The sequence below is a fragment of the Papaver somniferum genome, chromosome 6 (assembly GCF_003573695.1).
Source record: "Papaver somniferum cultivar HN1 chromosome 6, ASM357369v1, whole genome shotgun sequence".
Lineage (NCBI taxonomy): Eukaryota > Viridiplantae > Streptophyta > Magnoliopsida > Ranunculales > Papaveraceae > Papaver > Papaver somniferum.
Window position 1 is genome coordinate 101,786,392 of NC_039363.1, and position 144,179 is coordinate 101,930,570.

Genomic DNA, 144,179 nt, shown 5'->3' on the forward strand with positions numbered 1-144,179 from the left:
GGTGCACTAAATGAGAATAGTGGTAAATCGGGATCGTTCCCACGAGGAGTGACAAACACTACTTCCAATCAATACTAGTCACTTTCAAGTCAAGAATATTAAAAGCGGAGATTTCAGACTTCTTATAAGCCAACAAAATTGAACCAAAGCAAAATAATTAAGATTATAATCAAAGATATAGAAGTATTAGGGTTACAGAATCCGTTGTAAGCTATGTTTTACTTGTGTTCTACCACAAAGATCGCAAGGTTACTCGTGTGAAGTGGCAAATCTAGCTACTCGCACACGGAAGATATTTCATACAAGAGTTATCATAAGAGATTGTTTGTTCTCAACCTAAAGTTGAAATCCCTAGCACTTAGCATACATGGCATACATAGTCTCGGGATGTTCATAAATCAATCAATAACAAGGTTTAGTGAGTATTTCTATCAAGCTAACAAAGAACTATACATGGCATAGAACATGAGAAGTTGAATAGAAAATAAAACATTAAGAGAAACTCAACCAATTGATATTAAGCTGTAGTTGTTGAAAACCCTTGTTTTAGAACACAAATAAATCAAAACTACAAGTTCATCTTTCACCCTAATGAGTAGCTTAGCTATACATAGCTTTCTTAAAAGCCATAGAAAATTATTAAGGAATGAATTAAGCTATGCAAATCGAAAAGCAAAGACAAATGCAAAACCTAGTTTCTTCCCTGATTACGGCGTATATCCAAATATGTGTTGATGGTGAAATATATATAGGTCTTTCTACAGCTCCAACTCGGACCCAACTTCTTGTTCACAGCCCAATCCATTTAACAGAACAATTTCTTCAAATTCAGGCCCCTAGCCAACTCCGGCCATAGCACCTAACCCCATTGCCTTATCTGATCGTGTTCCTACCTTGCGCAGATATCAGCAACCACCAAGCTCTCAGTTCACCACCAACCCTGAGTTCAAAAACTAGCCACAACAACTCCCTTCACATAGCACTTGAGCCAACACCAGCAACAACTCATATCTTCATCTGTATCAGATCACTTTCTTCACCATGTTGCTGGCGTATCTTTCGTCAAGAACCTCCAATTCCAGTCCACCTAAACACAGCTACAGTTACCAACTTCTAGTTCCCTGACCCTTGAGACTCCGGCCACAAATCTGGTTGCAACCAGTTCATCCACCGAGCACAACAGCTCAACATTTCAGAACATACTGACGAACCCCAATTCCATCTGCTGCTTCTCATTACTTCTTCACCAAATACCCAATTCAATCACCACCAGCTCCATTCTCCCAGCATCATCACTCAATTTCAGTTTACACCAAAAGCCCCCAAATTTCTGTAGCAACAACTATTAGCAACACCTGAATTGGGTAATAACCCATCCATTTTATTCTTCCATTCCCTGTTTTCTTGATGAAAATTCAAGCCACGAAATGAACCAAAATTATCACCAGCGAACCCCAGTTACTACTGCATTTTACTGACCCTCTAATCTTCATCTGAATCAGCTCCGAACCTGCTCCAAACAGTGAATCGATGGCAGTAATTCACTTTGCAGTTGCTGTGCAACGGTCAACGAACTGCCAAGCCCCAATGTTCTCATTCACATCTGTAGATCTAGGTATACATCCATCATTTCTTTGCTCTTCTAGACATCAAATCCACCAGCAGCAGCAATTGTTCTTCTCACTGAATCTTTGGCTTGAATTCAGTCCATATTCTTCCAACAAATCAAGACAAACACCACTCCAGAAACTCGTTGCTGCTGTAAAATCACGAACTGCAAAGACCCCATAATCCAGTTTGAACGCTGCTTGTAGTAGATGAATTGTTGTTCTTCTCTTGATAACTGCAGGTACAAGCCATCATCACCGGCAACTATTTCAACCCATCACCTGATTTCCGCCATTAATAACCTATTGCTGCTGTTTGAGATTGTTGATTCTGACCATCAAAACCCAAGCTTAGATTCCATGGAAGACTTCACAAATCAGTCTCCATTTCTACCTTGAAGCTCATAATTAACCACTGACACAAAACTCATTGCAATCATCCATGGACTACTCGTTTTCTCTTGAATTTCGGATCAACAGAGCCTCCGTTTTCCATCTGAGCATCACCTCCATCTTCATCTTGAACTCTGAATCCCATCAACCTCATGATTCGAACCACAATTAGGTTCATAACCTTATGCTCTGATCCACTTTCTTTTGCTCTTGTTTTTGATAAGAACGAAGAAGAGGTGGAAAATGAGACACGTCTCACTTTCTGAGCCCCGTTGTGCAGCTCACACGTTTGGTAGAGGACATCATTTCTTTGTTCAACCTCCTGGCTTAAGTGATGCGGCCCATATATCGTTGGCTTGCCAGCCCACAAGCTCCGACTCCTTTGGCCTTGCAAGCCGCAAGCGCCAATTTAGTTTCTAGGCCATTAGTTTTCCGGGCGAACAGATTTCACTTATAATTCCTGTAAATGACTTAAAACAATCTTATTAGAAAAATAGTGAGACCTAACTAGTGTAAATATGGGTATAAAAGTGTCGCACTTAAGTGCTTATCAAATTCCTCCACATTTACATTTTGCTAGTCCCGAGCAAAACAGAAATTAGACCTGCTTCGCAGCTGATCATATACAAAACTTCAAGACCCACTTAACAACTGGTCATATACATAACTTCAAGACCCGCTCAACAACTGGTCATCATGTTTTTTTTTAGAGACCCGCTCCACAGCTGGTCATAATATGAAAAGAAAAATAGACCTACTCCACAGCTGGTCATAATATGATAAGAAAAATAGACCCGCTCCACAGCTGGTCATGAAATGAAATATGCTCAAATTGCTACTTCTTTAGTCCGGCCACATAGGTATGCTTACCCGTTTGCATACTTGAGTGGGTTATGTTCTAAAATCGGGTTGTTCATGAACTAATACATTTATAGAATAAGGATGCGATATTTTGCAAACCGTGGCTATAATTTTCCTGATTCGAGTGAATAAAAATCGATTTTGCTTCAATTGTGTCTTGTATACTTCTATGAGAATATAAACAATTGAACAACTCTAGAACTAGTTTCATTTGAGTAATTTGAACTAGTTATGAATATGGTTGATATGAAAGTGTTCATATGGCTAACTTCGGTTAACTATTGTTGAACCAACAAAGGTGTACACGTTTAGGTACGGTTACGCATATCTAAATGAAGTCACTTTTCTCTAAATATGTGTTGGAAAGCTTTCGCTTCGACCAAGTTCATCTTATATTCTTGACGAAAGTCAGATTATGATCATGTGAAAATTTCCGAGTAAACATCTTACATGGTTTGTGTGATACAATCATTTGGTGTAGACTTGGAATGTTTCATTATGATTATTTCAATATCTTGAAAATTGCTTCGATGCTAATAGTGTGTGAAAACGGCTATTGTCATCCTCTAAGAAAGTTTCAATGATTGAAATAAAGAGTTTAGAATCAAGTAACCATGTTTGGATATAAACATAGTGTGTTATCACATTTGTGTATAAGTCCAAAACTGGGAACCTGAAGTATGCATACTCGTACGCGTACTGGCGGTTGTTGGACTGGCGGAAATCTCACGCCCGTGAATTTCTGCTGAAGTTTGGAAGTGTGAATTGGTATGCGTACCCGTACGCATACTGGCGTAACCAAACTCGGTCCGGCTACTTAAGTATGCATACCCGTTTGGGTACTTGAGTGGGTTACTTTCGAAAATCGGTTGTATACATGAACTTAAACATTTATAAAATAAGGAATGTAATCTTTGCAAACCGTGGCTATAATGTTCATGAATTGATTCGAGTGAATCAAACCAATTTTGCTTCAATTGTGTTCTTGTATACTTCTATGAGAATATGGCAATTGAACGACTCTTTAACTAGTTTCATTTGAGTCATTTGAACTAGTTATGGTTAAGATGAATAGGGTTGATATGAGAGTAATCATATGGATAACTACGGTTATTATTGAGTCAACATGGTGTACACGTTTGGGTACGATTACATAAACCTAAATGAGGGACATTTCATTTGTGTGTAACAAGCTAAGTTCGATCTAACAGTTGAAATATATTAGCTTGGTTGAATCAGGTTTTTCATCTAACGGTGAACATTGAATACTTTGTTACCAAGGTAACTTGGATTGCAAGTCCTGATTTGAAAACTATATAAAGGAAAACTCTAGCAACTGGGAAACCTAATCCTCACACCTTATGTGTGTTATTGAATCAACTAGAGTCGATTCTCTTTTAACCTTAGGTTTATATCGAGACCTTGTAGGTTAACGACTTCATAGACTTCATTGGATTGTGAAGCCAGATCCAACTATTTTCTTTGAAGTTGCGTGTTCTGATCTTGCCTGATTCTATCGTTTGAGTACTATCTTCTCTAAGGTTTGCTCGAGATTTAATCTCCCCATAGGCAACATAAAAAGTAATCACAAACATCTTCGTCTCATCGTTTGTGATTCCACAATATCTAGTTTTGCCATCATACAATTTTTATTATTGTGAGGTGATTGATAATACTAGGCTGTTCGTCGGGAATATAAGTCCGATTCATCAATTGGTTCCTGTTCACCTTGATTTATCAAAAGACGGAATAAAAACTCATAGGTATTTTTGTGGGAGACAGATTTATCTATTCCAATAGACTTTTCTGTGTGAGACATATTTGTTTATCAAGTCTTCGACTTTGCTTCGTATCAACTCTTAGTTGTGGGTGAGATCAACTAAGGTAATCAAGTGCGTAGTATCCTACTGAGATCAGAGACGTAAGGAACGCAACTGTACCTTGAATCAGTGTGATATTGATTAGGGTTCAACTACAGTCCATTCCGAAGTTTATTGGTAGTAGGCTAGTGTCTGTAGCGGCTTAATACAGTGTGGTGTTCAAACTGGACTAGGTTCCAGGATTTTTCTGCATTTGCGGTTTTCCTTGTTAACAAAATTCTGGTGTCTGTGTTATTTATTTTCCGCATTATATTTTGTTATATAATTGAAATATTACAGGTTGTGCGTTGAATCGGTCAATTGGGAAATCCAACCTTTGGTTGTTGATTGAAATTGATTGATCCTTGAACATTGGTCTTTGGTACCGTTCAAGTTACTTCTTTAATATTCAATCGAGCTCGCATATTTCTATTTGCTGATTGCAAATTAAATAGAGAGATAGAGATATGAACTCTTGTACATACTTTTCTTAAGATTGAGTGTGACTGTCTAGTTGATTCTCTGGAAAGTATATTTGAGTAAGTCGTCTCATATTGCCAAACTAATTGTTGGGTGTGGTTGTTAGACCCCCGCATTTTCAATTGGTATTAGAGCAGGCAAACACATTAAATACCTTACAAGTATGTGTTTGTAGTGATTTGATTATGGACGAGTCTATCTATAATAACGTACCAAGTCAGAAATTACCAGATGTTTTTCAAAGCTTGGATTCACCTGAGAGAACAGTCACATCTATGTGGAATATCTAAATATTCTCTTAATGTAAAAACTGTTGATAACTTGGAAACACTCCTAAAAGAATAATTGGATGAACTTTCTGATGAAGGTGATTAAGATATTGATATAGAGGTTGATGAGGAAGTCTCAGAGTATGTTAAGGTTTTGAATTCGTTGGAAAAGAAGAAGACGACAACTTCTCATGTCATACCTCTTCTGACTCATCTTTGTCGAAAAAACAAGCAGTTGAGAAGATGTTACGCATGTGTTTATGTTTCGAATCGTTCTAACGAATTGATCCTCAAGGATTCTGAGGAAAACCTACGTATGAAGTCACTTAAATGTGATAATATTTATCAAAAGTGCTTTTCTTTGGAAGAGAAACTTGCAGAATCTGAAGCAAGGATTAGCTCTCAACAAGTTAGTTTTGATGACAGATAAAGCGCTTTTCTCGCTCGAGAAAAACGTCTTGAGGCTGATTTAGCTGCTGCTCTTGATAAAATCAAGATGTTCGAAGATGACTTCAAAAAGTTCAATACTAGTTCAAGCAAATTAACCACTATGAGAGGAGCAAGTAAAAATCATCGTGATACACGAGGATTGGGCTATAAGGGAATATATGCTCCAAGTATTAGCAAAGAGGTAAAATTTTCGAAGGCTAGTGATTCTTCTCAACAAAAGGTTTCCGCTGATGGCAAAAGTGAAATACCTTCACCAGCAGTTAAGGTTCAAAAGCGCAAAGTATATCAACCTCCAAAGTCAGCACACACGGATCGAGGTAAGAACATTCCTTATGTTTGCCACTATTGCGGAAATAGAGGTCACCTGGAAAGGAGATGTTGTTTCCGTATCAGGAATGCGAAACTTCATGATGTTCTTGTTTGGACATCACAAGAAGTTGTGAAACCAAGATCATATGTTAAGACTAATCCACTTAATGCTACAGGTTGTAACTGTCCAACCTTTAGGCAAAGGAATCAGTGTTGTGATAAATCTAGATTTTCCTATAAACGTCGTACGAATCCTTTTCACAAATGTAATGGTTATCAAAAGGATAACTTCGTAAATACTAAGACAAGATCCGATGCTCCCAATTGGAGAAAGACTAACTTGCAAAAGAATAGTCAATCCAATTCTCTTCCGAGAAATCTTTAAGAGAGTAATGGGAAGAAGGTTCCAGTTGTTCCTAAACGTACTCAGAAGTGGGTACCAAAGAAAGACAATGATGCTTTGAGTGTGAAAATGAATGATCTCCAGAAAATTCCATGACTATGGAGACGACAATATCCATGATGTTGGAACTTAATTTTAAAAAAATAGATTTGGATGGGAAAGGTTCTAAAAGCGATCTCTTTCATGATAATTCAAAGGTCACTTGTGGGGAGAAAGACATTGTTTACCCCAACACAACTTGATTGTGTTGTAAGTGCATCCTTACCAAGGAATGACCTTCTATATATACGGTGAGGGAAGCACGAGAATTTGGGAACACAGATCATGTTCAGTAAGGCTGTAGAATTCGATTGGATTCTTCTAAAAAGGTATGTCTATAAACTGGAGCAAGATTTTTGTTTTTATTTTCTTAGAGTACTTATAATGATCCATGTACCTTGCTTATTGTTCATTTTGTACCTAACTTGATATGTGTTTAAGGTTCTTAAACGTTTAGGTTTGAAAATAATAGTTCGGGATGTTTGGACTTCATGGTACACCCTACCAGGTATGCATACCATCATTTAAAATAAAAATCCATGGGGTTTAGTACGCATACCCGTTTGCATACTGCCCCAGGTCATGAAAATTCGTTTGCAAACCCGTATGCATACTTTCCTGTAGACGTCGATATTCGATAAACTTGTTTTTGCCGTAATTTCTTCGTCCGAACTCGGAATGACATCATTCTTTTTTTCTTTATCTTCCTATTTGAATTCTCCTCAAATTGAGATGAGAATTATTGAATTTGGATGAGTTAAGATTGTTCTTTGTCCCGTCTCTTGTTTTTGAGTGTTTTGCTCCATTTCGTCGCACTTGTTCCACTTCGCTTGAACTTGGGCACTTGGATTACTACTCTTATAAGATCATTTGTAGCTTCTACAAGAATGTTGTTATTGAATCACAAAAAGGAAGTTCACGAATGGGCAGTAGTACGCATAGCTATGGGACTCTTGAATGTTCACAATCATCTTATCTGAACTATGATGCATGGTCTTTAATGACTTTGTATGTTCTTCTTTGTTAATAAAATATTTTTATACGCCTTTGGTAACCATTCTTGGTATAAATCCGTGCGAAAAATGATTAATTCTACCTTCTAAGGGAAAAGATTTTTTTTGCAGTATTAATCTTCATGGTTTCATATATTGTAAATTTTTATGGGATATGTTGTTTACATCGGTGAACCTTGAGTATCCCATACTTGTTCAAAAGTTATATCTATTATATGTCAGTATGAAAGATAAAATATAAAATGAACTTTTGACAACAAAAGTTAAGCCTTTTATGTCTTTATGCAAATATTGATGAAAGATAGGATGAACTTTTGTTTACAATGATTAAAGTCTATTATATGTCATTGTGCAAATAGTGATTAAAAATAGGATGAATCCTTGTTTATTCCGCAGTATTGGTCTATCTCCGATCCACATCTTGTGTATATACTGTGTTGCTCCGTAAGTTCTCTTATGTCGAGCGTGTCCAATTGAGTTGATCATTTTTTTGTGATTGTTTAATTGAGATTTTTGGATACAAATTCATGTTTTCATGTGATTTGGTTACCTTCTTTTCTTGTAAAAGCAAGGTCGCCTTTATTGTTCTTTCTGGAATGACATTTTATGGGGGAGAGTCTTTTTGAACTTGTGCTTTATTGCCAAATCTTTGTGGGGAGTGCGGTTGTGAAATATTATAGGGGTTATCTTGTATCTTTATAAACTACTTGATGAATGCATTTAGCTTCGGCTTTATGATTGCACCTAAATAAGTTGGTATGTTATTCTCTTTTGGTCATGAAGTATCTCTATGAAAATTTCATGAGGGTTCCACTAGTTTTCGTACCTTTGCCAATTTATATTGACAAAAAGGAGGAGAATTAATATGTAGTTTCATACTACAAACACATAAGGTTTACGGATCATTATGTAAGGGGGAGTGGTTTTCATGTCGAGATGAAGTATTGAATAAGGGGAGTGATACATATCACCATATTATTGTTGTCACAGTTGTGATATAATTGAACTTTGATGATGTGTAATAATACTATGACACTGTATAACAATGATTGATAACACTTGTTTTCTCATTGTTATCACTACGGATCTTCAACAACTATGATACTGAGTTGAACACGTTTAAAATCATGGAGTACTTGGAAGTGACAAAGATTTCGAATTTTGTTGAAGATGCCAAGGAGATCAAGCACTTGGATGAGAAGCTAAAAAGTTTTTATTTATTTTGTAATCCATGTGTATTGATAGTTTTGTCAATAAAATTGACAAAGGGGGAGATTGTAGAGCACTGCTCGGTCGAACTCGTATGCGTTTCTATCTCAAGCATGTTTGTCAATGTTAGTAATAAAAACTGTAAGTCTTGATTTCTATCCTATTTCTAGATGTCTCGGACTATGACATAGATTGTGAAAAAGTGGGGGTCTAACAACCACACCCAATTTTTCGCTTAGCAATCTGTATGGACTAACTCCAATATACTTTTAAGAGAATCAACTAGACAGTCAGACTCAATCTTAATAAAAGTATATCAAAGAGTTATATCTTTCTTTCTCGATTCAATACTTACTCAAGCAAATAGAAATCTGCGAGTCTAATTGAATATAAGAGAAATCACTTGAACGGTACCAAAGACCAATGTTCAAGTATCAATCAATTTCAATCAACAACCAAAGGTTGTATTTCCAAATTGATTGATTTAACGCACAACCTGTGATATTTCAATTATATAAACAAATATAATGCGGGAAAGAAAAAACACAGACACCAGAAGTTTTGTTAACGAGGAAACCGCAAATGCGGAAAAACCCCGGGACCTAGTCCAGATTGAACACACACTGTATTAAGACGCTACAGACACTAGCCTACTACAAACTAACTTCGGTCTGGACTGTAGTTGAACCCCAATCAATCTCACACTGATCCAAGGTACAATTGCGCTCCTTCGTCTCTGATCCCAGCAGGATACTACGCACTTGATTCCCTTAGCTAGTCTCACCCACAACTAAGAGTTGCTACAACCCAAAGTCGAAGACTTTAATAAATAAATATGTATCACACAATAAAGTCTACGGTAATAGATAAATCTGTCTCCCACAGAAATACCTACGAGTTTTTGTTTCGTCTTTTGATAAATCAAGGTGAACATGAACCAATTGATAAACCAGACTTATATTCCCGAAGAACAACCCAGTATTATCAATCACCTCACAATAATCTTAATCGACTAGCGAAAGAAGATATTGCGAAATCACAAACGATGAGACGAAGATGTTTGTGACTTCTTTTATATCTTGCATATCGGAGAAATCAATCTCAATCCAATCTTACGATTGGACTTAGTACGATAGAAACAGCAAGATCAGATCACACAACTACAATAAAAGTATTATCGGTCTGGCTTCACAATTCCAATGAAGTCTTCAAGTCGTTAACCTACTGGGTCTCGGTAGAAACCTAAAGTTAAAGGAGAATCGACTCTAGCTAATACAACTAGTATTACACAGGAGGTATGGGGATTAGGTTTCCCAGTTGCTAGAGTTATCCCTTATATAGTCTTTCAAATTAGAGTTTGCAATCAATATTAGCTTAGTAACAAATCATTCAATATTCACCTTTTGATGAAAACCTGATTAGATTCAAGCTAATATTTTTCAGCCGTTAGATCGAAACTTAGCTTGTTACACACAAATCAAATTCACGTTTATTTAGGTTTGTGTAACCGTACCCAAACATGTACATCTAGTTGGTTCAACAGTAGTTAACCAAATGGTTATCCATATGAGCAGATTCTTATCAACCATATTCTTCTTTACCATAACTAGTTCAAATGACTCAAATGAACTAGCTAGAGAGTTTTTTTTAATTGCTTAGATCTTATAGAAGTATACAAGACATAATCGAAGCAAAAACAATTTGATTCACTCGAATCGATTCATGAACTTTATAGCCACGGTTTGCAAACTTGCATTCCTTAGTTTATATAAGTTTAAGTTCACGAATAATCGTTTTTAGAAAATAACCAACTTAAGTACGCATACTTAAGTACCCGAAATAAGTTTGTTTTTTCATTTCACAAACTCCAGCAAAAATTCTCGGGATGAGAACTACTGACAGTTTGCGGACTTGGTACGCGAACTTTAGTTCCGGTTTTCCTGAGCAGCAAAGTACGCATACTTTAGTTCAAGGAATAATGACTTATACATGTATGAGTTACCACACAATGCATATATCCAACCATGGTTGTATAGTCTAAACTCTCATTTCAATCATTAAAATATTCTTAGAGGACGTTATATAGTTGTTGTTCATACACAATTTTTCGTCAAACCAATTTTCAAGTAATTGAAACTTAATATGACTTTCGTCACTAGTAAAGATGAACTTGGCCAAAATGAAAGCTTACCAACACATATTTCGAGAAATAGATAAGCGAGACAAACTCGGCTCCAAATAGCAAATGTGTATAACAAAGTCTATATAGCGAAACGACTTTTGTTTCAAGATAGGAGATAGAGTAGATAGAATTTTGAGTGATAGATAAGTTCAAGTCTCCACATACCTTTTATTCGATGAAGTTCCACCAGTTCCTTGAGTAGTTCTTCGTCTTTGTATGATGATCGTCATGGAGTCTTGAGCTCAACTACACTTTCTATCCTAGTCCGAGACTTAGCTATAAGTAGACTAGAAATCAAGACTTATAGTTTTGATCACTAACATTGACAAACATGCTTGAGATAGCAACGCATGCGAGTTCGACCGAGCACTGCTCTAATGACCATTAGACTTTACGGCGTTCATCATTTGAAGACGAAGAACTACTAAGGGGAGCTTGTGGAACTTCATCAACAAAAGGTATATGGAGACTGAAACTCATCTATCACTTGGAAGGTTTATTTCTACCCTATCTCCTATATTGAGACATAAGTCGTATTACAATATAGTTTTCTATTATACACATTTGAGATTTCGAATTGAGTTTAACTCGCTTCATATTTCTCGAAATATGTGTTGGCAAGCTTTCGCTTCAAAAAAGTTCATCTTATATTCTTGACGAAAGTCGAAATATGATCATGTGAAAAATTGCCGAGTAAACATATTACATGGTTTGTGTGATACAATCATTTGGTGTAGACTTGGAATGTTTCGTTATGATTATTTCAATATCTTGAAAATTGCTTTAATGCTAATATTGTGTGAAAACGGCTATTATCATCCTCTAAGAAAGTTTCAATGATTTAAATAAAGAGTTTAGAATCAATTAACCATGTTTTTATATAAACATAGTGTGTTATCACATTTGTGTATAAGTCCAGAACCGGGTACCTGAAGTATGCGCATGTACGCGTACTGGCGTTTGTTCGATGTCTGGGCAAGTATGCATAACCGTACGCATACTGACGGAAGTCTCATGCATGTAAATTTCTGCTGGAGTTTGGAAGTATGAATTGGTATGTGCACCCATACGCGTACTGGCGTAACCAACCCGTTTGCATACTTGAGTGGGTTAATTTCTAAAATCAGTTGTGTACATGAACTTAAACATTTATAAAATAAGGAATGCAATCTTTGCAAACCGTGGCTATAATGTTCATGAATTGATTCAAGTGAATCAAACCGGTTTTGCTTCAATTGTGTTCTTGTATACTTCTATAATAATATAGCAATTGAACAACTCTTTAACTAGTTACATTTGAGTCATTTGAACTAGTTATGGTTAAGATGAATAAGGTTGATATGAGAGTAATCATATGGCTAACTGCGGTTAACTATTATTGAGTCAACATGGTGTACACGTTTGGGTATGGTTACATGAACCTAAATGAGGGTACATTTCATTTGTGTGTAACAAGCTTAGTTCGATCTAACGGTTGAAAGATATTAGCTTGGTTGAATCAGGTTTTTCATCTAGCGATGAATATTGAATGATTTGTTATCAAGGTAACTTGGATTGCAAACCCTGATTTAAAAACTATATAAAGGAGAACTCTAGCAACTGGGAAACCTAGTCCCCACATCTCATGTGTGTCACTAGTTGTATCAAGTAGAGTCGATTCTCCTTTAACCTTAAGTTTCTATCGGTACCCTGTAGGTTAATGACTTCAAAGACTTCATTGAGATTGTCAAGACATACCCAATTATTTTCTTTGTAATTGCATATTCTGATCTTGCCCGATTCTATCGTTTAAGTATAATCTTCTCTAATATTTGCTCGAGATTCAATATCCGATAGGCAAGATAAAAAGGAGTCACAAATATTTTTGTCTCATCGTTTGTGATTCCACAATATCTAGTTTCGCCATCATACGATTTGGATTATTATAAGGTGATTGATAATACTAGGCTGTTCTTCGGGAATATAAGTCTGATTCATCAATTGGTTCCTGTTCACCTTGATTTATCAAAAGACGGAATAAAAACTCATAGGTATTTTTGTGGGAGACAAATTTGTTTATCAAGTCTTCGAATTTGGGTCGTAGCAACTCTTAGTTGTGGGTGAGATCAGCTAAGGTAATCAAGTGTGTAGTATCCTGCTCGGATTAGAGAAAGAAAGGAACGCAGCTGTACCTTGAATCAGTGTGAGATTGATTAGGGTTCAACTAGAGTCCAGTCCGAAGTTCATTGGTAGTATGCTAGTGTCTGTAGCGGCTTAATACAATGTGGTGTTCAAATTGGACTAGATCACGGGGTTTTTCTACATTTGCGGTTTTCCTCGTTAACAAAATTCTGGTGTTTGTGTTATTTCTTTTACGCATTATATATTTTTATATAGTTGAAATATCACAGGTTGTGCATTGAATCGATCAATTACGGAAATCCAACCTTTGGTTGTTGATTGAAATTGATTGGTCATTGAACATTGGTCTTTGGTACCGTTCAAGTTAATTCTCTAATATTCAATCGGGCTCGCAGATTTCTATTTGTTGATTGCATATTGAATAGAGAGATAGATATATAAACTCTTGTATATACTTTTCTCTAGATTGAGTCTGACTGTCTAGTTGATTCTCTAGAAAGAATATTTTAGTAAGTCCTCTCAGATTTCCAAACGAATTGTTGGGTATGGTTGTTAGACCCCCGCATTTTTAAAAACTCATAGGTATATCTGTAGGAGATATTTTTATCTATTCATTAGACTTTTCTGTGTGAGACAGATTGGTTTATCAACTCTTCGACTTTAGGTCGTAGCAACTCTTAGTTAAGGGTGAGATCAGCTAAAGGATCAATTGCGCGGAATCTGGTGTGGTTCTAGAGGCGTAAGGAACGCGAATGTACCTTGATCAGTGTGAGATCGGTTAGGGATCAACTATACTCCAGTCCGAAGTTAACTTGGATTAGTCTAGTGTCTGTAGCGGCTTAATACAGTGTGGTGTTCAAATCTGGACTAACTCTCAGGGTTTTTCTGCATTTGCGATTTTCTCGTTAACAAAACTTCTGGTGTCTGTGCTATTTATTTTCCGCATTATATTTTCTATATAATTTAAATATCACAGGTTGTGCGTAAGTTTAATCAATTGTGAATCCAACCTTTGGTTGTTAATTAAATTGATTGGCACCTGGATATTGGTTTTTGATACCTTCCAAGTTATTTCTTATATTCAATCGGGCTCGCAAATTCCTATTTATTTGATTACGGATTGAATTGAGAAATTGAGATATAACTCTTTGATATACTTTTCTTAAGATTGAGTCTGACTGTCTAGTTGATTATATTAAAAGTATATTGGAGTTAGTCCATACATATTGCTAAGCAAAATATTGGGTGTGGTTGTTAGACCTCCGTTTTTTAATTGTTATCAGAGTAGGAAAACACCTTTAAGACCTCATAAATATGTGTTTGTTGCAATCTGACTCTATGGACTGATTTAATTGAACCTGTAGAAGAAATTTTGTCCAAACCTCCAGCAGGTTTAAAATCCCTTGAAGTGTTTTCAGAGCTTGAAGAGAAACTTGAAAGTTTATATTTTGATGTTGAGTCATATCTCCATAAAGAACAAGACTCTCTTGATAAAATAAACCAAGTTATGGTGAATAATCTTCATGTTTAGATTGATATTGATCTACTTATTAGTGAGACTAATACTCCTCTCGCCTGTTCCAAAAAAATTGTAACATACTGGATATAGTACAAAATGAGTCTAAATCTCATATAACATATTGTCTCATCTCAGAACATGACTCTATTCATCAGTCAAACCCTGATACATTGTGTCATGATAATTGTTCTGTTTACTATCGTAAACATGTCAGGATGTCTCCTTACACCAAAAGATTTTCCCCGCGCAGTACTAAACATTATTTGCAGACACTGTTTTTATTAAGTTTTAAAATGAGACATCATGGACTAATTTTTTTGTGTATCTCTCTAAAGTCTTTTGCAAAACTTGTAAAAACAGATTCTTGGATGTTTCTCAACTTTGTTGAATGCAAAGTAGTTGGAAATAAACTATTTCTTGGTGCCATGGTGAGCAAGACATTGTTCACCTCAACACAACTTGATTGTGTTGGAAGTGCATCCTCACCAAGAAATGCCCTTCTATGTATACGGTGAGGGAATCACGAGAATTGGGGCGCACATGTTGCGTTAGGTATGATTTTGAATCTTTGGTAAGGCTGTATAATTCAATTGGATTATTCTAAAAGGTATGTCAATATACTTGAGCAAGATTTGTGTTTTTATCATTTGCTTAGAGTACTTATAATGATCCATGTACCTTGCTTATCGTTCATTTCTACCTAACCTGATTTGTATTTAGGGTTCTTAAACGTTCAGGTTTGAAAATAGTAGTTGTTTTGGCTGTAACTTCTTCGTCCGAACTCGGAATGACCTAATTATTTTTGAATTCTCTTGATCTTTAAATTATCTTCAAAATGGAGATGAAAATTATTGAATTTGGATGAGTTAAGATTGGTATTTGTCCCGTCTCTTGTTTTTGAGTGTTTTGCTCCGTTTCGTCACACTTGTTCCACTTCTCTTGGACTTGGTCACTTGGATTCTTGGAGTACTACTCTTATAAGCTCATTTGTAGCTTTTACAAGAATTTTGTTGGTGAATCACAAAGAAGGAAGTTCAAGAATGGGCAGTTGTACGCATTTCTATGGGATTCTTAAATGTTCACAATCATCTTATGTGAACAATGGTGCATGGTCATTAATGACTTTGTATGTTCTTACTTGTTAAGAAATATTTGTACGCCTTTGGTAGCTATTCTTGGTGTAAATCCGTGCGAAAAAGTTTTTTTCTACCCTCTAAGGACAAATCATCTTATATGTGCATTTCGAGTTTGTCTTGTTATCTAGGAAACTTCTTATGAGAATTTATTCTTGTGTTTTAAGCAGGATAACTAGGGTATTGAATAAAAATTATTGTGTGTACACATAGCTATTGCCAACGATTTTCATCTTGCAATGTTTTAGATTTATTTATTTAAATTCTAAATTTTATTTGGAAGATGATTTTGCAATATTAATCTTTATGGTTTTATATATTGCAACTTGTTATGGGATATGTGTGTTTGCGTCCGTGAACTATGATTGTCCCATATATTCTCAAAAGTTAAGTCTATCACATGTCTTTATGCAAATATTAATAAAAGATAGAATGAACTTTTGACAACAAAAGTTAAGCCTATTATGTCATTATGCAAATATTGATGGAAGACAGGATGAAAAGATTAAGTCTATTATGGCATTATGCAAAGTTAAGCCTATTATGTCATTAAAAAGATTAAGTCTATTACATGTCTCTATGCAAATATTGATGAAAAATAGAATGAATCTTTGAATATTCCGCATTATTGGTATTTCCCTGATCCACATCTTTGTGTAAGTATTGTGCAGCTCCGTAAGTTCTCTTATATGAGCATTTTCGATTAAATTAATCATGGGTTCTCTTGTGGTTAATTTAATGATTATTTTGGATACAAATTCATGTTTCATGGGATTTGTTAATGTCCAAACAAATCCTTCTTTTCTTGTGAAAGTAAGGTCGCCCTTGTTGTTCTTTCGGGAATGACATTTTATGGGGAATGCGGCTGTGGAATATTGTAGGAGTTTTCTTGCATCTTTATAAACTCCTTTATGAATACACTAGTTTCGACTATGTGAAATCGTCGAAACAAAGTTGATATGTTCTGTTTTGGTCATGAAGTATCTCTATGGAAATTTCATTAGGATCCCACTAGTTTTTGTACCTTTGCCAATTTATATCGACAAAAAGGGGAGAATTAGTGTGTAGTTCACACTACAAATACATATGGTTTACAGATCATTATGTAAGGCGGAGTGGTTTTCATGTGAGATGAAGTATTGACTAAGGTGGAGTGATACATATCACCATAGTATCGTTGTCAAAGTTGTGATACAATTGGACTTTGATACTGTGTAATAATACTATGACACTGTATAACAATGATTGAAAACTACTGTTTTCTCATTGTTATAGCTACGGATATTCAACAACTATGATGCTGAGTTGAACACATTCAGAATCACTGGAGTACTTGGAAGTGACGAAGGTTTCGAGTAATGTTGAAGAACCAATGAAATCAAGCATTTGGATTGAGAGCTACAAGGTTTATTTATTTTGTATTCCATATGTATTGATAGTTTTATCTCTAAAATTGACAAAGGGGAAGATTGTTAGAGCACTGCTCGGACGAACTCGCAAGCGTTGCTATCTCAAGCTTGTTGTCAAGTTTAGTTGCCAAAACTACAAGTCTTGATTTCCTGTATACTTATAGCTAAGTCTCAGATTAGGATAGAAAGTGTAGTTGAGCTATAGACTTCACAACGTTCATCGATTGAAGACGAAGAATTACTAAGGGATCTTGTGGAACTTCATCAACAAAAAGGTATGTGGAGACTTGAACTCATCTATCACTCAAAATTCTATCTACTCTATCTCCTATTTGAGACGAAAATCGTATAGCTATATAGACTTTTATTATACAAATTTGATATTTCGTGTTGAGTTTAACTCACTTATAAATTTCACGATATATGTGTTGGTAAGCTTTCGCTTTAACCAAGTTCATCTTATATTCTTGACGAAAGTCAAAAGATGATCATGTGAAAATCACCTGGTAACATCTTACATGATTTGTGTGAGACAATCATTTGATATAGACTCGGAATGTTTCGTATTGATCATTCTATCACTTGAAAATTTCTTTGAAGCTAATAGTTTATGTGAGACAGCTATGTCGTCTTTCGAGAATGTTTCAATGATTGAAATGGGAGTTTATAACAAATAACCATGATTCGATATATCATAATATGAGTACTTGTATGCTAACTATTGCAAGTTATTCAAAGTCCGGGAACCATGGTATGCATACATGTATGCGTAATGATTGGTTTAGTAGAGGTCCGGAAACTAAGTATGCATACCGGTACGCATACTGGCGTGATGTTCAAGTTCCGGGACTTTACTGAGTTTGGTGGTATGCGTACCCGTTCGCATACTGGCGAACCCAAACTTAGTCCGGCCACCCAGGTATGCGTACCTGTTGGCATACTTGAGCGGGTTATGTTCTAAAATCGGTTTGTTCATGAACTAATACATTTATATAATAAGGAATGCAATCTTTTGCAAAACGTGGCTATAATGTTCATGAACTGTTTCGAGTTAATCAAAATCGATTTTGCTTCAATTGTGTCTTGTACACTTCTATGAGAATATAAACAATTGAACAACTCTAGAACTAGTTTCATTTGAGTCATTTGAACTAGTTATGGTTAACTTCAGTTAACTATTGTTGAGCCAACAAAGGTGTACACGTTTAGGTACGGTTAGTCATATCTAAATGAAGTCACTTTTCATCTGTATGTAACAAGCTAAGTTCGATCTAACGGTTGAAAGATATTAGCGTGAGTCTAATCGGGTTTTCATCTAACGGTTAATATTGAATACTTTGTTACCAAGGTAACATTGATTGCAAATCCTGATTTGAAGACTTTATAAGGGAGAACTCTAGCAACTGGGAAACCTAATCCCCACACCTCCTGTGTGATACTAGTTGCGACTAGAGTCGATTCTCCTTTAACCTTAAGTTTCTCCAAAACCCTGTAGGTTAATGACTTGAAGACTTCACTGGGATTGTGAAGCCAGACCCAACTATTTTCTCTAAGATTTGAGTACTATCTTCTCTAAGATTTGCTCGAGATTTAATCTCCAATAGGCAAGATAAAAAGTAGTCACAAACATCTTCGTCTTATCGTTTGTGATTCCACAATATCTTGTTTCGCTACCACATGATTAAGATGATTGTGAGGTGACTGATATTTCTAGGATGTTCTTCGGGAATATAAGCCCGGTATATCAATTGGTTCCTGTTCACCTTGATTTATCAAAAGACGGAACAAAACTCATAGGTATATCTGTGGGAGATAGATTTATCTATTCAATAGACTTTTCTGTGTGAGACAGATTGGTTTATCAAGTCTTCGACTTTGGGTTGTAGCAACTCTTAGTTGTGGGTGAGATCATCTAAGGGAATCAAGTGCACAGAATCCGACGTGGTTCTAGAAGCGTAAGGAACGCGAGTGTACCTTGATTAGTGTGAGATTGGTTAGGGCTCAACTACATTCCAGTCCGAAGTTAACTTGGAGTAGGCTAGTGTATGTAGCGGCTTAATACAGTGTGGTTTTTAAATCTGGACTAGGTCCCGGGGTTTTTCTGCATTTACGGTTTCCTCGTTAACAAAACTTTTGGTGTTTGTGTTATTTATTTTCTGCATTATATTTTATATATAATTGAAATACCACAGGTTGTGCGTAAGTTCAATCAATTGTGAATCCAACCTTTGGTTGTTGATTAAATTGATTGGCACTTGGATATTGGTTTTTGATACCGTCCAAGTTATTTCTTATATTCAATCGGGCTCGCAAAGTAATTTCTTGATATTCTTTTCTTAAGATTGAGTCTGATTGTCTAGCTGATTCACTTAAAAGTAAATTGGAGTTAGTCCATACAGATTGCTAAGCGAAATATTGGGTGTGGTTGTTAGACCCCCCGCTTTTTCAATGACCATCTCTATTTTCTATTAGCCTTTTTTCTTTTCATAATTCTAAATTAGTTTTGAACAAAGGTGGACAATCTATCTTTGTTCGGCGCATTAAAAATACAAGTAGGAGGATAACCATGAGAGTTACAGGTAATTATTTCCTTAGAATTAACACTGAATGCAAATTGTTGTCTAGTTTGCCCATTTACCAACTTAAGAAAAATGTAATATAAAGAAGGGGCATCCAAAAGAGTAGATGTTTTGACTTCTCAGAGAGCTTTGGACGGCCAAGCCATACAACTATTATCGAGTCATGTGGTAAGCCTCACAAGTTTGTTGTTGCTAGTTTGAATGATGACGGCACAAGCTTCAAGTTGTAACCCCCATTTTCAAGCTTTAATTGCATCTAACACCTCTCCCACATACTTGTTCAGTATTATTGCTATGATATCCTTACTTCCCTGCCAAAAACCAAAGAATTTCTTAGAATTACAACTAGTTACATAAGGTTAAAGGTTGGATTCCATTTGGTGGGTATGTTTGAAAATGCGGGGGTCTAAAAACCACACCCAACAATTCGTTTGACAATTTGAGAGGACTTACTCCAATACACTTTCTAGAGAATCAACTAGACAGTCAGACTTAATCTAGATTAAAGTATATCAAAGAGTATAATATCTCTAACTCTTAATTCAATCCGCAATTAATAAATAGAAATCTGCGAGCCTGATTGAATATAAGAGGAGTTACTTGAACGGTACCAAAGACCAATGTTCAAGTGTCAATCAATGAAAATCAACAACCAAAAGTTGGATATTCTAATTGATTGATCTTAACGCACAACCTGTGATATTTCAATTATATAACAAAATATAATGCGGAAAAGAAATAACACAGACACCAAAATTTTGTTAAGGAGGAAACTGCAAATGCAGAAAAACCCCTGGGCCTAGTCCAGATCGAACACCACACTGTATTAAGCCGCTACAAACACTAGATGACTACCAATTAACTTCGGACTGGACTGTAGTTGAACCCTAATCAATCTCACACATATTCAAGGTACATTTGCGCTCCTTACGTATCTGATCCCAGCAGGATACTACACACTTGATTCCCTTAGTTGATTGATAGACACATTTTTGTGTCTAATTTGTCCTCAATGTCCGTATTGTTGGAACTCTATTTTTGTACTAATATTGTGTTTCTATGTATTTTTTAGGAAATAAACATTTTTGGAAAATTCGGCTCGAAAAGTTGATTTTGGCACCCGGAGGACAAGTGTTATTCGGACTCTCGCTTTTGGATAAGGGGTAACCTAATTACTAAGGGGACACCACTGTTTGCTAAGGGGACACCTTCTTCACGATTTGAAAAAATAAAATTGGCGGGAAAATTGGTTCATCAACTGGCAGAATTTCAATCGACAAAATGAAGGTGTTGTGGTGCGATTCAATGGCTCAAACTTGGTAGGAAGATGTGATGTAGCTTAAGGAACACAGTATGGGTGTCAGAATTGATCAATTTAGGCTGGAATTCTCGGTTCGATTCACCAAACTCAAAACAGAGCAACACACACTGAACACGAGCTCAAGTGTGTTTGTGCTGTGCATGGAGTGATGTGGAGGTGCGGGAAAGCTTCTGAGGCATGAAGAAACTAATTTGGAGCGTTTTGGGAGCGAGTTAACGTGAGGAAATTCTATAAATGGTAAATATTATCATTTTTGGGCAGCAAAGAATAATCGAATTAAAGAGAAAATATACGCAATCAATGGTCGGATTTCTTGCTCCAAAACACTATAAATACAAGTATCGGTCATTGGGAAGGTTTGGGGAGTCTTGGGGAAAGTTTAGGAGTCGAGAGAATCAAAAGAAAATCACGCAGAGAAGAGAAGTTTGCTGCTGGTGCAAGGAAGAACACGAAGAACATAATACCCACAGGGACAGTCATTTATCAACAGTGACATCGGCTGTCTTTCGTGGGTCGTAGTTTCCCAACGACAACAGCACTTCAGCTTTGTCGTTGACTGGACGCCTTCTGTGGGTCGCAGAATCCTGTTTTATATCATTTTCTTGTCTTTCTCTTCATTGTAAAACACTTTTGAGCATCAATGAAATATTTTGAGAGGTTTTCCAACATGAGCGGCTAAAATACCTGGTGACTGAGGCGACGGAGGAGCTATTCACTCATGTTTGATTGGTAAATTCTTTTTATAATTTCTTAATTATTTATTTTATTTAATTCACTTGGATCAATAAAAAAAGAGATAAAAATGGTTTTCTTAATTAGTTGTGAATCAGTTTGATGTTTTATGCTTAGAATTAATTCTTTGATAAATCATGCTTAAGGATTACAATTTAATATTTGGACACCTTATAGATTAATAAGTGATTTAATGGAAAAAGAGCTAGATAATAATTATGAAATATTTTTGTAACCAATCAACTTGAAGTAATAGTGAATCCGGAGCCTTAGTCCATTTTAAATCTTGACATCACTCTTTGAAAATTAATTTGCTTTATTTTTATTAAATCTAAAAAAAAAAGAGTTACCTTCACAAGTTCGAAAAGAACCCCTTTTACCACAATCTACAACAACTTTTGAAAAAACATCAAATTTTTGGCGCCGCCGACGCGGACCTGTGCTTAGGTAGAATTTTTTTTTAGGTTTATTATTTTTTTTCCTTTTTACGTTTCTTTTTTCTTTGATTTGCAGGTTCGGAGTGGAGTACTAAGGACCTTGGAAGGAAAAGCTTAAAGCGAAAGGAGCGAAAGAGGAATTTTTTTGTTTTATATATAGAAAAGAGAGAAAAAAAGAGAGATTTTTATATATATATTTTTTAGGGTATTTTTCTTTTTCTTTTGCACTTTACTTTATTTGGACTTTGGACTGGACTTGGACTTATTATTTTTTTTTTAAACCCTACGGAAGGGTAGTTAAATACAAACTGTGTGCAGGGAAGGACGGTGATTACAATATCACCTCCCTCGGGTTCGCACACGGCATAGGAGTCGTGGCCCGAGTCGACGACAACGGTTCATCCCCCGTCTGGTACGGGAGGTAAGTCCAATCGAAACACTCGCGAATCTCCTGTAAGCGAGTTACTGTATTCCTTAAGGTGATCATTGATTGAGGACGAATTTGGACTGTTTATTTTCCTAGTAAAGGGCAAGGCCTGGCCTAAACAAGATAAGGGTTCGGATTTCATCACCGCTCCCTTCTTGCCCGCTTTAGGAGAACAAAACCTAACGCGAACCCAAGCTTTAAAATCTGATTAGAAAGAGACCTATAGGGTATCGAGCTTGTTAGGAAAATTTTCGAAGGATATTGGTTATTCTTTTAGCATACTTCGAAGTTCATGACGGTTTCTGTGAGTTGAATGCGTGACTGCGCCGCCTTGTACTGCGGTGAGGCCTTGGGTATCAAAGCTCCACTGAGCTTCCCTCGCCTCGATTCAACTTACTTTGACTCGGATTGATTCCAGAGGGTTTGCTTAAATTGTAACGAATTCCCTTTCGAGATATAGAAGCTAGTCTAGAAACAATCTAAGTGAGCCATCATGCTTGTTGTTTGCTAGAAATCTCTAGGTTTGCTGTGGTAAAGTCGAGTCAGCCTGCTGTGTGATTGCTAGAACCTTCCTGTTAGGATTTTTATTTATTTTTGATTTTTTTTAGTGTATGCCCGATTTTGTTAATAGGTCTTGGAAAAGAGATATTCTAGGTCGATTGATTAGCGAAAAACCTAGTAGTTCTTCTGATATAAGCAGGGAGCTCGAAGATTGTTCTTTTGAGAGCCCTGTTTTTGGAAACTTCAGTTTTGAGAATCTGCGTCTTTGTGAAGAAATTTCTCCTAGTCCTTTGGTGGTGCCAGAAATGGCAACTTTAAAAGCTTTATTGAACCCAACTAGGACCTCTCGTCCGTCTTGTATCAAGTTAGCTGAAACCGAGGCAAATTATGAACTCAAACCTGGGACTTTACAGATACTCCCAACCTTTTTAGGAAAAGAGAATGAGAACCCCTATTTTCATGTTAGGGAATATGAGGAAATATGTAGTACTCTGAAAATTAAAAACTTTAGTGATGATGCACTGAAACTTAGGTTATTCCCCTTTTCCTTAAAAGATAAAGCCAAATCTTGGCTGTATAGTTTGGATTCTGAGTCAATTGAAACCTATGAACAACTTATATATGCCTTTATACATAAGTTTTTCCCAAGGCACAAAACATCGTCTATTAGGACACAAATTTGTACTTTTGCTCAACAAGAGGGAGAATCTTTATATAGGTATTTAGAAAGGTTCAATGACTTAATTTCTCAATGTCCTCATCATGGTTTAGAGAAGGTTAGGTTAGTTCAGATCCTCTACGAGGGTTTAGACTATTCAACAACGACCATGGTTGAGTCCTTATGCACAGGTGGGTTTGAGAATAAAACTGTTGATGAGGCGATGACATTTTTGAATGAAATCGCCAATAAGACCCAACAATGGGAAAATAATAGGGAACCCCAGAAAACAATTCTTCTAAGTAGAGGAAATGTCAATAGGGTAGAAGGATCCTATGAGTCAGATGCTAAAATAGCAGCCATATCCAAAAGGTTAGAAGCGTTGGAATTAGGTCATTCTAGTGGTACTAGTGGTAGAATAGAGCCTTTTTGGGAAGACCATACTGTTGAAGAGCAAGCCAATGCTCTTTATAACAACACTAGATTCGATAACCGTCAGAAATTTGACCCTTATTCAGAAACCTATAACCTTGGCTGGAGAAACCATCCCAACCTTTCTTGGTCTAAGGGCCAGAATCAAGGTCAGTCTAGTAACTCTCAAACTCCCCCAGGTTTTGGCTATCCTAAGAATCCTTCAGCCCCGGAACAGTTTCAGAACCCTTCGGATAAGAAGATTATGAGTTTAGAAGAGTCTCTTTCTTTGTTAACTCGTAACACTATGCAGTTTCAACAATCTGTTGCTCAAGGTATAGAAGAAAATAAGAGAATAGGTCAGGCTAACTCTCAGGCTATTTCCGAGTTGAAAACCCAGGTTAGTCATATAAATGAGTCTTTGAGGGAAAAAGGTAAGTTTCATAGTCAAACTCAACCCAATCCTAAAGCAGATAAATCGTACAATCATGTGAACTCTATTACAACCCTTAGGAGTGGAAAGAAAGTTGACAATAAGGTTGCCATGCCTGATAGTGAACATGCTGTAGTTCACCCTTATGAGCCAGAAAATGAGAAGATTGATAGAGTCTCCAAAGAGACCAATGGGGGTCCTGATGAGCCCGACTTTGCTCCCAGATCCCCGTTCCCCCAGTTGTTAGCCCCAACAAAGAAGGAGTCGATTTTCAACGAGATAATGGAAACATTTAAGCAGGTGAACATCAACATTCCATTATTAGAAGCAATTAGGAAAATGCCTTCTTATGCCAAGTTCCTTAAAGATCTTTGTACAAGAAAGCGTAAGCTGAATGTCCATAAGAAAGCCTTTTTAGCTGGTCAAGTAACTTCAATTCTTCTGAACCAAACACCCCCTAAGTATAAAGACCCTGGATGCCCCACCATATCTTGTGTTATTGGTAATCATGTAGTTGATAAGGCATTGCTTGACTTAGGAGCTAGTGTTAACTTACTCCCGTATCATGTGTACACCCAGCTAGGTCTTGGTAAGTTGAAACCGACCAATTTGACACTTCAATTAGCTGATAGGTCTGTCAAAGTGCCTCGTGGTGTCATAGAAGATGTTCTCATTGAGGTCGATAGGTTTATATACCCAATGGATTTTGTTGTTCTAGATACCCAGCCTGTTCAGAACCCAGGTGATCAAATCCCGGTGATTCTAGGTCGCCCATTTTTGGCCACATCTAATGCTTTCATCAATTGTAGAACCGGACTTATGAACATATCTTTTGGTAATATGACTTCTGAGCTAAATGTATTTAATGTCATTAAGTCTTCTGAAATAGATGATTTAGAAGTGGTGAACATGATTAGTACTGTAGCTCCTGATCAGTTAGCCTGCAGTATGTTTGATAATCCTTTATTTGAGGAACCCTTTACTGATTCGGAGGAGATAAGCATGAGGAACACCTTAGTTTATGAGCCTATGATAGAGATTTTCTTCGATAATCCTTTATATGATGATGTTGTTCGTTTAGATGACCAGTCCCCAAGAGAAGTTAGACATTGTGTTGACTTTATGGACCGTAGAATCCATCCCATATATTTTGGTCCATTTGAGGATAGTGTTCACCCTAAGTTTGGGGGTAATGATGATTCTAGTGATTGGCAAGCATCCCTAATTGAAGTCCCTAACTTGGGACTCGAGCTTTGTGCCTCTAAGGTCTTACTTGAGTTTCTTAAAACTCTGCTACCTGATCCTCCCGATACTTTCCATGAGGAAATCCAGTTCTTAGAAACAAGTCATCCAGTTGAACCTAATTTCCTAGACACTCATATAGAGCCCAAAGGGACACCCCAGATAAATCTAGTTGCCTTGAGAAAAACCCTAGATCAAGTTAGGATCTGGTTGCTCATTTTTATAATCCAAGATGGTAGTTCTATATTTGTGTCAGCTCTTTTTGGTTCCGAGGACCCGCAGCTTTTTCGGCTATTGGTATATGACTTTGGAAGGTGACAATACTTTTTGTGGTATTTGATGTCTGGCTGAAGACTTTAAACTTAGCACTTCTTGGGAGGTAACCCAATATTCATGCGACATGGTAATATCTTTCCTTATCTCTTTTGCTTCATTGGTAACAGTTTCTCCTTTTTCATGCTTTTAATTTTATCTTTAGAACATCGAGGACAATGTTAGATTTAAGTTTGGGGGTATGGGAGAAACATTTTAGTCGCATTTTTGAAACTTCTAGCGTCACATAGTACCCGGTTAGCTAAGTTTACATACTGTTTCTCACCGAAAAGATAGAAATTGGAATGCTAGAGATAACAACCTATTGAGACATTAGAGAAAAAGACATTGAGATCCTTGAAATTCAGGAGAGAACTTGTTCCTTTTAGAGGGTAACCGTGATGGACCTAACCATCCATGATGGAAAGGCAAGTAGGTCAGAAGGAAATGCCAGAAAGACAGAGCAACCTCACAATGTAGTCTTAGTTACTGGATTACGACTCTCTCTCGGTAGAAACTTATCATCATCAACAAGCGGAGTGACATCAAAATTTATGAAAAAGTTGAAGACGTTTAAGGTTTAGAAGCAACAATAGAAAAGAATAATTCAAAAATCAAAGTTGAAGACTTAGTTACAAGAAGTTACAAGAGCAAATGATATAGTTGTTGAAGTTCATGATACCAAGACATCACAAGTTGTGAAGATCCAAGTTCTAAAGTCCTTCTCTCATGGCCATGTAATTTTTGTCTTGTAAAAAAAAAAAAAAAAAAAAAAAATGAAAAAAAAAACATCATTACGTTCTTTTTGTTCAATAAGGCCATAGGGAAGAAGAAATTTATAAGTCAAGCAAGAAATCGAAGAGAAGAGTTAATTGTCAAGGTTCTATGAGGTTCGAGAGTTTATCATCAACAGTTGAAGACCGAAGAAGACGTTATTCCTACTGAGCACTGTGAGAGAGTCGAAGAAAGATGCATTTTGGTTGCTTTGTTAGTTTGCTTTCAATCTGGCACAAGATCTTTCTAGCACTGGTTTAACTCATCACACGTAATTAGTCCAGCTGTGTAGCAGATGTCCCTCTCATCTTTATCTCTCTCCTAATCTTATCCAGCTGTAAAGCAGCGGACGCATCTTACAATGTTTATCTAGCTGTGTAGCGGATATCTCTTTATCTAGCAGTCGTGCGGATGTGTCTCCCCTTTTCTTCAGTCAGCTTTAGAGCTGACACCTTTAATTTCTCTGGCATTCTAGTGACTTGGAGATAGGTTGAGAATATGTATGTCCTCATAGCTCTTTGGATACTTGTGACCAATTAGAATTCTTGGTTTTTGTGGGTACACCTCTGTTAAACCCACCCGAGATTAACTCGGTTTTATTTTTTTAGTTTTGCTCGAGGACTAGCAAATAATAAGTTTGGGGGTACTTGATAGACACATTTTTGTGTCTAATTTGTCCTCAATGTCCATATTGTTGGAACTCTATTTTTGTACTAATATTGTGTTTTTATGTATTTTTAGGAAATAAACATTTTTGGAAAATTCGGCTCGAAAAGTTGATTTTGGCACCCGGAGGACAAGTGTTATTCGGACTCTTGCTTTTCGATAAGGGGTAACCTAATTACTAAGGGGACACCACTGTTTGCTAAGGGGACACCTTCTTCACGATTTGAAAAAATAAAATTGGCGGGAAAATTGGTTCATCAACTGGCAGAATTTCAATCGACAAAATGAAGGTGTTGTGGTGCGATTCAATGGCTCAAACTTGGTAGGAAGATGTGATATAGCTTAAGGAACACAGTATGGGTGTCAGAATTGATCAATTTAGGCTGGAATTCTCGGTTCGATTCACCAAACTCAAAACAGAGCAACACACACTGAACACGAGCTCAAGTGTGTTTGTGATGTGCATGGAGTGATGTGGAGGTCCGGGAAAGCTTCTGAGGCATGAAGAAACTAATTTGGAGTGTTTTGGGAGCGAGTTAACATGTGGAAATTCTATAAATGGTAAATATTCTCATTTTTGGGCAGCAAAGAATAATCGAATTAAAGAGAAAATATACGCAATCAATGGTCGGATTTCTTGCTCCAAAACACTAAAATACAAGTATCGGTCATTGGGAAGGTTTGGGGAGTCTTGGAGAAAGTTTAGGAGTCGAGAGAATCAAAAGAAAATCACGCAGAGAAGAGAAGCTTGCTGCTGGTGCAAGGAAGAACACGAAGAACATAATACCCACAGGGACAGTCGTTTATCAACAGTGACATCGGCTGTCTTTCGTGGGTCGTAGTTTCCCAACGACAACAGCACTTCAGCTTTGTCGTTGACTACGGACGCCTTCTGTGGGTCGCAGAATCCTGTTTTATATCATTTTCTTGTCTTTCTCTTCATTGTAAAACACTTTTGAGCATCAATGAAATATTTTGAGAGGTTTTCCAACATGATGAGCGGCTAAAATACCTGGTGACTGAGGCGACGGAGGAGCTATTCACTCATGTTTGATTGGTAAATTCTTTTTATAATTCCTTAATTATTTATTTTATTTAATTCACTTGGATCAATAAAAAAAGAGATAAAAATGGTTTTCTTAATTAGTTGTGAATCAGTTTGATGTTTTATGCTTAGAATTAATTCTTTGATAAATCATGCTTAAGGATTACAATTTAATATTTGGACACCTTATAGATTAATAAGTGATTTAATGGAAAAAGAGCTAGATAATAATTATGAAATATTTTTGTAACCAATCAACTTGAAGTAATAGTGAATCCGGAGCCTTAGTCCATTTTAAATCTTGACATCACTCTTTGAAAATTAATTTGCTTTATTTTTATTAAATCTAAAAAAAAAGAGTTACCTTCACAAGTTCGAAAAGAACCCCTTTTACCACAATCTACAACAATTTTTGAAAAAACATCAAATTTTTGGCGCCGCCGACGCGGACCTGTGCTTAGGTAGAATTTTTTTTTTAGGTTTATTATTTTTTTTTTCCTTTTTACGTTTCTTTTTTCTTTGATTTGCAGGTTCGGAGTGGAGTACTAAGGACCTTGGAAGGAAAATCTTAAAGCGAAAGGAGCGAAAGAGGAATTTTTTTTGTTTTATATATAGAAAAGAGAGAAAAAAAAAAGGGAGATTTTTATATATATATTTTTTTAGGGTATTTTTCTTTCTCTTTTGCACTTTACTTTATTTGGACTTTGGACTGGACTCTTGGACTTTATTATTATTTTTTTTAAAACCCTACGGAAGGGTAGTTAAATACAAACTGTGTGCAGGGAAGGACGGTGATTACAATATCACCTCGGCCCCTCGGGTTCGCACACGGCATAGGAGTCGTGGCCCGAGTCGACGACAACGGTTCATCCCCAGTCTGGTACGGGAGGTAAGTCCAATCGAAAAACTCGCGAATCTCCTGTAAGCGAGTTACTGTATTCCTTAAGGTGATCATTGATTGAGGACGAATTTGGATTGTCTTTATTTTCCTAGTAAAGGGCAAGGCCTGGCCTAAACAAGATAAGGGTTCGGATTTCATCACCGCTCCCTTCTTGCCCGCTTTAGGAGAACAAAACCTAACGCGAACCCAAGCTTTAAAATATGATTAGAAAGAGACCTATAGGGTATCGAGCTTGTTAGGAAAATTTTTCGAAGGATATTGGTTATTCTTTTAGCATACTTCGAAGTTCATGACGGTTTCTGTGAGTTGAATGCGTGACTGCGCCGCCTTGTACTGCGGTGAGGCCTTGGGTATCAAAGCTCCACTGAGCTTTCCTCGCCTCGATTCAACTTACTTTGACTCGGATTGATTCCAGAGGGGTTTGCTTAAATTTTAACGAAATCCCTTTCGAGATATAGAAGCTAGTCTAGAAACAATCTAAGTGAGCCATCATGCTTGTTGTTTGCTAGAAATCTCTAGGTTTGATGTGGTAAAGTCGAGCCAGCCTGCTGTGTGATTGCTAGAACCTTCCTGTTAGGATTTTTATTTCTTTTTGATTTTTTTTAGTGTATGCCCGATTTTGTTAATAGGGCTTGGAAAAGAGATACTCTAGGTCGATTGATTAGCGAAAAACCTAGTAGTTCTTCTGATATAAGCAGGGAGCTCGAAGATTGTTCTTTTGAGAGCCCTGTTTTTGGAAACTTCAGTTTTGAGAATCTGCGTCTTTGTGAAGAAATTTCTCCTAGTCCTTTGGTGGTGCCAGAAATGGAAACTTTAAAAGCTTTATTGAACCCAACTAGGACCTCTCGTCCGTCTTGTATCAAGTTAGCTGAAACCGAGGCAAATTATGAACTCAAACCTGGGACTTTACAGATGCTCCCAACCTTTTTAGGAAAAGAGAATGAGAACCCCTATTTTCATGTTAGGGAATTTGAGGAAATATGTAGTACTCTGAAATTAAAAACCTTAGTGATGATGCACTGAAACTTAGGTTATTCCCCTTTTCCTTAAAAGATAAAGCCAAATCTTGGCTGTATAGTTTGGATTCTGAGTCAATTGAAACCTATGAACAACTTACATCTGCCTTTATACATAAGTTTTTCCCAAGGCACAAAACATCGTCTATTAGGACACAAATTTGTACTTTTGCTCAACAAGAGGGAGAATCTTTATATATGTATTTAGAAAGGTTCAATGACTTAATTTCTCAATGTCCTCATCATGGTTTAGAGAAGGTTAGGTTAGTTCAGATCCTCTACGAGGGTTTAGACTATTCAACAACGAGACCCTGTAGGTTAACGACTTGAAGAATTCATTGGGATTGTGAAGCGAGACCGATACTACTTTCTCGTAGTTGTGTGATCTGATCTTGTTGTTTCTATCGTACTAAGTATAATCGTAAGGATTGACTTGAGATTGATTTCTCCGATAGGGCAAGATATAAAAGTAGTCAGAAACATCTTCATCTCATCGTTTGTGATTCCACAATATCTATTTTCACCATCATACGATTTAGATTACTGTGAGGTGATTGATAATACTGAGATGTTCTTCGGAAATATAAGTCTGGTTTATCAATTGGTTCCTGTTAACCTTGATTTATCAAAAGACGGAACAAAAACTCATAGGTATTTATCTGGGAGACAGATATATCTATTACCGTAGACTTTTCTGTGTGATACATATTTGTTTATTAAAGTCTTTGACTTTGGATCGTAGCAACTCTTAGTTGTGGGTGAGATCAGCTAAGGGAATCAAGTGCGTAATATCCTGATGGGATCAGAGACGTAGGATCGCAACTGTACCTTGGATCAGTGTGAGATTGATTGGGGTTCAAATACAGTCCAGGCCGAAGTTAGTTTGTAGTAGGCTAGTGTCTGTAGCGGCTTAATATAGTGTGTGTTCAATCTGGACTAGGTCCCGGGAGTTTTCTGCATTTGCGGTTTCCTCGTTAACAAAACTTCTGGTGTCTGTGTTATTTCTTTTCTGCATTATATTTTGTTATATAATTGAAATATCACAGGTTGTGCGTTTGAATCAATCAATTGGAAAATCCAACCTTTGATTGTTTATTGAAATTGATTGGTACTTGAACATTGGTCTTTGGTACCATTCAAGTGATTTCTCTTGTATTTAATTAGACTCGCAGATTTCTATTTGCTTGAGTAAGTATTGAATCTAGAAAGAGATATATAACTCTTTGATATACTTTCATTAATATTGAGTCTGACTGTCTAGTTGATTCTCTTATAAGTATATTGGAGTTAGTCCATGCAGATTGCTAATCGAAATATTGGGTGTGGTTGTTTGACCCCCGCTTTTTCAATTGCTTTTCTATTTTGCCCATCGAAGATATAAAATCTCGAGCCAATTATTTCAATTGTACTAAACACGATAGAAACAACAAGATCAGATCACGCAACTACAAAGATAATAGTTGGATCTGGCTTTAGAATCCCAATGAAGTCTTCATGTCGTTAACCTATAGGGTCTCGAGAAGAAACCTAAGATTAAAGGAGAATCGACTCTAGTCATGCAACTAGTAACACACAGGAGGTGTGGGGATTAGGTTTCCCAGTTGCTAGAGCTCTCCTTTATATAGTTTTCAAATAAGGGTTTGCAATCCAAGTTAACTTGGTAACAAAGCATTCAATATTCACCCTTAGATGAAAAATCTGATTCAACTAAGCTAATATCTTTCAACCATTAGATCGAACTTAGATTGTCACACACAAATGAAATGTACCCTCATTTAGGTTTATGTAACTGTACCTAAACGTGTACACCATGTTGGTTCACAAATAGTTAACCGAGGTTAGCCATATGATTACTCTCATATCAACCTTATTCATCTTAACCATGAATAGTTCAAATGACTCAAATGAAACTAGTTAAAGAGTTGTTCAATTGTTTAGAAAACACAATTGAAATCAAATCGATTTGATTCACTTGAATCAATCATGAACATTATAGCCACGGTTTGCAAAGATTGCATTCCTTATGATTTAAATGTTTAAGTTCATAGACGTGACCGATTTGACAAAGTAACCATCTTAAGTATGCGTACGGGTATGCGTACTTAAGCAACCCGTTTTGAGTTTGTAAAGTTTCCAAATGCAGCAGAAATTTTCGGTTCAAAACTTCCGCCAGTATGCGTACGGGTGCGCATACTTAAAGTGACTAGTTAAGGGTTTTGACAAAACCAAACTCAGCAGAAATTCTCGGTTCGAGAACTTCCGCCAGTATGTGTACGGGTACGCATACTTATCCTGTCTCCTTCACCAATTTCGTGTACACACATATGCATACTCTTGGCTTCCGGTTTATGGACTTATACACTAATGTGCGAACACACTATATATGCTTATATTCAAAGATGGTTACATCATCAACTCTTTATTTCAATCGTTGAAACATTCTTCTATACTGAAAATAGTCGTTTTCACACACTATTAGCATCAAAGCAATTTTCAAGATATTGAAATAATCATTATTGAAACCTTCCAAGTCTTACACCAAATGATTGTATCACACAAACCATGTAAGATGTTACTCGAAAATGTTCTCATGATATAAGATGAACTTGGTCGAAGCGAAAGCTTACCAACACATATTTGAGAAATATGTAAGCGAGATATACTCAGCTGGAAATCTCAAATGTGTATAGAGAAAACTATATCGTAACAAAACTTATGTCTCAAAATAGGAGATAGTAGAAATAGACTTTCCAAGTGATAGATAAGTTCAAGTCTCCACATACCTTTTGTCGAAGAAGTTCCACATGTTCCCCTTAGTAGCTCTTCGTCTTCAAGAGATGAACATCGAGAGATTTAAGCTCAACTACACTATCTATGTCTTAGTCCGAGACATCTACAAATAGACTAGAAATCAAGACTTATAGTTTTGATCACTAACATTGAAAAACATGCTTGAGATAGCGAAACATGCGAGTTTGACCGAGCAATGCTCTAACGATGCTTATTTTGGATTGTACAAACTATGTTTTTAATCTTCAGTTTTTAAGTTCTTAGATATTATAGATTTCTTATAGTGCTTCTTTTATGACTTATTGATTTCTGCAAATAAGAATCCGTTAAACCTACCTAGGAAATTCTAATTACAACCAATACACAAATTTAGTATAAAAATAGAAACTTGGGAAATCCATTACAAACTAGTGGTTGGATAACCAACTATTGGCTTGATACCAGAGACACTAAGCTGCAAAGATATAAGAAAAGGGTATTTAAAGCAAACCAAAATAGAAGGAATAAAAAACAAGCAACTACAGACAAGTAAGAGGAAAAAGCAGGTCAAAAGTTCACAGGACTAAAGAGGGGACAAAAGGAAGAGAAAAGAGTCGATTAGTCCAGTCCATGACAAATATTACCTCCTTTTCTTAAAAGAGGGATACCATTATTTTTTCATTTTAATCTAAAAATAGGTTAAAATAGAAAAAAATAAATGATAATATCTCTTTTTCAGAAACGGACGGATTATAATATGATCCGTAGTTTAGCAGAAAAGCTCATAGATTTTGATTTGTACTTGTATTCACTAAAGTAATAGGAGTGTAAGAAAACATCCATAATATCTCTTTTATCATCTTTCTAGTGGTGTTGAACTTCTGTTAAATGGGCCTTCCATTTTCGTATTTTCACCCTACCTCAGTGCATGTATGTATGAATACGAGGTCTTTTTCCAAATATCCCTGCCAACTTCACTTTAGTCAGGGTGATTTAACGCGCCAGCCAGAGGTAAATTTTTGTAATTATAAGGAGCAAGTAAACATGCATTTGCACTAGAGTTAGGACGCATATCACCAAAAAGTTAAGTTTGAGCAAAATGACACCTACTTAAAGACAAGGGAAGTCAGCTGATTTCTTTTCTTCTGTAGCAGCTGCATCTAGCTAGTTCGGTACAAATATATTGATATTGATAAGTTAAAACTTCAATAAAAAGATCCCTTGACAAGTAGGACAATATTAAAGTCACTTCCCTTAACTTGCAATACTTCTCATTAACATACAACGTGCCAGCAATTACGTGAGTCATTGACCACAGCGAATCAGAGTCTACTTGAAACCCTTGTCTATAGTACTGCTATATATAGATAAAACATACACTTGCTACTTCAAGAAAAAATAAAACCCCTTGCTTTCATTTGTAGTGTACACTTAGCAGATTCCGTCAGCTTCACCCAGCAGTTCATGATGGCAAGCTCATCAAATCAAGTTCAATTCCGTGAATGCTATCAGAACTGGATGATTCAACAACAAGAACTTCTCGACGAGCTCATACAAGTGTACAACCAAAATCCTAATGAAGAAAAAGAACTTTGTTGTGTCATCCACAAACTCGTCGAACACTATGAAAATTATACTGATAGAAGAGCGCAACTTGCAGTAGGCGATGCTCCATGCTTTTTCTCACCAACGTGGTGTACTCAATGTAGTCAATATCGGCCGTATCGGCCGATATATCGGGGATATTTCGGATATCGGCCCAGAACGATACGATAAGAAGGATATCGGGGATACGATATTCGCCCGATAATATCGGCCGTATCGGTCGAATATCGGCCGTTTCGGTCAAATATCGGCCCTATCGGTCGATACGAAATTTTCCTACATTTCCCGATATGTGACGTTATTGGTCGTTTTCTATAAAGTTTAAGGGTAATTTTGGCGAAGAAAGTCTTCCAGGTGGTAGTAGAGGTGCATGTAGCTATGTTGTTTCCGGTTTGAACTTTAAACTTGTTTAATTATCCTTTTAGGTATTGAACTTTAAAGTTACTAAAGTTACTCTTTTGTTTTTTTGATAAAATTGATGTTATCTATTATATCTTATCCGAAAATGTGTGGAGAAAATGTTTAATATAAAATTATAGTCTCTAAATCTAGAACCGATATTATACCGATATTTCAACGATAATATCCCCGATATAAAATCGTACCAGTGTATCGGTCCCGGCAGAGATGAACCGATATCCGATATTAACTACATTGGGTGTACTTCAATTGAGAATTCGTACTTTTGGCTCGGGGGTTGCAGACCCTCGTTAATGATACGACTCGTTTACTCGCTCTGTGGTTCGCAACTTGAGTCGCAACTCAATGAGTTTTTACAAGGAGTGAGAAAAGGTAACATAGGTGAGTTATCAGCAAGTCAACTTTGCCTTGTTAGTGAGTTACAGTGTAGAACAGTTGGAGAAGAAGACAAACTTTCAAAGAAAATGGCTGGTTTTCAAGAGAATATACTCACTAGGATTGCTAGTAACAACTCAGATGTTTCAGATACTGAGTCCCATATTGAGCAAGTGGATCATGCTTTGGATTCACACTCTAAAGAGCTGGCTAGTATTTTAGTTGACTCGGATAAGTTGAGGATGATTACTTTAAAAGAACTTATTGGTATCTTGACACCATTTCAAGCGGTGGAGTTTCTGATTGCTGGGAAGAAACTTCATCTTTGTATGCATCAATGGGGCCAAAGGAGGGATCATCTGCATGGAAGGACATAATCAAAACGGATATATATGATGATGTGTTAAGGTTGGTACGTGTTTGTATGCATGTGTAGTTCACTGGAAGAGAAAGAACTGCGTCGTTTTCTGCTTTAGTAAGTGTGTGTAGGTTTTCTTTTTAATTATTTTTGAAGTCGCAGCGCTGTCCTTAGAACTTGTTTGTTTGCAGCTGACTCGGCGTCTGAATCTGAGTCAACCCCTGACTCGGACCGAATCAGCAGTCAGACCGTTTGTTTTTCATTTTGAGTCAGATCTGACTCGATCTCTGACTCAGACATAACCCCTGATTCGGACTCATTTGAGTCAGGTAACAAAATACCCCTGACTCATGGGACCAAACCACTGACTCACTTATTCCCGAGTCAGATGAGTCAGATCTGACTCAAAACAAACATATCGACTCAGATCCAGATGAGTCAGGTGATTTCACTCAGATCCAGATGATTCAGATCCAAACGACTCAGATGAGTCAGGAGTAAACAAACATGGTGTTACTGCAATTAGCTTGTGTCGTTTAGATTACAATATAAATAAAACTAGAGGTGTTTATGTGTTCATTACCAAAGATGACTGAGTACATAGACTGCAAATGGGAAAATCTACCTAACTACTGCGCAAAATAGACATGCTTCGTTCGCACTCTGAGTAATAATAATTAACACAACAAGCATGCACTTCCAAGCAGTCATCGTGCAGACCTTTTTATGCACATCTCTGTAATAATAAATCTGACAGCTTAAAGGTTCATGCTCACTGTCGAATGCATGATAACACTAGTCTTAGAGCAAACAATATCAAAAAAATAAGAGTAATTAAAGGGTAAAAAATGGCACAAGACTTTTGAAAGAAGCTCGAGCAGTTTATTGTGCAAAAAACAAAACAAAAAATGCTTAGAAAATAATTAACAGTTAGCAATGGCTATCTGGTCGGAAACATTTGAAAAAGAAGACTTGTTTTTCCCTATTTTCAGTGTTTCCTGTTAAGCAACAAGCTCAGTCTTTCTAAATTCATCATGCAGTTCAGAATGTTAAGCAACAAGCTCAGTCTTTCTAGAGTCAGCATGCAGTTCAGTCATCCTCAGGACTAGCTAACAATTCACATTGAATGCGTGCAACTCGTTCCATTTTCTGTTAGCTATTTTACCGTCTTTTGAACTCTATCTCTGTAACTTCTTATTGTATAAATATTGAATGAAACTCCACAAGTCAGGTGTGGAAGCTATTCTACCAAAGTCCATGTTCTAACTTGGTATCATCTTTTGATCCAAGCCACCTTCCGCTAATCACACAAAAACAAAAGAGAAACTCAAAATCAGTTCTGCAACTTCAACAATGGCAGATACTACAAACACCCTTCGCCAAGTGCAAATACACCATATAGTAACCTTGAAACACACCGAAACAAATCATTTGCTCTGGAAGGCTCAATTTAAACCCATTCTTAAGGGTCATGATCTCACAGGTTTCATTGATGGAACTAAACAAAAACCAGCAAAAACACTTCCAGATGGTGTGACAATAAATCCTAGTTTTATTGCGTATGAATCCCAAGACTCACTGATAGTTGGATGGCTAAATTCAACCTTGACACCTGAAGTATTAAGCACGGTAGCAAGACTAGACACAGCCAAAGATATATGGGACAAGTTGGAATCAGAATATGCACCAAAAACCTTTGTTCATCAAATGAACCTCAAGAAGCAGCTTCATAACCTCTCAAAAGGTAATAAGACTCTGAAATCTTATTTGACTGATGCTAAAACTCTGTTTGCTCAATTAGCAGAATCAAGGTATACAGTATCTAGTGATGAAAAGAAGCAAGCCATCTGCAATGGCTTAAATCAAAGCTATGATACGATTGTCACTTCTCTCACAACAATTGAGGGTATGGATATTGACCTTTTTTACTCCCATCTTTTAACTTTTGATATGAGGCTAGAGCAACAGCTAGCCTTGCTGCAGTCACCATTAGCCAATGTGGCTGTGTCTACCGCAACAACATCTGGTAATAGACAGGACCAAAGGAGATATGCCGGTTCAAGTTCTCAGTTTCAACAACATACAAATATGTCTACCAGGAGGAACAACAACAACAACTATAATTCACAGCGCAATAACCAGCAGCAGTCACAGAATGATGCAGGCACAGGACCAAAGTGCCAAATCTGCAAGAAAAGAAATCATCTTGCGGATAGATGTTGGTTTCGTTATGAGAAACCTAACAACAATCAGCAGCGCCAACCAGCTGCTTACATAGCTCTACCTGGTGCACACCAAGACACACAATGGGTTACTGACACAGGAGCAACGAATCATCTGACAGCAGACATGAGAAATTTAACTATTCCTCATGAGTATGATGGCACTGAACAAGTGCAAGTGGGTAATGGTAATTCACTAATTATTTCTCATATTGGTAACAGTTCGTTTACAAAAAATTCAAGATATTTTTACTTGAATAATGTTTATCATGTTCCTGAAATAAAGTGTAATTTACTGTCAGTGTCTAAGTTCTGTAAAGACAATGCAGTCTTCTTTGAATTTCACACATCTTTTTTTGTTGTGAAGGACAAGCACACGGGGCTACCACTGCTGAGAGGAATTGAAAGGAATGGTCTGTATGTCCTAGATGGAGTCAGTGGGTTGGATCTTCCACTAAAACCACAGGCAAATGTTGCTTCTAGTTTACCATTGTGGCACCAGAGATTAGGTCATCCCATGTTGCGCACAGTCTCAAAAATATGCCATCAATTTTCCCTTCCCGTTGCTAATAAAACCTTTGATTTTTGTCACTCTTGCCACATCAGTAAGAGCAAGAATTTGTCTTTCTCTCTTAGTACGACTGTTTATGACAAGCCCTTGAGCTTGGTAGTTTCTGATATTTGGGTTTCTCCACACTTGTCAAGATCTGGTTTTCGTTATTTCCTATTGATAATGGATCTCTTTTCTCATTTTACCTAGGTTTTCCCACTTGTGCAAAGGTCAGATGCTCTTAAGACTTTCATACTATTTCACAAACAGGTTGAAAATCTAACTGACCATAAAATCAAAATATTTCAGTCAGACAATGCATTAGAGTATAAAAAGTTCACTTCTTATCTCAATGAATCAGGTATTCAACATAGATTTTCTTGTCCACACACTTCACCTCAAAATGGCCTGGCAGAACGTAGAATCCGTCATGTGACTGAATCTGGCTTGGCTCTTCTGTATCATGCACACATGCCTCATTCCTTCTAGGATGATGCCTTTCCACAACTTGTTTTTTAATCAACAGGCTTTCCAAGTCCAATTCAGAGTCAAAAACTCCACTAGAGCTTCTTTTTCAAAAAACACCAGACTACTCTTTCTTACGAGTTTTTGGTTGCCTAGCTTATCCCTGCCTTAGGTCGTATAATGCAAATAAACTTGAACCTAGGTCTCTTCCATGTGTCTTCATAGGATATAGCAGTTCACACAAAGGATATTTGTGTTTGCATCAGGAAACAAACAGGCTATACATATCACGTCATGTTAGGTTTGAAGAAAGATCATTCACATTCAAGTCTTCTCGGCAGTACCAACCTCCTTTGTCTTGTTCAGGTAATGTACCATCAAGTACAAGTGTTTTATTTTCTCATCCTTTTAGCCAATGTAACTCACTAGTACATCTGGAAAAAGCTCAATTATCTCCACCAGTTCTTGCTCCTTCACCAGCTGCATCATATGCTCCAGATTCGGCTAATGTGGAAAGTTCTCCTGCACCAACGCTGAATGTGTCAGAACCTGTTTCAGCTTCTGGTTCTGTGTTATCTAACACAAGCGCAGCTTCATCAAGGGTTCATCATGAAGAACCACCTGTTGTGGTCCATCCTATGACGACTCGAGCAAAATCAGGAATTACAAAACCAATTCAAAAGCTTTGTTTGACTGCCACAAAGCATCCACTCTTAGAAGAGGACTTCATGGAACCAACATGCTACTCTATGGCCTGCAAAGATCCTAAATGGATAAAAGCTATGGATGTATATATTAATGCACTGATTCGTAATGGTACATTCTCTTTGGTCCCTTTTCAAGAAGGAATGAATGTTGTAGGTTCGAAGTGGGTTTTTAGAGTGAAACAAAATCCAGATGGCAGTATAAGTCAGCATAAAGCGCGGTTGGTTTCAAAAGGATTCAATCAACAAGCAGGAATTGATTACGGTGAAACATTCAGTCCCGTGATAAAACCGTGCACCATTCGTCTTGTGTTATCTATTGCTGTAATGCAAGGTTGGCCATTAAAGCAATTGGATGTCGAAAATGCATTCCTCCATGGGAACTTGGAAGAGGAGGTCTACATGAAGCAGCCTGCTGGCTATGTAGATCCAAACTATCCACAACATGTCTGTAAGCTGCATAAATCATTATATGGCCTCAAACAGGCCCCACGTGCTTGGTTTTCAAGGCTCAGTGGTTATCTCATAAAGCTTGGTTTCACAGGTTCTATATCTGACAACTCTTTGTTTATATTAAAAACTCCTGACGATATAACCTATGTTCTCATTTATGTGGATGACGTAATTGTAACGGGTTCTAATGCCTCAAAGATTCGGGAGCTGATTGAGTCACTTGGTTCTGAATTTGCTCTGAAAGATATGGGAGATTTATCATTCTTCTTAGGTGTTGAGGTCATCAGGAGTGACAAGACGCTGACTCTTACTCAAAGAAAGTATGTAACAGATCTTTTGAAACGTACAAAAATGGATGGTGTCAAACCTGTGTCTACTCCTCTAGATGCAAATGCGAAAATTCAGAAAGGAGGCACTGAAAGATTCAAGGATCCTACACTCTATCGAAGTGTCGTAGGTGCACTGCAATACTTACATCTTACTAGACCTGACATTTCTGTTGCAGTCAATAAGGTGTGTCAGTATATGCATGATCCTTTTTTTGAGCATTAGGATGTTGTCAAAAGGATACTCAGATATTTGAAAACCACCATAGACTATGGCCTTCATCTTGGTGGCTCTGGTGATTTCTCTCCTCAAGCGTATTCTGATGCTGACTGGGCTGGCAGTCTGGATGATCGTCGTTCGACAAGTGGTTTTTGTATTTACTTTGGAGGAAATCTTATTTCATGGAGTGCTAGGAAGCAGAAAACAGTCTCTAAGTCTAGTACAGAGGCTGAATATCGTGGTATGGAAATTGCCACTTCAGAAATTATCTGGATCCAATCTTTGCTTCAAGAGCTTGGCTTACACATTGCTCCTCCCTTGCTATGGTGTGACAACCTAGGTGCGACTTACCTTGCAGCAAATCCAGTATTCCATGCCCGTACCAAACATATTGAGATTGATTACCATTTTGTCCGTGAAAGGGTTGCAGAAAAGAAGTTGATGGTTAGTTTCATAAGCTCAAAGGATCAGTTGGCGGATATCTTTACCAAAGGCCTTTCTGCGCCACGATTTAATCTTTTGCGAGCCAAGTTGCACGTCAGACATCTCACGTACAACTTGAGGGGAGATGTTAAGCAACAAGCTCAGTCTTTCTAAAGTCAGCATGCAGTTCAGAATGTTAAGCAACAAGCTCAGTCTTTCTAGAGTCAGCATGCAGTTCAGTCATCCTCAGGACTAGCTAACAATTCACATTGAATGCGTGCAACTCGTTCCATTTTCTGTTAGCTATTTTACCGTCTTTTGAACTCTATCTCTGTAACTTCTTATTGTATAATTATTGAATGAAGCTCCACAAGTCAGGTGTGGAAGCTATTCTACCAAAGTCCATATTCTAACTTTTCCCTTCTGACAAACAACACTTGCCACCCTAATTAGAGAAAGAACTTACTTCATACAAAATTTTTATCTTCATTTCCTGTTAAGATCAGTAGCAGTAACGAAGTGGTTGCCATGGTTCTCTGCATGGGGTATTATTAATTTATGCTTTTGGTACCCAATATAAGAAAAAAAAAAAAGAATCCATGATGTGATCTCCCCCTTCTTAACTTACGTGTACGTAAGATAAATCATTCATTTATTGAGTTCCTGCAGATTCACTTCACTTTCTATATTCCAAACTACATACAGCCAAAACCAGCAATCACATGGGCCATGACTGCAACCATGATGCTCGCCTAATTGAAACTCTTGTCTATATTACCATGTATATAGATAAAGATGTAGATAAGACATACACTATTACTTCACTTGTTGTGTGCACTTAGAAGATTCCGTCAAACTTTTCTCGAGTTCATGATGGCAAGCTCATCAGATCAAGTTCAAATCCTTGAATGCTACCAGAACTGGATGATTGAACAACAACAACTTCTTCAAGAGCTCTTACAAGTACGCAGCCAAAAGCCAAACGACGAGCAAGAACTTTGTTGTATCATCGAAAAACTTATCAAACACTTTCAAGAGTATACTAATAGAAGAGCCCAACTTGCAGTAGACAAAGCTTCATCCATTTTCTCACCTATGTGGTGTACTTCCATTGAGAATTCTTACCTATGGTTCGGGGGTTGCAGACCTTCGTTATTGATTCAACTCGTTTACACGCTTTGTGGTTCTCAACTTGAGTCACAACTCAGCGAGCACTTACAAGGAGTGAGAAGAGGCAACTTAGTTGAGTTATCAGCAGATCAACTAAGTCGTGTTAGTGAGTTAAGATGTAGCACAATTCGAGAAGAACAGAGACTTTCAAGGAGGATGGCTGGTTTACAAGAGAATATAGCCGACTCTCCACTCACTAGGTTTGCTAGTAACAACTCAGATGTTATAGAAACCGAGTCCCATATTGAACAAGTTGATCAGGCTTTGGATTCACACTCAAAAGATCTGGCAAGTGTGTTAGTTGACTCAGATAAGTTGAGGATGAATACGTTGAAAGAACTAATAGGCATCTTCACACCATTACAAGCAGTGGATTTTCTGATTGCTGGCAAGAAACTCCATCTTTGTATGCATCAATGGGGCCAAAGGAGGGATCATCTGCATGGACATAGGAAAACGCTAAGGTAGGTTGGTACGTGTTTGTATGCATGTAAAGTTTCACTAGAAGAGAAAAAAACTGTGTCGTTTTCTACTTCAGCAAGTGTGGATAGGTTTTGGTTTTTGCGGAGTGGCAGCACTGTCTGTGCTCCTCCAGTGTAGCTTGTATATATATCTATAGCTAGATGTGGAAAATAAATAAAAGCAGACGTGTTTATATTTCATATGACAGGTCTTGTGGATACATTAGACGGCCACTCCATCTATAAAAACAGAAAAAACAAAGAGAAAAACAAAGCTTTTCCACAGTAGTCTGCACTTTCAATATTAGTACACGCGCCAGCCAAAGGTAAATATTTCATTGTCATAGGAAGGAGCAAGTAATCAGGCATGCACAAACGTTTTGATGCTTATCACCGAAAAACAACATTGAGCCAAATGACACCAACTTAAGACAAGGAATCCAGATTTGGTTGCTTCTGTGGCTGGCAAATGGTTACGTAGTTCATATAAATACTTAGAATCGTAAGAATAGATTTTAAACAATCGGACAAATTAAAGACATTCACCTGCTGAATTCCTAGAATTTTAACAAACAGCCAAACTAGCAATCACATATGGTGACTAGAATGATGCTCTCCTCTATTCCGGACCCTTGTCTGTATTGCTATATATATTGATAACACATACTACATTACTCCATCTGTCGTGCTAGCTCGGCAGAGCTAGACTTCCATCATCTTTTCTAGCGTTTGTGTTTGAGTACTGTTCTTCAAGTATTGGTAATTGTCGGCATATATAAAAAACAGTTCATGATGGCAAGCTCATTGAATCAAGTTCAATTTCGTGTGGATGCTGTCAAAACCAGATGATGCAACAACCACAACTTCTTGTAGAGCTCTTACTAGTGCACAAGTGACGAACGCCAACTTTCTTGTGTCATAGACAGACTCGTCAATCACTGCTACGAACTTGCAGTCACGTGGTGTACATGCATAGAGAATTTGTACTTTTGGATCGGGGGCCTCGTTAATGACTCGACTCGTTTACTCACTCTGTGGTTCACAACTCAATAGTTACTTTCAAGGAGTGACAAAAGGCAACATAGGTGAGTTATCAGCAAGCCAACTCAGTCTTGTTAGTGAGTTACAGTGTAAAACAGTTCGAGAAGAAGAGAGACATTCAAAGAAGATGGCAAGTTTACAAGAGAATAGCTGATTATCCACTCACAAGGCTTGCTAACAACTCGGACGTTTCAGATAAGTCCCATTGAACAGGCTTTAATTGGAATCACAAAACGGTAATAGTCCGATTTGTTAGCAAGCCTAGTGAGTGGATAATCAGCTAAAATCTCTTGTAAACTAGCCATCTTCTTTGAAAGTCTCTCTTCTTCTCGAATTGTTTTACACTGTAAACTCACTAACAAGACTGAGTTGACTTGCTCATAACTCAATAGCATGTGCAGTTTCCCAAAGAAAAAAATTGCATTGTTTTCTACTTTAGCAGGTAAGTTTTGTGCTCCGCGTAGTGGCAGCACTGTGAACTTCTGCAGTTTAGCTTGCATCTATGTGTGGGGTGTTTATAACTATAGATCTTGTCAGATATATAGACGGCCACTCCATCCATAAAAACAGAAAAAATAAAGAAATTTTTATAGAACAAGCCACCCAACATCAAGCATACATTCTTTTCTTCTTCTTTTTTCATAGCACTGCAAGTTTTTTGCTCATCAACCAAAGGTTCCAACATTTAAGATAACAAAATCCAGCATCAGGTAGAAAAAACGTTATAAAAGATGAGGAGTCGGATAAACCTGACAACCCAAACAACTAAAGAGAAATCAGACATACCTGACAACTCAAAAACCAAAAAAACTGCAACTCACCTGAATCTAAAGTACTAACTAGAAGGAAATCCAACTCCAAGACAAGTTATAAAATTTGGCCTTGCAGTATACAAATTGATTGCCCTTGGTCTAAATGTACACCTCGCTTTGCAAGACGAGAAATTCACTTCTCTGCACGCATGACTGAATTTCAGAGAAACAAACTCTTTACATATTTTCCTCCATCTTGCAAGGAAACACCAAGGAATATTATTCTCATGTCTTTCTAAAGATTATTGGTAGTCAAATTCTTACAATACTTTCAGTTATTCTCATGTCTTTCTTCTGGGACTATAACAGGGAGGAGTTGCTAGGACTCCCGCTAAATGTAATGGATATAAGACTGATGCCAGGCCAGTCTATTGCAGAGATAGGTTTTATTGTGCAGCTATCTACCTAACTAGACATGCCTCATTCTCATTCTTATTCTCCGAGAGTCTAATAAAAGGGGAGCTTCAGAAATATCGATATCATTAATTTTGTAGATTGACAAATGCCATCAAGTACCAAGCAATGCACTATATAACTGAGAAAACACAGTAGATTGCAGAAGATAATTTCAAATAAGGTTAATTGAAGGAGGGGGGATGGCAGATGATTTTTGAAAGAGGCTTAAGCGATTGATAGTGCAAAACAAAACATAAACCACTTAGAAAGTAGCAGTCAGCGCTAAAATCATCTGCCAGTCTTTTCTGTTTGGGCGATATGCTCAGAAACCTTTGATAAAATAAATTAAAATTATTCACTGTTTTCAGTGTATTGCCCTTCTTTTTTTCTAATGCACCTAATTAGAAATAAAATAACGACACTTCCCACCCTAATCAAAGAAAGAACTTACATCTTACGGAAATTTATTTTTTACCTTCATCTCCTCTTGAGTTCAGTAGCAGTAAAAAAGTATCGTTATACTATAGGTACCCAATGAGAAAACAAAACTCGTAACGTGATTTTCCCTCTTCTTATTACGTGTACGTAAATATCATTCGTTCATTTATTGAGTCCTGATCCACTTTGTAGCCACCCATTTTTGTCCAATTATCACCGGACAACTCCCATGAAGTGACATCTGCACAAATATGGAAGTGAAAATAGTGTAGAAGCAGAGCTATAGAGAAAGAACATGGAAAACAAAGAACAATGAAAGAGAAAAAAAGACACTTGACTTTGTGCAGAATTGGATACCTGATCAATCGTGCCATTTGGATATAACGAATAAAAGAGCAGGCCATCCCCTCTACGGGGCTTCACTTTTAAGCCAATACATTTTTCATAGTCATAGCCGATATTCATATTCGAACCATTCTGCATTTCAACAAGTAAGAATCTTTAAGTCACTTACTGGGAAAAGTAAAATAAAAGCTTCTAAATTATCTTACCTCGTACGGGAACATTGTTTCACCACCTTCTTCCACATCAGAAAGATATAACAGGAAGGACGCTATCTGCATGAAAAATATGCTTGAGTTCACGATTCTCAACAACAAGAGCATCTCATTGTGATTTATAGAAAAGAATGAGTCTTTAAGAAACTAAGTGTAAGCTAACGGTTCTCACAAAAAATGCATCTCATTGGTTTAAATTAAGGTCTTGAAATTGATTCCTGGACATTCTAGTGAATGGTTAAAGTCTAGATATCATGCTAATGATATTGGAATAATGTACATAAAGTTTGCTTGTCAAAATTCTCAGAAGTAAAACACGCCAATCTCGATTTTCATTTTCCCCATTAGCAATTCCATTCCTTCGAAAGACAATGTAAAGGATTAACCTTTAATTCAAGCAGTTACTAATGAAGCTCTTACCAGGTAAACACCATCCAATTCTAATTATCAAATGAAAGAAATTAGCACCTTCCCGCTTTATGAAAGAGAACAAATAGGGAAGAAATAGAATTAGATATGTGAAACAGAGAGAATAAATACCCTTTGGCTCCTTTGTGGTCCATACTCGGTTGGGTTGAATGAATCATGATGAGATAAATATTTCTGTCCAATCTCATAGCGCAGAACATTGAACGCCTACAAGATGGTGATATCCTCGAATTACTCAGACTACTTCAAAATTCCCGAAAATAAAAGGTAACTAATTCAAAATACATCAGAAATATTACGATAACAACAAGACACTATTATATTACCAATCTGTTTAATCGATTATCAATAATTCAGGATTGTACTGCATGACAGAGTAATGTGATCTTTACGTATACTCGAAGCAACAGATAATATTAATTACACAAGGAAATGTATATTCCAAGATTACCTCGCCATGGCTCCTTGGAAGCATTGTAGCCCTTGCTATTTTTTCCTCAATCTGGGCCAAGGTTCCAGTTGAGTCGCTATACGCACTGAGAAATGTGCCTGAACTGTTATGGAGAAATGTGATACCAGGGTTTAATTTAAGAAATGCAGCAAGACATTCTATAAGAAATGCATATAATAAGAAGCTTTTAGTCATTAAGCTGACATTTGTAAAGGCAACACTAGATATCACAATAAAAAGTACTATAATCAACTGTTTAAAGATATACAAGAACAAAACTGAAACTAGCAGTGAACGCCTTCGATATTTAACAAATAAAATAAGCATGCAATGTGGCGGCCTTGGTTGTTAACTTAAGTAGTGCGAACATTTAACAAAATGGATTTCAGAAACTAACTTCGAGAACGAGGGAGATCTTCGGTATAAACACTATACTTTACGACCAAAATTGTCTAAAATCTTATATAGGTAGTCTAGTCTCATTTTCTTCCAAAGATGAAATATCAGACAGTACACCAAGTCAAATTTATCTAGGAAACCAATTCCATAAGATTAACTTGACATATGTGTAACGTCTCACATTGCCTAGAGAGGGGAGTCTATTCAGTCCATCAGACCCAGCTTGGACTAAACATTCTGCCTTGGCCTCCTTACAGGGGAGCTAGAGATGTCCTTTGATCCAAGTCTCTCAGCAGTGTAGAACCCCATGCCACGATTATACAATGGCCAATGCCAAAAAGGGGTTTAGTGTTGGTGGACATGGGGGTTCTACTCTCTCACAGAATGGTACCAGAGCAAGAAATCCATGTCTATAGGGGGTCAGACTGTAATCTCCCATCTTGCCTAGAGGGGCATTTAGTTGGGTCCTCTGGGTCTGGCTTGGACTTCACATGTTTCCTAAGCCTTCTAGGGAGAGTTTAGACACAGGATTCTGACAGTGTTCACACCAGAGAAATGCCATGTGCCATGAAAATACGGCAGTCAAAGCTGGGTCATATCATCAATATGAGGGTCTGGCTGAGACAATATGATATGCTTACTTGCATGCAGCTGCTTTAATAATAATGATCCTTCGAGTTCAATGTACAAGTGCGGAAAAGAAAACAGTTTACCTTGTTCTTACTCCCTTGGTGTTGTCAGCAGTTTCTCCTTTCCTGAAAGCCAAGCCTGATGGACTAAGACTTTCCTTGGCCTTTTTAATTATGTTGTCACATTGCTCTGCAGTTGCAAAACCAGGATAATAAACAGCACGAGGTTTCCAGCTCAAAACCTGCAACATGTGAGGCAATGCTTATGCAAATCATTGATGCAAGAAGGGCAAGTCAAGAAAGAGGACTACAACCAGCCTATAAAACTAGTTCACAATGTCAAAAATAACAAAATAAGATGATAATAAATTACCTGACAAGGAATGGAAGTAACATAAGAATCCCCAGTATCTCCATTAGGAATTGATTCAAACACTTTATCCTCTTTTTCTTCTACTACAGATTCCTCAAGTATCCTAGATTTAGGTACAACTTCATCAATATCCTGGAACTTTTTAACAAATAAGATCAGCAGCAACACAAATTTAATCCATAACAAAAAAAAAATTAAAAAAAAAAAGTAATTTAAGAAACTTACTTGAGAAAGGAGAACGGATCCAAAGAAACCAGCAAGGAAAAATAGAGTGCATGAAAGTAAAACAATGGGTAATTCTAGCTTTGCTCTGAATAATCCCCCTCTATTCCTTACTTTCATTCTTCAACGAGATTAGACTTTCCGATCTACGCCTCTGTCTCAATCTTTTCTGTCGAGCTTGGAAGATTGATCAAGTCAACTCAAGCTAAAATCACAAACGCGGGAGTTATGTTTTTTTTTTTTCTTTTTCTTATTTTTAAATAAGGTGGGAAGCACAATTTTAGTACTCATTTTAGAGAAAAATGACTTAAAAAAAAACTCATGGGATTAATAAATTATTACTACTACTAAGATTCATGAACAAAGGTAATCTTTTTGTTTATCGACGGACAACTCGAATCAACTGACTAGTGTAAGAGGGATTTTGTCATTTACCAAACGACTTGTGATCTTCGAGACAAAGGATTGGTAATCCCCTATCAAATTGATAACCCCCTATAGCAATTTGGCGTATAAACAATAACTGTATTTTTCGGTTTTTTAAAGTAAATTTTTCTGGTTTGTGTGTAAGAAAGCTCTAGGAGGTTACCCACCAGGCCACCACTACCAGCCACATCTAGAGATATATTTATTCAACCCTGATTTAGAGCTCAGTGAACAAGACTTGCCACCCTGAGATCAGCAGCATTTATAAGTAGTGGGTGAGGAGGATTGATCATTTCTTAATTGGATTTTAACTTTATTCTCTCATTAATCACGTTTGCAACGCCTTACTAAATTTAGATCCATGCCAAATATATATTTAGATTCTCCACATACTAGGCATTTTAAGTGTACTAATCAAGAAAACGTGAGCACACGTACATTAGGAGTAAATAAAGAGCACACTGTTGGCAATTAGCCCCCTAAAAGATGCTTTGTTAGCATCATTTTCAGAGAAGTGCAAAAGCACTTGTCAATCTTTTTGTACAACAATTTGGCTAAAAAATTATAATGCGAAATCCTCAAACTCTTGCCACAATTGGAGATGGATGAAGTTGAGCAGACACCAAATTACACACACAGCGCATACAACTTTACAAGGATACACAAGGTGCACACGCAAAGCACCGTGCAAACTAAACAAAGAGACACACGTCACAACCTCTACCCTTCACTCATTCATCGCCAGCCACAGAAAGATAAATACAAAATGGAAAAATCTACCTTCAAAGAATTTGGATAATACTAATAGAAGAAAAAGAAATTATATATTTGGGCCCTGCAATATTTTCCTCCACGTAAAAGTCTGTATGCTTCCAAATCCAGAGATCACCATATATTTATACTGATCCTTTTAAGTTTGAAGGCCTCTTCTTTTTAACGTCATCAACAACATAAAAGAAAGAGCTACCTAAGTAAACACTTTGTTAACGATACATTTAGTGTATGAAGGGGAAACAGAGATGCTTAGACTGCATACTGCTTGCAGTCTGCAGGTCCCCAATGTGAGGCAACCAAAGACTAGTGGAAGCAACTCTGCTGGCCTTAAGTGGGGATTATTGGGAAGTGGACGGCAGTTCCAGTTGCCGTCGTTGCAGGTAAGGGCCTTGAGAGATGAAACTAATAATGGAAGAGGAAGCAATGGTGGTGCGAGTGGTTTCACTGGACGAAACTGGGATCCAGGATTGGAAATTGGAGTTCCCTTTGACCAAAGACCGGTATGTAGTACACAACTTAGTAACTTACTCTAAGAACCATTTTGTTTCCGCAGAAATGTGCAGTTGTTAGTATATCATGCATTTTTTTATATCATTTGGTTGGTTGTTGGTGACATTAACAGGTAAATGAATACTCATCTCTCAAAGAAGGGCCGATATATTCATGGGGAGAACTGAGTCCAGGCTCTTTTTTCATACGTATTGGAACGCTCTGGTTGATCACCTTCACGGTTCTGGGTGTGCCAATTGCAGCAGCAAGTTTTAATCCCTCCAGCGTAAGCTGATAAAACCTGAAAAGTTCCCGCAATTAAAATTACCATATCAATAAAATGGCATCCACATCTATGGTTATTACATTGAAAATCTAAATTAGATGTAAGAAAAAGAACAATTTCTCAGTCTAACAGGGCAAAGACTCAGAATAATGTACAGCACTAAAGGATGAAATCTTTACACCAAGAGTAGCATGTATCAAATTAAAAAATAACACAGCAACCTGCTTCTACACTATATGGGAATCTGGCCATTAACCGGATTGTCCTAATCAAAATATGACTTTTTATCTTCTATCATAACATACTATATTATTTGTTCTGGAACCTTGCAGGAGCCTCTAAAATTTGCACTAGCTGCTGGAATTGGAAGTCTATTTCTGGTGTCACTAGTCGTTCTGAGGATATACTTGGTATAATTTTCCTTGCATTTTCATCTATTACTCATATAATTTCTAATCTGAGCTTCTAAAGAGAATCAATGCTCAGAGCAAAAATCCCCCCACTCAAATTCTGAAAATAAATGCAATAACATATTGAACACCATACAGACTTTTCAACAATTCGGAGCTCTTGGTTTTAAAAGAAAAATAAGATGAAAATTATTATTTGGAGCCATACATGGTCATTTAAGCTATCCTTTATCTTCGCAGTAATCCTAAAACTCATTTATTGAATGCTTAGCACGGTTTAAACTACTTGTGTTGTTTAATGCAGGGCTGGAGTTATGTCGGGGATAGACTTCTGTCAGCAGTTGTACCCTATGAAGAGAGTGGATGGTATGATGGACAAATGTATGTAAAGCCACCGGAGGTTAGTTATTATCTGCTATAAACTCTTAAGCCCTTTGTTTTCTGAACCGGAAAAAATATAATCTACAATCATAGATTTCATGGAGTACTGTTTAAGAAGGGGGGGAAAGTGTTATATGTACACTGGCAAGGGTATAAGTTAAGTGCTGCAATCACGAACACAGAAGATTACCTGCTCTGCTTTAGAACTCGACTGTGGTTCACCATGTCGCCTCACCTCCTAAACAAGTCCAGGCAGAAAATTAAGGGAAACACAAAATGAACAAGAAATTTTTAATGATTATACAGACAACTATCACAATATATGCACTTGCTTTGGCAACTGCAATCATAAAAGTGCTGATCTTAAAGAACAATGACTAAGAAGTAATAGATACACCTTAAAAACAAGCTAAACAAGAAAAGTGCAGCTTAGTTGATAGAGAAAATGATTTCACAACAACAATAGCAACAAAAGGTCATGTTTCATGGTTAACTTAAAGTTGGGAAGCTGTATAACTTAAACCTTAAATTTGATGAGGTCTACATGCACACAGTCATTACTTGTTTTGTTAATCATTTTCCTGATAACATAGTGAATAAGATCTCTTCCCTTCTTGAGTTTTTCTAATATGAGCATTTTGGGTTACAGATCTTGGCTCGAGACAGGCTTTTGGGCTCTTATAAGGTACTTGCGGTGTTCATGGTTCCTTCATTAGATAGTTGGGCTGAGAACATCTTGTAATTAATATGTTCACTAAATTATTTAGGTATCAACTGTCTCACAAGATTGTATAAAAAATATCTGCATTTAGGTAAAGCCAGTCATCAAGTTGCTGAAACAGACACTAGTCGGCACTGGCGCAGTGCTTGTATCAGCCGTGTTTCTGTTCGCCTTTGCTGCACCAGTGCAAGATTTCTTTCATACAAGATTTTCTGATCAATCAAATTTACCAACTTCAAACATATCAAAATCCAACATCAGGTAACAAATCTATAGTGTTGTTTTATGCTCTAAAGAACATTGAATGTCAAGCTCTTACAATAGTTTTGTTTTTCCTCGTGTCTTTCTTGTGGAAACCATAGAAGGGAAGAGTTGCTAAGCCCTCCACTAGATGTGAAGGATAACGATGACCTAGCAGCAGCTGCTGCTAAGGCCGCTGATGGCCGGCCAGTCTACTGCAGGGATAGATTTTACCGTGCATTAGCAGGTGGTCAATACTGCAAATGGGACGATCTACTAAACTAGTGCACAAAATAAACATGCACCATTATCATTGTTATTCTCATATAGTGTAATATAATATGGAAGCTTCATAAAATATCATATAATTATTTTTGTGGATCGACTAGATTGTTAGTATCAAAAAGCATCTGGTACAAAATATACCTTAAATGATAGAGAAACAAGTATTACAGATAACACAGCAGATTATACTAAACAATTTCAAATAAGAGCCACTGAAGCAGAATAAATTGGTAAATAACTTTGAATGAGGATTGCAGCATTTTATAGTGAAACAACAAAGGACGCTAGAAAGTAACAGGCAGCTGCACATTCTGCTCAGCAATATAAGAACCACTGAAGCAGAATAAAATGGTAGATAATTTTGAATTAGGATTGCAGCATTTTATAGTGAAACAACAAAGGACGCTAGAAAGTAACAGGCAGCTGCGCATTCTGCTCAGAAATATAAGAACCACTGAAGCAGAATAAAATGGTAAATAATTTTGAATTAGGATTGCAGCATTTTATAGGAAACAACAAAGGACGCTAGAAAGTAACAGGCAGCTGCGCATTCTGCTCAGCAATATTTGACTAAGATGAGATGATTTCTCATGGGTTGTTTTTTTTTTAATAAATTGTCTGGAAGCGCCATCAAATGTCAATAAGAAAATCTAGTAGCTGAAAACCAATAAATACCACCAAATTACAAAGAAATTCTTACCCATTTCAACTCACTTTCAGAAGTCGTGGTGAAAGTAGAGAGCACATTGTCAGGTTGTGACAATTCCTAGCCAGATGGTGATACGAGCTTGAGGAGTAGGGATTTTTCCCCTAAGAATCAATAATTCCATACAAGGAAGCAGCTCCTTTTGTTCTCCTCAAACAAGCTTCTTGCACCAGCGGAAAATATTTAACAGCTTTGCTTCAGCAATATCCTTAACTGTCCGTTTCGTTCTCTTTGCATCTTCGAGATCTAGACTTCTATACGCGAGTGTTAGCAAATACATTGCGGGATGAAGTCTCCTGCACACAGCACATAGCAAGTCTTTTTGGTAACAAGGATAAGTAGTATTGCAAACTTCAATGCCGGAGAAATTCCTGCATCCTAAAACTTATCCTTCCGCATCTCAGGTAAAAAGTAAAAAAAAAAAAACATCCTTAAACAAAGTTAATGAGTTTCTAATTGAGACACTGGATGATTTAACTGTCACTGTGATCTATTAAAGCAAGTACAGATGCCAGTTTAACTTACTGCTCAGGCTGTTCAAATTCATTAAAGCTGTCCCACTGTCTCTGGCAGGGAACTGTCTTGCCTTTTTTATCTCGGCCAAATGTTTCTACATACCAACCCCCAATATCATGCATGTGGCATCGGGGCTCGAATAGCCAAAATCTGGAAAAACAACCTCACATGAGCTTTTTGATATCAGTAGGACAGATACCAAACACTAAATCAGAATTTATATTTCAGGATACAGGTTGCCGTTTATAAGGAAACTGAGATACACACCATTAAAGCCCGGAACATTGACGTAGAGCATCATGACTAGCATGAAAACAACAAGAAGTCCAAACAAAGATCCCGAGATGGATGGAAGGGGTCCCCATGGTCACATTCCATACAGTATACTCAGTGTAATACTAACCAGTATCAACCAAGCATTGAGGTGGGGTACCTTTTCTATATAACCCAACAATTTCTAAGAGATGATTTCTTTACGCCTAAGCAACTAGAAAACTCTAAAACAATGCAAATTTGGTCAAATTCGATTCACACGACTTTCAGAAGTATCTCGACAATTACAGTTGAGAAAACTCTGAAATGCAGTTGCACTAGCAAATAACGTTGGGAGATAACACTAACAATTACATCAGATGAGTTTAACCTGAATTTCTCTGAATGGTCCCACATCCACAGTATATCAACTCAGAAGACAGAGGATCACTATTCTAAGTCTGACTAAAAATCCTGATGTGGAGGATGCTATATGCTTCTTAGACATGAGAAAAGATACAGATATGACCATCCAAGATACACACACACACACACACTCGCACAAACATCAAGTGAATTACTTATCTGGATATAGAATGAAATAATAATAAAATATAAACTTACTTGCTAGGAGGCAAACAGGCTCTGCTGCATCTACATTCGCATGGAGAAACTTCCTTTCCAGCTTGATACCAATGCATGTGCTTCACCTGAACCAGTGCAGACGGGTTCATGAATGAGCTAATGACTTTGGTAGCATCTATGGCAGGAACTAACTTCCAGCTCGACTTCATATCCCTTAGTGATGCTAGTTAACATAAACTACTATACGCACTATTATGCATTTTCACCAGAAAAGGTCCACTAAAGTCATGTAGTTTATAAACCCACCAATTACTTCCAGTCAACTAAATCCAGTTTCACCCTTTTATCTAGTATATGGGAAATGAAAGTAACAAACATATTCAAGGAAAATAATACGAACCATCAATGTTCTATGTTTCATAATCACGTGAGTTTGTCTACCACTATTATTGTAGACATAGCAGGATCCTTCTTCGCAGTTATTTCCTAGACCAGCTATTGTTCCCAAAAGAATCTTCGATGCTGAAGAATTACTAGAAGATGAGTTCATAGAAATCTCTGACCTAACATACAGTGGACATTCTTCTGAACTGAGAAAAACATGTATATGATCTTCGTCATCTTCGTTTTGAATTCCATCAGTACAAGTTTTTGGAGGTATCCTACTAGCCACCGCAACCACTTTTCCACCAATATGCAATTCTAAATCTTTATAAACATCTGATGTCCTGTCAATACAAGGCCTCGTTTCCATCTGCAGAGTTTCTTGATTTTCAACTTGTGAAGAATAATTGCTGACGCTCATATCTTTAACAGATTGACACAGGTTGGAGCCATCAAATGCAAAAGAACTCAACTTTTCATAGCACGACTGTGCTAATTCAGGACGCTTATTAACAATACATACAATTCCAAAGAGATCACGACCAGAAACTAAGTGAAGCACATCTGGGGTTCCATATGCAGATCTCTCCTCAGCTTCAAAACATTCAGGAAGATGATCCAAAGATTCAATATAAGGCCCATAATAAGCTGCACGTACAGCTGAGTAAAATTCACCCTCCAGTACATCAAAGTAGCCTGTTCCAACAACAACTTTCTCCTGTGAAACAATGTCATTGATAGCATATCTGTACCAACGTAGCCATTCAACTACTTCCATCTCATTTGACATTGAATCATCAGACTCCTATATGAACATAGGTGAACCTTGCCTGGAGACTTTCTGTATAACCTTTCTTTGAGAGAACAGATACATATCATAGTGAGCTCTCTTCTCTGAATCTGAAAGAATCTACAACACAGTAGATAAATGTAGTTTAGATTCTTCCTTTAGCTATACTCAGAAAACATCTACAATAACACATAACTATTGGAAGCACCTCATGAAATATAACTTCCAGAGACCAACACACACATTCCATATTGATATTTCTGGATAATTGAAGTAAGAGCAGTACTATAAGCCACTGCTTAAGCCGACTAAGATATTAGTGCTCAATTTTGTATTTTAGGGTCTATAGCATATCCTATCAAGCAAAGGGATACATATTATTTTGAATTTTTACACCAAAAATGATGAGTTTGACCTAATAAAAAGATAATTCACAAACCAATTCCAGTAAAATTACTTATAGTCATCGATTCAACAAACAAATTACCTCATAAGCGGCAAGAATTTGAACAAATCGTTGAGAGGAAGCTGGATCAGAAGAACCACCTACTAAATCAGGATGAGTTTCTTTGGCTAATTTTCGAAATGAAGCTTTGATTTCATCAAAACTGCTATTCTCTGAAACCATTAATATCTCATAAGCATTTTCTCCCGCGAAATTATTATTCCCACCATCAGAACCTGTACTGAACCACCGTTTTCTTCTACTATCACTGTTACTAATTATAATCACCCTAAAGACGGGATTTGTAGGTCGGATTGTCATTTTGATTTGGATTTTCTGGATGAAAAAGTCTGAATTGAAGAAAGATTTGGCTTCAGTTGTATTTCATTTTCTCGGGAAAGAGTGTGTTAAAAGAGTTAAGACAACTCTTTGGTACGGTTCCGGACAAAACCAGAACCGAAACCAAAGAGAATGGTTCCTAATCATCCGGCACATTATGGTTTACCGCAACAGATTTTGCATTACTTGTAAAAGAGACAGAAAACTAAAGCTAGAACTGAAACATTTCTGAGAAAAAAACATAATTTAAAAAGCTAAACTACAGACTAGTTGGTGAAGACTGAACTTATTGTCTCTACTATCTGAACTTGAAGGTATCGTAGGTGATGGCCGATTAACCACGAGTAGTTTTCCTGAGAGGAATTGGATCACCTCCATCACCGTCTCCAAGTCCATTACCGCCACCCAAACCATAACTTGAGCCACCATCAGCTACGCCAGGACCAAAATTTGAGTCGCCACCGCCTACACCCCCTACAGAACCATAGCTAGAGCCACTCCCACCGCCATTACCAAAGCCAGATCCTGAACCTGACCCGAAGCCGCCGCCACTGCCCGTACCAGTTCCATAACCTGAGCTGCCGCTGCCGTGGCCGTAGCCAAATCCCGATCCAGAGCCTTCAGTGCTTCCACTACCTTGTCCTGAGCCTGAGCCAAAACCACTACCACTGCCACCTGCATAACCATGTCCCGTACTACTACCAGAGCCACAACCAGCCCCGGTGGTTGCACCTCCGTATCCTAATGCTGGACTCCCAATATGATTGCAAGGTCGTGCGTACGTAGTCTCGTGAACCCAGTTATCTGCAATATTATGACCATGATCATGATGGTGGTGACCCATCAATGCATTTTCTCTAGCTGCTTCCACAATCACACAACAAGTAATAAACACCCAAAAGCTTAAAAAAGTAAGACACTTAAGTCTTATAACCATATTCCACTCTGCCATTGAAACTCTCCCAAGTACAAGAATTCAGCTTCACTGACTACTCTCTAGCAGACACTATCCCTTACAAGAACCAAAAGAAATTTTGAAAAAACTTGAGAAACTTTTTCTTTCTACTCTTTCTTCTTATAACTAAGGTTCTATATCATTTTCGCTTTCAGGTGAAGGGCACGTCTTGTGTGGGTTTCTTTCTGGTGGCAAATGCAATTGCCATGGCCAGAGGTGCCAAATTTGTGTTCCACTTGAAACTTTAGGTCATAAAAAAATAACATGGGGTTTCTGGTGACAAATGCAATTGCCTCGGATATTATCAGACCTCCTAGTCTGTGATATCTCCATAAAATATATGGATTTCAATTGTGACTACATGCACTTAGTGGCTTGAAATGGGATTAAAAAATACTAGTCACTCATCTGCATATCCAATGGCCATAATCCAGGAAAATACTAGTCAATTTTGACATTCTAGCAGCATATGCTTAACTAGTAAATATGTACTGTCTACGGAACATGTGTGCATGCGGCATGCCATTGATAACATACTGTCTGAAGAAATAATGAACTCACCGGGCAGAATATATCCAAACATCTTAACAATAATAATACATGAATTTCTAACATAATTTGGGGAGAATAGTGTCAAACATGGGAATGCATGCATGCATGCCTGTTGTAGCCTTGTAGGTTCTCAGTGTTATTACACCTTCATGAAAAAGATCTTTACATATATATGGCGCATGCAGGGTTCAAAGCTGTAATTGCGCAGTGGTAATGATGTTTATGGGTTGACATGAATGAACGCTGGACATGCACATCGGATCTATTATTTTCTTACTTTATTTTCTTGGTGAACAAATATAGGAAAGTTGAAATATAGCTCATGATCGAGTAATTAACCAAAATAATCAAAAAGGAAACATTTTGAATTTACCATTTGGCTTGAATCTGTTTATGGAATCAATGATTTTAATCGGAATCTATCCCTGTAATTGTCTTCTCACACTAATTCTTTGATAAATACCAATTATTTAGGAAATATCTTGTCTTAAAAATGTATAAAAGTTATAAAAGGAAAAATACATCTAAAATACGTACATACCCCTGCTGGTCACTTAAATGTTCGGGTATTCTTGTCAATGTTGTTTTTAAAGCCAACGTTTTAATATGGCAAGTTTTTATTCTTCTGTTTTTGTCTAAGCAAAGTTTCATTCGTATGGAGAAAAGAGTTTATTAGGTTTAGAAGATTTATGCTAACAATGGAGAAAAAAGATGAGCACAAGTTCCCGGAAGGATTACGTGTTTTAGTAGTTGATGACAGCCCTTCTTGCTTGAAATTTATTGAGGGTTTGCTCAAAAGTTGTCGCTATGAAGGTATTTTTCTTTTAACTCGGCAGATTTTGTTCCATTTTTGAGTTTTTTTATATACGGAGTATGATTTAGGAATTAGACATAATGGTTTGATTTTGGATTATTTATTGTTTCCATCAGAAATTTTGTAATGTCATTTCGACTATAGAATACCAACTGTTTGCTCATCTTTTCAACATTTTAGTGGAAAGTTGATTAAGCATTGCATGTCATAATTTATCAAATAAAGAATATAATCTTATCAAAAGAATTTGATTAGCATTTGATACTTACTTGTGCAATGGTTTTACAGTAACAAAGGAAACTTCAGCAGAATCCGCTCTTAATTTATTAAAAGAGAACAAGAACAACTTCGACATCGTTATAACAGATGTGCAATTAGAAATGGGAAAACACGATGGTTTTAAACTTTTGGAAATTATAGGTCTTCAAATGGACATTCCAGTAATCAGTAAGTAAACGAAATAAAAAATTTGTTTGCATTTTAATTATGAATTACTTTGTATTTCCTTGTAATGTATATATTTAATTGCAGTGATGTCTTCGAGTAACGATTATGAGACGGTAATGAAAGGTGTAAAACATGGTGCTTGTGATTATATAGTGAAACCAATATCATTGAAAGAGATTCAGAATATATATCAACACGTGCTTAGAAAGAACGAATCCAGCGTAATTGATCTGAAATCTGAGAAACAAGAAATTGATGGAAACTCTAAAAAGAGAAACAATAACCAAATGAAGAACGATGAGGATGACACTAATAGCCATTCTTCTGATGAACAATTTTCTACTCATAAGAGAGCAAGGATTGCTTGGGATCTTGAGCTACATGGGAAGTTTCTTGCTGCATTTGAGAAGTTAGGACCCGATAGTAAGTATCGTGGGAGTCATAGCTTCTACATTATCCTAGTTATTTCACAGCTCAAAAAACATTTTTTTTTATTCATTGTCCCTTTATTAATTTTTTTTGTTTGAACAGAAGCCGTTCCATCAAAGATACTCTCGGAAATGGACGTCCCAGAACTTACTCGCGAGAAGATTGCTAGTCATCTTCAGGTAATTAACTATACTGCGATATGCATTTCGTAACTTTGAAAGTTAATTCTTGGGTTTTTCTACTTGTTAGTTCTCTTCTTACTCTTTGTTTTTTTTTTTCATTCATAGAAGTACAGGAATTACTTGAAGAAGAATAGAGAGCAAAAATACAGTAATAACATTAGAGACAATGGAATAAATGGACATCTAGGAAATTCAATTTTTGATGTAAGCTACTTCGGCAATCGTGAATCTGGTATTCATGGAAATTCAGGATTGAGTCTTCTAAGCCATCATAGTATGAATCCTAATCCGATGAACCGCTCTTTTGTAAGTCCACAAACACAGCTTCATTCTTTAAATCAACATGCTTTACCTCAACATCAATTTTCCTATGGTCGTGGTGCGGCAAATCAAAACTATCAGAGATCACAAGTTCGTGACCCTTTAATGACAAGAAGTTTACATAATCACACATATATGAATGGTTTAAAAGCTCAAACTTTTTCTTCGGGTCCTTATGCGGAGAATACATACTCTAAGATTCCAGAACATAATACCAATATAGATTCTAGAGTAAGTAGTTTTCCTTTACTTGGAGGCACACCATGGTTACCTAACAACAACTTATTTGATGTCCCTGGTTATCTTATGCCTGATGGTGCAAGCCTAAGTAATCTCACTACAACTTTCCACAACGATTCTATGGTTAACATGGTTCATACTTCTCTCTCAGGTAAGTCTTTTAATAATATTAATAAATTACAAAGTTCTTGTTCATTGTTGCGATACTAATATGTGCATGATATTGTATTTATATTGAAATAATAAAATAACTTATAATATCAACTGCAATTATCTATAGCGAAAGATGAGATGAAAAACATCATTCCTTTGAGCGTACCGAGCTCCAATACAGAAGAGTGTCCAAGAATTGACCAGATATCTTCGCTGGAGGAATTATTGGAAACAGATGCCTTTTGTAATTTTAGCAGTTCTAGTTCTATGGATGAGGATCTCAGTGCTGTATTCAAAAGAGTAAGACATCTCTTTGCTCAGGTGTTTTTTGCCTTATTATATTAAGTTTTGATAATATTTTTGTGTTTAAATAGGTTGTATGTATCCTTGGAACCGATAAATAATAATATTTTCATATCATTGACATTCTTAATTTTTAAATAATCGTTTTTTAATAAAATCTATTTTGGGTTTGCAGTTTCAGTAGCAATAACGTGGTGTGGATTTTCAAACCCACAAAAAATGGTACATATGAAAAGCCTTATAATAAAGATGCATGGTTAACAATTTGTGCAAGTTTACAAGACGATCGTACAATCGGATGTCACTTGGTGCGTTGAGATTTCCAAGAAATAAAAAAGATTACAGATTAGTGTTGCAGATTAATATTCATCTTTCTTGGTAGACGTAATACAAAAGTAACTATTGTATCTACATTTTATGATTGTCTTGTTATGAGAGTCTAAAACTTGTTTATGATTTTAGTGTTCTTTGTTTATAAGTTAGAAATTACATTAGAAATTAATTTTGAACTGAAATGATTGTTTTAAATTGGTAACGTTTTTTGCTCTCCGTCTTCTTGTAGCTCTAACAAGACCCAGACAGTATAGAAACTACACACCTTCATGATTACCTTCACTAGAAAATAATATGCTACCTTGAACTAAGCTTTTTCTCCCTTTTTTATTCAAGAAACTGAGTTTCTACTCCGTGTGAAGAATCTTCTAGTGTACTTCGTATTTTTAATTTCAGACTCGCCATTGTTATTAGCTCAGAAACTATAAAGGGCTAATGCTGCTGCATTTTCCCAATTCTATATATGTAAAATGTAATATGTATCTACAAGTGACATGTTCTTTCCTTTTTACATATAATCATATGTGAAACGAAATAAGGTTATAAGGCATTTTTTATTATAGGAAAAAGATTTGTATTAAGGTTATAAGGTTACTAGACATTCAAAAGGTAATTGTTATGAAGTTCTTAAATTTTATTTTTGCTTCATGTAAATGGAGAAGTACTTTCCAACTTGTCGTGCATGTGCATAAATTGGTCATCAAATTTTACTACCATCATACCGTATTTGATTGGGCTTGTCGGAGAAAGAACATAATATAAAATCAAAAAAAGCATGCAGAGAACACAAAGATATTTGTTTGCTAAGCACATTGGGAGGACTTTCAAACCACACTTGGCATATTAATTTAGCAAACTTTTAATCTAGCAAGCTTGTCAGTTGCTCCAATATAACATCTATTTTGAAAACAAGTTCAACAATCACCTAGACTTTCAACATTATAAGAGTATCTTCTTATCTTCCTTACGAACATTTCATTTAACAATACATATTTCATCGTTGACTTTCTTAATTAAGTTTAATTAAGTGTAGATCAATACCTATTTTCCTATGTTACTGGTTATGGACCTGAAATTAGGTTCGAATACAACTTAATAATCAATTTGGAAATATGACACATAACTTCTTCCTTCATAGTTGCATTCCATCTGAGGTTTCTAGTTAATAAAGTCTTCCTTTATATTTAAAAATAAAATAAAATGAAAATGAGTGCTTACGGCACAATTAACTTTTTTTGAACAAATTTTTTAGATCCTACTAACCACCTTAAGTTTGTAATTTTCCTATACCTAAATCCTATCAACTTAACAACAAACAAATAAAAAAATTGTGTTCTTTCTTTTCTCCAATAAACAAAGCTCGGATTCCCATTAAGTTCAAGAGAATTAGACCAAAATAAGAATCCACTCTAACTATGCATATGTTGCACACTTACGGCGATCTTTTAGCATGTCTCTTAGCATATGGTATCTTTTTGAACGCAAGACAACCTCCTTCAAACTAGAAGTGATCCACAGAATCTTCCCCTGTTTTTCATCCCACATAAGCTATTTTGTCTCTTCCAGATATCATGAAATCGACTTGAGCCTTCTAGATCTGAAATCTGAAAAACAAGAGATTGACTGAAACTCTAAGAAAATAAACAATAACCAAATAAAGAACAATGAGGATGACACTAGTAGTCATTCTTTTAATATAAAAGCCAAGAAAGCATGCAGAGAACACAAAGATGTTTTCTAAGCACATTGGGAGGACTTTCAACCCACACTTAGCTTCTTAACTTAGCAACCTTTGAATTTAGCAAGTTTGTCAGCTCCTCCAATATAACATCTATTTTGAAAACAAGTTCTACAATCACCTAGACTTTCGACGTTATAACGATGTCAAAGTTGTTCTTGTTGTCTTTTAATAAATTAAGAGCGGATTCTGCTGAACTTAGATATATGTTAATCTTTAATATTTTTTTACGGATATTTGTGTATAACGGCAGGCGCGTCCTACTTATCTTGATTGGAGTGAGCGGGTGAACCATGTTCGAAAAGTGCTGGATCAAGGGAATTATGGCACGTGTTGGGCGTTGTCAGCTACTTCACAGTCGAGTACCGTCACCTTATCGTATATGGTGAATATGTCCCATTGTCTGCCCAACATATCATCGATCACACACCAGAAGGTACTAGGCACCCTATGAGGGAACTGGAGTATGTCTTAGATAACGGACTGGTTGTTGTAGCTGACTATGAGTACGTGGGATACAAGAGTGTTGGGAAATCCTTTAAACCGGTTGCGCACATTAACGGTATCAGTGGGTGGGAAGGTCTGGGAGATAAAGAATGGATATCAGTAAACCCTAGAGTCACTCGCCATCCTGTCGATTTGATTGAGGAACTACAATCTGGACCTGTGGTGGTTAATGTTAATGCAGCTTGTTTGCATAAGTATAACAGAATTGATGATATCCTTGAATGTGACTCTCTGCAGTATCCTGATCACGCTGTCTTGTGTCTTGGTTATAATTTCACTAACCTTTGGCGGCCAAGTTGGAAACTACAAAATTCTTGGAGAGCGAGTTGGGGATTAAATGGTTATGTACATTATGGAGACGGGTATAGGGGATGTCGACCAAGGTGTTTTGGAGACTAGTACTTATACGCGTTTGGTGACATGTGTATGAGACCAACATAAATCATGAATGGTCTAAGATAAAAGCAGTAGAAGTAATGAATTTTGTAGTTAGTCATTGGGATGTCTTGTGCCTTATTCTAATTTGTAGTGCGACTATCTCAATTTGTTTGAATGGTAGCCATGAGTTGTTAAGTTTGGTAAGTAGTGATGTCTGTTAAAACTACTTGGGAGGAAGTGCAGATACCTTAGCTTTGCTAGTCTATTATAATTTTGGGTTATGACGAACTGACAATCAAATATCTCATGGATTCATAACCTGTGTTCTATGTAGTTAATGTTTTTGTCATGGATGTAGCTTGTGGAACTTTAATTAGGTAAGATAATCAAATATCTCATGGATTTAGCTTCATTCATTACCTGTGTTTTATGTAGCTTGTGAGTTAATTATTTAATATTTTTGTTGTGTCAAAGTTCTGGAACTTCAGCTAGGCAAGATATCGTTGCAACGAGCTCTCAAGCATCTTTGCATTGCGTATGTTTAGTATGTCGATCGAATCTGCATTGAAGTCTTTGTGATTCATTCAAATATGGGATGAGAGGATATTGTTTGCACCAAGGGGTGTTTGTCTCCTTCTTCCATTTACCTCGTATAATTAAGCTTACAATTCTTGAATGAACGTAGGTGGTAGACTTTGTGCGGAACGTAGCGGTAGACTAAAGTCCTTTGGTTTAGCCATTTTGCAAAAAATGAACCTGTTTCTTTTGGTGCATATCATATGCCACTGTTTAAGTGTACTTGGGATGAAATGGGAGGTCTTAAATTATGCTTTAGAATTGGCCTGGACTGTAAACTATTACACAAGTAAGTGTCGAATGCAAATCCATATCCAAAATGCAAACCTTCTTTATTCTATATTTGATAAAATTATGACATGCAATACTTAATCAACATTCTATTATATATATATACACTGAAAAAATGAGCAAAATAGATTGTTCTTCTATATTAGAAATGACACTAACAAAAGTTTTGGAAAAAAGATCAAATCACTATGTTTAATTCCTAAATCATGCATAAAAAAAACTCAAAAATGGAACAAAATCTGCTAGGTTAAAAGAGAAATACCTTGATAATGACAACTTTTAAGCAAACCCTCAATAAATTTCAAGCAAGAAGGGCTATCATCGACTACCAAAACACGTAATCTTTACGGGAACTTGTGCTCATTTTTTTTCTCTATTCTTAAATGAGTATCCTAAACCTAATCAACTCTTATTTCCATACGAATGAAACTTTGCTTAGAGAAACATAGAGGAACGAAAACCTTCCATATTAAAACGTTGGATTTGAAAACAACATGGACAAGATCACCCATAACATTTAAGTGAACAACAAGGATATATATATAATTTTAAATGTATTTTCTTTTTATATCTTTTATACATTTTTAAGAAAAAGATATTTCCTAAATAACTAAAAGTGAGAAATAAGTAAAGAGTGAATAGAGATAGAGAAGGGAGGGGAAGAGAAAGGAATGAGATTCTGTGAGTATGTACTCTCCGTATAAGGACCCGAAGAGAAAGTTTGAGCTTTTAAACCATTCATATATGGATGAATATGTAAACTACTCGTCATTAAGGGGTCACGAACTTGTGATCTCTGATAGCTTTGATTTTCCGCAGCATGATCATAGGAAAATTGATGTTGAGGTAAAGCATGTTGATTTAAAGAATGAAACTGTGTTTGTGGATCGACTTACAAAAGAGCGGTTCATCGGATTATGATTCATACTATGATGGCTTAGAAAAATCAATCCTCAATTTCTAAGAATATCATATTCACGATTGCCGAAGTATCTTACATCAAAAGTCGAATAACGATGTCATCAAATTTTGTTACCATCATACTCGTATTTGATTGGGATTTTCGGAGAGATCATAATATAAAAGCCAAAAACACATGCAGAGAACACAAAGATATTTGCTAAGAACATTGGGAGGACTTTCAAACCACAGTTAGCTTCTTAATTTAGCAAGCTTTTCAGCTGCTCCAATATAACATCTATTTTATAAACAAGTTCCACAATCATCTAGACTTTCAACGTTACAAGTGTATCTTCTTATCTTCCCGTTTAATTTTTACGAACATTTCATTTAACAACACATATTTTGTCATTGACTTGATTAATTGAGTGTATACCAATACCCATTTTCCTATGTTACTGGTTATGGACCTGAAATTAGGTTCAAATACAACTTAATGATCAATTTGGAAATGGGACACATAAATTCTTCCTCCATTGTTGCATTCCATATGAGGTTTCTAGTTAATAAAAGTCTTCCTTTATCAAAAAAAATAATAATTTAGAAATGAGTGTTTCCTACACAATGAACTTTTTTTGAATAAATTTTGTTAAATCCTACTAACCGGCTTAAGTTCATAATTCGTTTATACCTAAATCCTATTAACTTAACTACAAACAAATAAAAAGTTTGTGTTCTTTTTTTTTCTCCGATAAACAAAGCTCAGATTCCACATTAAGTTCAAGAGAATTAGATCAAAATAAGAATTCACTCTAACTATGCATATCTTGCACACTTACGACGATCTTTTAGCATGTCTCTTAGCATATGGAATATTTTTGAATGTAAGACACCCTCTTTCAACCCAGAAGCGATCCATAGAATCTTCCCCAGTTTTTCATCCCACATAAGCTAGTCTGTCTCTTCTAGATATCATGAAACTTGCTTGAGTCTTCTAGATCTGAAATCTGAAAAACAAGAAATTGACCGAAGCTCTAAGAAAAGAAACAATAACCAAATGAAGAACAATGAGGATGACACTAGTAGCCATTCTTCTGATGAACAATTTTCTACTCATAAGAGAGTATTGCTTGGGATCTTGAGCTACACGGGAAGTTTCTTGCCGCGTTTGAGAAACTATGACCCGATAATAAGTATTGTGGGAGTTATAGCTTGTCAACTCAAAAATCATAATTTTGTATTCATTTTCCTTTCGTTACTTTTTTTAGTTTGAACAAAATCCCTTCTATTGAGGATACCCTCAGAAATGGGCGTCCCAGGACTTACTCGTGAGAAGATTGCTAAAAATCTTCGGGTGATTAACTATGCTGCAACGTGAACTTGGTAATTTTGAAAGTTAATTATTGGGTTGTTCTACTTGTTAGTTTTCTTCTTACACTATGTTCTTTTTCATTCATAGAAGTGTAGGAATTACTTGAAGAAAACTAGACGGCAAAAATATAGTAACAACATTATAGACAATGAAATAAACGGACATCTACGAAATTCGGCTTTTGATGTAACCTACTTCGGCAATCATGAATCTGGTGTTCATGGAAACTAAGGATTGAGTCTTCTAAGACATCATCGTATGAATCGTAATGCGATGAACCGCTCTTTTGTAAGTCCACAAACACGGTTTCATTTTTTAAATCAATATGCTTTACCTCAACATCAAATTTTCTGTGGTCGTGGTGTGGAAAATAAAAACTATTATATATCACTAGTTTGTGACCCCTTAATGGCGAGAAGCTTAAATAATCAGGCATATATGGATGGTTTAAAAATCAAACTTTATCCTCGGATCCTTATAGGGAGAATACTTATTCTAAGATTCCAGAACATAATACCAATATAGATTCTAGAGTAGGTAGTTTTCCTTTACTTGGAGGCACACCAGGGTTACCTAAAAACATCTTATTTTATGTCCCTGATTATCTTATGCCTGATGGTGCAAGCTTAAGTAATCTCACTACAATTTTCCACAATGATTCTATGGTCTTTCAATAATAATAATAAATTACAAAGTTCTCGTTCATTATTGTGGTACTAATATATGCATGATATTGTATTTTATATTGAAATAATAAAATAACTTATAATTTTAATTGCAATTATTTACTGCGAAGATAAGATGAAAAACATCATTCCTTTGAGTGTACAAAGCTCCTATGCCGAAGAGTGTCCAAGAATTGACCAGATATCTTCGTTGGAGGTATTGGAAACATATGCCTTTTGTAATTTTAGCAGTTCTAGTTATGAGGATGAGGATCTCAGTGATGTATTCAAAAGGGTAAGGCATCTCTTTTCTCAGGTGTTTTTCGCCTTATTGTATTGGGTTTTGATAGTATTTTTGTGTTTAAATGGGTTCTATGTATCCCTTTGAACCGATAGATAATAATATTTTGATATCATTGACATTCTTAATTTTTAAATAATTGTTTTTTAAAAAAAATCTATTTTGGATTTGCAGTTTCAGTAGCAATAACGTGGTATGGATTTTTAAACCCACAACAAATGGTACATATGAAAAGCCTTATAAAGTTGTGTGGATTAACAATTTGTGCAAGTTTACAAGGCGATTGTACAATCGGATATCACTTGGTGCGTTGAGATTTCCAAGAGAGAAAAAGATTACAGATTAGTGTTGCAAATTAATATTCATCTTTCTTGGTAGAGGTAATACAAAAGTAACTATTGTATCTAGATTTTATGATTGTCTTGTTATGAGCGTCAAAAATCTGTTTTATGATTCTAGTGTTCTTTATAGTTAGAAATTACATTAGAAATTAATTTATTTTGTATTCAAATGATTGTTTTAAATTGGTAATGTTTTTTGCTCTCCGTCTTCTTGTACCTCTAACGAGACCCAAACAATAAATAAATTACACACCTTCATGATTACCTTCACTAGAAAATATTATTTTAACTTGAACTAAGCTCTTTCTTCCTTTGTTTTATGCAAGAAACTGAGTTTCTACTCCGTGTGAAAAATCTACCAGTGTACTTCGTATTTTTAATATCAGACTCACCATTGTTATTATCTCAGAAACTATAAAAGGCTAATGTTGCTGCATTTGCCCAAATTCTATATATGTAAACTGTAATATTTATATACAAGTGACGCGTTCTTTCCTTTTTACATATCATATGTGAAATGAAATAAGGTTATAAGACATTTTTTATTATTGGAAAAATATTTTTATCAAGGTTATGAGGTTACAACACATTTAGAAGGTAATTGTTATGGAGTTCTTAAATTTTCTTTTGCTTCATGTAAATGGAGAAGTACTTGCAAACTTGTCATGCCTGTGTAGAAAAAGGTCATCAAATTTTACTACCATCATACCCGTATTTGATTGGACTTGCCTGTGAAAGTTCATAATATAAAAGTCAAGAAAGCACTCAGAGAACACAAAGATGTTTGCTAAGCACACTGGGAGGACTTTCAACCCACACTTAGCTTCTTAACTTAGCAACCTTTGAATTTATCAAGCTTGTCAGCTCCTCCAATATAACATCTAGCTAGCCTTTCGACGTTATAATAGTTATCTTCACGTCTAATTTTTATGAATATTTCATTTAACAACACCTATTTCGTCATTGACTTGATTAATCGAGTGTAGACCAATACCTGTTTTTTGCTCCATTATGTTACTGGTTATGGACCTGAAATTAGGTGCAAATATAACTTAATGATCTATTTGTTAATGCAGCACATAACTTCTTCCTACATTGTTGCACTCCGTCAGAGGTTTCTAGTTAATGAAATTCTTCCTTCATCAAAAAAAAAATCAATTTGAAAATGAGTGTTTACGGCCGACTTAAGTTCATAATTCTTCTATACCTAAATACTATCAACTTAACAAAAAAAAATATTTCCTTTTTTTTCTCTGATAAACAAAGCTCGGATTCCACATTAAATTCAAGAGAATTAAATTAAAATAATAATCTACTCGAACTATTTGTATCTTGCACACTTACAATGATCTATGGTATCTTTGTGAATGCATGGCAACCTCTTTCAAACCAGAAGTGATCCACATAATATTCCCCTGCTTTTCATTCTATATAAGCTACTTTTTTTCTTCTAGATATCATGAAACCGGCTTGTGTCTTCTCACTTTTAGATATTTTGGTGATATGTTTGTACCCAAGATCGCATGACAGCTTCTTTGTTTGCTTTTTGCAAGCTTGTCGATGAACTTTTATAACATCTTTATCAAAAACAACTTCTACAATCACCTAGACTTTGACGTTATAACAGAATGTTCTGATCTTGCCAACTAATTTTTGTTAACATTCCATTTAATAACACACAATCTTCTACTGACTCGCTTAAATGAGCGCAGGTCAATACCCCTATTCTTAACTTAGATTAGTAGAAGTTGATTGCACCTGATAGATAAAAATATTCTCTCAAAGTATGATCTCCTAGGTGCAGCTCTAGGGACCATTGTTTCATCCTATAAAAAAGGATATGGTGTACCAAATTATTTCAAAATTGATCTTGATTTTAGATTCAATTTGTCACCCAAGTTTGAAACTTCAATAATTACATACAAGACCGTCAAACTGTCGTATATAGCCTATAGTCAACAACTGGATTCTTGTATACTTCAACTGGATCATATGTCCTTTAAAATGTGAAATTGTGAACAACTGGATTCTTGTATACTTCAACTGATTTTGATCCAAATCTTAAGATAGAGATTTGCCAATCAAATACAAGAAGATGTTAGTTGTCTGAGCTGAGTGTTTTTTTCTGTTGTGGTTTGTTTAATAAGACCACAACATGATTCTAATTCACATTTAAACCATTATAAAAAAAAGTCAACAAATATCTCAACACCATCTAATTTTTGATTCAATGTACCCTCATGTATGCTTTTTATATGTAGTTGAAAGGTGCATGGCTGTTAATGGGATGCCAAGTATCAAACCCATACAAAACAAACTCAAGAATATTTTGCTTTACATGAGTTTTGGCATCATCCCAACAAATGGATACTCCCATTAGCAATATTGAAGGAGTATATTATAACGAGCAGCTCAAGTGATCTACCAATTTTTACCTAATCTTGTAGGAAGTTGAAGTCGAGGCCACAAAGCACATTTTTAGATATTTTTTTCCGTATGGATATCTTGTTATTTCCAAGGTACGTAGACATTGACCACACGTGAAATTAGCAATTAGACATTGTACCAGTGGAAAATCCATAAAACTCAATGAATGGGGGTTAAAAACTATTTTGCAGAAGTAAAGGGACTTAGGTGAACTAAAAGACTAGGTAACTCGTGGACTAAATACTAAATATCATGAAAAATGGAGACAGCAAGGTTAATCACTTGCTAGCCGGAATAATTGGTGACGGTAAATCACTTGCTAGCTGAAATAATTGGTGACGAGTTCACCTGATCGAGCAACTTAGCCCACGGTGTTTTTCAATTTAGCCCACCTGTATTGATTTTTTGATTGTTAAGAGCTAAGAGCATCTCCAATAGAAGATGAAGGTCTTATTTTTTTTATGACACATAAAATTTTAGACTCTCATTTACATTAAATTCATCTCCAATAGTGGGTCATATTAAATAGGAAGGGTGTCAAAATAAATATGAAGGTCTTAGAAAAAATCTTATTTAGACCTTGGGAATGACCTCCACGTCATCTTTTTCACCATATATTAATATTTTACTTTTAAATAAAATTTTCTAAACCAATAGAAAAAAAAAGAATCAATTTTATAATTATCCAAATAAACAAATCCTTAAAATAAGACCCCACACTATTGGAGATAGTTCATGAACAAAAGGTGGTTATTTTTGCTACATACATATGACCTCATAAATAAGGATCTAAATAAAAACTCCACATAGGATTTTTAACACCCACTCTTGAAAGTGCTCTAAGAAACTGAAAAAGTATGATCGCACCGTTTGATACGAAGGTAGATTCTTTACCGTTAATTGCTTAGCTACTGATTCTTCTTCTATACTTTTTACTAATCCAAATTATCAAATACATAAATGGTTTTAAAGATTTTATTTTCTTAGGCTTGTTTGGTAAAATTTATGATTATCTATTTATGATAATCATAAATTTATGATCATTTTAAAAATAAATTTTTCCAAACACTTTTTTCAAATAATTGATTATCTTAAAATGATGATCTCGAAAAGGAGAAGAAAGAACAATGATCTAGGATTTTTGTAGTCATTTATTGTTTTTTTTTTTACCTTTCTCTTGATAGTTTAGAGAAAATAAGAAGAAAAAACTCAATTTGAATTTGTTAGAAAAAATAGAACGCGCGATTGGGAGATATAAAAAGCAATTGGGGGAAATAAATTACTTCCCCCAACCAATAGTGTCCGCCAAGGGGTGTTTTTGGAGGAAAAAATACTAAAATACCCTTCCCTCAAAATAAAAAACGAAAAACAAAATCATATCCCCATTTCCATCTTCACCTCTTATTAATCTCTTTTAAGGTTAGGGGCTTTGAAACCTAAATATTCCCCACTCCCTTTCAAATTCGAAATTTTCCCCACTCCCTTTCAAATTCTCTTCTCCTTCTCTGCCGGCTCCTCACTTTGAAAACATTTTTTTTTTTACATTCGGAAGAGATGCAGACCATGTCGGTAGTGATGAAGACCATGCGGGTAGTGATGAAAACCATGCCGGAAGTGATGAAGACATGCCGAAAGTGATGAAGACCATGCCGGTATCGATGAAGACAATGACGGAAGTGATGAAGACCATGCCGGAAGTGATGAAGACCATGCCGGAAAATGGTGCATGCATGCTTGGTAACTAACATTCAATGCCGTAACTAAGTGCCGGCGTGCTCGATAGAAATCTATCAATGCCGGTAGTCAAGTGAAAAAAAATCAAGTTTCCTGGATACTTTACATCATGTGCCGGCAGAGAAATTTAAGCAAAATACTATGCCGGTATCTGTACCGCCATGCTCGAGAATTAACTAACTTTGCCGGAAGACTGATTAAAACCAAAAAAAAAACGGAGTAGGTTTTGAACACAGCCGGGAGGGGCTACGCCCCCTGGATAGCGGGCTTAAATTTCGAAATGGGGGATAAGCTCGATGCCGGCATGGACGTGGTATGAATACCATGTCGGTATGGCTGCTTCCGGCATGATATTCATACCACGTCCATGCGGGCACCAAGCTTTTTCAGCTGCAAAAATGGTGGATTCAAAAAAAAAATAATCAAATGTTCAACCTTTTAACAGCAATTCTCTCTTCACAATCATCCTCCATTTTCACCAAAATAATTTCCCTCTCAAATTTTCTTTCCCTCCTTCTACTCTCACCTCACTCACCCAAACACAAATAATAACACAACTAACCATTTATCAAAAATCTTAAGATTTTACTAATTATTATTAATCACTAATCCTGATTAGTGAGGGTAGATTAGGAATTACATAAAATACTTAGATAAGGGGTGACCCTGATTTGATATTTGGATCCGTTTTTGTCCTTTTCCTATATCCCCCAATTGTTTTTTATATCCCCCAATCACGCGTTCAAAAAATAATTGATTACAATAAATTTTTCAAAACAACTTTTTCTTGTTTATGAAAATAATGGATTTTTTCAGTTATGATTAAAATAAGCAATTATTATAATGGTTACCTAACGCATATAAAATCCATTATAACCTACATAATGGATTATGGACTTATAATCAATTAAAATAATGGTTACCAAACAACCCCTTAGGGTTTGGGGTTTTGTTTGATTCTGCGGGAGGTTTTTTTCTATTATCATTTTAATTAAATTATTTTTCTTTTTTACTTTTCTTAGATTAATACTTAAATACTGAGCAAGGAAGAACTGTTGTAAAGTCTGAGCAAGTGTTCGGTAAGACGTTCATTAGCCGCAAGACCATATGCCCGCGACTGATTCCAGTTAGCTCATGGCCGATTCCCGTTAGCAAACACCTCTGAATGCATTATTCAATCAGATAAGCACATGTCCGTTGTATCTACAAAAACACTAGTCAGGGCATGCACAGACAAAGAATTGCCAATAAATATACCACATTTTACCCTATCAGTGGAGACAGTCTTAATAGCCTCTCTCAAACGTTTTCAAGAGTACTGAGTACATCTTCAATCTCTCCAGTCTCTCACTCCTTCTCCAACAAAACCATCAAAAATAACTCATCCCTGCTCAGATCTAGTCCATTTTTGGACTAGATCTGAGCAGATTTCTTCGTTATTCCTTACAATCTAGGTTAGTTAGTATATTAATTTAGTTTTTTATTATGTTTCCTTCTTATCTACATCGTTTTGGTGGTTTTATCTACTCTTTTGAGGTTTATCTTCGCTTTAATGGCGATTTTGGGTTATTGGGTTGGGATCTTAGATTAATAATGATGCTCTCCAACGACGAAATCTCCATCTTTGCTGTCTCCCGTGACGAACTCTTCATCGGAATCTTCATCATCAACTTACCCGGCGACAAAATCTTCATCGGTGGTCTTTTTGACGACGGAAGCTTCATCAATATTTACAAAAGATTTGAGCAAATCATTCCTACTTTGGGAGCATTTCTTTCTAAAGAAGAAAAACAAACTAAATGGTTGGAATTTAATTCCGAGAAAAACCATTCTTCTTCCGATTTAATCGGATCTTATTCATACTTGTATTTGTCCTACTCCGGTAATCCTTCTATTTCTCTTTCGGATTTCTCGGTATTGTACTCTTACGGTATGTTCTTGTTACTTTGTATTCTCTTATTTTCGATCTTAAACTCATTGTAACCTTGAAATCCCATTAATGAAAAGGTTCCTTGTTTAAAAAAAAAGTACATCTTCAAAGGTTTTTTGCATAACAACATGAATATTCTTACCTCTAGGCTTAAACTTTCCTGGCTAAATTGGGGCCTATCCAATTTAACTGGGGCATCCTACTAGATGACAAAAAAAGGTTATTAAGAGATGAAACTACCAATTTACCCTCTATCAAATATTAATACTACTAATTTGTCCCCATCAAATCCTAATCATAAATTAAAAATCAAAATAAAAATCATAAAACTAAAATCATAAAATCATAAAATTAAAAACTAAAATCAAAATCATAAACCTAAAATCATAAAATTAAAAACTAAAATCAAAATTAAATTTATTTCCATCTCCACTTCAACTGATTCTTCTCAACCCAATCCTCTAAACTAGGTTTTAGTAACATGCAATCGCTCAAAGATTGAAAATTTTGAAATCAAACTTTTCCGAGTTTACCAGAATCGGTTAACGTTAATGTACATGTGATCCGATTGCAAATATAAACGGTTTATGCTCATGCCCACAAAAACCGATTGTCCTGGATATGTTTTGTGGTTCAAGAAATTTGAACCATAATCGGTTAATGTTAATGTCCACATAACCCGATTGTGTACCATTTGAATTCATAACTGCTTAGCCCATAATCGGATTACATTAGCACTTATAAAAACTGATTTTTGCTGTATAATGCTAGAATCAGATTTAATATGTGTATCGAGTAAACCGATTGTTGTAAGAAAAAATGCCAATTTTTCTGTATCTTATTTTTGTTAGAATCGGATTACATGAGCACTTTGATAAACCGATTGATGTTGTGCAATGTCAATAATCGGTTTTTATGTGTGTATCGTGTAAACCGATTCTGGTTATACCCAAATTGAAAATGAGTATTAGTATGATTTTACACAATTTCAAAACGAGTATGATTTCATACTCGATCTCAAAATGAGTATGAATTTATACGTGAACTTATGAAATCATACTCATTTTCGGATCGAGTATGATTTAAATTATGTTTGATTTTTTTTCTTTCCAATAATCGTTTTTTGTGTAGATGTGTAAAAACCGATTCTGGTTTTTTTTGTGAATTGAAAAAATCAACTCAGAATCGGTTTATGAGAGAAGGAAATATACCGATTCTGATTTGATTTTTTTCAAAAAATTTAAAAAATAAAATAAAAGAAAATTCATGTTTTAATGATGAATCAAGATTAATTGATTTCTAGTTTAATTTCACTAAACATCAATTAATTACCCGATAAACACTAATTAATCAGGGACAAATTTGCCATTATATAAAGTAGTTGGATTATTTAATGACCTTTTTTGTCATTTAGTAGCAGGCCTCGATTAAATTGGATAGGCCTCTATTTAACCAGGTAAACTTTATCTATCTTCGTTGTTCATCTATGTTATCCTCGTGTAAGTGACTAGCTGCCCACTAACGGGAATCTGCAAGAATATCTCTCTCTTCTGCATAATTAATCCCCGTTTCCATTAGTATTTTTTTAGCAACATAGATTGTTGTACTGATGAAGTATAACGAAGAAAAAGAGCATAATTAATCCCCGTTTCCATATTTAATCTCCGTTTCCATTAGTATTCCTATTCTCATTTTAATTTCATATGGTCCGTCCTGTAACATTATTTATACACCATGTCCAGTTCTTGCTTTTAGGTATGATAGTGTGCATTTGTCTCACTTTGCAAAACAGTAACGAGCAACAAAATCCAATAAAACTGATCCCAAAGCATGTGCATGAGGTCAAATCTTTGGGAATGATATACCTGTAAGAATATTTGTACACATATAAATATCCTTTTGATCCATGCAATAACTTGGTGAATTATGAATTATGCTAAATATGTTGGTTACAAGTTTTGGGTCCTTTCACATTCCCTTTTTCTTGATGGACAGACGAGATTGAATGTTAATTCTAATCCTATGAACCTTGGTCCTAAGGAACTCAATAACCATCAATATTGAGTGCAAGAATTTTATTTATTCATTTACACAAAAAGGGTCAAGAAGGAGAAACCAAAAGTTCTACAAACTATTCTGCTCTAGGGGTATTCTTGGAGGACATCTTGGATTCAATCAATGGCATCCTCAGGTACCCTTTTGTTTTAACACAACTATGCTTATGATGTGATTATCATGTTTGTTCAAAGATCCTTTGGATATAAAATAAATTTTATATTTGGCATCTAGAGCCTGGTTTAGAACTCCATGATTGTCCATGATGTTGTATGCTAATTTTGTGTTGATAAAGAATCAATCAGTATGTCTATTTGATTTGCAATAAATTTTATTCATGCTTCTGCCTCATATGTGAATAAAACATACATAAGTTTCATGAACATGTCTTGATCAATTTTTTCGTTATTATTCCCTTTTTTTATACGTTTCATGTTCTCACATGAAACTATATGTTTGGTTGTCGTGATTCTCTGCTTGGTTTAGATTGATTATGACTTGTAGTGTTTGGTTATATTTTAAAAAGAATATTGGGTTAACTCAAATCAAATCCAAGACGATATGTAAGAAAAATATGCATGATTGATCCATCTTGATAGTATGATTTTGTGCGAAATTTGGCTTGATATGATGTGATTAATACATGATTAAATGTCTGTTTTTGTATGATTAATGGGTAACTACTCAAAACGTGATGCTTGTAACGTATACGGCTAGGTCAAACTACATTTGCGATGAACTAATGTCAATTTTCCTGATTCTGTAATGTATGAGCTCACTACGATGTTTGTTAGATATTTTGGGCTTGGCCCAAATAGGTTTTGCGTACACGTTTTGGAAGGTCGGACATAAAATGTGACATAAAGTGAAAACGTCATTAACTGTTTTGAGTGCATGTTTGACTTCCATGATTGACTTTGACTGACTTTTTGACTTCCGTCATTGACTGTTGACTTTGACTAACTGTATGACTTCTGTTGTTGACTTTGACTGTTTGACTTCCACATGACTGACTTTGACTGTTAACTTTCCACGTTGATACTAAATTGTATGTTCTTTGGCTATCACCACAGTGATACTAAAGTATTATGTTATCTTAACATGTCATTTAAGTCTAATCATTTTGTGCAATCACATGAGAATAACTATCACCCATAGGAGATGTTTGTTCAAGTGTTTGTACATATAAATATTTAGTCATACATATTAGAATGAAAAGTTACTCACAGGTTACTCTAATTCACATGTTTGAACTAATATTATGATTATATATATAACTATGAAAGGCATAATATCCACGGATGTTTGTCTTTGCTTGCTTATATATATGTGAATGGTTTTATGACTTTATGACATGATTGTTGTTTTGTTTAAGATTTTACCCACAGGAGTTTCTTAATTTTTTATGTGTGAGAGTTCGACTTTGTGTATCTTTGTCATGTTTTACAACTTCTAGTTCTAAGTCTTTGCATTCGTATACTTCGTCAATCCCACTCTTCGATGGCACCAACTTTTCATAATGGAAAGATAATGTTGAGTTCACTTTGTGTGTGCAGGATATTGACCTTGTTCTCCCAATTGAAAATCCAATTATAGATGATAAGAGTTCCATTGAAGATAAGGGTCTCTTGAAAAAGTGGGAGAGAAGTGATAGGATGAGCATACAGTTGATGCGAATGCACATTGATGCAAACATTAAAGGATCGCTTCCCAAACCTAAAAATGCTAAGGACTTTATGGAAATCGTAAAGGAACGCTTTAAGACAGCGGATAAGCTGGGAAGTTGATGGGTGATCTGACCACCGTGAAGTATACCGGTGTAAGATCAATGCACCAGCACGTGATAGAAATGCGTAGCATTGCTGCTAAGCTCACTCAGATGAAATTAATTGTGTATGAGAACTTTCTTGTCCAATGCATTCTCAACTCGCTGCCACCTCAGTATGCCGCTTTTCAAGTGCATTACAACATTATTAAAGAAAAGTGGACTGCAAATTAACTGGAAACATGTTGGTTCAAGAGGAAGATAGGCTAAACCAGCAAGGGCTTAATCAAGAACATTTTGTCAATCGAAGAGTGAACAATAAGTGCAAGCCTGCAAAGGGCAATAAGGGAGCACCACAGAATAATTCTGGTCAACCTGAAAAGAAGAAGGCAAAACAAGATGATAATAAGTGTCTTTTCTGTAAGAAACCTGGTCATATTTAGAAAGATTGTATTAAGCGTCAAAAATGGTTCGAAAATAAAGGTAATCCTTTGGGATTCGTAAGCTATTTTGAAACAAATTTGATTGTTAAAGAATCTTCTTTATCATGGTGGTTTGATTCTGGTGCTAATGTTCATGTTTCTAATTCGATGTAGGGACACCTTTCAACCCAAACCACAAACCAGAATGAAAACTTCCTTTTTATGGGCAATGGCAATAAAGACCCAGTTAATGTTATAGGCACCTATCGTCTGATTCTATATCATGGATACTTTCTTGATTTGGAAAACACTCTTTATGTTCCAACTATTTCCCGTAATTTAATTTCAGTTTCTCAACTAGATAGACAAGGTTTTCAATTTCAAATTTCCAATGGATGCTTTAGTTTGTTTAAAGATTATAAAGTTATTGGTTCTGGTTATCTTTATGATGGTCTTTACAAGTTACATTTGTCATCATCAATACCTGGAACCTATTTAACCATGCATCATAATGATAGAACTGAACATGCTGAGGGTAATTCCTCATTCTTGTGGCATAAGAAGCTGGGACATATATCTCGTGAGAAGCTTCAAAGATTGGTAAAAGATGGGATTCTACAGAACCTTTATTTTACTGATTATAAGAGTTGTGTGGATTATATTAAAGGCAATATGACAAAACATACAAAGAAATGTGCCACAAGAAGTTCCGAACTCCTTGAAATAATACATACAAATATTTGTAGACCCTTCGACGTTCCAACTTTTGGAGGAGAAAAAATATTTTATCACCTTTATTGATGATTTTTCACGTTACTGTTATCTTTACTTATTGCATGATAAGTCTCAAGCTGTGAATGTTGTAGAGCAATTCATTACCAAAGTTGAGAGGCAATTAGAAAACAAGGTGAAAATCATTAGGTATGATAGGGGTGGAGAGTATTATGGAAGGTATGACGGAACATGACAACATCCTGGACCTTTTGCTTTACTTCTTCAAAAGCTTGAAATTATTGCTCAATACGCAACGCCAGGTTCACCTTGGCAGAATGGTGTAGCAGAAAGGCGAAATCGTATTATAATGGAAATGGTTAGAAGCATGATTAGTCATGCAAGTTTACCCTTAAGTTTGTGGATGTATGCTCTTCATTATGTTGTGTACATTTTAAATAGAGTTCCAACCAAATAAGTTCCAAAGACTCCTTCTGAACTGTGGAAGGGATGGAAACCTAGTTTAAAACACCTTGAAGTTTGGGGTTGTTCAGCAGAAGCGAAAGTTTATAATCCCAAAGAAAAGAAATTGGATATGAAAACTGTTAGCGGTTACTTTATTGGTTTTCCTGAAAAATCCAAGGGGTATATTATTTATTGTCCTAACCATAGTATGAGAATTTTTAAAACTGGAAATGCAAAATTCATTAAGGATGGAGAAGTTAGTGTGAGTACACCAGTGCAAGAAAAACCTGTTCAAGAAATCAGAGTAATAATCCCTTTACCTCAGATTTCTACAGATATTATGACTCCTCCGGTTGTAGAACCGATTGATGAGGGAGAAACACAAATAACGGCACCGAAGCTTCATGATGAGACTATTGCCACTGAAGAAATTGTAGAACAACCACAAGAAGTAGACTTAAGAAGATCTACCATAGAACGGAAAAAGGTTATTCCTGATGATTATGTGGTTTATCTACAAGAATCGGATTTTGATTTAGGGGTTATGAAAGATCCAGTTTCTTATTCACAAGCTATCAAGTGTAGTAATTCTGGTAAATGGATTAATGTTATGAAAGTAGATAAAAAATCAATGGATGACAATGGAGTCTGGGAATACGTTGAATTGCCTGAAGAAAACAAAGTAATCGGGTGTAAATGGGTCTTTAAGACCAAACACGATGCTAATGGAAATATTGAATGTTGTAAAGCTAGACTTGTAGCCAAATGTTTCACTCAGAAAGATGGCATTAATTACAAAGATACTTTTCTCCCTTGTCATTGAAAGACTCTCTCAGAATTATTCTAGCATTAGTAGCTCAATATGACCTTGAGTTACATCAAATGGATGTGAAAACAGCCTTTCTTAATGGTGAGCTTGAAGAAGAAATTTACATGTGTCAACCTGAAGGTTTTGCCTTAGAAGGACAGGAACACATGGTCTGCAAACTTAAGAAATCAATTTATGGACTTAAGCAAGCCTCCAGGCAGCTGTATCTAAAATTCAACGAAACCATTCAAAAATTTGGTTTTTAAGAAAATGTTGTAGATCCATGCATATACCTCAAGATCAGTGGGAGGAAGTTCATATTTTTGGTATTGTATGTAGATGACATACTACTTGCAAGTAGTGATCTTGGCCTTATGCATGAAACTAAGGAATATCTCTCGAAGAATTTTGAAATGAAAGATATGGGTGAGGCTTCTTATGTGATTGGATAGAAATATTCCGTGATAGATCACTTGGAACATTATCGATCTCACAGAAAGAATATATCGAAAGAATTCTAGAGAGATTTGAGATGAGTGCATGTAAGCCAAGTATAGTTCCGGTTTCTAAAGGAGACAAGTTTGGACTCAACCTTTGTCCTAAGAATGAACTGGAACGTAAACAAATGGATAAAATCTCTTATGCTTCTGTGGTGGGAAGTTTAATGTATGCCCAAGTTTGCACACGACCAGATATCAGCTATATAGTTGGTATGTTGGGAAGATACCTTGTGAATCCTGGAATGGAACACTGGAAAGCTGCAAAGAAAGTTTTGAGGTACCTACAAGGAATGAAGGATCATCGTCTCACATTTACAAAGTCAGATCAATTTGAGTTGGTTGGCTATACAGATTTCGATTTCATGGGATGTAATGATACTCAAAAGAGCAATTTTGGATATCTTTTTCTATTATCTGGAGGAGCAATATCATGGAAAAGTGCAAAAGAGTCTATTCTCACTGGCTCAACAATGGAAGCTGAATTTGTAGCATGTTATGAGGTTACAAATCATTGTTCATGGCTGCGGAATTTCATCTCAATGTTTGGAGACCTAAATTTTGCCTCCGCATCAATGAAACTTTACTGTGATAATGTCGTAGCAGTATTCTTTTCAAAGCACGCTAGATATACTAAGGGTTCAAGACACATGGATCTAAAGTACCTACGCGTGAAGCAAGCTGTTCAGATGAAAAAGTTATTCGTTGAAAACATAGGCATAAAACTTATGATTGCAGATGCATTTACGAAGGCGTTACCTCCCAAGACATTTTTGGAACATGTTGGAAACATGGGTCTTGAGGCAGTAACAAACAATTAGTTTCACTTAGACTTTTGTTTATGTTTGAACAATTATTGAGATCTTATTATTGTTATTATTCTGAACTTATTTCTGTATCCACTTTAGTATACTTTTATGTTATTGGATGAATGTTACAGAAATTGTTTTCTTTTGAAGACATTACTGGACCATTATGATATCCCTATTAAGGCCTGATTGAGTAAGTTGCTTGTGTTGTGGTACATGGAAGGGAACATGTTGATAACAAGACAATGTGCCACCGCCATGACTCGCATTCGCATAAGTAATTTTCTTGGTTGGGGTATTATGTTTAACCATTGAATCTGTTTAGCAATTATGCGCGCTTATGTTTTACTACGATTAACCATTAAATAGATTATCAATGGACCAGTGGGAGATTGTAAGAATATTTATACACATATAAATATCCTTTTGGTCCATGCAATAACTTGGTTAATTATGAATTATGCTAAATATGTTGGTTACAATTTTGGGATCCTTTCACATTCCCTTTTCCGTGATGGACGGACGAGATTGAATTTAATTCTAATCCTATGAACCTTGGTCCTCCTTCTACCTATAAAAGGGACTCAATAACCATCAATATTGAGTTCAAGAATTTTATTTATTCATTTACACAAAAAAGGTCAGGAAGGAGAAACCAAAAGTTCTACAAACTATTCAACTCTAAGGGTGTTCTTGGAGGACATCTTGGATTCAATCAATGGCATCCTCAAGTACCTTTTCGTTTTAACACAACTATGTTTATGATGTGATTATCATGTTTGTTCAAAGATCCTTTAGATATAAAATAATTTTTATAATACCCAGATGACGTTCTTTATAATGCAGCAAATTTTTCTTACGACACTGCATGTGGTCGGGAGCAGTACTTCTTATGAAGTTTATGTACACTCGCCAATGACAGTACACGGATCGAAATTACATTGATTGCATATTCATGTATATATAGTGTGAGGTGCAGTTCCTAAGAAAAACTAAAACACCGATTATAAGGTGTAAGAAATTTTTTTTCAGCCTCCCTATTTTGAAAACCTGGCTCCACCACTGGTCTATCAGCTCTTGGATTTGCTGTTTGCTTTTCGTATAAGTAACTAAACCATAATTTCACGACTAGCAAACAGAGGTATTGATTTCCGTGGAACTAGCTCACGCTTTGGCATGTTACAGAGAATAGAAAGACGCAATGCAACTGTGGATAAGTTGGCTTAGTGCTGCAACAGATAGCAGCAGTGCCACCTGACCAAATACCAAAGAGACAAAAAAAAAAAAAAAAAGGAAAAACGCACTTTCAGTCATCTCTTTAAATTGCATGAGCAGAGTTGGTAAACCAAACCGAAAATCAAAAGCGTTTCAGTGCCCACATGATGTCGCAACTTGCACGTAGCCTTAAAGAGGAATAGTCCAAATTCTGATTGATCATTGAAGTTAGTTGGAGTTGGACCAGAAGTACGCACTAGCTGACCTGACCTGACCTGACCTGACCTGAGAGCATCAAATCCAATACGTACTACTTTTCAAAAGAAGACTAGCGACTCGCCACTCACCAGACCAGAAAGACAAAAAAAAAACGCATAAACCCCCGCCTTTCCTCTCCTCTTCAATTCCACACTCTCTCTGATTCATTTGTGTATATATATTCGCAGAATCTCCTTCGTTTCTCTCCCCCCTCCTTCTATCTCTATTCAATTTCACTCTCTACCTATTTCTCAGTTTTGTCTCAAACAGGTTAGTGACGATCTTTTTTTTTTCTTTTTTTGTAAATGTAAATTGGGGTTCGAATTGAGTAAACTGCTGAGCTAAAATTTGATACTGAATTGATTATTGAGTTTTGTGATTTAGATCTCGTTTTGTACTTTTCATTTAACTCGATTTGATTAAATTAACTGTGTAGTTTTAGGGATTTTTTTTAGAAATTTTATGTTGGACTGAAGCTTGATTTGGCAGTAAGGCACGATTGTTTGATTAAATTTGGGGTCAACGTGAATTTTCTTTCTTTGATTGTATCGATGGGTCAAACCTGGTGGCTTAAAAGGAATCCTTTGTTGAAATTTGCTTTTGTGACTTTTCATTGGGAATGTTGAGATATGTTATATTGCTTAGATCCAGTGCATGGACTAGTCAAGTCGAATTTGAGCATTTTTATATCAAATTTCTCTTCAAGAGATTGGTAAATTACTTGTAATTATCACAGAATTATGTTTTGCATTGGTTAATTCATTTACAGTATGAGCAATTTTTCATTTTACAGTATTAGTAGGAGCTGGAATTTGGGTTCATTTTTCATCTATCTGAATCAATTTCGGGATGTATTAGCATAGAACAAGAGTTATATGGGTATCGTATGTTGTGGCATATCGCTTAATTGGATTGAGGGGATGAGTCGTATAAACTTGTAGATTATAAACTGAGAAACTTAGACTTTATCAATACTGTTGCAAGAAATCTAGTGCTCTAAGTAGATGGATGTTTGCGGATTATTATCTGCTTCTAGTTTTGATTTGAATTATTTGATGGTTCTGTATTTGGTAAAGATTCCTAGTAGACTGTTTAGTGTTCTTACATTGTTTACAAAATGTAGGTTTGGGGCTACCGCAGATTGAATCACCATGTTTCGCAGAAAGCAGACTCCTAGTCAGGAAAATGAATCTGCCCAGAAAGATGTGAAGGTTAGAGAAATAAAACATCTATTTATTTATTTTTATTTGAAGAATCATATTACTTAGTCGTTTACATGTTTCTGAATGCGAAGGTTAGAGAAATAAAACATGTATTCTTTTAAAATTGTTTCAACAATCATATTGCTTAGTCTTTTAGATGTTTCCGAATTGTGATTTTATGAATGTGAAAGCGCAAAGCTGACTGTGAAGTCCTCTATTGACACTTTTTCCCTTTAATTTGTCCAACTTATCTCAAACTCATAGAGATATAACACAGCAATTTTGGGCATGTAAATTTTCTTTCGTAACCAGGTGAAGGAGCTCAAGACACTGATTGGGCCACTTTCTGGGCATAGTTTACAGTACTGTACTGATGCATGCATACGGAGATATTTAGAAGCTCGGAATTGGAACGTTGACAAGGCAAAAAAAATGTTGGAGGAGTCTCTTAAATGGAGGTCAACATATAAGCCTGAGGACACCCGCTGGGTAAGACAGACTGGCCCTTGTTAGTTGTTTTCAGCAATACAAAAGAAATTTCACATTCAATGATTGATTCCTCTTTCACAATTGCACTATATGATACCAAATATACATTTGTTGTTTGTGAATATCCATACCTCTTAAAATTTGACCTGAAGATAAAGTTGGGCAACCTTTTGGAGATCTGTTTTGTCTTTTCCTGTTATTGATTCAAGAAATGTCGGACTTACTGCTGGAAACCCTTACTTTATCAGAATGAGGTAGCACATGAAGGTGAGACTGGCAAAGTGTACAGAGCCAACTTTCACGATCGATGTGGGAGGACAGTTCTCATATTACGACCAGGAATGCAGGTCTGTACTTGGGTTATCTCCTTTTTTTTGACATTCATCTATTCTCTAAACTTATCCTTTTTTAATGTTAATTTATGCTTCTTGTTCAGAATACAGCTGTAGCTGAAACTCAGATACGCCATTTAGTATATCTTATCGAGAATGCGATCCTTAACCTTCCTGAAGGTCAAGAGCAGATGTCTTGGTTGATAGATTTCACTGGATGGTCATTGAACACCAATGTCCCTATCAGAACTGCACGGGAATCTGCCAATGTTTTACAGAATCACTACCCCGAGAGGCTCTCGGTTGCGTTTCTCTACAATCCCCCAAGGATTTTTGAAGCATTTTGGAAGGTTTGCATTCTGGACTCCCTCGGTTTTGATTATCGTTCTGTCTTTTTTTTTTTTTTTTGAGTAATGAATTTAGAAATCATTTTGGTAACGTGATCTAGCACTATCCACTGATCTGATGCCTCTTCTTCTGTTCCTCTACAGATTGTTAAGTACTTTCTGGATCCAAAAACTATCCAGAAGGTAAAATTTGTATACCCAAATAAAAAAGATAGCGTGGAGCTGATGAAGTCATACTTTGATATGGACAACCTTCCTATCGAATTAGGTGGAAAGGCTAATATGCAGTATGACCACGAAGAGTTTTCAAGAATGATGGCCGAGGATGATGTAAAATCTGCAACCTTTTGGAGTGGATCTGATAATAATAAGCTCACTGTTGTAAGTAAGGGATATTCAGGAGGAGCAGAGGTAGTTCCAGAGCCGTTGGCCCTTGCACCACCCGCCAGCTGAGTCCCAAACACCTTCGAGCGGTATAGTTAGAAAAGCTGCTAGCGACTGTACTTGCCAAAACTATTGGTTACCTGTTGTAGTAAGCTCAAGGAATTTTCTTAGGATGCCTCTGAACTCATTGTGGGGCTATCATTTTTTACCGTGTAGTTCACAGATGCCTCCATACTCCATTTATGATAAAAATAAAAAACTTAATCATCTCTACGTATGATAAAAGTGAAATGCATTTCTTCCATCTCTGATCTCTCTCACACACTGGCACACACTTAAGTTGCAGTGTGGTTGTTTCTGGAAAATTGAAAAAAAAGGGAGGAATAACTTGACTTGAGTCTCATTTCTAATATGCACACCATTGATACTCTGCACTCTATATGTATGAACAAACAAAAATAGTCTTACAAGCTTACAATCAAGAGTCGCAACGCCAAACTACCTAGGACTAGGTTTGCAAATTCTTTAACAAATCATTGTTATCAGTTTTCAAGGTAAACAAACAACAACAATATGAATCCAGTCAGCTACAAGAAATTCTTATATTTGAGTAAACACTCCGCGACACTGAGATAACACCTCAGGAACACTGCTAAAACCTAACCGGTTTTTGAAAACTTTTTATCTTTTTTCTTTTGGATTCTTGGTGATCAATTGTCTAGCATTAAGGTGAACCATACATACTATATCAGTCGCCTTTTGAAAGTTCTTGTAGTTGTTTGGTATGTGCGGACCAGCAAACCTACTCCAATCCCGATTCCAAGGCAAACGCCAAGCCCAATCCCGACTCCTACTCTCACCCCGGCATTGAACCATGATAATTCTCCATCCTCCCCTTCTATATATTCTTCCCTCATGTACAAGCTGTTATAATCTTCTTCATTATCTGGTTTGTAGTCCCGGTATCCTGATATCTGCAGAAAAAGTCCAAGATATAGAATATGTCATGATGCTTTCCCCTCAATGCACATATTTTATTTTGTTTTGAAGTATAATGACCACATATATATTACGAGTGTATTATGATGTCACATGCAAACTGAATCCAGGAACATGTTTCATGAATCTCCCAAACAATAACTCAGCATCAAACAAATGTGTCCAGAAACAGAAGAGATACAACAATGCTGAATTGGAAAGAACTCTACTGGAACAAGAAAAAAAATATCTACCGGGAACTACAAGTACAATGCATCATAATTCGAGAGAATGGGTCGAGTTCTTGTGCTTCCATGTTATGCAAATGATTGAAGTATATGTCGACAAATAAGAGGTAACTTCCTAAGAACAGAACTTAGCTCATTAACAGTTGTAAAGGGAGGTATGTAGAAGAAAAGGTGATTCTGCACAGCAAACTCCCAAGGATATGGAGGCAAGTATTCTAAACAGTTAAACTACTTGACAGGGAAACCACCACGCAGTTAATAATAGTCTTTAGCCATGTCGCAAATGAAAGTTACACAGTTAAATCAATAAGATTAAAGTTTTGATGTTTCAAGAGGAGTAGCATGTGCATTAGTGCTTCAGTGTTTAACTGATTAGTCACTCAACAGAGAGCAATTAGATTGACGATATGCATCTAAACCAGGCATGATACACAATTCTCAAGATGATCCAACCATTTTTGACACACTTTCTTTTAACTGATACCAAAAGCTTGATTCATACAGAAACATGTGTGCATTTATAAATACTGAGATTCAATCATGTAGTTGTCGTTGGAAGGTGATGATTGATCACAATGGAAAACATGCAAAACATAAAGAGGTAAACAAGGTCTGATAAGGTGGTTGTAAAAGCTGAAAAGGAAAAGGACTTCTGAAAGAAAAGAGCAAGAAAGAGATTCATGTCAGATTCTGGTAAAACATAAGACAATGCAAAAGACAATATATTACAGAAAGAAAAGGGCATTATTGTTATATTCCCTACATTTAGAAATTTGTGCCCAGTACCCATACTATCCTGACCAATCTAAGATAAGATTTTTAATGTGCCAGAATCCAAGCAATTAATCTATCTTGACACAGGAAATGGGTTTTTCTGTAACAAGAAAAACATGTCTAGTGCCAGGAAACATTGAAGACCTATTAACTACATATGGAACTTAGTAACTATTAATGCAACAAAACTAGTAAGCAACTGTTATAACCACAATATAAACATCGACAAATTGCAATTCGATATGAAAATTGTAGTAAAACATGGACAAATTGCACTAGTTTTGTTATTAGAAAAGTAAAGTACCTGCAACGGAAGTTCAGAATCTACATCTTTCTTTGATTCCGTCGTTTCGTATTCTGGTATTGAATCTAACATCCCTTTCCTTGTGTGCTTCCTCCGGAAATTTATATGTAGAGTTTTAGTCAAAATGATTGGAGTGCCTGAGAAACAACCAGCTACATAAACTTCAACTGTTGGCGAGTGAGACTCAGATTGTTTCCCTTTAAAAAAGGCCGAAGCAGATGTTATTTCCGACTGACAATTCATGTTCCACTGCTTGCTATGGTTTTTCGATTCGGCAACAAAACCATTACAATTAGACAATTCCAGGACCCCAGAGAGCACAAGATCTTCTATATCAAAAACTTCAAATTTCACACTCCCTGTCATTCTTATACTATCTGTGCTCACAAACGTAGCTTCTTCCGATTTCTTGTCAACCCGATCCCTTCTAAGTTGCGAAGTAACTCCATCGGAAAACATACTACTCCTCCCACCATTGACTTCAAGTAAGGTATCATGAGCGAGCGGGATATGATTAAGTGTGAGATATTCCGGAGTTGAACTATCAACCTCGCAATTGCTAATCCTCACATAGAATACTCTCATTTCAAACCAAGGCGATGAAGCTTTGCTCCGAGGAGATGGATACTGAGAATTCCTAATGACTTTATGGCCGGAATCAGCCACTTCATTACCATTCATCGTCTCATAAGAACTCTCCATCATCACCTTACGAAAACCAACAATCCTCTTGTTGTTCTTCTTCAGTGAGATCCTCGCACATCAAATACAAGCTGGAATCAGATTGGTTGAAGATACCTGTAAAAACAGCACAAAACTACAAAATTATAGAACAACTGAAAACATCTAAAATAAACAACAACAAATTGATAACAAGAAACACCTAAAGCTGAGCTGATGAAACTAACCCTTACCAAATTCAACAGACAAAGGTATATAAAACACTATTCTCTGCAAGACCCAGCTCAGACAAAGATAAGAACAAGTCAGTAATGAAGGCAAAGAAATAATCCAAGTTCAAACAAGGAGAGGAAGAAGAAGAAGAAGAAGACTTGTTTTTCAGGAGAAAACTTAAAGAAGAAATTGAGATATAAAAGATAGAGGAAATAGAAAATGAAAAGGATAAGAAGTTACACAGAAGAAAAGTGAAAAGTCAAATTCACAAATTTGATCTTTAGAAATAAATGACAATTAAAATGATATCTAAATCCAGGTTCACATGAATATAAACACAAAAAATCACAGAAAGGAGCTGTAAAATTCACCCACCAATACCAAACAACGAACTACTAATATATCCAATAAAAACTAAAAGAATATCCTTTTGTTTGGGGTTCAATTTTACAGAAAGTAAACCCAGAAAGATTTATCCTTTGCCACCCCCAAATTAAAAATCAGATTAACCTTCACACGTCATACAAACCTCCAAATCTCTCTATGAGCCTGTAATAGTGGTAAGTGATTTACTCTCCAATCAAAAACAAAATTTTAATGAAATTTAACCAATGAATTAATAAACTTACCTGTAACCAACCAGGAATCTTCTTTCTGTTATCTTTTGTCTTATCAAATCCAATTTGTTATCGGAATTCAAGACTCTAATGACTTGACGAATCGTTATCAAAACCCCACTATGAAAAATAACCCGATTGAATAATACGAAACTAGCGGCTTGAATCTACAGAGTAATTCTAACCGTGAATCGATGAAATACAGCAATTGAGAATGACCCAGGTCGTTGTATATCACTCTAGCGACACAAAATTGTATCTTTTTCTGAATTTGTCATCCACTCCCTTCTCCAGAAAATTATAGAGAAGTTTTTTTTCTTTTTCTTTTTCCTTTCTTAAACAAAAACTGTGGAATTTTGAGCTGTATATGTAATGAGACCCGATTCGTATGGGAACGGGATACAAGCAATTGTAGTTTTTCGGGTATTCGGTATTTAAGACCGTTTTTCAGGATCTTATTCAAAAGAGAAATTTCTTGTTTAGTCCAAAAAACCCGATTCGGGTTAATCTGTAGTCTAGCGGGGGAATACATTTAATAGCTGGTCCAAAAAACATTTGAAAAAGCTAAAATTACTAAGCTCTTAACAACACGCGTGTTAGAGTCACAGGCAGAAAAACGCAGAAAAGAAACCACGCGTCAGTTCAGTTTTCTTCTTGTTTTCATCGACAAACAAGAACCCTAACTATTTTCAGTTTTCATTTTGCTTCTCCTGCACTTTTTCAATCTTCTCTTCTTTTTTAGTTTTTCAATCTTCTTCAGAGAAAACAAAATCCACCAAATCTGATCGAAAAACTAAATCAAAACCTAGGTCAAATCGAAAAACAAAATCTAAATTGAGAAAATTTCTAGGGCACCGAAGAACAAAAGCCACCTGCTGCGAAACCTGCAAATTGAAAATGGATATAATATATATCAATAATTGTTTGATCTACAAGCACCATATCACAAAAGAAATCAAAACTAAACTGATTTCCTACTGAAATTCTCGAAGTATTGTGATCTGAAATTCTCGAAGTAAATGGTTAAAAAAGATTGAAAGAAACAAGTACTCCTGATTCTCAACCAGGGTCAAAGAATCAGAAGAAGAAATCTACTTGTGAAACCAAATCAAGGAAGAACAACGAATCTTTTAAGAAGGCGAAATCAAAGAAACCTGGTGTTTCTGCTAAAACAAGGTAATGCAATCCAACATGTGTACTGTATGATTTTTGATTTTTAGTAGAACCATTAAATCAAACTGTACATATTAATATCCTTCGACACATATTGATATGAGTTGTGTCTTGTGTACGATTCGATTGTACATATCAATATGTACTGTTGAAAGTACTTACTAGGATATGTACTGATAGTTATATTCAATAGTACATATCGATATTTATTGTCAATCATACTGATGTTCGTGTTGATATGTACTGTTAGTTATACTGATGTTCAAAATATCGATATGTATCCAATATGTTCTGTTGGATATCTAGTAGGTACATTTTGATATGTTCTGTTGGATATCTGGTTCTCCATTTTCGTCTGGAGCCATGGCTACTGATGGTTTGCCTGATAGAAGTCATTTTGGTGGTGTTGGGGGTTGTGTTACTGGGGGAGAATCGTATCAGGACCATATGGAGCTGGTGCGTTCAGCTAGTGTACATGGATGGTCCTCAGATCTTCTGAACAGGTCATCATTACCTGAATTGCAAGGTATGTAAGTCTCCATTTATAAGAAAATGAGTTTGCTTTCTCAGAGCTTTGAGAAAAAAATTCTCTGTTCTGTACCTAAAATGAAACCAAATTTTCACATTCTTGGTTAAGCCTAAAGGTCATTAATCAGCATAGGATCAATGACCATAGTTCAATCACACGATTCTCTCCTTCCAGTGGCCAGTTTTCAGAATGTATGTTGTACTAAATCTTCACTTTGCTATTAATCATAGTTCAATCACAAATACTGAATGCAAGAATGTTTGTGCATCTTCAAGGATTCATGGAAGAAGTTAAAACTATTGCTAGGAGTTCGATTTGGTGAGTATTTTTTTTTTATAAATATGTACTTAAGGAAAGAGTGATTAGTTGATGCAGTACATATAAACTCCTAGCATGGTTCTTCTTGAATATATCCTACAGTACATATCGATATGTACGTTAGGTAAAATTTATTCGTTAGTGATGTACATGTCGATATGTACAGTAGTTTATGCCTGACATGATCCTAGAGTATATATCAACATGTACTTAGGAAAAAAAGGACTTGTTGATGCAATACATATCAATATGTATTTTATGCTTAAATACAAGTAGAATCCACCAGTAGTACGTATCAACATGTACTGTTGAATACCTGGATTACATTAGTATTAGGTACATATCAACTTATACTACCTTGCAAAAATATGTACTGGAACATATCATTGTATTGAGATACTGGATTACCTTAGTATTAGGTACATGAACATATCACTATGTACTCGTTGATCCTACACTAGATAATGATATGTAATGGGTGGAAGCAGTAGATACTAGATATTGATATAAACTTATCAATTTGTTGATATGTACTTGTTGATGTGTACTATTATTACTGTTTGTTTGATACTAAGTTGCTTTGTAATTTATATGTTGATGTTTCTCTTTTTCGCACAGGTCATCAAGTGGTGGAACATGTCGTATCTGAGATGTTGTAGGTACTCACAGTTTATCTTCCAAGACCTATTGACCCCGCAGATGATGAGTTTGTTTCTTCATATATTGACTTTTTTACTAGGCGTTGGGAATTTCCAACTTAAGGGAATATGCAAACTCACCGCAGGAAGGAGCAATGACCATTCATCAAGCACTGTTATGCAGAGCCATCAAATACTATGGTGTGTGTACAATGCAAACGGAACTGTTTTTGTCATCAGAAAAATAAATTTAAATCCAAGACATGAAGACTTTAAAGTAGGCCAACATTACTGACAGTGGATATTCATATGTATTGGTATGTACGACGTAATTGGGTTAGGTTTTAGTTGGCAGTACATATTAGTATGGAAATTTGAAATCTTATAATGTAAATGATGGATTATGTTGCATTATTTGTATTTTTCTTTTCTTTTTTTTGGTTTTTTTCTCTTAACTATTATATGTAGAGTTATATTGATGTTCTATATTGTCAGTATGAAAATTGGAAAAAGAGTAAGAAGCCTTGAATACGGGCAGTACATATTTGCATGTACTGTGAAAGATGATGTACAATAAGAAAATTGGAACTTATATTCAGAATTTTTTTAGAGCAAAAGGGCAGTAATACTATAAATTATGTGTTGTTAACAATGATAAGCAGTTTTTCATTAATAAAACAAAAGATAATGCAGACAATTTGCACCATGGAAGGGAGAAAAAGGCGTAAAATTATCCCTGATATGAAAGCCTTAACCAGACCCTGGAAAAAATATAGTTTTAAAACAACTCTTACTCAGAAGTTACGTGTATTTTTACACTTATTGGAAAAAAAGAAATAAAACTGATGAGCCGACTAACAAAATACATCCTCCCTGGAAACACAACAAGTACAACATGCTCAAGTCTATTCTGTTAAGAAATATATAATGCATAGCATGAAATTCCGCCAGATGAGCCTTCTTATTATTTTTGAGTGTGATAATCTGGTTTACCCTATTCAGGAGTTATCTCTGCCAAAGACAAATGTGGTTGCGGCAATTCACTGGCACGTAGAACCTGTTTTTCCAGCTGATGACACACGTCAGGTAAGTATTACGCCAGATGAGCCAGATGACAAGCCTTATGCTCTTCACATTACCCTGTGTGTGATATGTCATCAACAAAATACTTAACCTGATGAAGATTAATTTTGGGAAATATAAAAATGAAAGGAACTTGTAATAAAACTCAAATACAAACAAATTTTTTTCCCATAAACAATTTGTCATTGTTTACGAGGTGGCGCTGCCCCCTCGACCCCCGTCTAAATAGACCAAGGCAAATGGTGAGTAACCCTAAGGAAACCAAGGTTCTGTGTGCGGTAACCATGTTTCTGTGTGGATAGTGAGTAACCCTGATAACATACTTCTCATGAACCTGTCAGCAAAAATTAATAAGAAAAGTTAAAACCACAATCAAGGGGATTTAGATATTTTGTAGGCATATTTATTGGTAGAGAGAAACCACAAGAATGAAAATAGAATATTGCAGTATATATACACATGTACTGAAGAAAATAAGAATGGAAAGCCTAGTACATATTGATATATACTAAGTAAAAACCCAGTACATAATGATATGTACTTAGTTAAAACCTAGTAGATATCACAGTACATATACACATGTAACATAAGAATATAAGAATTATTGAATGGGTCATCTTTGAGATCACTTGTTGTACCGGTAGCAAAGCAAGTTGTATTTCCATCATGATCATTGGAATCTTTGTCAGCTCCATCCACAAGATCCTTATCTTTTATGCAATCTAATGGGATGATGTCCCCTCTTTAAAATTTGCCTCAACAGCATCTGCAAAAAAAATGGCACACAATAATGAATAATGAACATCTTGGGACCATTTCTTCTTTTGTTAGATCGGAGGCATTGAGCAAAAATCTAGTACATATTCATACATATTGAGTGAAATCCACTGCGTGTAACATATATATTAAAGAAGCTAACCATATTTATATGCTCAGAATCCAATGTATGATCCTATAGTACATACTACATACCAATGTGTACTAAAACCTTAGTGCATTTAAATTTTTTAGTTAAAACCTATTGATATGTACTAAGTAAAAACCTAGTACATACCGATATGTACTTAGTTAAAACCTACTAGTTATCAGAGTACAGATACATACGTGCCGAGGAAAACAAAATATGTACTGAATTTTCAGAACATGATATGTACTCTATACAATATGGAGATGTAGTTCCAAAACCTTACAAAGATAGTGCCTTTATCTCCATGCTCGCACCTTCTTCTGCATATTTGTTAGTCATTTCCCTGCAGTCCAATAAAAGCATAGTTCATTTCCATTCTGATACATCAAAATATGTACTCAATTGAAAAAACAAAAACAACATAATAGATTTATAAACTTAGGGATCTTAGACAATAATGGATATGCACAACAAACATTACTTTCAGTATATCACATATGTACTGTTGGATAGTGGAAAAAAAGGAACTTCGCTCAGTGCTTTATTATGCCTCTCACCTACTCCTAGTGACTACAATTAGTCTAGCAAGCTTTCACCGCTGAGTGACTACAATTAGTCTAGCAAGCTTGCACCACTGAGCGCATCCATTTATGTAAGAGATTTGACAGGAAGCTCTTGTAAACATAGTACTAATACGTTAAATATAAACAAAAGGTTCAAATAACTGACTTACGGTGGACAGTTTTCACGTAATTGGAATGGATGTACACAAAGTTCATTCTGACTTGGTACATATGCTTGAGTGCGCTACTGCATTACCATAAGATTTATGAGTTACCCATCACTGTTCAAGAATTATGAAGGATAAAACTCAACCAAACTGATTTTCCTTAACACTAAAAGCTGCAAGCATGAGACAGAGATGAATATTTCTACAAATATGCTTCAAATACACAAAACAACAATTGAATGTGTTGACACACTCTGTGTGCTAAAGATTTACATGTAAATTTGTCAAAATAGAAAATAAGAAACCAATAAATTTCTACATAGATGAAAAAACAGTACACATACACATGTACTGAAGATAACAAGAATTTACAACAGTACATATTTGATATGTACCGACAGAAAAAACAGTACGTATTGATATGTATCCAACGACAACACAGTATATATTGATATGTACCAAGTGAAAACGACCGTGTTTTCGCATAATCCAGTCGGCGATTACACAAGAATATGTCGTTAATTTTCTATGAAAGGCACACAACCTCAAGAAATTACGGGAAACACATCCCTAATAAATAAAATGTATGCTGATATGAATTTGACACCCAGCACCATTGGTACAAAATTTTAGATATCAAGTGATTCCTAATAAAATGTTGTTTCCTAATAAGATTTTAGACACCCAACACCATTGATGATGGATGTTGTTATGGGCTTACAAGAAGATGGATGTTTTTTACATACATCATAACCATCCATATTCTTATTTTTCCACAAGAGTGGTACTACTACTTACGACACTTCCACCAATCCCTTGTTCCACAAGAGTGGTACTACTGCTTACGTAACACCAATCCAAAATATTTTAATTGGAGTAAATCAACACTTATTCCAAAACCTGAAGGATGGATGGAACATTCTCTAAAATTATGTAATTAACATTCGATAAAAACTAAAGAGGTCCATGTACTGGTGATAGAGATTGTTAGGTATTTAACATACAATCTTCGGTAAACGACATAAGCAGGGAAATGTTTGATCAAATGTATAATCTTTCGGGATGAAAGAACCATAATGTGATGGCAGAAACATTATATCAATCAATTTAAGCATCCACACAGCATGAACACTAAGCATATGAAACAAAGTATTTCATCCATAAAACAGTGCCAAATTACTAGTAAATCTTAAATTCTTTAGCCCTAAAAGCTCATTCTAATTATCCGCAATTTCAACGAATCAATAATAACTCCTAACTAGAACCAATTCCAAATCATACTAACAAGTTTCTACAAATGAAAATTATCAATTTGAAAATGACCAATTTTAAGATCACAAGTGGGTTCAAGTATCAGATTCTAAGATTCCAAAAAAAAAGTACAGAAAAATAAACTCTACCCAATCATGATAAATTAGGAAACAAACCAACCAAAAAAACCAAAATAAGCCCTAACCTGAAAAATGGAGGTTGAGTTTCAGGAAACAAAGGTTGTTATTTATGTGGAATCAGGAGATTTGGATCTTATATTAGGATGATACCCAAACGAACCCTAAAAAAAACCATCAGATGAAGACACTAAAGAAAGAAACATAAATTAAATCAACTTACCCATCCAATCGTTCGAACTTGAATCGAAATTCGTTGAAGCTGAAAAATGACGATTCACCATTATTTCCTCTTCTGGTTTTAGTTTGAATCGAGAGTTGGAATTCTTCGGGTTTTTTCCACCAATCGTCATTGCCAAAGCTCTCTAATTTGTGATGAACGAACGAACTGATAAAACAGAATTAGATCCGACTTAAAAGGGTGTTTTGGCCAATTAAAAAAATACACTTTATAACTTCCGCACGTGTACTGGACGAGCGAGTAAAAAATCTGGTCCAAAAACATGTTTTTGGACCAGCGATTAAATTTGTTTTAGGACTGGATTAATCACTAAACGGGTCTCCTAAAACTGGATTAACCAGTAATTCCTAGTATTAAAAAAAAGAACAATTTAGAAGGCCTGGCCAAAATGTGTGTGTGATGAAAGCAATGAATTGGGATGTTCTGGTTTTATGAGATTTCTTTTCCGCTTGGGAGAAATTGGCAATTGCAGTGGTTGTGGGACCACTAATAGAAAACTCTATCAAATTAGGGCAAGTCTTATAGACTTGGAAAATTAGCGGATTGAGTCAATATGGACTCGCGCGATTGGCAAAATCACCTACAAACAAAATTTTTTTAAGCATTTATTAATCGCGGAAAAGTCTCTACCAAGAGGCATACGCGTTGCCACCAGGCGGCACAGTCTTTGTTGTTTGACATGGCTCATTTCAATTTACATTTACTCTATACCTCAAACTTATGCAAGGACGAAACTATGTATAGACTTTGGATGGCTTAGATTTGCCTAAAGTCCAGAGAAACTTAGATTTTACAAGGATTTTTTAAGTTTGGTTAAAAATTCAAGTCTAGAAAATAGGCTTAAGCTAGCCCAAAGTACTAGCCAATTAGTTTTCAAGCCACCCCACATTTATTTTCTAGTTCCGCCACTGAACTCACGTAAATTTATTCTAATCTCACTAATTTCCTATATTATGGATTCTGGTTATGGTTCTGAACCTTCTCAAAATAACAACAAACCTCGTGGTTCGAAAATTCTTATAGAATAACATAAATCGATTTGCAGAAATTACAGAAATTATGTACATTTTACACAAGATTCTATGAATAGTGCTCAACAACAAAGACTCGGCTTTTGGGAGAAAATTCACACAAAAAATTATGACGAAACATTAAACCTCAAAAGACGTAGTCGTACATGGTTGTCAAGTGACTCCATACAATCAATAAACAAATAGCCTTATATGTTGTTCCGATTATGCAAGCCAATCGAGCCAGAGGAAGCTGTGAGACCGATCCTTGTGTGATAAGAACAAATACAAATATATTCAACTTAAAAAAAAGTTATTAATTTCGCGTGATCTTTACAAAACTGGATTTGGAAATGCCATTAACCGAATGTAGAGAGGATTGACCCAATATTAGGCAGTGGTTAGCTTTAGAGTTGGAAAAGATTATGCAACTAAGCTTGTAAAGGCGGGAGCAATCCAGGAATCAGCGGCCTCCTGGGTAGTTGTTTTTTATCCTGGTGGTGCTCGTTGTAGTGCCTAAGTTATAACAATATCAGTGGAGGATCGAGTCATTTCAAATGGTATCAAAGCTAACCACGGTACACCTGAAAATGGTAAGAGAATATGCTTGATGGGTTGGGCTGAGTGCAGGTCTCATAAGTAGGGGTTGGACTTGGGTTGGTTGGTCAGGTTAGAAGGCTTGGCTGAGTCAGACCCGAGCTAGAATTCATTTGCCCGTATTTCCCATCAAACCCGTGGAAACCCATGGAGGTGCTACCCAAGTATGTGCAAATTATGTTCCACGGGTTTCCCGGGTTGACCCAAGTTTGAATAGACATGATCGTAATTGTTTTAATTTAAGTCCTAAAAATAATTTTATTTTAATGTGAAAATAAGAAATTTCATTAATGGTAATACTCCCTCCGTCCCACTATTAATTGACCTAGTAGTACAATTTAGAATTGATTTACTTCTCAAACTATACCAGATATTTGTAAATTTATATCATTGAAAAACATCTTAAAACACCTACGTAACGAATATAAACATGAGTATCAAAGGATATAAAATCAACTATTAATAAGATAAAACCCGTCTCTTACAGATAAGTCTATTCTGGTTGTTGTTTCCGTCTTAAGATAAAGATCAAGGTGTACATGAAACTCAACTAATAATCCAGTCTTATACTCCCGAAGAGCACCCTAGACATATTAGTCACCTCACAATAACCTAACTGATTAACAGAAGAAGTTATTGCGGAATCACAAGAGTCTGAGACGAAGAACTGTTGTGATTACTTTTTATATCTTACCTATCAGAGATAAATCTTGAGAAAATCTTAGAGAAAATTAAAGTCAATACGATAGAAAAGGTAAGATCAGAATACACAACCACAGAGAAAATAATTGGATCTGGCTCCATGGTGGCTCTCTAAAAGAGTCACAGAAATGATACCTGCAAGTGTACAGGGTCTGTTGTAGTGAGTGTGCAAGGCAGGGTCGAACCACAGAGACTAGGGTGTATAGTTGAAGTTTTTAAGCTAGTTATCTAAATTAACAAGGCAGTAACTAAAACAATGAGGTAACAGTGACAGAGAACAAAAAAAGTGAAATTCAGTGGCAGTGAATAAGAAGCATTGAAACAAAGATAAACAAACCAAGGCTGTTAGCCAAGGGCAGTGATAAAGAAACAAAGGAAGGTCCTCCAGCTATGTTCTTGTCCCTTGTTAGTTATCAGTCAGCTTCTAGGCTTTCTGAATAACTAGATGACAGTTGCGGTTCAAAGCCGGCTGTTCATCTAAGGGTTGGTCTAGAAAGGAAGCTAAAGGCACTAAGATAATTCTAAACCTTGTAGTAATTTGGGATCTCACACTGCAACTACTCGCAGAGAAGCTTGCTTAGTGTTTTAACAACCTAAAAGGATGTTCAATCCTAGACAATTCAAGCACAACAAGATCAGAGCATGGATAAAAACAATTGAAGTTTACAACATCATTTAAAATAAAAACTAACCCTTGAGGCACTGGCTATTCCAGTCCTCTTGGGTGAAGCACTGGCTATTCCAGGCATGCCTTCTAACACACACCCACACATCATATTTATAGTTACAAGCTTCAATTAGGGTTCTACACAAGTTTTCCCCAAATCCCCCAAAACAGCAGAAATTAGGGTTATTGATTTACCTAATTTGATGGGATGATTCGTTCCCATGTCTTCGACCTATCCTTCCTCTGCTCTTCCTTCTCCATCTCATGTTCCAACTGCTCCTATAGCTCGAGCTATTTTATCAATTTCTCTTCTTTCCTGTCTCTGAAACCCTAGGAGAGAAATTGGTATGATAGCTGGCTAGAAAGAAGGGGGAAATAGGTAGGCATTAGTAGGTGATAACCATGATGGCTTTTGGTGGTGGTTGGCGACGAAGAGATGGTGGTTGTGGTGGTGGTTGAGAAGAGGCAGTGGAGTTGCAGACGGAGAAGAAGATGGGTTCGATGGAGAATATGAGAAGGGGTTTTTTGGTACGGGGTATAGGTGTTTGGTACTCGGGTGTTGAGCGGGTGTAGCAAATGTTGATACGCAGCAAGGATGAGACGTTGGATGCGAAGATGATGGATCGATCTAACGGCGAGACGGAGGCAGATCTTGAGCGACCGTTGGATTCTAGATACAACAATTCTGACGTTCCAGATGAGAGTTAGGTGCTATGATGTTTGACAGGAGCTTCAGAGTTTGATGCACTGTGATGAAGCGACCGTTGGATGCATCTGTGGATCCAATCTGACGGCTACGAGCTTAGGCAGGCTTTGGGCTTGGTCTTGGACTTAGGTTAGAGTTTGGGCTTAGACAATTCTGAGCCCGCTTCTTCTTTAAGAACAAATTCTTCCTTCCAAGCCCACTTCTAGTTGGTCCGGCTCTTGCAAACATCATTCTTCGCTGCCTTTCTGCGGGAGTCTTTGTCGTTTCTTTGCTCTTTTCACTCCGTGGGTTAACCAGGCTTTATTTAGTACATAAAAATGCAAAATTAATTAAGAAAAGTATTTATTCTTGAAAACAATGAAAATACAGAATATGGGTTAAAATGGAGAATTAGAACACAAAAGATGAGTTAATTGCCAAGAAAAATATATAGAAATATGCACTTTTTAGCACTCATCACTCCATGAATCCCAAATGAAGTCTTCAAGTCGTTAACCTAATAATGGTTTTGGAAAACCCTAAGTTAATGGAGAATCGACTCTAGTTTGCAATTAGGACATATGAGAGTGTCGGGATTAGGTTTCCAAGATGCTATAGTTATCCCTTATATATTCTTTCATGTCAGGGTTGCTTACAATCAAAGCTAAGATAGCTTAGTAACAAAGCAATTGATATGCACCGTTAGATGAACTACCGATTTAAAATTCAAGCTAAGTCTGCTTAGAAAATAAGCAATCAATCTCCACTGTTAGATGGTATTATCTTGATACACACAAATGAAATATACTTATATTTAGATATGGATGAACCATACGTAAACGTGTATAATTGTTGGCTCAATAACAGTTAACCGAAGTTAGCCATATGAACACTTATAGTTTAGCCATATTCATCTAATATTTTTAGATCAAATATGATGATCAATCAATCATGATAGATAATCAAATGAATCTAAACGTGCTTTAAGAGAGTTGTTCAAATGTTCACTATCTCATAGAAATATCCATGAACAATTTGAAACATATTCGGCTTGGTTTGTAGTTGTACAAAGTACTTATACAAGAACCAATTCATGAACATAATGCCACGATTTAAAAAACAAGTTCACATACCTTATTTCATTAAAGTTCCAATGACATTAATTCCCAAACAGAGTTGGCAAATGAACCTGAGTTCATGAGTATGAATTTTCAGACTTATCGATTTTAGAACCTGACTACTGTGTTCGTAAACAGAGTACGCGAACCACAGTTCCGGGCCTACCTAGTCTTAGACGTTCGCAAACACTGTTCGCAAACCACAGTTCCGGACCTTTGACAGTTATACTCGTTCGCAAACAAGAGTTCCGTACTTGAACTAGTATTCACATTTCGCATACAAGGTATGCATATTGTGTTATATCCATTCATTGGTAGTAGTTCTAAAACTCTCATTTAATCACTGAAAAATCCTTATAAGACAATAATGGTAATTACACATACCACTAGCTTCAAGTAATTTTCAAGTGATTGATCGATCAATACAAAACATCCCAAGTTAACATCAAATGATTGTCTCACACAAATCATGCAAGATGTTCAAGGTAATTTTCACATGATCATATTGACTTAATATTTGGTTTCCGACAAATAAATTGTCTACAACCAAACTCGTCAAGTAGATGATGAAATTTAGATAAATCTAAAAAGATTCCAACATGTATTTCGAGAAATATATAAACGACATAAACTCGGCTCGAAATTTCAATGTGTATAATGCAAAGTCTATATAAATATAAGACTTAGTCTCTTTAGAAGATAAAATAGAATAAACTTCTAAGTGATAGATAAGTTTTAGTCTCCACATACCTTTTGTTGATGAAGTTCCTCCAAGCTCTTCAGTAGATCTTCTTCTTCAATTGGTGAATGTCGTGAAGTCTCATGCTCAACTACACACTTGTATCCTAATCCGAGACATAGTTATAAGTAGACTAGAAATCAAGTATACAGTTTTGATCAACTAAACTTGACAAACAAGCTTGAGATAGCAACGCTTGCGAGTTCGACCGAACAGTGCTCTAACAAAAGTATATACTAGATACATGTGTGGTTCATCGTAGTCGTAGACTCATTGGCGTAGCTCAATTTCGTATAAAAAAAGAGAATTAACATTGTTGAAAATATTATAAATATTAGGATACGATGTAATACTATTGCAATGGGAGTTTAAGCTCTTTGTCAACTTTTTTCTTAATAAAATTGTAACTTATGCCACCTCAAAAAAAAATGTTTAAATTTTTCGAGTCCCAAAATCATTGTTGGCACGACTTCGTGTGAAAAACGAGAACGAACTACAAATTCATCAAGATATTCGATCACATTACATTTGTTAAGAAAAGGAATGGAATCGAATCACTGACGTGCCTATGCAATTGAATATAATAAATACATTAAAATTTTATTAGTATACTTTGAAGTATCGTGTTTTTTTTTTTTGAAAATACTTATTGTGGTACTAATATTAATGTCATCTTACTAATCAATATCTATCAAGGGCCAATAAAATATAGTTATAGTCAGCCAAAAAATATAACCACGTCACATATATACTTCTACAATTATGTGACTAGAAAGTTTGATTTTTTTATTCTCACAAATATATGTGAACAAATGTTTCATTTGTTAGGATCGATCATACAGTAAGTTTCTTTTCCTTTCTACTCTCGGCGTCTCGATATTCCTCCTTTTTTTTTTCTCCTGATATTCAAAAAGATAAATGAACTTCAAAATTTTCAAAACTAGGTATTAGTCACTAACACGGCACAAGGAAAAACATAGGTAAATAAACAGAAATCGAAATTTTTTAATTTCTCCTGATGTTCAAAAAGATAAATGAACTTCAAAATTTTCAAAACTAAGTATTAGTCACTGACACAGCACAAGAAAAAACATAGGTAAATAAACAGAAATCGAAAGTATCTCATATTATTTCTTGTTACCTATAGCAGTGAACTGAATACCAAACATATGTTCTCCACTCATCCTTCTTTTAAACGGATGAAGCACCAACTTTAGAAGAATCTCTTTGCTGAAAACTCCAAAACCCTTGGTGTGATCATTACCTGAGATGGAAGATTCGTCTCTCTGATCAACGGCTTCAGATGAAGCTCCATATTGAGTAAAGAGAATAGTTCCTTCATCAAATGGACCTCTTCGTTCCACATATTCCTTCTCTGCAGCAGATCTAGAAGCTTCTCTTCTCTTTCCATGACTAGAGATATAGAAGCTTCTTCGTAGTGTTCTTTTTCCATGACTAGAGACCTAGAAGCTTCTTCTTAGTGTCCTCTCCATCCCTATCCAGATCCATTTGTATTTGTATATCCTCCTCCAACTCGAGATCTCTCTTCATATGTTCCTTCTTCTCAAGATCCCTTTTAATATGTGTAATTTTTACATGCTTCTCTTGCATTATGTTTTTCCATTTTTCGTTTATTTTCTCGACCATTTATCTTGGGCCGTCATTAAGTCCTTGGCTTTCTCATTGTACAAATGTTCGATACCTTTTCCACTGAGAAGTGCAATTGTTTAGAAAAAAAACCAAGGAAAATAAATTTGATGCCACCACACTACCGTAGAAACCGCAAAAATAGTAAAAGCAAACAGGAAATCCACCTAGTTTGTTTTTATTTGTTTTTTTTGATATGTTACTGAATGATAAAGTGCAATCTCAAAATGAGTAAGCACCGTAAGTCTGTAACTCAACTCTCTTGTAAATTTAATTCTATAAGTATTTTCATATTTAAAAAAAAAAGCGGGGGATCTCACGTCTTATGATGTCCCCGATGTGTTCAGAGTTATTTTTGCATGCCCACGCCATAATTTCAAGATTTTTGGTGTATGAACTGCCCTATTATTACACATATTGAATAATGTGTCTCCTGCCACTAAAAATGAAGTTTGCCGACTTTGCTCTGGGCCTTGGAAACAAAAAGTTATGAAAGGCTCTTCATTAATAAATGTGACATGATCTTCGAATTTTTTTATCATATTTTTCCAAGTTACCCTACCATCATTATATGTTCCTATATAAATGGTTTTAGGATCGACTGGTAATTGCTTATATGATTAAAATACATACTTCAAGGTTTTTTCCGGATACCAAAGCCGACTTTCATGACGAATAAGTATTTCACCTTGAGTCTCAACATGTTATTGAATAAATAGTAACACAACCTAACAAACAACCATATTAATACAAACCATAAATTAAAATGAACGAGTTAAAAAAAATTATAATATTTTTTGTTTTTGTTTTAATATATCGATAAACGACATAACCTACACGTTATTTCTAACTACGAAGGTATAAAAGTGTTGCATTGGGAAAGCCTTCTTAGTGTTTTTGAGAGAAGGAAATGATATCTCTTTTCTGCATACCATTTTATTTCTTTGGGACTAACCAATTTGCCCGCCAAATCGATGGTAGCAATAAATGTACCAATATCATTCCAGGAGATAATAATCGTCCTCCCGAACCCGAACACGATGTGAGGTGTCTCAGTGATGCAATTGACAAATGATGATTGACATAAGATTTGTGTACACGTAGAGAATACAAAACAACCTATTTTCTAAATGAATAACAAAAACAAAACAAGAAACAATGATTTTTTGTGAAAAATGTATAGATGAACTTACAACTATACTTATACTAAAACAGTTGTTGGTATCTTTTTTTATTGAAAATTAGCAATTACATAGTTGATCTTCTTGAATACACAACTGAATCCAATAATGATAGTCTATATCTCATTCCTCATCATTTGTGAGGTTAATCTCATACTTTGTTATGGAATTTGCACCATGATTTACGTCTTTATTCGCTGACTAAAACTAGTTAGAATATGAAAACAATCTAACTATATAGAATATGAAAACAGTCTACAAGAATGTTGATACAAGTCTACCAATTAAAACATGAATAACATTGGATCAATCTCCTTCTAAACGCTATCAAAGCATAAAAATTGACGGTTGTATGTTCTCTATTTATATTTGGATAACAAAACCCAATTTCTACTGATAAAATAAAAAAATAACAGTAAAAATGGAAAAGAGGATACAAAAAAAAATGTACTAAATCTAGAAAACAAAGATAAATCTTCTTTAATGTCCTCGTAATCTTGTTTTTATTATCTGCTAACTTTTTTGGTGCAGTTGGATAAGCATGTACATGATGTCGATACCTACTTTTATTTAACTAAGTTGAACGTGGGTACTCAACTAGCCCCTCAATGACAGAATAGATAAGTGAAATATTGATGAACTGCCAAAGAAAAGAAAATACTTGATTTGCTCCTTTTTTTTCTATAATGTTCCAAGTAAACCACCTGCTTAAACAACATAATAACAACTTATACGTTAAGCTTCAAATTTTTGATCATCTATTTAAGATACCTAATTAAATAAAGTAACTCTAAAACAAACCCTTGTTCTCTGACTATTTTATAAATGAAAAACTCTCAAGTGATATAAATATAATAGTGTAATCTTTTTTAATATATACACACAAAAGATACAAACATAAAACATTTCTAACATGCCAAAGCTTTAAGATACGAAAAGGAATATTTTCACAAGCACCGTGTCTTCTAATAACTGAAACATGACTAAAAATGAATGAGAACATCGTCTCAAATAGGTGCTCATAGAAAACATAAAACTTTCAAGTAATCACTAATATACGCTTTACTAAAAGAACAATAGCTAAACAGACAAACATAATATTTGTATGAGTAATACCCTCAGATACATAATATCGATATGGGAAAGAAACTGCCTTATTATATAGTATCGTGACAGGGAAAAAGCCTCCCTACTATATAAATAATATATGCACAACATTTAAACCGCGAAGAACCGCCTACAATATAATATAAAGACGAGGAAAAATATTCTAACAATAATATTCAAATGAGAAAGAATCCCTCAACTTAACTTAGCAAAGAGTTGTGGAGAAAACATTATTATTCCTCGCAGAAGAACCATACAAGTACATATAAATAAATTACTCAACAATCAACACACATCGAAAATGTGGAAAACAACATGGTATTAAGAATTAAAATGTTAGCCAACCTCACTTTACTAAATGAACAAACTTCAAATTTGTTCACTCCATAGGAATTTCCCTTAATAGATGAATTATTGACTTTAGTACCTAACTAATTTGCACTGAAATATACTGAATAGATGTCACTCTTTGTAATAATTCGGCTACGTACTGTTATTTGTAATCGGGAAATGGGGAGAGTATTCATTTTCGGGATAACGAGTGGGCTGGTGAGCAGTCTTTCAAACTTTCTTTCCCTGATTTATTTCTTTTTTCAACGAGAAAAAATGCCATGGTCAGTGACATGATTTCGCCGGAGGGTGCTTGGAATTTGCATTTCTCTAAACATTTGAATGAAAGTGAGTTAAAAGATATTGATAATTTACTTCAGCTCATTGGTGAGCCTACAACTACAGAAAATGAAGATTCAAGAAGATGGAGATATGGTGATAAATTTATAGTGGCTAGTGCTTACTCGGCGCTTGAAACAGAGCGCTTATTAGGTTTTCCAGACAACAACTATGGAATTCAAAAGTGCCTTTGAAAATCTCCTTTTTAGTTTGGACTCTTTGTTATAGTGATGCTCCAACCCTGGATAAGTTGTATGTTGTTGGTTTGGTTCGGGATCCTAATTGTCTTCTATGTGGACGGATGGTGGAGTCGAATGAACACTTATTCCTGCATTGCAGTTATACTTATGAGGCATGAACTTACTTTCTAAATTGTTTTGGTATCAATTGGGTTTTCTCTACTGATGTCAGGAATAATCTATGGGAATGGGGAGACAAAAACATATAGAAATCCCAAAACAGGATTAGAAAGTTATGGAGCCTACTTCCTTTTGCTATCTGGTGTGGTATCTGGAATGAACACAATTCTAGGTTATACAGTAATTTAGCTAAGGATTCAAATCAATTGATTGCAGATGTTAGATGTTTGTTGTTTAATTTGGGTTTTAGTTCTAACACTTTCTCTGGTTATAATTTGTCCTATTTGCTATGTAATTGAGATGTAGTTGTGCACTCATCCGTATAACCTTTTGAGTTTTTGATGTCGCTATTTTGGTGAATCAAATTTTTTAATCAAAATTTTCCCTTGTTCTGTTAAAAAAGAAAGAAAAAAAAAATTTGTCATCCGATGCACTTGAAATTTACAACCACCGGGTAACAACTAAGTTTATAAAAGATCTACCTGGAAAAATGGTGTAGAATCGATTTACCAAGTCTATTTATGCAGAGAATCAACCATGAGTTGATTGATCATCCATTAAAAGGAGCCATATTTACCTGGAAAAATGGTGCAGAGAATCCTATTCTTTGTAGGCTTGATAGGATTTTGATTACCATACACTTTGAGAAAAAGTTCCCCATGATTACTCAAACTGCACTATCAAGACCTATTTCTGATCACCTGCCTCTACTTCTCGATACTATTGATGCATCTTGGGCCCCCCTCCTTTCAGGTTCGAAACTACGTGGTTCTTAGTTCCTGGTTTTATTGAGAAAGCTAAAGAATGGTGGAACAACATATCCTTCACAGGTACACCAAGTTCTACTCTTTGGTTTAAGTTGGAAGAACTTAAGAAAATTTTAAGAAAGTGGAATAAGGAGGAACTGGTGAAAAAATGGGGGTATAACAACCACACCCAATAACTCATTTGGAAATCTGTATGGACTAACTCCAATATAATTCCGAGAGAATCAACTAGACAGTCAAACTCAATCAAAGAAAGATATCAAAGAGTTATATCTCTTTCCCAAATTAATCAACAAATCAACAGGAAGGAATCCGTGAACTGATTGATATGAGAATTACTTGAATGGTACCAAATACCAATGTCTAAGTGTCAATCAATTTATACCCAACAAACAAGGTCGGATTTTTCAATTAATTGAATCACGCACAACGTGTGATATTTCAATTATAAAGATAAACAATATAATGCGGAAAAGAAATAACACAGGCTCCAGAAATTTTGTTAACGAGGAAACGACAAATGCAGAAAAACCTCGGGACCTAGTCCAGAATAAGCACATACTGATTATAAGTTGTTACACCAATTTCCTACTACCTATTCGGATTAGATGTAATATCTGTTTCAGATGTATTCAAGCACTTGTAAAACTCCTAGCAGAACACTAATTCTCTTTAGAAGTTATTCTCGACAATCTTCTGGCAGAACAAGGTTCTCTTCAGAAGCACTCTCAAAAATCTTCTAGAAGAACGTTAGTTATCTTTAGAAGAAGCAACAACATGTTGATACTTTTCGATCTTTTTGTTTTCACAAAAGCACCGATTTGATTTCCCTTTAGATGTGAATCAAGGTTTTGGAAATCTTGTGTTTTTTTTGAGAAAAACAATTACTAGGTAAAAGTAATATCAAAACAAACTTGTAGATTAGGGTTTATTATACTCTTCAAAAGTAGGAAGATAAACCTAATTATTCTACAACAAGAACAACTATAATAAATCTAGAGATATCTTGTTTAAAACTTGTTAAGGATTTTTACGAGATACCTTAATCAAAGTTTTCTTTCTAGCTTCCGATTTCTACTAACAAGTTTTGATATACGATTGGAAACTGGAATCTTTCAAAACCTAGGGTTTATGATCAACAACTCTTGAATGGTTTTATATCAGAAGAGAAAACCTTAGAATATACAAGAGGTGAAAAACCTAGATTACAAGTTGTATAATCAATCACGAAGATTAAATCCAACTCGGCTTTGTGATCCCCAATACAAATACTTTTATCTCACTCTTGCTCATGAAGAACATAATACATGGAGAAACAACCTTATGAAGATTACAACAATGTTCCAAAGGGGGTGAAAAACGTGTAGCACTCACGAACCCTTTATTTATAGTGAACAAGGTAGCTTGAAACCTAAGCAAAGATATTTTCCTTTTTTCAAGACTCTCCTAATTTTGGGAGTCTTTCCTAAGTTGCAACTCTTGCCAAAATAATTAATTAATTTCGTAAATATTATTTGTATTTATGTGAATAAATCACATTTTATCTTAGGAAGGAATCACAAAGACTTTAATATGGTAATCAAATATGTTTGAAGTAATAGTTATCTTGCCTAGATAAGGAAACATCAAAAACTTGACCAAAAATGGCTTCTGGTCACGTAATTGGACTCAAGTCCGTGAACTGTTGCAAACAGTTCGTGGATTGTTTCCTACTAACGAACTGTAACAATACAACAACACTTATAATTGTTACTTTAATAAATCACTCATAACTTCATCGTTATAACTCAGAATTGAGTGTTTCTTGGCTCGTTGAATTCGTAAGATCATTCACTAAAATATGAGAACCCTTCCAGGGATAAACGTTATTGTCATAAAAGTCGTGGCTCAAATAACCTCGAGTATATATACATAAATGTGCATTTATCATCATAGGAATTGTTACATAGAGAGCATTTGTTTCGATAGATTAGAAAGGTATAATTGAACAAGAATCCAAATGAAATCAACTACCACATACTTTTGTTGATGAAGTCCTTGTTGATGTCTTCTTGTAGTCTTCAAACTTCATCCTTCAAGGATAACTTCGATTCTACTTCTTAGACTTAATCTAGTCTGAATCTATCTTTAGTATACTGAATCAAGAATGCATTTTGGAAACTAAAATTGATAACTAACTTGACATACCAACGCTAGTGGGTTCAACCGAGCAATGCTCTAACAACCGGGCAACCTAAATTTGAAGAAACATAAATTGCTTCATGAAATAGATTATGTGGATAGACTTGAGGAAAGTCAGATATATGATGCAGCTCAAAGATCTTCTAGACTCAAAGCTAAGATTGAATTTGAGCAAGTTTCTGTTATGTTAGAGAGATCTATAAGGCAAAATTCCAGAGTGCAGTGGCTAAAGGAAGGGGGTCGAAATACTTTGTTTTTTCATGGTTATGCCTCTCATAGAAGAAGATTAAACAAGATTAAGCATCTAATGATGGATGGAGTTTTAACTGATGATATAACGAAAATCAAGAACAATATAGTCCATCATTTTGAGAAACTATTCAAGGAAGATCTTGCAATCAGACCTCCAATTGAGGATCATGAGTTCAACTGCATATCTGAAGAAGATGCTAATGTTGTTGAAAGAGACATTTCTGAAGAGGAAGTCGTTGAAGAATTGAATGAGCTTGAAGATTTCAAAGCCCCTGGTCCCGATGGTTATCCCATAATTTTTTTTAAGAAGTGTTGGTCTTTCCTTAAAGAAGATGTGATGAACACCGTTTACGAGTTTAATACCCAAGGTAAAATCAATTCCTTGCATAGTGCTACTTTTATTTCCTTAGTGCCCAAGAAAAATCATGTGGAGAGTTCTCTGGATCTTAGGCCTATAAGTTTACTTACAAGCATTTAAAAAATAATCTCAAAAGTCCTTGCTAGTAGACTTGGTAAATTGATTCATAAACTAATCTCCGAAACTCGGTTTGCTTTCGTTGAGGGAAGGAAAATAAATGATAGCATTCTTATTGAAAATGAATTAGTTTACTCCAAGATTAGAAACAAAACCTCTGGGATTATTTGCAAAAATTGATCTCGAGAAGGCATTTGATATGATCAATTGGTCATAACTTCAAGATATTTTAAATAAAACGGGATTTAAAGATAAATGGTGTAAATGGGTTTAATTTTGTTATTCGACTGTCACCTTTTCAATACTCATCAACGGTTCTGCATTTGGATCCTTTGGTTGTTCAAGGGGTGTTCGGAAAGTGGACCCACTCTCTCCACTTTTATTTAACATAGCCATGGATGGAATAGCTAGTTTCTTGGATAAATCCAGTCGTAATGGTTTTCTCTCTAGGTTTTCTGTTAAGGAACGTGGAAAGAGTATTTCGCATTTTCATTATGCTGACGACACTATTTTGTTTCTCAAGTATGATTGGGAGGGATTGCATTTCGTTTTTAGTGAACTAAAATGTTTTGAAATAACTTCCGGGCTCAGCGTTAACAATGCTAAAACTAGACTGGTTGGTATTAGCGATACACCATTTCTTAATTTTTTGGCTAATCAATTAGGTTGCTTAATTGATAAATTACCCATTTGTATCGTGGGTTACCTCTTGGAGATAAAGCTAATTCTAAGGCACTTTGGGATCCTGTTATTGAGAAATTTGATAGTATGACGGCTGCATGGAGTAAAGTGAATCTTACAAAAGGAGGTAAACTTACTCTTATTAAAACTGTCCTGACTAGTCTTCCTCTGTTTTATTTTAGTACATTTAAAGCACCAGTTTCCATTATAAATGTATTGGAGAAGAAAATTATAAATTTTCTTTGGGATAATGGTGATGAAAAGAAGAAACATTTAGCAAATGGGTCGCTGGTTTGTACTCGAATTGAGAACGGAGGTCTAGGTGCAGTTCAACTTGGCAATGATCGCTAAATGGAGTTGGATATATGGATTAGAAAAGAACTCTCTATGGTTTTCTATAATTAATGAAAAGCATGGTCCATCTGCCGCTTTGTGGAAGCTGGAAAACACAAGCCTTTAGTAAAGAGATCTTCCAGTTGATCTTCTGAAGAAATATGCTGCAGCTTTAAGAATCCTTCCTCAACCAATTCCCTGACATTCTGATATTTTATTTCTATGTACTTGGTCCTGGCATGAAAAACAGGATTAGTTGCCAAAGCCAGAGCACTTGTGTTATCACATAACAATAAGACAGATTTAACAGCAACATGTAAATCATTCAATAAGTAAGAAAACCACTGCAATTCAGCTGATGCAACAGAAAGACATTTATACTCAGCTTCTGCAGAGTATTTTGAGACTATAGGTTGCTTTTTAGATGACCAAGACACTAGATTTGAACCCAGAAAAATAGCAAAGCCAGAAGTGGACCTTCTAGTACCTGGACACCCTGCCCAGTCAGAGTCTGTGTATGCCTTCAAGCTAGTTACATCACATTTATTCAAAGTAATCCCCAGACCAACAGTTCCTTTCAAATATCTCAAGATTCTCTTAACAAGTTGCAAGTGTAAATCAGATGGAGAATGCATAAATTGTGAAACATAATTCACTGCAAAGCATATATCTGGCCTAGTGACTGTTAAATACTGCAGAGCACCTACCAATGTTCTGTAATGACAAGGATTGTCCAACTTAACTCCATCATGAATAGAAAGTCTATTAGCCTTAACAACTGGAGTATCACAAGCTTTACAATTCAACAAATTTTCTTTTTCAAGAAGTTCTAAAGTGTATTTCTTTTGAGTTAACACTATAGAATCACTATGTCTCACAGCTTCAATGCCAAGAAAATATGCTAAGTCCCCTAAATCTTTCATTTCAAATTCTTTCTTCAAGGAGGTAATAATCTCAGAAATAAGCACAAAAGAACTACCAGTTAATAATATGTCATCAACATATAATAGGAGAACAATAATATCACTACCATTTGACTTGACAAACATTGAATTATCTGAAACACACTTCTTGAAACCACATTTAAGAAGAAATGAGCTAAATCTGTAGAACCATGCTCTTGGAGCCTGTTTAAGGCCATAAAAACTCTTTTTGAGACGACACATAATGAGAAGGATAATCCGGATGAAGAAAACCTTGTGGATGTGACATATAAACCTCTTCATCAAAATATCCATGTAAAAAAGCGTTACTAACATCTAATTGTTTCACATGCCAATTATAAGTAATTGCTAAACAGAGAACTACTCTAACTGTTGGTGACTTAACCACTGAGCTAAATGTTTCATTAAAATCAACACCATCTTGCTGATCATATCCCTTAGCTACCAGTCTAGATTTTAGTCTATCAACAGTCCCATCAGATTTCCTCTTTACTCTGTATACCCATTTAGAACCTAATATGTTCATGTGAGGTTCAGGAGCAACATATGTCCAAGTATCATTATCCATCAATGCAGTGTATTCATCCTTTATGGATACCTGCCAATCTGGATTTTTCATTTCCTCTTTAAAAGTTTTTGGCTCAGTTAAAGTAGTCAATAAAGATGTATACTTTGAAGAAAGAGGATGTTTAACAGAGTAATGAGAAATATGATCTGGAAAAATTTTGGTTTTAAAATACCTTTTTGAGACCTTGTAACCATTGAACTATAAGGAACAATGTCAGTTGAAGATGAGGAATTAGAAATAGATGCATCACAAGGAAGAGAAAAAGATGAAATAGTTGTAGGAGGGAAATAAAATTTTGTTTCTGAAAAATTGACATGTCTTGAAACGTACAATCTTTTGGTAATTGGATTGCAAAAGTTATAGTCTTTATGAAGAGGGATGTAACCAATAAAAATGCACTTTACAGACTTGGGAGAAAGTTTATCTGCTCTTGAATGAGCAAGATTAGGATAGCAAATAGTATCAAAAGTTTTAAGAAAACCAAAATCTGGAGAAGCACCAAAGAGCACTTCAAAGGGAGTCTTAAAATTCAAAACCTTTGTGGGAGTTCTGTTAATGAGATAAGAAGCAGTAAGAAAAGCATCATACCAATACTCTTTAGGACAATGAGAATTAGACATGAGGGTATTACCCATTTCTGTAATATGCCTATGTTTACGTTCAGCTAAACCATTTTGTCCTGGTGTCCTAGGAGAAGATATTCTAATTTTGATACACTGGATTGTAACAAAACTTTGAAAGATCCTTTAACAAGTTCAGCTGCACCATCAACTTGAAAGGCTAAAATTTTAGTACAAAACTGATTTTCTTTATGATTTTTGAAATGTTGAAAACATTGAGAAGCATCAGTCTTCAATTCCATTGGATATATCCAATGAAATCTACTAAAATCATCAACAAACAAAATATAATATCTATAACCTTTGAGAGATGGTACAGTAGGCCCCCAAACATCATATTGTATTAAAGCTAAAGGTTTTTGTTCATGAGAGGAAGATAACTGAAAAGGAAGATTTTTACTTTTGGCAAGTTGACAAGGATGACAAAGAGCAGAAGGTAAAGATGAATTCAAAACAATCTGCTTAGTAGAGTGAAGTTTTTGAAGAATTTGATTAGATGGGTGACCTAATCTAGCATGCCAAAAATGGGAAGGAGCAGACAAAGTAGATGATAATGAAAAATGAGCATTGGGAAAATGAGCAATAGGATACAAACTATTGACTACTTTTCCATGAGCAAGAACAATATCAGAGTATATATCTCTAATCTCATACCCATCTGGATAAATTTGAAGTAGCAAGAATTATCTCTAGTAAATTTTGCAATAGATAGCAAATTATGTCTCATAGCAGGAACCAATAAAACCTTATTCAAGTTAAAGCTGGTTGAAGAAGTATTAACATGAGAATTACCAACTGAAGTAATAGCAAGAGACTTACCATTGCCAACCTGCACATGATCCTTGCCTTTGTAAGATGTAGAATTATGAAGTAACATCTTCAGTAAAAGTTGTAAAGGCTTGTTGAAAAGAAATTTGCTGAGCTTCATTAGCAGAATTAGTAAATATTGGAGGATGATATCTGAAATAACATCTGCCAGCATAATGACCTCTCTTTCTACAAATTTGACATTCTACTGAAGAAAAATCTCTTCTAGTTCCATTTCCATTTCCCTGTCCAAATGTACCACCTTGAGACACAGTATTTTGACCATTGTTATTTCTTGAATTAAAATCAGTATTGCTCTTAAAATTTCCATTATTGCTTGGACCATTGTTATTTCTTGGTTTGCTCATACCATTACCAGAAAAGTTATTGCCACTATTTCCATTTTTTCCATAAAGAGCATGTTGAGTATCATAAGTAGTACTTGAATCTTGTTGTTGTTCAATAAGCCATTGCTCATGATTTAATAATCTTGGCTTTAACTCTGCAAAAGTAAAAGGAGTCTCCATGTTCTGTGCTGCAACTACAAAAGTATCAAATTCTCTGCCTAAGCCATTGAGCACATACACAACCAAATATGAATCACTCATCCTTTCTCCAATGGCAGCTAAAGAATCAACAATGGTTTTGATACTTTGTAAATAAACCAGAATTGTAAGATTACCCTTTTTAACATTGTGCAATTGATTCCTTAGCATACTTTTTCTGGCTAAGAATTGACTTCTAAAAGATATTTCAAGATATGCCAAAATTTCATTAGAAGTAGATAATCCTAAAACATCACCAGACACAGAATCTGTAAAAGTAGCTTTTAAACAGCTAGTAGCAAAACAATCAATCTTCCTCTAAAGAACCCATTGAGGGTTTATAGACAAAACTCCATTAACTTCTAAATTCTTAACAGGTTCAATAACATCACCAGTAACATACCCATACAGATCAGTAGATATAAGAACCGATTCCATTTGATCTTTCCACAACAAAAAATTATTGGGACCTAATTTTGCAGAAACAAAATTTGAAATATTTGAGAATGGAAAGATAAAATCAGAATTAGTACCCATCATAGCAGCGGAAGTAGAAGTCATATCTTTGCGTCTTCTATAAACAATTGTTACAGACATTAACCAGATTGAAGAAAGCTGATGAAGAATAAACCCAGATGCAAATCTTGAATGAAATCTTTATGTAGTAAGAAGGGTTGTTGAAAAATATTGTAATTAATCTGAATCAAAAATTATTGAAAAAGGGTTTTATGATTCGTTGAATGCTGTAAAAGATGTTGAGAAAATTTGTTTAGCAGAAGAAATTTTTACTCTCAGGATCGTCTGATACCATGAGAAACACTGAAATTGATATTATTGTAAAGAATTGTTTTTCGGTACAAACTAAGAAAGTATTATTACAAGTATTTAAAGACAATCATTGGATGTAATAATACAAATCAAGTCAATATTGACCGGTTGACTTGACACAAACTATTCACACACTTATATCTCTGATAGATTCCTGGCAAGATAAAGGGTTCATATGGGACATCCTGCTGGAAAGCGATTGTTAAGCAAGATGATAAGGTATCACAATTTGCTTCTCTTGTTGTTCAAGAAAGAAATTCCATCTCTTTCTGGTCTGACATTTGGGTTGGAAACCAAACCCTTCGTATTCCTTTTCGCTCAATATACAAGATCAGTACAAATAAAAAATGATCTATCTCCTTTCATATTACTTCGGTTGGGAATTCAACTAGTTGGAATCTGCACTAAAGAAGATCATTTACTGATGAAGAGGTAGATTTAGTAACTTCTCTACTTGATATCATTGGTCCAGAGTCCCCCACACTTTGCAACTCTGGGGATGAAAGGAGATGGTCTTTAACCCCTGTAGGAAAATTCTCGACAGGTTCTCTTTACTTATCTCTCCACCAAGGTACTGTCTATCCACATTTACCATATAGAACAATATTGAATAACAAAATCCCATCTAAAATTTAATTTTTTTTTCGACCGCTGCCCATGGTAGGATCATCACAATTGATAAGTTTATGGACTGGGGTTACCATCACATTAATAAGTGTATTCTCTGTCATTGTGCTGAGGAAAATGAAAAACATTTATTTTTTGAATGCTCCTTTGCGAGAAGAATTTGGTCGTACCTCCTTCCTTCTCACGGTATTCATGGAGCTTGGCCTTCCACTATTCTCAGCCTACTGCAAGTTTGACACACGCTAAAGGATCCTGTTGACGATAAGATGGTTTGGTCTCTAATAATCCCTGCAGCTGCACTCTGGTCCATATGGAATGAGAGAAACTCGAGAACTTTCGAAGAAGAAAACAATGATGTCGAGCTAGTTGGTCAGAATGCCAGAACCATGCTTTTCTCATGGGCTTCAATTTACAAATACAGTTTGAACGAGAATTCTAATAACATCCTATATAATTAGGATCCCATTTTCTCCTTAATCTAATTTCTTTTTGTTTGTTTTCTCTTACTTCTTGTGAGTTGGAAACAATATAGTCAATATCGGATTTCGGTGAATACATGTCGAATACCGAGACACGGTATTTCAGTGAATAACGTCGAAATATCGTCCAATATCGGTGAAACACCGAAACCGATATTTTAACGGTATCTCAGCCATCTCGACCGACATTAACTACATTGGTTGGAAATTTGTATATTCTTCTCCTTTTTAATAAATTCTTCTTTATCAAAAAAGAAATTTTTTTTTATAAAAAATGTTTTCTCGCTAAACTTCTTCGCATTTGGTAATACATCGCAATTGATTTGCCCCGTTTTTCTTTCTTTCCTCATGGTATAAGACTCGAATTTTCTAGAAAACGAGTGCAAGTGCTAAAGTGAGACCACTTTATGTAGTCAATTAAAAACTCACTAACTATAACGAGTAAGAAACCAAATCACATGGCCATCTAATGGTAAATTCGATCAGACAAAAATATCTTTGAATGTGATGGTTACTCTTGTGTTACTCTCCAGTACCAACCTAATAAATCCATAGGCCTTGTGCCTTGCAGGCAGGAAGAGAAACCATAGCAAAACTGATAATAAAATCTTTTCCATGTTCAGATTTGTTATAAGAGGTGGGAGGCCATGTCCTCTCCGTAATTATCAAGGTTGCTACAGAAATTATCATCATGATGTGCCAATTCTGTAAAATTTGGTAAGCTCATGTAGCAGCCTTGGTGATTTTTCGAGCGATGAATTAGTTTATACGCTTGGAAAGAGAGTCATCATACATATACAGGTAACCTGAGTTGGAAATTCGTCAAAAAAAAAAAAAAAACAACAACAATCAGTTGTTCGGAGAGACGTTTCAAAACATTCCAAAGGGAAGGAAGCACACTGAATGCACTTCCCTATCTGTGGGTAGAGAGACACTCGGACACGTATGAGCAAATATAGCTAGTCGGTGATGCATTTTTCAAAATTAAGATATTTCTATCTACCTAAGTAAATTAAGCCATCTATCCGTTCATTCAGTTGAAAAAACAACAACATTAATATGATTTAGTACTTATCCTCAACTAATAGTACCTTAAATTTTGATATGTCAAGCAACAATAATCAAATGATTATTTGCAGTTTGCATGTGTCGTAGATCCTTAAAACCCCAACATCTGTTAACCTCTTCTAATACTAAATTGACAATGGGATGATTAATAAAGAGGAGAAGGTTATTGAAGTTTGTACACACAAAAGTACTACGGGGAGGAGTAAAATGAATGGATAACCTCTTCATTTTTCTATATTAGTTGTACTATTTTTTGATTAGTATAATAAATAAATATCTTGTGATTAGTTATGCGTGTCTGTCATTTGTTGCCTGTTGGCTGTCTGAGTTATCTTCCTAAACTAAGCTATGGTCTCTCATGTCAATACTTAATTAATGTTGGACTTGGATAAGATGATAAACTCTCTCAGATTTGTCACATGATCAGCATGTGACTACTCTCAGCCAGGTGAGTCATAAATTTTGTGACGTTTTTATGTTTGAAAGTCTCTCGCCTGTAAGTAATTAAGTCGACAAAAACACAAGACAGCTATGGTGCCCATACTTTGTCAACTTAGTCGTCCGTGATTAGGGCTGAACATGGTGTCGGTTAATCGTTGGAAACCGACCGAACCAGACCAATAAACAAGAAACCGAACCAAACTATTTAGATTTGGATTGGTTTGGTAAAAAACGTTGAAAAACCGACATTACTGATTTGGTTTTGGTTTGATCTGAAAATCGAACCAAAAATCATTGGGGAACCGATAAATATAGACCGTTGATTAAAATCAGATAGATTTAATCTACCACGTCTAGAACACACTTTTAAACCTAAATTCTAAACCTACGCTACACATTTTCTTTCTCTTCTTCTCCTCTTCGTAAACAGTCTCCAGAAGCAAAAACCCTCGCCATTTTCTACACCAGTCCACCACCATTTCCGGCCATAATGAAACCACCACCCTAGTCCAATCTTCTCTTCGTATTTCTTCTTATTCTTCTTCTTCTTCTCAATCTTCATTTTTCTTCTTCTTCTCAATCTTCTCAGTTGTCAGATGTACTGAAATTCTCAAACTTAGAAACATCTTCTCACTTGTCACATAACCAAATCGATTATCTAAGTCGACTGTTTTCATCATTTCAAGGTACTTCAACTCGATGATGATGATAATTTTGCTTATTTAAGCTTATAATTTATAATATTAAAAACTAGGGTTTACTAAAATTGATTTTGCAGGTTCCCTTTGATTCAATCATGGAGGATTCACAATCAACACCTGTTAGTTCCTATTTCTCAACTAGTTTGGGTTTGATTCTGGTTTTGATAATTAGTTTGTGAAATTTGGATTATCAATTTTGTTATATAACAACTAATCATAATAATAGAGCAGCATTAACATAACAATGAACATAATATTAATAACAGTGAGCAAAACTTCTGTAGTTTGGTTTTTTGTTTGCCAAATTGCCTTAGGCCTATGTAACTTCTCTTGAGTAGATTTGTTGTGTTTATTTATTACAACACTAGCCTTGGGTTTCTTAGTGACCCTTCTTGTTTTGTTTTGCAACTGTGCTTGTGATAGTGAATAGTGATGTATATAAATTATATGGTCTGCCAAATGGTACTGGCACTTAGTGAGTTATGTATTGCAATTTACTTCTATTATGTATGTCTTTATATCATCAGTTCAACTTTACAGTAGTATATTTTCTATTGGGTTAAGCTATATTGGTTTGTTGATTGGCATTTTGTTAGTGACTCAGCTTTTATGCAATGGAAGATTGTGATGTATAGGATTAGTGACTTATATATACATGGTAAGAACTTAGAACAGATTGGTGCAGGTCAAAATGCTTCACCGTTGATTTTTTAATGAAACACTTCTCTTAGTTCTCCTCTTTAACTTCTTTTTAGAAGCAAAGCGCATCATCCTGTTGATAAGTGAACTAAGACAAGTTTCTGCCTTGCTTATATTCAGGCTTCCATTAACTCAAATGCATTGTTGCCACCGCTACATCCTCCTCCAAGATCTTCTAACGCCTCTACAGAAGTTAGTTCAGTTGTAAAAGTACCAACTACAGGTGAAGCTCCATCTGCACCAGCTGCCAATGTTTCCGATGCTGGTACCATCACTGGCACTGCACCAGCTTCTAAGAAGCGGAAGAAAACTTCATGGGTATGGGATCACGTTGATCTGGACCCTCCTCCTTCGATAATGGTAACTTGCAAGAAATGTAAACAGAGAATGAAAGCTGACTCTTCTACACATGGGACCGGCTCCTTGAATAACCATTTAAGAAAGTGTCTGAATCTTATTCCTAAGGATTCTGGTCAGTCGACTCTTTCTTTTGAACCTGCTAGGCTGGGAGAAGATGAAAAGTTAGTTGCTGTAACTTTTTGTCAGGATTCGTGTAGAAAAGCATTGATTATATTCATCATAGTGGATGAGAAGCCTTTTAGAATAGTTGAGGGGGAAGGTTTCCGAGAATTTTGCAGGGTACTTGAGAGTAGATTCAAGATACCATCTTGTATCACTGTACGGAGAGATGTTATGGAACTGTTTGAGTACGAGAAGGAGAGATTGAAAAATTATTTCAAGGTTAATAAAGTCAGAGTTTGCCTCATCACTGACACATGGAGCTCACTTCAGAAGTTGGGATATATGGTTATTACAGCACATTGGATAGATGCTAACTGGAAGTTGCACAAGAAGATCATTAGTTTCATCCAAATTGTAGGTCATAGCGGTGAGATTATTGGTAGGATGATAGGAACATGCTTGTTAGATTAGGAGATCGAAAATGTGTTTACTATAACTTTAGATAACGTTTTTTCCAACGATGTAGTTATAACATATCTGCAAAACCAAGTGCTCAGAAAGAATTCAGATTTAGTGAAAGGTTTCTTACAAGTGAGATGCGCTGCTCACGTCCTTTCCCTTGTTGTAAAGCATGGAATGAAGGAGTATGACATCTCAATTAAGAGAATAAGGGCAGCAGTGAAGTATTGTATGGGTTCTCCTGCAAGATTGAAAAAATTTATGGATTGTGTCGCTTACGAGAAGATTGAATGCAAGAAGGGTTTGGTCCTAGATGTAGACACCCGTTGGAATTCGACATTTATTATGTTAGACTCAGCTGAGAAGTATCAACCAGATTTTGAGAGGTTAGAGTATGAGGACAAGGCATTCAAGAAGAAGTTCTGTTTTGTTGAAAGTCAAATTCCTTTAGTTTCTTCTACTTCTAGTACTTCCACCGTTGATAACCAACCTGACTGGGATGTGGATGAAAACCAAGATGCAGACTTAAGTTCTGATGAAGAAGTTATTGCTACTGCAAAGAGAGAAAAGAAACGCAAGAGAACAAGTTCTGATAAGGCCCCATCAGCACCTCCTTTGCACGCGCCATACCCATCAGATTGGTCGTATGCTAGAGCCTTCGTGAATTTTTTGAAGGTATTTTTTGATTTTAATGTCAAGTTCTCCGCTTCTACTCATGTTACTGCACACAAATTCTTGTTTCATGTGAGTGTTATTCATCGAACTTTAAACACATGGGCAAATCACAAAGATACATTTCTTTCTAGCATGGATCTTAAAATGCAAAGTAAATATAACGAGTATTGGGGACGCTATGAAAAGATGAACAATCTTATGTTTATTGTTGTATTATTGAATCCACAAGATAAAGAATTAGGATTGAAGTTTCTTCTTGGCCAGTTAGGAATTGGTGGTGGTTATTTGAGAACAGAACTAATGGATCTTGTAATGAGGGACTTTAAGGCTCTTTTTGAAGAATACTGGGATGTCCAAATGAGTGCTGGAAACTCAACAGTTGTAACAGATAGTAGTGGTGGTAATACTGTTGGCGCTGAACCAGATGATGAAGGAGATTGTGCTGCAGCCACCCTTATGGCAGAGAGAGCAAGAGAAGAAGAGGAAAGTTTTGATGATGAAGGAAAAAATGAGCTGGAGACTTATTTGAGAGAGAAACGAGAACCGCGGAAAGGGAAAGTTTCTTTTGATATCTTAGGTTGGTGGAAGACGAAATCGACTAGGTATCCTACTTTGGCACTAATCGCAAGAGATATATTGGCTATACCCATCTCTTCAGTGGCATCCGAATCTGCCTTTAGCACTGGGAGGCGTATTCTCGATCCATATCGAAGTTCTTTACTTCCCACAACAGTTGAGGCATTGATTTGTGCTCAAAATTGGTTGAAGACGCCGATTGATCTTGATATTTCTTCCTTGGGACCAGAAGAGGAAGTTAGTTCAGGTATTATTTCATTTGTTAATTTGTTTGTAGAATTTTTGGACACTCACTGTATACTACTGATCGTGCATTTTTTTTATTGCAGAATTTTTGGACTCTCTCTCTAAATCCATGTTCGTAAACATAACAGATGATGATGTTGAGGACTAAGGAGTACCAAGGTAATTCATGATAAGTAGAAATATACCTGAATTAGATTTTGTGGATGTTAGTTGATTAATGCAGTTGATTATAATGATGTTAGTTGATTAATAGAATTATAATGATTGATGTTAGTTGATTAATGCAGTCAGCAACCCTAGAAAGTTGAAGCTATCAGTTGATTTTGTGGATGCATGGAAAGTGTCGATGTTGTTTAGCTGCTATGGAGACTGTGGATGCTTAGGTAGAACCGGCTTAGTTTACTTTTTTTTATATAAGTTTTGGTGAAACTGAAAGAAGATGTAATCTTTATCTTTTGAATTGTGTTTAAAAATGTTATGAATTTGGATTGTGTATGGAACGTGAATGTAGGTAGGTTTGAAAATCTTTGAACTATGTTTTTCTTTTTTAGATTTGAACTCAGTTTCCTGAAACTGACATAGCAGCCGATTAACCGATATCCAAAAGGAATTAACCGAAACCGGGTAGAATCATTAAGAAACCGAACCAATAGTTAATGGATTGGTTTGGTTTACATTCTTAGAAACCGATAGTATTGGTTTCGGTTTTGGTTTGGCTGGAAACCGAGTCGAAACCGACCATGAACAGCCCTATCCGTGATTGTGATGTGGATCAGTTTTTCTTAAACTTTGAAAATTAGTATTAGTAATATTTTTAACAACAAACAACAGGCTTCCTTGAAGAAAAGTGGTACATCACATATGAAAACATGATACATCTGTTTTTCTGGTAAATCAGGATGGGCTTCCTTCATTCTTTTTCCTTCAGCTTTGATAAGGGAGTAAACTAAGCAAGACTTGATAAGAAAAGAACTAGGATGGCGCGTGATCAGTTAGAGAAACATTGAGAGACCAAAGGTTTTCTTTTCTCCTCAAAATGCCTTTCAATTTTACCAAATGCATAGGAAGCCAGGTTGGTCTAACTGTCAATACTTTAATATTGGCAGCCACAACACAAACCGATACAGCATAGGCCACACTTAGGACTGCACAACGGGTAGGGTGGGTAGGATATGGTCTATACCCGCCACCCTATCCGTTTACTGGCGGTTAAGAAAAATTTTACCCGCCACCCTACCCGCCATTAAACGGGTAAGATCCTACCCAACCCATTCTCTGGCGGGTCGGGTAGGGTAGGGTGACGGGTATAACCGTTTTTTTTTTGTTTGATTATCCATAAAAACATGAAAACTCGCCATTTTTCTCAAAATACCGAAAAACATCTGTGTAAAACAATAATATATATATGTAAGTACATAATCTGCTAGTAAATCAATCGAATAGTTCGCAGATTTTTATCATCTTGTGTTATATAGTTTTACCTGAAGAGACATTGCGTCCACGTAGCCTTAAAAGCCTAAATGCCATGGCAGTATCATCCAGATCAGGAACTTCCGAGTTGCGTGCTCAACCAATGCCATTTTCAGTCCAATAACGGTCATGATGATCCAATGAAACTTTTGATTACTATTACGTGCTACCGAAACCGGCTTAATTAACCTCATACAGTCTATTATTAAAACTAACTAGGATAAATAGGCGGGTAGGATAATTTCGAGCTTTACCCGTCATCCTATCCATCTAACGGCGGTTAAGAAAATCTTTATCCGTTACCCTACCCGCCAAATAGCGGGTAGGATAGGATACGGTTAAAACACTGACGGGTAGGGTAAGATTGGCGGATATGGATAGGGTATGTGCACCCCTAGCCACACTCCTGTGTATGCTAAGTTGGTTCCTCTGTGCTTCTACCATGCGTGCATGGATGATTTATAAATGGGCTTAACCGGGCTACAAGATTTCGGAGAACAAAAAGAAGAGCCCAGTATAGAACCAAACAAGCTATCTCTCGTCTTCTTCTCTTTTGTTTTGGCTGATTATTCTTCAAGAGTGCGGTCGATTCTTGCTTGCTGTTACTCTCCAGTCAATAAAGAACAGGGTAATATCATACACTGAAAAGAAACTTGAAAGAATGGTCCAATGGGGGATATCTTAAGAGATGATGTTAAACAGGAGAGCGTGGAAATCCACAATCCACCTACTGGGACCGTAACACAAGAAAAGTGGGTTGCATTTCTAGCCTACCCCAACGTGTTCGGGACTGAGGCTTAGTTGTTGAAAGATCATACAACATACAAATATACTCCATTTACGCCCTGTTCTAAGAAGAAACATGCCTATATTATGGATTTATTTCAGAGTCTGAATTGGCTGTGCTTCCTGGGAAACATCTTGCCTTTTCTCGTCAAGTACAGATGATCAAGTGGAAGCTTAGTAGTACCATTAATCATAACGGAACAGGCTTTCAAGTTTATTATTATCAATACAATGAAAATTTCCAAGTTATATGCTCTCAATACTCTTAGCAGAGAAGATACAAAATCCATATACCACAAGGCATGACTTACACCAAATAGAAGTACACAAGTTGTGGCTAACAGAAAAACAAATCAAACAAATGCTTTCGGTTCAGAGTTGTGACAGCCTTCAAACTTTGTCACCGAGGAACTGCAAAATCTAAGGAGAGCATGAAGAATATCAGTAGCTGGAAAGTTGTGGCCAACAGGACCCTAATCCGATTTACAACAGATCTGGTGAACTAATGATAAATGACCCCAGAAAATAACAAAGAACAAGCAAAAAAAGCATGAGACAATGTAACAGGCAATACAAACAATATAAATGGATTTGACAAAGTCTAGCTAAGCACGCATTCAATTGCCATTATCTGTTTTCAAATAGAACTGAATGTGATCTGGATTAAGAAAAAAACACAGCGTTCAACTTGTTTGCTAGATAAATGTGCCGTTAAGAAAAAGCCTCCACTAGTTAAATATTGACTTGTAACCCTCCAGGAAGACACTGCCTAGACTAATATTTGCTAAAAGCATGCCCGGTTAATCATGCTAAACCAAAAAGAAATTCTAGCTATGCTGGTAAACAAGGATGCTTGAGATAATTTGTGCTCTCTAATTCATGTGGTTCTTCCACATTGAGTCACATTCGGGCTAATCCTAAGAACACAGTTGGGAAAGACTACAACGCAAATCCCTAAGAAAATAACAGTTAAATGACATGGTATCCTTCTTTCATACACTTACATAGAGTATAGTCAGATATCCTATCATTTGGCCATGGATTACCTAAACATATTCACAAACCTACTGGAGCTCTATTTGGCATGTAAGCCATTGAACAGACTGCATAAAGAACAGGGAACATTGGGCAAAACATGATACATAGTTTCAGAAGCTGCACTTAGCAGCATCCACATCTCCTAATAGGCTAATACCCATCCTTTCTAAGCCGGGTGACACTGAATCGAGATAATCCAAGACACATTATCATTAGATCATTTCAAATGTCTGTACCTCATCAGTCACCACTAACAGCTCATTTAACAAGATTATCCCCAGCTAAGACTCTATACCACAATGACCTACAAACACTACCATGACCTTAGTATTTAGCGACAAACAAATATCAAGTCATCGTAGTTTAGAACAAATGATAGAATTCTGAACTTGGAACAAGAACAGTAATGGCATAAAAGAGTATTATGAAGACTGCATCCACAACAATCATTGAATTTCCATTCAGTGCGTACAATGTAGCCTTGTTTTACTTTTAACGCACCATGGGTCCCTTCGTCACAATGGTAATGAAAGCCCTATACGATTCAGTAGAAACATAGGTCAGAGACTAATATGATTGCACATTCTAAATTCTAATACATAACAAGCAGTATCACAAACTCATTTCAACAACCAAAGTGAGAAATCCAGCAACGATTTTTCCACTGTTCTCACATAATCTAGGCAAGTAAATGCAAAACTTGGGAAAAATCTGAAAGTTTATTTTCTTCATCTCATGATTTCCATTTGTTTAGTTATCCTTACTAATTGGCATCATTTAAAATCCAAATAAAATTACAGAGGAAGATAAAGATAGGTGGGAGTACCTTGGGACATCCAACTCCAGCAACTAGAGTCAACAGCAATACTTGATTTGAGACGAGAATTAGCAATTGCACTGTGAAGAGGCATCATTGATTCCACACTTGCCAGGGCCACTGCAAATCTGAAGAAAAACAAAAAAGGAATGAACAAACATGCCTAAGAATTTCTGGAAGCAAAATTGATTATAAAAAGTAGAGGTTTTACCTAGAAGTGTGAGGAAGAGAGCTTGTTGTTGGAAGAGGGAACGGAGAAGAGAAAGGTTTTGAATTTAGGTTTTGGTTCCGTAACGCAGCCATGGATCTCATCCCTGACCTCGCAGCTGATCTACAGAACGAAGCCATTTTTTCTTTCTTTCCTGTAAGTGAGAAGTAATGAGACACTTATAAACCCTATATATAAGGCTATAACACCACATGTCTCGAGTACTTCGGTTGAGTCAACACGGAGATCATATACCGACTCAAACCGGCTCGCTCGAGGGGAGATTTTTTTACTCCCATCTGTGGGATGTGGTTATGGGATGTCCTAGTGGTTAGAAGAATACCTAACTGCCCTTTTACAATTGGTAGTTAAAAAAATTGGTTTTAGCAACCGACTATTATTATCACAATCGGTAAATAATAAACATCACAAAACTACCAATTGTTAAAGTAGAGAAACTCGAATTTTTATAATTTTGCTAAATTTGTATTTGGGGATACTATCACAGTCGATAGAAAATGAACATCACGAAACTATCGATTGTGAAAATAGAGAAATTTTAATTTCATTAGTTTTGAAAAAATGAATTGGGGGCTACTACCACATTCGGTAGATAATGAGATGGTAAATAAACTACCGATTGTAGATTACCTACATACCCTTTGACTAATAAAACTAACCAAAACATAATTTCGTTTCCTTTCGATTCAACTCTTCTTCTCCTCTTCTCCTCCGATTGCAAAGAGGAATTTTCTTTTTCTCGTTCAACTCCACTTCAATACATCGTTAATCGTCGAATCAAATCATCGTCAATTATTCTCTATAAGATGACTAATAATAATAAACCCCATAGAGCTGGAGTGAAAAACGTATATCGTGGTATTGATCCCAAAATTGGAGAAAAATCAAAGTTCAAAAAAATTGTCTCTGAAAATGACGGAGAAAGCGAAGAACACGAAGAAGATGAAGTCTCTGATGTAGGTGGTTCTGATAGCCAAACTCTCAAACAACTTCAGGTGACCCAAATTAGGTAAGATTCTACCATCTTTTTGGTTCCTATTGCTTCAATTCGACGAATCCTTGATTTTTATTTTTAGGGTTTTCGGTTATTACCCAGAATCGGTAGTTTAATCATTTTTTTAACTCCTGAATATGGTCGTGTTCTCCGTTCCTCAAGAACATTGGCCATATTCGAGTGATAAATTTATAGGTTTTCTATCGATTATAGAACGTTGTTTCTTACTGAACCCTAAATTGGTTATAATTGGAAGTTAAATGTTCTTTTGACTTCTGAATCTATATTATAAGGAAGAAGGATGTCTGTCTATGGGTCAATTAAGGCCATTTATTTCGGCCATCCTACGGCAACGATTCATTGTTGGATGTTTGACTCAAAGTCAAATGTGACCATTGATTTTATGCATCTTATTAATTTGGACGTTAGAGATTATGCCAAGGCCCAAGCAAAACTAACCTTAATTTATTTAGCGGCCACTTGACCTAAATATGGTTTAGCGGTCAGGGATCATTATCGGAATCTTTGATTTCATATAAGCCACCACCGTCTTCTTCTTTATCAAAAAGAAAGAAAAAAAAAACATCTCCTTTCCTGCTCCGTGTCTTCTCCTTCTATTCACATCCAGGGATATTTATAATATGAATTATCGAAAAGAATTCAATTAAGAAATTATGAAATAGGTGTTTCTACATGAGGTGAATTTTCATCAGCGATATTGGGTATTATATAATATGTGTAATCCTTAGTTGTTGGCATCATGATCAGCCTACGAAAATTTAATTCGAACTAATATATGTTCTCTTTTTACTCATGGAGATCTTTCTTTGTGGTTGGATTAGTTTAGTTTGTTAGAAAGGTAAGATTAAGGGAGGTTCTTGGTGGGATGAAGAGATTAATGTAAAACTAAGGGTTAGCCAGTGTAGATTTGAAGTTAATGATTCATGTTTCTTTTTTGTTTCTTTGATACGTGTTTCTTTGCAAGCTATAGTGTATACTGCATAATAATTTATTGTGAAAGAAGGGATCCGTTTGATCTTAATTTGTTGTTAATTTATTGCTTGGGAATAGTACATGTATGTTTGTTGTGTATTTCTATTTTTCTGTATGCACTTGAGAGATAAGATTTAGTTCTGAACTTAATGAATTGGGTTTTGCAGTTCTAAATGATTGAAATGTGGAGAATATTTTTGGTTGGAGAAGTCCACGGATGACGACGACGAAGATTAGAGGAAATTCAACCCTTCTAACAAGTTTACTCATTGGATACGCAATATATTTGTGTTCGGAGCTTAAAACTATAAGAAGTTTTGTAGGTACGTCTTTATAGATTATCAGTCCTACTTCAGAACCTAATCACCGGATTGTTTTGTGTTTACATCCTTATTTCCTCTCAATGAAAGGGAAAATAACTTAATAGGGAATTAAACTAAGTTATTTTCCTCTCAGTGAAATTGCTCTGATATAGGTGTGTAACGAGTTGAAATTAAGAAAATTATCATTGAGTTGACATTAAGAAGAAGTGTAGATCTTGAAACCCATTTATCTTAAACAAGTTTGGAATGGCAATATAGACCTTGCTTATCAGATATTTGTGTTTGCGTACAATGATATTTTCACTGCCAACAATAGTGTTTTTGCTGTTTTTTTTTATTGGCTTTTTTTATATCATCAAGAATATTGTTAATTTGTCCCCTAAGTCGAAATGTTTTAAGACTGTATGCAGCATATTTTGTATCTTGGATTATATGATGTGCGTGAAATACATTAGTAGTTGGAGATACTCGGTCTTCGATTGATTAGTGTGGTATTGCTAAAAGGGACTAATCGTCATACTTTTTTACATCCGCGGGAAAGTTTACACTTCTCCAATGTGCGCTGCGGATATGAAGTTGGCCATCATCTTCAGGGAGCCTGTGGGAGCACATCAAGATTTGAGTGCATACAACTTTTGGTAGATGTTGCGCCATCTGATGCATCTTCATTAATAACATCAGGCTCTGAAATAGAAGAAAAAATGCAGACCGCAAGGTGAAAAGGAAGCTCTCCAAAATTTTGTATGTTTTATGGTTGTCCCTTTTTGTGTTTTTCTTCTGCAAATGTCTGAAAAATAAGATTTCACGTACATTTTCTATTTTGTTAACTACCATGAATATTTGAGCACATCTATATGCAGGCCTTATTCTTTTTTCCAGGTCTTTTGTTTTTATTTTTAATAAGAGATTTTGGTTTGAAATTGAAAGCATTATCGAGATAAAGGGAGTCAATCTTTGACTACATATGCCTTTTTCTTTGTACCAAACTGAAGAAAATGCCTAAAATAAAAGGTTGAGCCCCGGCCGTTAGGCCGGGGTGATACCTAGTATACTAGAAGATTGGAAGTTGTAGAGACGCAGTTTTCGGTAGATATGATTGATTATTTTCTTACGATTATTTAGGATCAACAACTTAAGAATTTTGTGAACTCGAAATGATGCACATTTGGTAGAAAATACTTTTGTATAACTTCCGCATGTTATTTATTCGGTAGAAAAGACTTTCCTTTGGATTCCGATTACCTATAATACGAGCAATAATGTTGAACTCTAACTTCCGAATTGTATCTTTGGGGTTATTTTTTTATTTTTTGATTAACTTCTGATTGTATAGTTTGTTAACATATTATTACAAACCTATTGTCCTTTATTTTGTTGTTTAGAGATAGGCGAGGTAAAAAAGAGCCTAACATACAATTGTCTTGGGGCTTCGTTGACAAGGGGGTAAGAAAGTGACAACTAGTGCAAGGAGAGAAAGGAGTGTTAAATCAAATTCAAGTGTTCAAGATGGAATTCAATAAGGCACTCAAGAAGGTGTAGAACCAAGTGCTTAACAAGTTCAAGATGAAATTGAACCTAGTGCTCTACAAGTTCAAGATGAAATTGAACCAAGTGATCAACCAGAAGCTAGAGTACAAGAAGAAGGACAACCTAACGGTACGTAAGGAGAAGAGGAAGCTGGAAAGAAAAAAATCACTAAGAAAGCAAAACACCTTGTCTCACCAGATTTGAAGGTGCAGAATATTCCCGAAGGTGAAATCTCGGAGCTACCGCTGGATGGAATAGCATCGTTATTCGGATACGACCACTCCTGGGCCACATAAATTTTTGAAACCGAGGTAATAATCGTATCCTATTTATTAACGTATTCTCTTTTTGTTCATAATAGTATTAAGCGTTATAGGTTACTCTAAATATTTTTTTAATTTGTCGTATGTTTAATAGTATCATTATGATGCGGTTTGTCTACTCAAACCCACCGCCGCACCAACAAAAATGCTGCTGCCGGGAATTCAATATTGGAGCATGACCGACGTTATATCTGCGTTCGTGGATAGAATGTATCCTGAGACCGATACCTTTCATATTCCGTTTGGTGAGATGCTGATTACCCCGGATGATGTTGTGCAAATTCTTAATCTCTCTAACCATGGCACAACTGTGAAGTATGAGTACACAAAGAAGTTAAGTTGGGAAAAACTTTATGATCTAACTAATAAGTGTTTTGGTTGGGATGCTGAGACTTCAAAAATTGAGTTTGGGAGGTGTGCTAAATACAGAACTAGAGATTTCAAGATGGATCATCTCAGGGATATGTTTAGCGGCACCTTGAAGAGAAAAAAGGAAGGAACGTTAACTGATGACCAAGTGAACTACGCGTCCACAGCATATCACCTACGTGTATTGAGATGTGTCATTTTTCCCAATGTCAGTGTCAACCGGTTCGACCCCAAGCTTTTACAACTACTGCATCCTCTCAATAAAGTCAGAGATTACTCTTGGGGCACGGAATGCCATGCGTGGTTTATGGAAGAGTTGAGAAAGGCGTCTTGGAACTAGCTAAATTTCCGGGAACGTGAGTCTACTACAGGTATTTTTATTAACTCTATTAATCCATACTTAGTTATAATTTTTTTCTCTAATTGAAGAATCAATTTTCTAATACTTGGTATCATATCTATATAGACATGGATCTATGACCAATTCACTATCATGGAATTGGCCTTAGTGAACCCGGAGTGAGAGAAAGGTAATACTAGAGAAACAAAATACATCTTCGATGACAACCGTTCTAGGACAAAAGAGCAGCAGTTGATTCGTATGAGGGAGGTTTTGGATTCGCTTAAGTCCTCAAACGTATGCTTTGATCCATACAAGGAAGACCGAGCTAGTGGACATATAGCGGGTCGGTCTGAGTTGTCCCTTTGTTTTGGACCGTTGTAGCACCCCACAGGATATGTGATGTACAATGCCTCAAGGGTGATGCGACAACACGGTTATGTACAATGTGAACCAAAGGGTGAATGCATGGAAAATTCATATTGGAGGTGGAAAACTGTGAGTCTTGTAAATATTTTATTACACTGGTTTACTTAGGTACACAATCCCCCTGGGAGACCTATCAACCAAGATGATGAAAATGCTCCAGGATATATGGATTGGTACCGGAACCATTCTCATCTTCGTGTAATCCGTGATCTTAAAGCAAAGACTACATCGGCTGCATCCGCTTATAAGTGTATCCTCAAAGAGAAACCAAGTGGTTATGATAGATTGGTGCGCATTGTTTTGTTCTTTCCGTTTAATAATACGACTCAATATCTTAGTAATAACCTTTTGATGTTGTGTATAAAAACAACGGAACAAGTTCAAGGTTTTTTCCAAATGGTGCGCTGGATGCATATAGTTCGGAGAGCCTCTGCCAATTGAGAAGATAAAAGAGCATAGAGAGTTAATTGATAATATTGACAATGAAGATTATGCATCTCGGTTCGGGGAAAAAGGAAAGAAACCATCAAAAAAGCTGAGTAAAAGATCTCGGGGCTCATCGAGCACTCAAGCTGAAGTCCCCGATGATGAAACCAATGAGGCTGAACAGGAAGGTGATAATGATAGTAATTCAAGTCGTGGTGGTCGTGCAGGTCTCGGAGCTCGTAAAGTCAAATCCAAAAGGAGAAAATAAACTCTCAATGTTATGTTAACTTTATGGATTTCAAAGTTTGTGTTGGATAATGTCGTTTTTAAGGTTTGAGTCGGATTATAAGTTCCTACGTTATGTTTATGGTTTGTGAATGGTTAGTTTTACGGATTATGAATGATTTTTGAGTTATGTTTATGCATTTAACGATGATTCGCTAGCGAATCACATGACGAAAAATGAAACTGTTTAATTTTGATGCACAATCGGAAGTTAAGTTTATGTACGTATCTCCCGTTTATGGGGAATTTTCAAAATTTTGTCAGTGCTAGGTAACAATCGGGAATCAAATTTAACAAATACCTCCCGGTCCTGGAGAAGCTGTCCAATTTTTTTCAGAATCGGAAGATAGTTATATTATTTATCAACGATTCTGGAAATATTTTCAATCTATTGTCAGACCTACTTTAATCGGTGGATATCACATAAATTGTGATTTTGATTATTCTAGTTTCAGAAAACGTTTGTTCTGTATCAAAAAAAAAATACCATAATCGGAAGTTTGTATAAAATTAATTTACTACCAACTATTGGGGTTCCAAAACTCGAAAACCAAAGGATTAAGGTAGTTTCTGTGCGCTCAAAACCTAAGGATTTTGGCAAAACACAAATCTGGGGCTACTTGTAATCAGAAGATAATAAAAGTTATCTTATCTCCCGATTATGATAATTTCGAAATTCAAAAAATGAAGGATTTTAGCAAAATCTCATTTTGGGGCCACCAGTTACCTTTGATTGCAATAATCGGAAGTTTGGTTAAAATTAATTTACTACCGATTATTGGAGTTCCAAAATTCGAATACCCAAGGATTATGGTAGTCTTTGTGCGCTCAAAACCTAAATATTTTGGCAAATACAAATCTGGGGCTATTTGTAATCGAAAGGTAATATAAGTTATCTTATCTTCCGATTATGATAATTTCAAAATTCAAAAAATGAAGGATTTTGGCAAAATCTCATTTTTGGGCCACTATGTAATAGAAAGTTAAGTTAATTCCAGTTACCTCTGATTGTAAAAATCGGAAGTTTGTTTAAAATTAATTTACTACTGATTATGGAGTTGCAAAATTCGAAAACCAAGGATTGTGGTAGTATCTGTGCGCTCAAAACCTAAGGATTTTGGAAAAACACAAATCTGGGGCTACTTGTAATCGGAAGATAATAAAAGTTATCTTATCTCCCGATTATGATAATTTCAAAATTCAAAAAATGAAGGATTTTGGCAAAATCTCATTTTTGGGAAACTATGTAATCGGAAGTTAAGTAAATTCCAGTTACCTCCTATTGTAATCATCAGAAGTTTGTTTAAAATTAATTTACTACCGATTATGGAAGTTTGTAAATTCGAACTTGTCTGATCCATTTAACTTTGTAATCGGGTGCAAAATTTTTTAATCTCCCTTTGATTGTACAATCGGAATTTTACGGTAAACCCATTTCCTCCGATTATTGGATATTTTATGTGTTGATGAGTTATATGTTGCGTACACTCATGTTACACCTCACCTCAACGGATAGTTTTTCAAAAAATGGAGCCGTTGGAACTCTCACCTATATAAAGAGCGTATCCTCTTCCCTTATATGCAACACAAATACATTTTAACTCTCTCCAACATCAAAGAAATCATCTTCAAGATAATAACCCAACCATTCATTAATGCTACAGAGTTCACGGTAGAAGAAGATTTATCTTTATGTAGGCGCTATGTTCAATTCTATCCGAAGTGAGGAGAAGAGGGTAGACAACTAGGTGTAATGAATATGATTATTTGGAGAGAATTCACGAAATTTTTCGCATCGACACCGGTAACCCAAATAACCGTCACGTAGGTGATATTTTCTGCCGAGTTGGTTCAATAAACGGACACGTAGAAGAATTCGTCCATTTAACTTATCTTGTGAATCAATATCGATTGAAAGGTGAAACCAGTGATGAGGTTATAGCGCGAACTCTCGCGGAATGGAGGAGATGGAAAGGATCTAACTACCGTTTCGAAGCTCATTTCAACATCCTTAAGGTGATGGAAATATTCAATCCGTTTAAAGCTCGTACAAGAGGTCACGACACTTAGCACAAGAAACTCTAATAGAATTATTGATGTAAAATCAATAGATAATATCATGATATATCAACCGATTATTAACTTTTATCGTTTTAAACAGCAAAATTATTTAGCCTCTCCTTTTGTAGTGGGAGACCCTTGTGATATTCAAAAAATTTATATCAATAAGAAGTTTATTTTATTATCTGGATTCCGATTATTATCATTACATAAAGTGGAGAGAACCTTAAAAAACATAAACTAGTCGTGCCTCGAAAAACACATAAACTACGTCATGCCTCCAAAAACACATAAACTAGCCATGCATCGAAAAACCCACACAATCGGAAGTTAAATGAATTTTTTTATCTACCAATTTTAGGTGTTGAATGAAACTGAGAACTCTGTTGACAAAATGCAAATAATCGGTCATGTAAAACAATCAATAACTTATGATTATGCAATCGTAAGACAATTTTCAAGCCTTGGCTACAGATTGGAAGCTATCATTGTAACCATATTGTACGTAATATATGTACACTCTTGTTACAGTACGCATCAACGGCTATTTTCAAAAGAAAAGAGACGTTGGGACTCTCATCTATATAAGGAGGGTAAGCTCTTCTCATTTATGCACCAAACTACACACATATAGCCTCATGTATTCTACAAATATATTTTCCATCGTTTACTCTTTCTATTCTATTATATATGTCAACTTACAACCATGGAAACGTTTGACGCGGTTGAATATTTGGCCATTTTCCAAAACATGGTATCACGAAACAAGACGTGAAGATGTCATAACCGGAAGGATGGCAGCCGAAATCTTTTGGGGGAGGGTTATAGCCAATTTGTGCGAGAGTATGGAAATCTAAAGCAAATATCCCTCCAACAAGTTCAAAATCGGTACTAACTTATCCAAAAAGTCGTTACATAGCGGTACAAAAGAGTACCTTTAACACTAGCCATTTAAGTTTGTCGATCCAACAATTTGTAAGGATTTGCATACTTCTTCTACATAAGACGAGTTGTTCTGATATTCCAACCAAACTATACAAACTTATTAATCTTTTATATTTGTTGGTTTATGTAGGTGAGACTCGCAAAAAGGCACTAATTGGAGGAAAAAGGAGAAGATATCATATATGGTGGACGTTATGAATTCCTGAAGTCCGTGGTTACAATCGAACGCTAGGTTTATATACTATTAATATATTGTAGAATTCAGATACAATCAGATGTTAGTGTGTTATGTTATCTACCGATTTTGGGAAATTCTAAAAAAAAATGTCAGAAGCTGGTTATAATCGAAAGTTAGTGTCTTATGTTATCTACCGATTATGGGAAAATTTTCCAATTTTGTTGTCAGAATCTTGTTATAATCGGAAGTTACTGTCTTATGTTATCTACCGATTCTGGAAAAAATTTCCAATTTTTGTTGTCAGAATCTGGTTATAATCGGAAGTTAGTGTCTTATGTTATCTACCAATTCTGGGAAAATTTTCCAATTTTGTTGTCATAAAAAAGGTTACAATCAGAAGTTAGTGTATTATGTAATCTACCAATTCTGGGAAATTCTAAAAAAAATTGTTACAATCGGAAGTTAAATGTGCTAAGCTTTCTTCTGATTTAACAATCGACTGATATATCATATATATAATGTCCGATTATATCATATATCTTGATAAAAAAAATCCAATTTTCCATAACAAACCATTGAACTATATTTTTTTCTATCACTTGAAATGTTATATCAATGTTCAAAAAACATGTAGAAAAAGGGAGGTTTAAAATACATCTTCCAAATATAACGATCAAACATCATCATCATCTTCGATCGATTCGAGGGTGCCATTGGGAAAGTTTTTCATGGCACGATCCCAATCCGACATGTTGGACTCATATTGTTTCACCCAATCTGTACAATGATTCTTTGGGAAGTATTCATCCATCTAGCCACCGGAGGAAAGTACAATCTTTCTTTAACCTTAAACCGATAAAATACATGTCATTGACAAATGCTATGACGATTCTTCTATCTTTGACCGACTAATCACAAAATGTTCTAGTCGGCGTAGACGTAACAGAAAATATATACTTTGGAGGAAAAAAATAGTGTACCACACAATTCAATACGTCCGCTAGGAGATATCCACATATAGGCATTGGCATCCAATACTAGGTTCTGATTGTCTCCAACGATATCCTTTTACACGCGCACATAATTCTTTGAACTCTTTTTCTTTGTCGTATTTATCTCCTCGCCTCATCATCTCCATATAGAAATCCTTGTCCTTCATTAGTTGCACGACCATCTTATTTCTTAAATATTGGCATTGGGTGACATTTTCGATAACCGCCTCGCTAAAGTGACTGATTTACTCTGTAGCAACGTGAAACCCACAATTCCCATCCCCATCAATTTCGTCGGTGGACAAAACAAATGGAACAATGAGTGGAGTATATTTTATACGTGGACCGATTTGATCTTCCTTGAAAATCCTTAGGACAACGAAGAATGCCATTCTTATCTTTTATAATCATTATTTCCAATGGTTGGTTTGTTGCGAGGCGTCCATTTGCTCAACAACTTCTAATCTAGTTTAGGTATCCACCAAAATAACTTCTTACACCGTCTCTGCTTGACTTACTTGAGAAGGCTCCGTAGAGGCCTTTGGTTTTACTTGTCGTGCGGTTGGTCCACCTTGATCCTTTCTCGGACGACCTCTTTTATTAGGTTCCAGCTCATCTTGAAATTAAGCTTCCACATGCTCGTGCCTAGAAAGGTCTCTTTTATTAGATAAAGGTATCTTTAAATCATTTATTTGGATGATCCTCGACATTTCGGTGCTCGGCCTGCCGATCCCCTTTTGCTTATAGGTTCATCAACCTCCCTTAAACAAGGGTTAAGGGCTGCTTCCAAATGGTGCATCAATACTTGCTTTTTGGCGCCATTTGTTACATAGTAACGCTCGCCGATTCTTGCACACAATTCCTTCTCCAAGAACGATAGACCATTAATTACCGGGGTGCTTGGATCAAAAGATAATTTCCTCCAAAATTGATGAATATCATTGATGTTAATGACTTCAACATACCTACCCAACTTATGACGACATGGGAGTCCAATACCTATCATATCATTGCAAACACAAACTGTATTCTCGTCATCGTAATCTTTATAAAGCTACAATTGTTGTTTCATGTGATCTATTGCCCATTTAGAAACTTCGTGAACAATGCCCCTTAGAAGCATTTTTTCTTTTATATGTGCCGAAGGGAATCTATGTGTAATAAATTCCATACAACCCCTGATCCTTGTGAGATCACGATTGGTGTATTCATGATTGCTTCTTGGATCGAAACAACTCCATTTTGACGACCGAGTAGTATTTTGTTTAATGGGCCGTGAGATCCCTCTACAATGCTTGTCACTTCGTTCTTGAAATTTCGATATTCATATCTTCATGCAAACACAAACCTCTCCTTATGCGATGCCAACCATTGTGTTTTGCAATACTCAACGGGTTTTGGATAGTTCATGTCTCGTTCATCCTCGAATTTCTTCAAGCTAACCTCATAAATTTCCTCGGTTATCGACTAAACGATCTTGTCCCACGCTTTCATTAATAATTTCCACTTTATTCCATCCCCTTTCCACTTTTATTCAAATAACCTTTTCTCTTCGTATCGTTCTTCCATGGTTAATTTGCTAATGCGTTCATCCTCTTCCTTCGGACTTTTGGTACCCTTCCTTGGTTTTTTAGATTGGAAATGATGTTTGCAATTGGATAAGAGGTTGCATTGAATGTGCCACGTACAGAGCAAGTTTTGGGCTTCCGGAAATACTACCGTTATTGCATTTATTAAGGCCTGATCAATATCTGTTACAATAACCCTTGGAAAATCCTCGCTGTTATAAATTGACCTCAATGTTTGCAGCATCCAAATGAAACTCTCATCGTTTTCATGATCCATTAAACCCCACGCCACCATGAATGTTTTTCGTCGGAAATGTGGCAAGCAATGTTCAACAACGACATGCTATCTTTGTTTTTCTTATAAGTAACATATATCAACAAAATTTGATGAAAGTATTGTGCCAATTGGATCATCAAAGGATGTGCCAAGAAAATAAAAACCACTTTACCATCATTTTCTTCTTTTCATAACGTGTAGTCATGTAACTCCTCTAACCACTCTGATTGTTGCATAGCTGTTCTACCATCCCATTCCATTATTTTGATCGTATCTAGCGCCGACTTGATTGTAGACAAATAAGACAAGTTGTTAGGGTCATCCGCCTTTATCTTACTTAAGATCGCACTTGCTTTACAAATACTCATAGACTTCACTGTCTTCATTTCATGTGGTTTTAACTTAGAAATCATTACATGCCCAATAAGACTTTTTGGATCATCGTGGTTGTGACAATCATTAGCAACTTTAAACATTTTCCACTCTTTACCTTCCTTACTGTCGGGATTATAGAAGACAACCTTAAATCATTAGCACCCTATCTTCTTTGTATTACTTCGGTATTTCCTTTTCGGCTACCTTACGATTCTTTCCTTCGTGACTCTTTTTCTCCCCACCTCGCTCACAAATAATTTCAAACCGAATCTTCTTCACGCAATTGTTCTGAAATACCACGTACATCTTCTATTTTGCCTTGTAATAAGCCATTCCCTTTCTCTATCCTTACTTGTAAATAACTAAATGTGCATATAACAAAACAAACCTCATAAGTAAGCATTTAACATACATTATTTGAAAGAAAAAAAAATTAGTCATGAGCTTACCAAATCGTTTGCTTATTGTAGGGAAGTATCGGGCCGGCCTCAAATGAAAACCATTATCAACCGCTACAATGGCCTACGTATGATAACAACAAGTTAAGCAATAATAATCGAAATAATGGGATAGAATGTTTACTACCAATTATGACATAATCGGTAATAAAATACTACCCTAGACTACCGATTTTTATATAGAAAAGTTTACAGCTTTTGTATAAAAATAACTTGAATCATCGGATGATACGTATTGATATCTGTTCCTTGGTGACTGTTATTATAGAGGTGGAATTCAGAATAGTTATAGACGAAAACTAGAAAACAGAAGACACTAGAAACCAGATTCGAAGAAAATATCTTCTCTAGATTATGAACAAGAAAACTATTACAATTCTCTCTTTGTTACGCTCACAATCTCTCTAGGTAAATAACCTTAAAGTATTTGCTAAGTTTGCATTTACAATAATTAATTTCCTCACAAACTTATCACAAGGTGATTTGTCTCACAAACCTCCCTCTCTGATCTAGGTGTATCTGTATCTCAAACTACACACTAGATGTCTTAGCTATGGGCTAAAAAATCTCTATTTATAGCTTTAACGGTTTCCCAAACCTTCTAGGAATATATTTCCTAATCTAGGAATAATTCCTTTGCTAGGTATATTCCCTTATTTAGGTATATTACCTTTTCTAGGAATAATTCTTTTTCAAAGTATCCTTATCTAGAAATATTAACTTTTCTAGGAAACATTCCTTTTCTAGGTATATTTTCTTATCTAGGAATATTACCTTGTCTTGGAATATTTCCTTATCTAAGAATACTGCCTAAAAAACAGTATTACTTCCCAAAATTACAATTTTATCCTCAATTCGTTTTTGAGGATCACTAGTTCCAGGGGAGAGGAAGATACACATGTATCATGCGCCCACCCCTCTCCCCACCCCCCCCTCAATAACTTGAACTCCTGTGAAAGTTATATTTTTAGGTTAGGGAACTCGAGAGTTCCTTTCACCTTGCTGAACCATCTCTCCTTGGTGGGAACTTGACTTGACTTCCAATTAGAAAGACGTCCTTCTCTTCTTCTCTTGGATTAGTCACTCTTCGCTCCATAACGTAATCTTGTTCGAGTAGTTCTTCTTTTTCTTCTTCTTCTTCTTCCTCGTTTTTTTCTTCAAAAACACCAGACGAAAACGTAGTCTTTTTCTTCGTCTTCGGCTTGGGTGTATAAGACTTCATGTCTGTTTGTAGAGCATCTACCTTCTATTCCATAGTTTGTAGTTCGCTTTGCTTATTTTAGATTGGATCATCATCTGAATTTCCTATTTTTGGTTCCCTTGTTCTTTAAACGTCTTCTTGCTTCTCGAGCACCTCACCAATATTTTTGTAGAGAGATATTGTAAAGACCATAAACCACTGTAATCTTCCCTAAAAGAAATGAACCTTGCTATGATACCAATTTGATACGTATTGATCTTTGTACCTTGGTGACTATTATTATAGAGGCGGAATTCAGAATAATAATAGACGAAAACTAGAAAACAGAAGACACTAGAAACCAAATTCGAAGAAAATATATTCTCTAGATTATGAACAAGAAAAGTATTACAATTATCTCTTTGTTACGCTCACAATCACTCTAAGTAAATAACCTTAAAGTGTTTGCTAAGTTTGCATTTACAATAATTAATTGCCTCACAAAATTATCTCAAGGTGATTTGTCTCACAAACCTCCCTCTCTGATCTAGGTGTGTCTGTATTTCAAACTACACACTAGATGTCTTAGCTATGAGGTAAACATCTCTATTTATAGCTTTAACGGTTTCCCAAACCTTCTAGGAATCTATTTCCTTATCTAGGAATAATTCCTGTTCTAGGTATATTCCCTTATTTAGGTATATTACCTTGTCTAGGAATAATTTTTTTCTAAGTATATATTTCCTTATCTAGAAATATTACCTTGTCTAGGAAACATTCCTTTGCTAGGTATATTTCCTTATCTAGGAATATTACATTGTCTTGGAATATTTCTTTATCTAAGAATCCTGCCTAAAAATCAGTATTCCTTCCCAAAATTATAATTCTATCCTCAATCCGTTTTTGAGGATCACTAGTTCCCGGGGAGAGGAAGATACACATGTATCATCGGAGGTGTGATTCATTTCCCAACACCCGGTTACAAACAAATCGGTAGATAAATGTAAACACGGTAGAACCGATTATAGGTTGTCAAATTCAAAAAATTTAAGTAATTTTTTTCTGGGGCAACAACCATAGTCGGAAGATAAATGAATTTATTAACTAGCGATTATGATATATGAAGAATTACAAATTTTTCAATTTTGGATAAAGTTGTTTTAGGGAGACTACCATAATCGAAGGTTAAATTTTTTACTAATCTACCGATTGTAAAAGATGAAATAAACCAAGTACTATAAGATTGGAGAAATTCGTATTTGGGGAAACTTTGACAATCGGTAGTCAAGTAAATTTGAAAAATTACCGATTATGAAAAATTGAAACTTTTAGGTTGGGGTTTTTTTCATAATTGGTAGTATTCCACATTCACGAGACTACCGATTGTATATATTTGGGGTGTAGTATATTATAATCGGTAGATAAATTACTCCATTATCTACCGATTCTGGGCAGTTCATGGCATTCAATGCATGCGAAAATCGAATTTTCTTGTTTACAAAGCATACAAATGCACACAAAATGGGTATTTAAGTTTCTTAACACAATACATGTATGTTTGATCCACTATTAACTTCGATCTCGTCTGATTATTCGTTTTCTTCCATGAAGTCTTCATCTAGGGCTTCTTCTCCTCCACAAGAATTTGGATCATTCAACAAATACCCCAAATCGTCTTCTTTAAACGGTAGTGAACCTTCAATATTATGTTCTTCATGATGTATCTCACCTTCTTCTTCATACCCATCCATGTTTGTTGTTGATTTAAGAAAAATGGTTTTCTCCCACTTCTTCTTTTTCTCCTTCCACTAAAATTTTTAAAACTAAATAACTCAAAAAAAAATCCTAACACTAACTATATACACCTTAACTACCGATTTACAAATTAACTACCGATTTGATACACCCAAACTACCGATTTCAATATTAACTACCAATTATAATTTTCGTAACACAAACTAAAGTACATCAAAACTAACTACCGGTTGTAGTATTATCTACCGATTATAAAGGGCATATTGTCCATTTCAAACAATCTGAGATAAGGGGTGCTTCGTTTTAGGTTCTGGTGACCCATTTTTGTCTTATTAGTCGCACCTAAAAATGCAAGGTTTTATAAGCGCAGTTCCTGTGAGAATTTGTGAAAATTTGGTCAGCCAGGAGGATGGCAAAGTCAAAAGTTAAAATTTCGGTCAGATCCGTTTTTCCTTTTTTCTTTGCTCGGAAGCTCAGTGGAGGAAAATTACATGGGCTTCCCACTTTTTTGTTGAAAATTTCTCAAGGCTCATATTTTCTAAAATTATGTTTTTCCGTTTTATTTTAAGTCCAAACTACCCTTTCACATGTAATCTTCTGCATTATATATCAAGCTGAGATTTGGCAATTTGTGCTCTACTTCTTATT

The 144,179-nt window shown here is 35.7% G+C and overlaps 7 protein-coding genes, 1 long non-coding RNA gene and 1 pseudogene across 16 annotated transcripts; 4 read left to right on the forward strand and 5 right to left on the reverse strand.

The window, feature by feature from the left end:
* Positions 1–42,371: 42,371 nt before the first annotated feature.
* LOC113285975 (protein DOG1-like 3) lies at positions 42,372–43,547 on the forward strand. The gene is made up of 2 exons (XM_026534708.1): positions 42,372–43,235; positions 43,442–43,547. Exons 1-2 carry the CDS (start codon positions 42,472–42,474, stop codon positions 43,476–43,478), a joined length of 801 nt encoding a protein of 266 aa, XP_026390493.1. The 5' UTR covers positions 42,372–42,471; the 3' UTR covers positions 43,479–43,547.
* Positions 43,548–45,795: 2,248 nt separating this feature from the next.
* LOC113288624 (probable prolyl 4-hydroxylase 9) lies at positions 45,796–49,591 on the reverse strand. 2 transcript variants are annotated; one of them, XM_026537715.1, is made up of 8 exons: positions 48,983–49,591; positions 48,758–48,889; positions 48,469–48,626; positions 47,357–47,459; positions 47,017–47,112; positions 46,471–46,536; positions 46,277–46,396; positions 45,796–46,160 (listed from the first exon to the last, which is right to left on the reverse strand). In XM_026537715.1, exons 1-8 carry the CDS (start codon positions 49,097–49,099, stop codon positions 46,086–46,088), a joined length of 867 nt encoding a protein of 288 aa, XP_026393500.1. In that variant the 5' UTR covers positions 49,100–49,591; the 3' UTR covers positions 45,796–46,085. The 2 variants fall into 2 exon arrangements, with proteins under 2 accessions (XP_026393500.1, XP_026393499.1); XM_026537714.1 differs by having other exon boundaries at positions 48,758–48,895; positions 48,983–49,575.
* Positions 49,592–50,322: 731 nt separating this feature from the next.
* LOC113288623 (protein CONSERVED IN THE GREEN LINEAGE AND DIATOMS 27, chloroplastic-like) lies at positions 50,323–53,094 on the forward strand. The gene is made up of 7 exons (XM_026537713.1): positions 50,323–50,679; positions 50,802–50,954; positions 51,287–51,364; positions 51,669–51,764; positions 52,395–52,430; positions 52,558–52,727; positions 52,829–53,094. Exons 1-7 carry the CDS (start codon positions 50,425–50,427, stop codon positions 52,989–52,991), a joined length of 951 nt encoding a protein of 316 aa, XP_026393498.1. The 5' UTR covers positions 50,323–50,424; the 3' UTR covers positions 52,992–53,094.
* On the reverse strand, positions 50,881–57,028 carry LOC113288622 (annotated as a pseudogene).
* On the forward strand, positions 53,966–56,004 carry LOC113288626. The gene is made up of 3 exons (XR_003330673.1): positions 53,966–54,101; positions 54,442–54,637; positions 55,867–56,004. It is a non-coding gene; the product is annotated as an uncharacterized LOC113288626 (long non-coding RNA).
* A 314-nt stretch (positions 57,029–57,342) lies between the features above and the next one.
* Positions 57,343–57,960, reverse strand: LOC113291212 (keratin-associated protein 6-2-like). The gene has a single exon (XM_026540771.1). It carries the CDS (start codon positions 57,958–57,960, stop codon positions 57,343–57,345), a length of 618 nt encoding a protein of 205 aa, XP_026396556.1.
* A 26,042-nt stretch (positions 57,961–84,002) lies between these two features.
* On the forward strand, positions 84,003–86,960 carry LOC113288628 (phosphatidylinositol transfer protein 3-like). Its single transcript, XM_026537721.1, has 6 exons — positions 84,003–84,172; positions 85,026–85,113; positions 85,417–85,593; positions 85,842–85,940; positions 86,030–86,275; positions 86,417–86,960. Exons 2-6 carry the CDS (start codon positions 85,054–85,056, stop codon positions 86,723–86,725), a joined length of 891 nt encoding a protein of 296 aa, XP_026393506.1. The 5' UTR covers positions 84,003–84,172; positions 85,026–85,053; the 3' UTR covers positions 86,726–86,960.
* Positions 86,961–87,059: 99 nt separating this feature from the next.
* LOC113288627 (uncharacterized protein At1g01500-like) lies at positions 87,060–90,816 on the reverse strand. Of its 5 annotated transcripts, XM_026537717.1 has the most exons (5): positions 90,484–90,816; positions 90,384–90,403; positions 89,875–89,911; positions 88,961–89,758; positions 87,060–87,630 (listed from the first exon to the last, which is right to left on the reverse strand). In XM_026537717.1, exons 4-5 carry the CDS (start codon positions 89,663–89,665, stop codon positions 87,400–87,402), a joined length of 936 nt encoding a protein of 311 aa, XP_026393502.1. In that variant the 5' UTR covers positions 89,666–89,758; positions 89,875–89,911; positions 90,384–90,403; positions 90,484–90,816; the 3' UTR covers positions 87,060–87,399. The 5 variants fall into 5 exon arrangements, with proteins under 5 accessions (XP_026393502.1, XP_026393501.1, XP_026393503.1 ...); XM_026537716.1 differs by lacking the exon at positions 90,384–90,403; XM_026537718.1 differs by lacking the exons at positions 90,384–90,403; positions 90,484–90,816 and adding an exon at positions 90,230–90,246.
* Positions 90,817–125,815: 34,999 nt separating this feature from the next.
* On the reverse strand, positions 125,816–127,862 carry LOC113285977. Of its 4 annotated transcripts, none has more exons than XM_026534709.1 (4): positions 127,716–127,862; positions 127,514–127,632; positions 127,189–127,222; positions 125,816–126,069 (listed from the first exon to the last, which is right to left on the reverse strand). In XM_026534709.1, exons 1-3 carry the CDS (start codon positions 127,850–127,852, stop codon positions 127,203–127,205), a joined length of 276 nt encoding a protein of 91 aa, XP_026390494.1. In that variant the 5' UTR covers positions 127,853–127,862; the 3' UTR covers positions 125,816–126,069; positions 127,189–127,202. The 4 variants fall into 4 exon arrangements, with proteins under 4 accessions (XP_026390494.1, XP_026390496.1, XP_026390495.1 ...); XM_026534711.1 differs by having other exon boundaries at positions 125,816–126,060; positions 127,160–127,222; XM_026534710.1 differs by having other exon boundaries at positions 127,160–127,222.
* Positions 127,863–144,179: the final 16,317 nt, after the last annotated feature.

Excerpts from the sequence above, each read along its gene's own strand:
- LOC113285977 (XM_026534712.1), bottom strand. The coding sequence starts at position 127,852 with ATGGCTTCGTTCTGTAGATCAGCTGCGAGGTCAGGGATGAGATCCATG. Across the intron at positions 127,633-127,715 it reads TCTCTTCCTCACACTTCTAG|ATTTGCAGTGGCCCTGGCAA; the intron begins GTAAAACCTCTA and ends GTTTTTCTTCAG. Across the intron at positions 126,070-127,513 it reads CTGGAGTTGGATGTCCCAAG|ATTTTGCAGTTCCTCGGTGA; the intron begins GTACTCCCACCT and ends TGCTCTCCTTAG.
- LOC113285975 (XM_026534708.1), top strand. The coding sequence starts at position 42,472 with ATGATGGCAAGCTCATCAGATCAAGTTCAAATCCTTGAATGCTACCAG. Across the intron at positions 43,236-43,441 it reads GGACATAGGAAAACGCTAAG|GTCTTGTGGATACATTAGAC; the intron begins GTAGGTTGGTAC and ends TTCATATGACAG.
- LOC113288623 (XM_026537713.1), top strand. The coding sequence starts at position 50,425 with ATGCTTAGACTGCATACTGCTTGCAGTCTGCAGGTCCCCAATGTGAGG. Across the intron at positions 50,680-50,801 it reads TTCCCTTTGACCAAAGACCG|GTAAATGAATACTCATCTCT; the intron begins GTATGTAGTACA and ends TGACATTAACAG. Across the intron at positions 51,765-52,394 it reads TGTATGTAAAGCCACCGGAG|ATCTTGGCTCGAGACAGGCT; the intron begins GTTAGTTATTAT and ends TTTGGGTTACAG.
- LOC113288627 (XM_026537720.1), bottom strand. The coding sequence starts at position 89,665 with ATGATGGAGAGTTCTTATGAGACGATGAATGGTAATGAAGTGGCTGAT. Across the intron at positions 87,631-88,960 it reads ATTCTGAACTTCCGTTGCAG|ATATCAGGATACCGGGACTA; the intron begins GTACTTTACTTT and ends CTTTTTCTGCAG.
- LOC113288628 (XM_026537721.1), top strand. The coding sequence starts at position 85,054 with ATGTTTCGCAGAAAGCAGACTCCTAGTCAGGAAAATGAATCTGCCCAG. Across the intron at positions 85,114-85,416 it reads CTGCCCAGAAAGATGTGAAG|GTGAAGGAGCTCAAGACACT; the intron begins GTTAGAGAAATA and ends TTTCGTAACCAG. Across the intron at positions 85,594-85,841 it reads AGCCTGAGGACACCCGCTGG|AATGAGGTAGCACATGAAGG; the intron begins GTAAGACAGACT and ends TTACTTTATCAG.
- LOC113288624 (XM_026537714.1), bottom strand. The coding sequence starts at position 49,099 with ATGAAAGTAAGGAATAGAGGGGGATTATTCAGAGCAAAGCTAGAATTA. Across the intron at positions 47,113-47,356 it reads TTCCAAGGAGCCATGGCGAG|GCGTTCAATGTTCTGCGCTA; the intron begins GTAATCTTGGAA and ends ACCATCTTGTAG. Across the intron at positions 46,397-46,470 it reads AAACAATGTTCCCGTACGAG|AATGGTTCGAATATGAATAT; the intron begins GTAAGATAATTT and ends GTTGAAATGCAG.
- LOC113291212 (XM_026540771.1), bottom strand. The coding sequence starts at position 57,960 with ATGGCAGAGTGGAATATGGTTATAAGACTTAAGTGTCTTACTTTTTTA.